The sequence below is a fragment of the Esox lucius genome, chromosome 21 (assembly GCF_011004845.1).
Source record: "Esox lucius isolate fEsoLuc1 chromosome 21, fEsoLuc1.pri, whole genome shotgun sequence".
NCBI classification, from domain to species: Eukaryota; Metazoa; Chordata; class Actinopteri; order Esociformes; family Esocidae; genus Esox; species Esox lucius.
The window spans coordinates 19,912,407-20,056,585 of record NC_047589.1 but is presented as its reverse complement, the minus strand read 5'-3'; the positions used below and the strand labels follow the sequence as shown (position 1 = coordinate 20,056,585).

The following is a 144,179-nucleotide window of genomic DNA, read 5'->3' as shown; positions in this document are numbered from 1 at the left end:
TGAACATTCTACGAAAAGCAATCAGAGTTCATAAAGTTGACTATTCCTGCAGCTTCTTATAGCTGTAGCCTATTCGTGTCAAATTGCCAGCCGGGTCCATGCCTCTTGCATGCCCCAATATGTTACGGGACTTCTCGATTTACAAATTAAGCACTGGACAAAAGATACTCCAAATATCAAGTTGAATGGGAAAACATTTCACTTTTTTAACTACAGCAATTGGTCTCCTCAGTTCCCAAATTCTTACAGAGTGTTGTTAAAAGAAGAGGTGATGAAACACAGTGTTAAACAGGCCAGTGTTAAACACTATATGGCCAAAAGTATGTGGACATGCCTACTAATTATTGTGTTAAAGTTTTCAACTACACCCATTCCTCACAAGTGCATAGAATCCAGCGCTTAGCTATGAATCTCCATAGACAAACACTGAAAGTACATTGGGTCGTAGCTCAGTGACTTTAAACGTGGCACTGTCATAGGATGCCACCTCTGCCTCAAGTCAGTTTGTGAAATATCTCAACTGTACTGAAATATCTCAACTGTACTGAAATATCTCAACTGTCCTGAAATATCTCAACTGTACTGAAATATCTCAACTGTACAATAAGTGCTGTAATTGTGAAGTGGAATCGTCTAGAAGCAACAACACCCCAGCCACAAAGTGATAGACCATGCAAACTCACAGAGCGGGGCCGCCAAGTGCTGAAGTGTGTATCATCTGTTGCATTACTCACCCCAGAGTACCAAACTGCCTCTGAAAGCTACTGGAAGCTAAGAACTGAGCTTCACAAAATTATTTTCCATGGCCGAGCAGCTGTACACAAGCCTCACATCAACATGCGCTATGCCAAGCATCAGCTGGAGTCGTGTAAAGTACGCCGCCACTGGATCTGGCAGTTTGATAGCTAGAGCCCTTAGTTCCAGTGAAGGGTCATCTTCCATGCTATAGGATACAACAACATTACAATTGGGTGTTTCCAACTTTGTGGCAACAGTCTGGGGAAGGCCCTTTCCTGTTCCAGCATAACTGTGCACAAATGAGTCTCTGTGCAAAACGGGGTACATAAAGACATGATTGGACAAGGTTGGTTTGGAGGAACTCAAGTGGCCTGTACAGAGCCCTGACCTCAACCCCACTGAACACCTTTGGGAAGAATTGGCAACCGCGAGCCTGGCCTTCTCGTCCAGCATCAGTGCCTGACCTCACAAATGCTCTTTTGTCTGAATGGGCACAAATTCCCACAGAGACATTCCTTGTGGAAAGCCTTCCCAGGAGAGTGGCGGCTGTTATAGCTGCAAAGGGGGGGCCAACTCTGTATTAATTCCCATCGTTTTGGAATGGGATGTCCAACAAGCTTTTGGAGTGTCTCCTACGATGTGTGATGGTTGCGTGTCCACATAGTTTTGGCCAGATAGTGTATCTTCTGATCTATCCTTCAATTTGCATTCAATTGCACATGTCCTCTTATCATATTTGTGTTTAGTATAATAAACCTTTTCTTTAATTAATAATATGCTGTGTGTGTTCTGAGTTTAATATTTCAACAGAAATGTGTTACAGAAATCTTTAAACCATTGCATATGTTAACTTTCCACTCACATCATTCAATGCATTGGTGGTGCATTAAGCATAACTTTGTCACATTCTGACACATCATTCAGTGAAGGTTTGGGGACTGGGACAGGTGGCAAAACAGTGGCCAGGTAAGCCTTATAAATGACACCATACAATACTGCTCCATCAGTGAAAGGCACTAGAAAGGCCTAGTCGAACCACATTTTCTGCCAAACATATTGAAAATTGTTATGCATACTGTACCTTTCATTAATGGTATTTGAAAAATAATCCTTGATTTGGTTTATAAAGGTCAATGAGATTATTACAACAAAGGCATTATTTATAATAACAACACAGCATTTTCTTTATGTGTATGCTGTTTTAACTTCTTTTAGATATTTTATGTACTGTACATTCAAAATGATAAATTATTAAATCACAATTTGATTAAATCAAAATTTGATCATCAACAGACTTATTTAGGAAGAGTGAAGGACTGAGTGTTATTGAACTGAAGAAATGGCAGCAATATTTCAAACGTATATTAAGTTTCTTCACCAGTTGCCTTGCTTTTGCTGAAACAACCCCTCTCAACCCCTCAAACCCCCCAAGGAGCTTATGTGAGAAGCACATCAAAATCTGCAGCCAACCTATACACACTGTCTACAAAATTATCCCCAAGGGGATCACAGACTGTAAGTCAGACTATGGTACATGCGGCAATAATCCCTTAATTAAGTCACATTCACCGCAAATGTAGCAAACGAGAGAGCTGCTTGACAGTTCCATTAAAAAGTAAGGATGAAATGCCACATAACGGTGAGCCGAGGTCTCTTTTCTGCGCTTTCGTCTGTGGTAAAAAGTTTTATGATCTTGTAAGAAAATGTTTGTCTGTCTTATTCCTGCTCAAAAGGAATGCAATTTAGGAATGGCGTTGGCAAACTCTTCAATGAACCTGATGGAGGGGGCCTAATAGCTAATTTCCTATAGATTTAGGGAACTTGAAAGATTTATTCTGACCATACCTGTGTACTTTTCATAGGGCACATCAGTGGTTCCTGCCTGATTTAGATAATTGTCACTTGCATAGTAAGCGGTGCCCAGGAAATAAAACATCATCATCAAAAACATATGGAGAACTCCCCATAGACTTAAAAGCTTAGATGCTGGAATGGTTATAAGAAATTTGCTCAAGTTTTGAAAGTTTCCAGGAGCACGGTAGGCTACATTATTGCAAAATGGAAGACGTTTGGAACTTCTAAGACTCTTCCTAGAACTAGCCATCTGGCCATAACTAAGTATCAAGAACACTATGGCCAGTTTGATGGAGCTTCAGAGTTTCTCTACAGACATGGAGAAGCTGCCAGAAGGACAACCATCTCTGCAGCATGAAATCAATTAGGAATTTATGGTAGAGTGGCTCAAACGTAAGCTACACCTGAGTAGAAGGTACATTACAAGCCGTCTGGAGTTTGTCAAACACCAAAAGACATAGAGCAAAGACAGAGAGCATGGCTAAAAAGACTCTCTGGTCGGGTGATACCAGAAAATCAAATATTTTGGCCAGAATGCCAAGCATTACTTGGGGCAAAAACAAACTACTGCACGTAATCTGACTAATACCATCCCTACAGTGAAACATGGTGGTGGGAACATCCTTCTGTGGGATGCTTCTTAGCTGCAGAGACTTTGGAGACTGGTCATGATTGAGGGAAGGATGAAAAAAGCAAAATAGCACAGTAGTTGAAAAACACAGGATGCAGAGTCCACAGCACCTCAGACTGGGCCGTAGATTAATCTTTCTGCACAACGACCTGAAGCACACAGCCAAGTGAATGTCTTTGAATGGCCAGGCTTTGCCTGCAAGGAAGAATGGAAGAAATTGTCTATGCGTGCAACGCTAGTAAAGACATATCCAATAATTGAGTTTGTGATTGCTGCCAAACTTAGCTACATGAGGTATTTCGGTTCATTATTATTTTTTTTTTATAAATTGGCACACTTTCTATGTTTTTGCTTCATCATTGGGCAACATCTGTAAATAGTTAAAAAAGTATAATAATTCAGTCTATAACAACGGAAATGCCCAACATTGGATTCATTGTCAGGAGAAAGACTGTGAGCCAGAATGACTGTGAGCCAGAATGACTGTGAGCCAGAATGCTGAATTACATTAACCAGTTGTTTGTGCTGTTAGGCATTTTGCAAGTGAGACAATACATCCAAGAATAAATCAAATGCATTTGGATTTCTCCTTGAAATATTAAAGCGATTCACGATTATATGCTGACATCATGCAAATATATTTGTTCTACACATGCTTTAGGTGAAAAATATAAATGCATTACCAGCACTATGGAAATAGATGTTTCATTAAATAAACACAGTGATTTTTAGACATAATATATAGTGATTATTTTGAAATACAATAACAGACTTTACTGATGTAGCCTGGTGTACTATCTACTACTTGTCAAACAAAGCATGACATTTTTTTTATAAAATAACAACAGTATATTAGTTAATATAAATATAGAAAGATAATAGTCCATTTAAAATGTATTATGGAAATGAAAATCAATATAGGTTATATTAATATATATTGTTTAAACGTGCTTAAAAGGTTCATTACATAGTTTGTGTTAGAGGACAGGAGACCTAATTTTAATAAAATAGATCGAGCATACCCACTCCATTATGAACAATAGTTTAATTTACTATTGGTCAAAGCCCTGTCGATCAGGTACGGATACAGACATAGGAGGTGGGATTGGGAGTATAGGACTCAAAACTCAAAGTTCAGGACTTAAGACTTGACTTGGGACTTGTCGTTCTTGACTTGAGATTTTACACAGACTTGCCTGTCTAAACTTGGGACTTGACTTGGGACTTGAGTGCTAAGATTTGAGATTCACTTGTGACTGTACCATTAGATGCAAGGTTTCAGACTTTTCCTTAATTATTTCTTGATTATGTACGTTTTTCTTCATCATCAGTTCCTCAATTGCATTAAACTGCATTTACATCCACTCACAGTTATTATATAATTTGTCTAAATAAATTGGTCTAAATCAAAATTGTTCTGATCACTCTTATTTGTTCTATTGCCTTAATATTAACTGTTTGCGATCCCTCCTCGCATGTTGAGGCCGCGCTATTTCACAAAAACAGTAGAGTGCCTGTTACGAAGGACTAACAAGTGGTCCGCAACACTCGTTAATTGACGAGCGAAATTACGTGCCACTTAAGTAACAATGCTTTCGGGAAATGCAGCGATCAGATAACAAGGCTCTTACGTACATCAGACAATCATCTTAGTGCTTTGAAAAGCAGGGACCTGGTTAGTTATGGACACCCTTTATTTCCCATTTACTCGTCATGCATAAGGGTATGCATTTGGCCATTCTGTGCAGCTCCTATGAACTTTGAGTGGAGAATGGAGGAAGAGGAATGGAGGTGGGTACATAACAATCAAAATAAGCATTTTATTTTACCTGGTAGGAGTTAGGTTGGATTACTGGCAGTTGATCATGGTTTCCGATTTTGAAGAACTTGTTGGAGTTGTGAAGAAGATGTTGGAGAAAGTGATGGGGAAAATACAGTTGTGCTCAAAAGTTTGTATAACCTTGGAGAATTGGTAATATATGTACTATTTGCACACAAAAAAAACACAGTGCAAAACACTTCTTTTATTCCTAATGGGCTTCACATTCAACTGTAGGTCATAACAGAATGACGCAATCATAAAACAAAACATGGCAACAAAGAAAAAAATGAACTGACCCCTGTTCAAAAGTCTGCATACCCTTATTTCTTAATATTGCCACCTTTAGCATCAATGATAGCATGCAGTCTTTTGTAATAGTTGTCTATGAGGCCCCAAATTCTTGCAGGTGGTATAACTGCCCATTAATCTTGGCAAAATGCCTCCAGGTCATGCGAAGTCTTTGGTCGTCTTGCATGAACCGCACGTTTGAGATCTCCCCAGAGTGGCTCGATGATATTAATTCAGGAGACAGTGATCGGCACTCTAACCACTGGAACCACTGGAACCACTGGAGGGTCAACCTGGCCTCGTCACTCCAAATTACAGTGTGCCAGAAGCTGTGAGGCGTGTCAAGGTGTTGTCAGGCAGATTCTAACTGGGCTTTTTTGTGGCATGGGCACAGTAAAGGCTTCTTTCTGGGAACTCGACCATGCAGCTCATATTCGTTCAAGTATCGTTGTATTGTGCTCCTTGAAACAACTACATCGTCTTTTTCCAGAGCAGCCTGTATTTCTCTTGAGGTTACCTGTGGGGTTTTCCTTTGTAACCCAAACAATTCTTCTGGCAGTTTTGGCTGAAATCTTTCTTTGTCTATCTGAACTTGGCTTGGTATCAAGAGATCCTTGAATTTTCATTTTGCATTTGCAAGGCATTGGATATATTTGTATATCCTTTTCCATATTTATAAGGTTCCATCACCTTGTTACGCAGGTCTTTTGACAGTTCTTTTCTGCTCCCCATGGCTCAGTATCTAGTCTGGTCAGTGCATCCACGTGGGAGCTAACATTGACTATTTATACACAGACACTAATTGCAATTTAAAAAGCCACAGGTGTGGGAAATTCACCTTTAATTGCCATTTTCACCTGAGTGTGTCACCTGTAACAAGGCCAAACATTCAAGGGTATGTAAACTTTTGATCAGGGCCATCTGGGTGATATCTGTTATCATTATAAATTAAAAAGAAGCCAAACAACTGTGATAATAAATGTCCTCATATGATCACTATCCTTAAATAAAATAGTATTTTTGCATGAACAGTCATATTTTAAAAATAAATGCCAAAATGTCACAATTTCTGCCAGGGTATGCAAATGTATGAACACAACTGTGTGAGATTTAAGGAGCACACAAAGTGGGTTTGATATTATTGTGTATCACAGGTGCAGAGAGAGATTGTGTTTTGTGTTTCATGCCAGTTCGGCTTACTCAGGTGGAGTTGGGGTACATAAACATTCAGGAAAAAGCATTTGTACCAAAAATATGTATAAGAACAATGTAGTTCAATCACTAGAGTTTTTTGATACGCTTCAAGCACATGCAGAAGGGAGAAACCGTGGTGTCCTTGCTGTAGAGAAGATCACGTGCTACAAAAGTTCTGAAAAGGTCTTCACCTTGTTGAAATTGTGGCGGGAACAATCAAGCCATTTATTTGGAATGTCCATCTTGGGGTAAAGAAACGGAAGTGGCCAGTGAGGATTGAACAGAGCCTTTTCAATGCAGCAGCAAATAAATGGGTGGAGGTGAGTGGTTGTATGTGACACGGTGGAAAGTGTGTGAGGCAGATGTTTTGTGTGTGATGAAATTGAGGCCATTATATCAATGGTGACAAAAATCACTGCCAACGTGAAAAGAAGTCAAGTAAGATGGACATCATCCTAGCGGGGGCCACATGTTTTCTGGGTTTAGAATATTTCACTACAAATAAGTTCCATAGTGTTTCCACAAGCACTGTACCACCTTCTTAAGACCCAGAACATAATTTTGAAGGCCAGATTAAAGTGGACCCTTACAAAAATATTAGGTTTCCGGCAGACAGTTGTGGATAACCTTTCGCAATGTTGTCGCAAAATTCCAGTAAAGTCATATTTTCATATGCAAATTAGGTTTGTGGCAAACCTCTGGTGGATTTGCAGCAAACTTGTGGTGGACCTCTGGCTAACTTGGTGGAAAACAACTACATTTTAATTATTTAGCAGACATTTTTATCCAAAGTGACTTACAGTAAGTACAGGGAAATTTTTCCCAAGAGCTATGTAGGTTAAAGTGCCAAGCCCAGGGACACAACAACAACCTGCCCAGTCGCTATTCAAACTGTTAACGTTCAGATTACAAGCCAGGCGAACTAACCATAGAGCTTCTGATGCCCAAGTGATTCTTAATTCTATTTTCTTGCTGCAGTTTTTATAGAATATTCACTGTTTGCAGTAAGTCTGATGCAAATACATATTTGATTTGTCTTTTAATTTTAACCCTTCTGTTCCTCACTCAAGACCTTCCTTTTTGACTTTTTTGGAAAGGAAAGAGAAAGGTGCAGTGGTCCCTTATTTTTTTCCGGAGATGTAAGAACACTGACTAGGGTTGTTTGTTTACAACCCATCCTGTTGGTGGTGGCAGTACACATTTTTGGATGTCGTCTGCCAAAAAACCATAAGTAAAAGGTATCTTTGGGTTGGTAACTGTTAATGATTAAACATTTTGCTGTTAAGAGTTTTCTACTGAATGGTACCATGTTAGGCTAGCTAGCAATGGTCAGCAATATAGGAGGGTGATAATAGCTTTACACGTGCAGGCATTTGCTCACTACTTTTCCTCATGTTTGCTGCATTGTATGTAGCATTATGAAGCACAATATAGTATTACATTCAATATAGTATTACTAGGTTGTCACAGTTTGGTATAGCCAGTGGTCTTTTTAATATAATTGTTATATTGAGATTATTTTTATATATACTTCAGAGCTTTTATGAATTGGTTTTAATTCCTTTTATTTATTGTGAGATTAATATTATTGTGCAGTAATGACATATTAGACATATTTGCATTCATTGATTAATTCTCTTGCTGGCTCAGTCAGTTTTTTATTCCACTGAGGAGAGATGCATTTTATGCAGCATTGTGAAGGTCATCATTTTATTTCATTCAGTTAATTTAATCTTAACTAGAAATAAAAGAGCAGACACCAACCGCCTGTGCCCAGCACAATGCTCATTTTGGTTGTCACCAGAACAAAACACAGGACAATAGCCAGATCGGCTTCAAGTGCATTCATGTAGCCGCAGTTAAAAAAGAAAAGGGAACCATATGACTTTGCAGTAAAAAGAACAGAATGTGTATTTCATTCTCATAAGAAATATTTTGTAAATAATGTATGTTGCATCACTCATTCCTCATAACTACTGCAGACTTCCTCTGGTTTCCTAACACACAAACACATGCACTCTTCCGTGTGTGACATGGTGCGCCAGTTGAATTTGTCAGTGTTCACGAGACACGATCATGCCACACATAGTATTTCATTTACATGTTGAAATGTGTATCAAACATTCATGGGGATTTAGCTTTCTCCTGTTTAAAATGTGGAAATATAGGAGAGGACAGATTATTCAGCAACAATTGGGTAAAAAGAAAACAACCCAGTGTTTATCTCCTGGCCTAATAAACTTGAACATGGATATTTGAGGCCTGTTCCCTCCTTCCCCAAATGACTGTACAGTCGTTTGTTCCCATTTGGTTTGGGTGATTGTCAAAATCAACTTTGTCCACACAAATGCACATATGCTGCCGGTTGGTGAAGGTGTAATAAATTAAAGGGGATTCAGAAGAATGTGAATTGATGTCCCTCTAAGTGAAACAAGAGTGGATGAAGATTGATTAGGGCACAGTGTAACACAAAGGGTTACTTTCTACCTCCGAGAAACAATATTCTGACGTATAACAAATGGATGTTTTTTACCGTAAGCACCTGTGAATTGATTCGTATGGTGAATTAGTTGAAAACAAATAATCAGTGGAGAAGAATGCCAGCACAGGGTTACTTTTGTACAACTTTTGTACATTTTGTCACAGCTGGAAAAAAGTAGTCAATATCCGAATCAAATGTATTCACTGAGCACATTTGCGCATTGCCACAATTTTAACTTGGTGTTATAGACAACATATAAGGACAGAATACAAAAACTATATAACTATATAAGCAGTAAGATGTCCTACAGTTTCAATTTACAGATGTGCAGTTCCATTTGGATAGTATATGTATATCTACCTAAACATAGGGAGATGGCCAGAGTTAAGGGGGTAGTATAGTGCAGCTGTTTAATTTGCAGTCATTTGCAGGGCAAAGAAAAAGGTTCAGGTGGCAGGATGTTTCTGTCATGACCTGTACAGCCTGGCCTTCACATACAGGGGGAGAGTTTTTGTTTGACTAGCGTGGGGGTGGTCCACAATGAGAGTGGGTAGGGTGGATGGCGCCTAGAAGGTCATAGTGGAACAGGGCGGGCAGGCATATGAGTGAGAGAGGGAGGTGGCAAGGGAGTCGCGGGGGTTATAAGGTGGCCTGGTGACTGAATGCATTTAAGGGTCAAATCTATAAAACTATTTGAGCTTGTTTGGTAGAGCTGGGTCCAAAGCAACAGAGGGGGGGGACATAGCTCACAGAGGGGGGGGACATAGGTTAGCTCATAGCTAACCTATCTAATATCTTCCCCCACTGAAGACTGATCATGACTTGTGAATGGTTCTTTTCAGCCTGGCTTGAAAGATATGTCAGAGTTGGGCAGAGTGGAGAGCCCTGTGGGCTTCTTCTCTCTCCTTATGGAGTTTCTTAAGCCCACGTGTGAAACATGGCTTCTCTGTTGTATGGGTCTCATTTGTATTTTTCTGGTCTGCAATACTAGGTACTTGGAAAAAAATTGCTATCATCAATAATTCTATGTTTATGTGGATGAATTAAACAAGACGGAAGGTTAATTGTTTATAAAAATGAACCATGTGTTTGCACAACCGTCATCTTTTTACATACAATATTAATCTGACAAAAATGTATTACATAATAGCTATTTTAACCAGGCTGTTCTTTTATAGCAATGCAGTGGATTTCTTTTTTAAACTACCATTTCTGCTTATCCCTGCCAGTTAGGCTTTCTCCAGCTGTACATGCTCCTCAGTCATGTCTTGATAGGATAAATTGATTTTCTCTTCATTAACAACACACTCATTATGATTATCAGATTTTCATGGTTTGATAGAAGTCATTAGAACCCCACTATCATAAAGGTATTTACAATGCCTTCTGAAAGTATTCAGACCTGTCACTTTCTCTTCATTTTTTGTGTTATAGTCCTACATTTTAATGGTTCCCAACCAGGGGTACTAGGACCCCTCAGGGTACTTGGCCTATCAACAGGGGGGTACTCCAGAAGACTCATATCACATGTATCATCACCATATCACCTCCACCATTCCCTGCTCCCCCTTTGCATTAAATACCATAAATGCACCTTCTACAGATTATGTTTTGAGTCAGACTTTCTGTAACTCATAACAAGAAGCGATTGGATCAACCAAATAATTTACTATAACTTCAGCTCAATAAACAGAGGGTCAGTAACCCAATGGGAAAATGCTCACAGATTATCCTAGTCAGTCTTTATTGTTCCAATTACAATGATTTTGGGGACTATATTGAATCAGTACCTTACCTTAATGCTCATTAATTAATATTGGCTCATGATTTTAACTGTGTGTTGCATCCATTTCTAGACCATTAAATGCTGACACCTACAAGTATAATATTAAAGTAAATAATTAAGTTATTTCTTGAATGCTGTGATCTTTCCAACCTGTGGAGGATATAAATATATCAATATAAAATATGATGTCTTTATCTCGGACCAGGACAGGTGTTACTCCCAGTGGACACAGGGGAATGAGTTCCCTTTGATTCACCCTGTTGAACATTTTTAAGATATTCAATGAATTACTAAACTTCATATTCAAGCCAATGTTTTATCATATATCATTGACTGGACTAGCCCTTTGCCTTACATATCCTCTGGTACCCCCAGCCCAACAAACTACACAAATCCTGTGTATTCTTTAAATCTAATATCAGAGCTTAAATAGAATCATTCCAAAAGCATAACAATTTTCATAGTGATCATCATCACCTGTCGAAGTCTTACTAACCAACCTGCGGACAGACGGCCAAAATAAGTTTCTCAAGACCAAACGAGAAGTGGGTTAGACCCTGGATATATACATTCAACCCAAATAGCCATAAGTAACAATGGGGATGTTTCTAGAATCAGATTGTTGATGTTATTCACATAATTGCAACTGACTGAAGGCATTAATGGATCTATAGGGATAATGACTGCTTTTCATCAAACATCAATTTGATTGCTCCCTCTTCATTAGACTACTGATGTGTTCAAGAAACTTTAGAAGGTAAAAGTAGTACTCTTTTCTGGTGATTAAACAAGGAGGAGATCACTCTGGCAATCTGGTCCAAAAAGCTCTGGTCCAAAAAGCTCCTGATGGCTTTCTGATCAAACTTTATATCAAACTGATCATATACCTCCAAATTATCTCATATCTTCCATTCACTGTAAAATGAAATCATTTTTGAAGCTGCCCCAGACACTAACCCAGACGACTTTCTGAAAAAGAAATACAAGAATCCAGTAGACTCTGGCCTGTACAGCCCTGTAAGCCTTTTGTGTTTTGACTGTAACATACTCAGCAAGCTCATTTAGTTTTGTTTGGAGAATGTGAATCCTAATGTCATTAATATCAGATAATTCTAATCAAATCTCAGGATGGTAGTCTTTTGATAATACAAGCTGGATATTTAAAGCTCTTTATTTGTCCCATTCAATTTATAATCCTGTGGTCATTATTGTTCCGAATGAGGAAAAGGCTTTGGACTATGTTGAGTATGTGTTTACAGTCCTAGAAATATTTGTGTTGGTTTGGTATTTATTTCCTGGATTAAGATCCTTTTGTAGGCCTAAATAACTTATTTTGGCACTAATGTTACCTCCATCTAGCATCATCTTCACAGTGGCGTCAGAAAGCCTGTTGATTATCTACTTTCCTATTTTTAATTACAATTGAGGCTCTTGCTATCACATTTCCAGCAAATTCATTTATTTGGGGTTGTTCAGGCTAGATAATGACTCAAGTATTCCTTGTATGTACATGATATTAACTGCTACTTCACCAATGCTGTAGAATGTATACCCAATCGTTAAGATACATTACAAGCTTTTTGGAGGTTCTTTGGATACAAATGTAACCTTGTTCCCATTAATCAGCTATTGTTTTTGACCGTTTAGCTTTCAGAGTGGAGTGTCAGGTCTTTACTTATTGAAGGATTACTGTTACATATTTAAAGGGTCTGTTGAAGCTTCAAAACTATTCAAGAGACAGCAGAAACGAATACTGCCTAGTCCTAGACAAATAAATGGGGAAACAAACGCAATGGGGAATCTATAAAATACTAATTGTGCCTCGTATCGGACAGAAAATCAAGCAGAAAAGATATTCTCCATTGAGTTTTGATTTCAGTGTGTAGGACTAAACTTAATCTGTTTCCTCAAAACTGGCCTCTAGAGTGTACTAAACAAGGTGGTTGACTGACAAGGTGGTGGTTGCTTCCTTTCTCTTTGGCAGGTCACATTAATTCAGTTAAAATTATATTGCTCCTTAAGGTTTTGTATTTACCCCTCTGATTCACGTTTTCCTGCCAAAATGTATCTTACTTTTCATTAAATACAATTTTCTAATGAGAAAGGTATATTTGGAGAGGCCTAAACCTGCAGGCAGATTTTGGTCTCCCATGGACAAGAGAACACAGTTCCTTATGACTGACATTTACTTAGAAAGTCGGATAACAATAATATTTGATTTATTTTATTTTGAAAATCCTTAAGGCATACCTATCATTTTGACAGCTTTCTTTTTTAGGAAACATTTATTGTATGTTGAAAATAAACATTTTGTTTGATCAATTGTATAACTATACTGGAACACTCAGCTGTAATTGTTCTAAGTGTTAAGACATGCTACGTTTGTGTTTTATAATGTCTTCCATGCATAGTAGTAAAAACAAGTGTCACTATATCACTGTAATTTCAACAACAAAAAATAACACAAAGACATTGTTTTGTATGTCTTTGTGTTAAAACATACTTTTGTATGTTACAACATACTTTTGTGTTAAGACATACTTTTGTAGGAAAAACTGACAAACTATTGCTAAATGATCCATTTTATAACAATCTAGACACAGTTCCATATGTAAAATATCTTAACAATCTAAAATAATGAAATTTGTTTAGCTTTTTGAAGCTGGTGAAGCAAAAGTGTAAATAAAACACTAGCAAGAGGGAGAATTGGGGAGCGGGAAGTGTTGGCTTAGATGCTAGCTTTTGTGGCTGAAATACACATACATTCCACATGGAGAAGACATCCTTTACTTTGTTTATTTAATTAATGAATAAAAAACTCCAATACATTCATTCATTACATCTCTGAGCCACAGGGCTCAAATATCATACCTGTACATCTGGTTGAATAGCTGTGCCGACTTGAGGATTTCTATGTGACAATGTGTTGCTACCAGTAACTGAGACATGGTTTTCCAGACACGGTATTTGTTTCACAAGCAGTTTCCTGAAATTATTCTGGAATTTTCTCCCCACAAAAGTGTAGAAGACCGGATTGATGCAAAAGTACACATATGTTATCATACGAGTAACATGTAGGTAATAATCATATCCACATTTATCGTCACCCATGTAAACCATCAACACCACATTATAGGGAGTCCAACACAAAAAGAACAGCAGCACTATGACAAATATGAGTCTCACCGTCCTGTACTTCTTGGTCATTCGTGAGGAGATGACTGTCAATGCAATTCTAATGTAGCAGTAGAAGATCAAAATGAGAGGAAAAAGAAAAAAAAGAAAAAACTGTAGATATGGTGAAATCAGCTTTAAGTTCTCATAGCCAGTTGGAATTTCATCACAAATAAACTCCTGATCACTAATTTTATTCTGGTCATAGAGCAGAAATGGATTAATACAGGCCAGGAAACTGATGCCCCACACAGCTGCTGAGGATCCCATAGCATAACTCCTCCTCCGAAGCCTAGTGGACGGCACAGCATAAACCACAGCCAGGTACCGGTCAAAGGTCATGAGAGTCAGGAAGAATATGGAGCTGTAGAAACCCAGGAAGTAGAAGCTTGCCGAGATCTTGCACCAGACCTGTCCAAAGACCCAGTTGGATTTATTGTGGTACACGGCCCAGAAGGGTAGGCCAGACATAACGACCAGGTCCGAAATGACCAAGTTGAGAAGGAAGATGTTGCACACAGTGTTTAGTTTTTCATACATGTACATGATGAAGAGGACCAAGCCATTGCCCACCAAGCTTAGGGTAAAGAGCAGCAGATAGTAGAAGGAGAGTCTGACCCCAAAGTTTTGGTCTGTCTCTCTGGCGCATGTACTATTGTTGAAGGATTTTGTTGCCATTTTCATCACAGGATGTGTTCAGTCAAAACCTATTAAAAAAATACACAGCTGTTATAGAACTATTTATTTATGTGCAGAAATTGCGAGGGGAAAAAATGTTGCTGCCTTACTCACAAATGTCTGGCTGGCATGTATCCATGCTTCCTGCATGTAAAGAGAGAAGTTGCTCCGTCTTCAAGTGTGACTCATTCACTGGTAACTTGGAATAGGTTAAGAATTACACTGGGGAGGTGTGCATGAATGTGTGTGTTTTGTCGTCTGAACCTTTTTTTTCTTTCTATTCTGATCTCATCTCTTCTTGTGTCAATCATTGCACAACGTCCTCTCTAATGTATCACAAACAGATAGTAAAACATGATAAGCTGGCGTGCTGCTAAGTAAAATAGCATGCAGGAAGTTAGTTACACAGCTTTCATAAACCCAACTCATGTGTTGTATGGTAAACCAATGACATGCCATCTCAGCCAAGGACCACATCTCGGTTGCCAGGGGAGGATTCTGCAAGAAATGAATCATTGGGGCATGCACACTCAAGGCCAACCAATGCTCTGTGATACAACTGTTCATAAATGGTCTAGTGGCAAACTCTTTAGTAGGTTTCATGGTGTTCATGATCACAGAGTTCCCTTGAATATAATTATGAAGAGCAGGGTTTTGGGGGGCTGGGGCTAAAAGCAGCTAATTGTCTAATAATCTCTTCAGTAATCTACCTACAGCTTAAAGAAATAAACCACTTTCAAAACGGTAAATGCTAAGGAATTCTGGACTGCGTATGTTACTTTAGTAGAAATTAATGGTAAATACTCCCAAAAGCTGGGCTTTCAGCATGGGTAATTATTGTGTAAACTGGTAGAAAGCTTATAAATTCCCTTGTGGGAATTGTGTGGAACAGAGGATTGTGGGTCAACATGTTCCAGGATTGCATTAGGGATTGATCGTTTTTAAGGACATGCAGAATCATGCAGGATAAATGCAGGATAAAACCCCCGAAAATATGATAATGGTTTACCCTCCCCAAAGCAAAATATATTTTAACGCCAAGCACAATTCTGAAACCACTCCTTTCTACATAGGTTAGAAAAAGGAGGAAAACACCTCATAGGCATACTTATAGTCTAACCATCCACATGGACTGTTCTCTACACTCGGTAGCAGCAAACCCTCCAACATAGGATTCGTTCCATTCAGTTGTTACCCCAACAGAACACCTCCCTTCCACTCTGAAAGTCCATTGATTATTTCAAGACCTTCCACCGCAAACAGAGACTGCACTGAAACTCTTCAATTCTTGAGTAGAGAGCTTAGTTCACGATTGCAGTCCTTCCATAATCCTGCCATGCCATGATAGTTGTTGTTTTATAGCTTTTTCTCGCTGTATATTGCGCTATATCAACAATCTGGATACGCCAAGCACAAAGAGGGGCTGAATAGCCAATAGGAAGGTGATATAGAAATAAGATATGTTCTGCCAGTCAGTATGTAAATTCCAAAAAACAAATAGTCTACTGAAATGTAATCGATTATAAAATTGAATCATCCTCCCTCAGTGTGAAGGATGGCTGCTAATTCTGAGGGTCCAGAGTTTTTGCCCACTAGCCATTTACAAGTATAGAGGTATAGACAAAGCCAATGAGGCTCTATTGGGTGCCTTACAAAATTTTTGTTCGATCTTCTAGCTGGTGGCCTGACGGATCAGTGACTGAGAAGGAATTCAAATCCTGTTCTGCACCACAAGATGGTGCTGCCAATGAATACATTTACTATAGCAGGAAAAAAAACGTCTCATGCTCAAAAAACTTGACAACGATACAACAATCACTATCCAATCGATTTGCACAATGCAGACAGGATGGCGCCTGCTGGGCCTACCGTATATTTGAAGACAGGTTTCCACCTAGTTGTTTGAAAAGAGGATCCTGAATGTTTTCGCAAGCCAGTTTTGTCTTGTTGTTCACATTGTTCACATTCTAAAACACTGCAAGTCGAAAATGAGCTCTGAATATTGGCACCCTGATGAAGTTTTGCAGAAAATGCTTCATTAGACACACAATACAGGTAATGAGCTATATTCATTTCAACTAATACACTTGCTCAGAGAAAATGTCAATCTTTACCCTTTACCAAGTCATTTTTTTCTTAAAAGGATAAATCTGCATGCAAGCTTTATTTGTATTTTTTTATTCACTGCTTCTTACACATACTCTTCCTCCTTGTCCATCACCACTGACACATACTCTTCTCCTCTGCCTCAGACCTGTGCCACATGTGTACCCTGAACCCTGAGTTACATTCATGTGAAAAAAGTAGGACACCCCATGACAACCGCTGTCTTTTTCAACATATTTCAACATATAGACATTTGATCTTCATTTTAACAATTTTGAAAGTTGGATGTAGTGCAACAACAACAATAAAACTGATGTAATGTCTTTGTAAAATGTAAGTAATAGAAATGCAATTTTCTTGTGAAGACAAAGTTAGGAAACCCCAACATTTATTACTACTGAAAATCAGGAGCACCACATCAGGTGCAAATGATTAGAACATTGTTGGAGAGGATTTTGGAGGAGGCTGTCTTAATTACCTCAGACCAGTGGCGTCCTTAGCAAACCAAACTAAATGTCTGAGGCAGAGGCGTCGCTAGGATCACAGTACATTGGGGGCTTAGCCCACCCTCCTGCCCCGCCTGGGACAGAAAGTATTGGGTTTTGAATGTACATACGGAAAATCTTGATGTACACGCTAGCAGCCTACACTTGTGTATTGTCATAATGCGCAGTCGGAATTACAGATGAATAGATCAGGGACTATTTCTTTAATATAATAATTTTTTGGTCAATTGGAGATGCGGGGCTATATCCCCGGACGCAGCCTAACGACGCCACTGGTGTGAGTCATTGGCCTTCGTTCATGAAAAACTTCTCAGATTGGAACGTTGGGAGACTTACGATCATCTTTGTGTGATTCACGAAACTGTCACACCTGGTCGAAAATTAGCGGAGATGTCATCACAGACTGATAAATCGTATTAAACCGTGGATGCGAGAACGTGTGGCACCTGTCATTATGTGACACATCCGTAATGTATCAGGGTGGGGGGATCAGCAACCTATGAAATGACATATTTCAACATAAATTATAGCCAGAAACGGCTATTTAACTATTCGTCATTCTCCATGACAAAATCAGTGCAGTTACGGAACACTTTCGCATCTCACCCCAGAGCCGAAGTCATTTAAAAGTCATTTAAAAGTCATTAGGGTAACTGCTTGACCCAGAACCATGTATCCTCTCACTTGTCAATTTAAGACCTGTTCGCTAATCAAGATGCCAGCCACCAAAATCATAACGACCATGATCTCCATGTCGATATTGCCGGAGTGAATTAGGAAAAGCAAGGCAAAGCAAGTTTATTTGTATAGCGCATTACATACACAAAGGCATTTCAAACCGTACAAACGCATGAACATAAGAGAGAAAATGCAGAATAATGTGCAATAAATAAATAATACAATAATAGCCTATGGCAGTGATACAATATTCAATTTTGTGGGACATATGTGTTTTGTTCCTTGTCATCTTATTTTATATTACCTATTATAATTATAAATGTGATTGTTGTTTAGCGTGATAATGATGGTCTAATTGCGAATCAAGCATGATCTTTTTTGACGTTGGTTAACACGGTCTCTCCGAACAGACTTGAGTTTGATCGTAAGGATACGACAAAGATAATATTGATGAATACCAGCTCTGTCGGTGAAATGATCGTACAATCACCTTAAATGAAATTTGATTGTACGCACGTTTCATAAATAAGGGCCACTGTGTGTAAAATGAAAATGGTGCCTAACAAGCCTACCTGAATTTGTTTAAGGTTTTGCCAAAAGAGTGACTGATTCGACAAATGGGTTTAGGCCACTGACAATTTGTTTCAGAGAATGGGGTTTAGTGTTTTATCAATTCAGAAAAACTGTAAATACCAACTCTACATTTAAAAATGCTAATAACGTTCCATACACTAACTCTATTAAAACATGGCAAACACGACTCAATATCTGAACATTCCGTCAAAATACTAACACGTTTTCTATCCAAGAGGAAGTTATGGTCAATCATAAAGTAGCACAATGACTTTCAAAATACTAAGAGTTGATAGCATTACAAACACTGGAACAATTTTCATGTTTTAGTTCTACCTGCAAATAAATCATACAATGCATACAATGAAATCCATAGTTTTTTATAAATCATTTTCCTTTTACTGTAAACCATGCTAGATTTTTTGGTTGGGTGTCAAATGTGTGCATTTTGGTAATACTATATTAAAATGAATGAGTAGCCTTTAATTTATAGAATATACAGTACAAAATTTGGACAGAATTGCTGCCATAAAAGCTTTGTTAGCAACAAGAAATTGCAGCCAGTGATAAAAAAACAAAAACATACAAGACATTTGGTTCCAAATGTGTAAGAGTAAAACACAACTTACATTGAATTAGCTATTTCTCAATGTTTCAATTATCTGTTCATTAAAAAATGCTTATCAGCTATCTCAATATAGCTTTTGAGCTGAAGAAATAGAGCCTTTATACTATATTTAAGGTTTTGGACATTTCTGGCATGCATTTGTAAATTAGGACAAAAATATTGTATGCAACATTGCAGTATTGCAACCATTTTCCTACACAGTCCCCTTATTTCAGGGGCTCAAATGTACACTGAACAAAATTATAAATGCAACACTTTTGTTTTTGCAACCATTTATCCTGATCTTGTCACGGTATCTCTGTGCATTCAAAATGTCATCAATAAAATGCACTTGTGTTCTTTGTCCATAATACACACCTGCCCATACCATAACCCCAGTGCCACCATGGGCCACTTGATCCACAACGTTTAGAACAGTAAACCGCTCACACACACAACGCCATACACGCTGTCTGCCATCTGCCCTGTACAGTGAAAACCGGTATTCATCCGTGAAGAGAAGACCTCTCCAAAGTGCCAGACGCCATTGAATGTGAGAATTTGCCCACTCAAGTCGGTTACAACGACGAACTGCAGTCAGGTCGAAACCCCGATGATGACCACGAGCATGCAGATGAGCTTCCCTGAGACAGTTTCTGACAATTTGTGCAGAAATTCTTTGGTTATGCAAACCGATCGCTGCAGCAGCTGTCCGGGTGGCTGGTCTCAGATGATCTTGGAGGTGAAGATGCTGGATGTGGAGGTCCTGGGCTGGTGTGGTTACACGTGGTCTGTGGTTGTGAGGCTGGTTGAATGTACTGCCAAATTCTTGTGGTAGAGCATTATGAGACGGCTTGTGGTAGAGCATTATGGTATGAACATTCAATTAATGGGCAACAGCTCTGGTGGACATTCCTGAAGTCAGCATGCCAATTGCACGCTCCCTCAAAACCTGCGACATCTGTGGTATTGTGCTGTGTGATGGAACTGCACATTTTAGAGTGGCGTTTTATTGTGGCCAGCCTAAGGCACACCTGTGCAATAATCATGCTGTCTAATCAGCATCTTGATATGCCACACCTGTGAGGTGAATGGATTATCTCGGCAAAGAAGATGTGCTCACTAACACAGATTTAGACAGATTTGTGAACAATATTAGAGAGAAATAGGCTATTTGTGTACATAGAAAGTTCAGCTCATGATAAAGGGGGGCAAAAACAAAAGTGTTGCGTTTATATTTTTGTTCAGTGTAATTGGACAGATTAACACAATCATGAATAAAATGTTAATTTTTAATACTGTCTACAATCCTTTGCAGGCAAAGACTGCTTGAAGTCTGGAACGCATGGACATCACCAAACGCTGTGTTTCCTCCTTTGTGAGGCTTTGCCAGGCCTTTACTGCAGCTGCCTTCAGTTGTTATTTGTTCGTGGGTATTTCTGCCTTAAGTTTTGTCTTCAGCAAGTGAAATGCATGCTCGATCGGGTTGAGATCAGATGATTGACTCGGCCTTTGCAGAATATTCCACTTCTTTCTCTTAAAATTTCCTAGGTTGCTTTTGCAGTATGTTTTGAATCATTGTCCATCTGTAAAGTGAAGCGCCGTCCATCCAACTTCGCTGAATCTGAGCAGACAATATATCCCTATACACTTCAGAATTCATCCGGCTGCTTCTGTCACATCATCAATAAACACTAGTGACCCAGTGCCATTGGAAGCCATGCATGCCCATGCCATCACCCTGCCTCCACTGTGTTTTACAGATGATGTAGTATGCCATTTCAAGTCTTCTCCATACTTTTCTCTTCTCATAATTCTGGTACAGGTTGATCTTAGTTTCATCTGTCCAAAGAATACTGTTCCAGAACTGGACTGGCTTTTTTATATGTTTTTTGGCAAAATCTGGCCTTTCTATTATTGAGGCTTATGAATGGTTTGCACCTTGTGGTGAACCATCTGTATTTGCTCTCATGAAGGCTTCTCTTTATGGTAGACTTGGATAATGATATGCCTACCTCCTGGAGAGTGTTCTTTACTTGGCTGGATGTTGTGAAGGGGTTTTTCTTTACCATGGAAAGGATCCTACAATCATCCACCACTTTTGTCTTCCGTGGAGTTTTTTTTGTGTTGCAGAACTCAACAGTGCATTCTCTTTTTCTCACACCAAACTGTTGATTTGGCCACTCCTAATGCTTCTGCTATCTCTCTGATGGATTTCTTTTTTCATGCAGCCAAAGGATGGCCTCTTTCACTTGCATTGAGAGCACCTTTGACCGCATGTTGTGGGTTCACAGCAACAGCTTCCAAATGTGAATGCCACATCTGGAATCAACTCCAGACCTTTCACCTGCTTAATTGATGAAGAAACAACTAACGAATAGCCAACTCCTGTCCACGAAACAGCTTTTGTCCAATTACTTTTGGTCCCTTGAAAAAGAGGGGGATGCATATTAAAGAGCTTGGCTGTATGTGCCTAAACACTTCCCCCAATTTGGATGTTAATACCCTGACATTAAAGCTGAGAGACTGCATTTAAAGCCCATTTTCATTATTTAACGGTAACTTGAATATATTTTGGTAAACAGCCAAAATGCAATTTAATTACTTCATACAATGAATCATACAGTGTGATTTTCTGGAATTTCTTTTTTTGATTGCGTCACTCACAGTTGAAGAGTACTTATGATAAACATTACAAACATGCTTTGTTAGTGGGAAAACCTGCAAAATTGGCAGTGTATCAAATACTTGTTCATACATGTCAAGTGTTCATACATGACTTCCTGTTTCACTGAGTTATATTTAATTTGTTTGCACCTTGTGGTGAACCATCTGTATTTGCTCTCATGAAGGCTTCTCTTTATGGTAGACTTGGATAATGATATGCCTACCTCCTGGAGAGTGTTCTTTACTTGGCTGGATGTTGTGAAGGGGTTTTTCTTTACCATGGAAAGGATCCTACGATCATCCACCACTTTTGTCTTCCGTGGAGGTTTTTTTGTGTTGCAGAACTCAACAGTGCATTCTCTTTTTCTCACACCAAACTGTTGATATGGCCACTCCTAATGCTTCTGCTATCTCTCTGATGGATTTCTTTTTTTATGCAGCCAAAGGATGGCCTCTTTCACTTGCATTGAGAGCACCTTTGACCGCATGTTGTGGGTTCACAGCAACAGCTTCCAAATGTGAATGCCACAACTGGAATCAACTCCAGACCTTCCACCTGCTTAATTGATGAAGAAACAACTAACGAATAGCCAACTCCTGTCCACGAAACAGCTTTTGTCCAATTACTTTTGGTCCCTTGAAAAAGAGGGGGATGCATATTAAAGAGCTTGGCTGTATGTGCCTAAACACTTCCCCCAATTTGGATGTTAATACCCTGAAATTAAAGCTGAGAGACTGCATTTAAAGCCCATTTTCATTATTTAACGGTAACTTGAATATATTTTGGTAAACAGCCAAAATGCAATTTAATTACTTCATACAATGAATCATACAGTGTGATTTTCTGGAATTTCTTTTTTTTGATTGCGTCACTCACAGTTGAAGAGTACTTATGATAAACATTACAAACATGCTTTGTTAGTGGGAAAACCTGCAAAATTGGCAGTGTATCAAATACTTGTTCATACATGTCAAGTGTTCATACATGACTTCCTGTTTCACTGAGATATATATATAGACACACATGCCAGACTCCCCTATCTTGCAACAAGGAGAAGGTCAGTTAATACACAAATTAAATGAGCAAGGGCATCACTAGAAAATTATGGATGTGGGCTATGCCTCGTTTTGCGGGTTCTGGGCATCATGTATTTTTAGAGTGACAATGGGTGTAAAATCTATCAAAATAAGGTTATTTTTGGTCAAGGTTGGCTAAAAGTATACCTGTCTCATAATTTGTGTTAGATACTGATCTAATATGAATGAATTAATTCTATCTAAATAAAGAAATTAAAGTCCATTGTTTTCATCCATCTAACACCAACAAGTCAGCTGTAATGAATACATGAACTTCTTTGATGTAAATTTCATCACCATTAGAAAACAAATAACTGACCCCTCCTTAAATAGTTAAAAATTCTAAGTTTTCCTGAGAATGTCCTGAACCTCCCTGACCTGTTGTCAATTGGGAGCTTTTTCCGGTGCTAGGTCAGCCAATGTTGAACATAATAAATTGCTCCCTTTCCTCTAGATGTGTACTAAACTCACTAAAAATAGTAGAAATGAAGCCTCTTCTAAATAAAAAAATCTAATCTGGATCCAGACATACTAAACAATTATAGGCCAATATCGAACCTCCTATTCCTCTCAAAAATCGTAGAAAAATGTGTTTCCCAACAACTGAATGCCTTCCTGAAGACAAATAACATTTCTGAAATGCTCCAGTCTGGTTTCAGACCCCATCATAGTACTGAGACTGCACTCGTGAAGGTAACAAATGACCTAATGGCCTCGGACAAAGGTTCCACGTCCGTTCTGTTGCTTCTTGATCTTAGTGCTGCCTTTGACACTGTTGATTACTCCCTTCTCTTAGAGAGACTGGAAACCCATTTTGGGCTACGTAAACATATTCTTGCCTGGTTTAACCTCTGACAAATCATAGGTATGTTTTGGTCTTCCTCAAGGCTCTGTTTTGGGCCCATTATTGTCCTCACTATATATGCTGTCTCTGGGTGATGTATTCCGGAATCACAACCTAAATTTTCACTTTTATGCTGATGACACACGGTTATATATTTCTCTGAAGTTACTTTAGAAGAATGCGTTTCAGATATTAGGAAGTGGATGACAGAGAACTTCTTTCTTTATACTCAAGAAAAACAGAAATGCTTGTTTTAGGACCCAAGAAAAAAATTGCTTTGTTTGCAGAAACTATCTATCAAAAATGATTACTCCAAGATTAGATTACTGAAATGCTCTTCTTTCCAGTTACCCTGATAAATCAATAAATAAACTTCAGTTGGTTCTGCACACGGCTGCTAGAATCCTAACTTGAACAAAAAATATTGAACACATTACTCCAGTACTAGCCTCTTTACACTGGCTGCCTGTTAAGGTTAGGGCTGATTTTAAGGTTTTATTGTTAACCTATAAATCAATACATGGACTTGCTCCTACTTACCTTGCTGAAATGATCCAGCCATACATACCTACACGTAACCTTAGATCGCAAGATGCAGGCCTTTTAATTGTACCTAGAATTTCTAAACAAACAGCCAGAGGCAGGGCCTTCTCTCATAGAGCTCCACTACTGTGGAATGATTTGCCAATCAAGGTAAGAAATGCAGACTTTCAAGTGTCTACTAAAGACTCATCTCTTTAATATGGTCTATGTTTGCCAGGTGGGCTCTCATCACCACTGGGATGCCCTCCCTCCAATGTCATTCGGGAGCCAAGTCACTGGCTTGTTGTTGTCTCTCTGTTGCGCACATTGTGCAATTGTGCTGAACTCTGCTGGCAATACTCAGCCCTCATTCAGGGGGGTTGCGGTTGGTGGGTGTCCCTTTGGTTGATGCTTGTCAATGTGGGTGGATTGATTTCCTGCCTGTTGGGCCCTGTTCAGGGCCTCCCCTATCTCAGCCCCAAGGTCTTACGCTGCTATATTTTTGTGCCCAGGGGAGTAGGGTCAGTTCTCCTTCTCTACTATAAATCCTTGTAGATCGAAGGAATGCATTTCTACATTTTCCCTGTCTCCTGCCCTGTTTTAAAATTAGGACGACATGAGGTCTAGGCCCACACCTCTGGAGTACCAGGCTTTTGAAAGACTTGTTGCTGTCCCTGTCCAAAGTCCTCCTAGTTGTGTTGCAGATCAAGATGATACCTGACAATTTCAGCTGCTACTCTGCTGACCTAAATTTCGGCTCTCTTAGGGACTTTTTCGTAGCCACTGAAATTCAACTCTACTGTTGTTTGCTCCTTGGGTTTTTTTGTTGAATTACAATATACTTTATTTTTATTTGTATTACAATTGACAGATCTTAGTCTTCTCTGAAGTGTCTACTAGAAAGTTCTAGTTAGCTTTCTTGCCTTTTCTTCCCTAAAGAATAAAACTACACTAATTTAGGAGGGCAAAAACGTATTAGGTTTGTGGAGTGGTTGCAAGACTCTGCCCATGTTTCATTTAAGCAACTCTGCCCATTATTCTGCCTCAGCCAATCAAATTGGATGACATTTAAGAGCTGGATAGATAAAAATATAAAGAGAGACAGAGAGAAGGGTAAATAATCCCTATGATAGCCTGCTAAAATCACAGGTCTCAAGGGTTTTGAAATGTGCAGCTCTGTGAGCTCCCAGTCAGGCCCCATCCAGGAAGAGTGCTGAACTTTGTTCAAGCATGCACATACACTATATACACCCAGACACTATATACACCCAGACACTATATACACCCAGACACATATATACACACACACACGCTGACAGAGATATTGTGCACAAGTACAAACTGTCACTTTTTATTTCAGGCTTTTTCAACAAATATATGTTTTACCATAAAAAAATAACAGCACTTTCAGAGTTCAATCCCCCTATTTCATCCAAGCATAAGTATTGGGACATCTGACTCACAGGTGTTTCTATTTGATCATGCGTTTCCTGTTGCATTGATTGTCCAAACATGAAAGAGCTGCAAATGTGTAGTCTCAGTTGTATCCTTTGCTTTTGTATCCTCTGCTTTTGATGTCAGTAGGCATAATCCAACACTTAGACTAGGGAGGTGTCTATAATAGAAAAGCAAGTAATTTGGATGTTAAAAGAAAAGTGGAACTCAATTAGAGCAATAGCACCCCCCCCAAATGTTGACTTTACTTTGTCAATATTATTATGGGGCACTCTATGGTCACTGTTCAGTCCAACTCTGCATCTCCTCCCAAAATCCTCTGAAAATAAAACAGCAGTGGAGCAGCAAAGGGTAATTGGAAATAGAAAGCAAGACCAGCTGATTTACATGAATTCGTGTCACAGGAGCCACCAGGGCAGGGTGAGTATAACGCAACCCTTCCTTCTCTGGAGCCTGAGTCACATGAGTCGCCTCCCCTTATTCTTAAACATACAGTGAACATAACCATTAACAGTAAATAGCAATACAATCTGAACCTTAGCTCAAGGCTATCATAGCCCTTTTTTCTAACCGGCAATAACTCCTTATTTTTCCAAGACATGGGTTACTATTTGTGAGGACTACACACACACACCCACGTTGTTTTAAGGAAGCAGAGCTAACACAAGTGTGTTAACGCAATTGGTTGGCCAGTCAACCAGTCACCACTGGGATCACCGTTTGCTGACATCTGGTTGACCCAACTTCAGGATCAGGACCAGTGAGATTAGAGAGAGGGCCACTGACTGACCCTGACCCCTGACTGCCTATCTTTTCTACCCTCTTATAACTAAACCATTAAACTTTCCAAAATCTCAGACTCTGCTGCTTGTTTTGGCAGTAGCAGCCTTAAAGACCTAGTCAGAATGACATTTCCATTTAAATCAATGTACATTTTAAATAAGAAAAGGAACCAGGCATGCCCAGTTCAGCCAGCACGCAATAAGTTGGGATGAATGTTGTTGGATTGTCGGTATAGCGTCTCGACATTAGATAATTTTGTCATGCATAAACATCACGCCATGTTTAAATAATTTGCTAGACAACATTAAGCATGATGTTACACTGACTGAACGTTTCTTATTAAGATTACTTCCACCACAAATAGCATCTATGAACTGTATGGCTTTTGCCACTGGCTGTTTTAACAGATTATTAGCCAGTAATAGGCTTACTAGTATCTACTAACTTACTACTTGGAATTTGCGGTCCAAGAAGAGCAAATGTAAAAATACAAGCCTGTTAACTCTATATCAACCTACCGCACTCGCCATTGGTGGATTGCAAGTGACATAGAACTATGTACCAATACCAGACTGTTGGTTACATGTGTTTTTTTGCGTGAGCATGTAAATTTGACACACTCAATAATGCCACCCTATGGTTGATCTGAATGTGCCTGCACTCGTTAAGTCCTGGCATTATTTATGAATTTTTTTAATAATATGATTATCTGTGTTGTGTGTGAATATGTGCCATGTTCACTTGTTTACTGGTAAGTTCCATGTAAGTTCCAACTGAATAGATATTAGATTTTTTGTATAAGGTCTTAAAATCAGACATAAAAAAAATGCTTGTGTCATGTAATTAGGCAAGCCCATTCATTATTTTGCAAACTCAAAAGAACTTTGCTCATGGAGGCTGCATCATTGAACACTCACTGGAAGGGGGCCACTGGAGGGTCTAATTAGCCCTTACATCCTTGATGATCTTCACTCCCTCAGCAATTGGGACACTTGTGGAAATCCCTGAGGCACGCGTTAACATGCAAATGGAGGGCCAAGGGTGGAGTGGAGGAAGGAGCAGTTCATTTGGGGATTTTGCCTACAGTAGGTCACACAGGGTGAGTGTCATGAGCAAAGTTGACATGTTTAGAGGCTTGTTGTAATGCCACTATGAGGCCTATTGACATGGCATTACAGGACTCCTCTTGGTTATGACATCCATTTCCCCAGTTTACTTATTCCTTTGGTTATATGGATTAAATATATACACATATATATATATATATATATATATATATATATATATATATACATATCTGTCCAAATATATGAAGAAAATATAAATAAAACATATTTGAAACAACCATTCAGTCAATCGTATTTATTTTAATAAAATCCTTTTTACATTAGCAGTTGTTACAAAGCACTTTAGGTTGTGTAGGCATAACTATAAAGCCCCAAGGCCAATAAATGCAAATGCAAAAGTGCACACTCTATAACAGGCAGGATATGGTGTTGCAGCTGTTTCTGTAGAATACCCTTTGTTTTGTTCCAGGTAGAATATTTTCTCGTTCTATCTGATCTAGAATAAAGTTTTTTTTGAGAATGCAGATAGTAAATCAACAAATATTAGAGTCCAAACACAGGACTCATAGTCCAATTTCACAGGACTCACATATCAAACCTGTACATCTGTTTGAGTAGTGCCCACTTGAGGGTTTTTATAGGACAATGTCTTGCTACCATTGACTGAGACGTGGTTTTCCAGACACGGCACATGTCTCACAAGCAGTTTCCTGAAATGATTCTGGAATTTTCTCCCCACAAAAGTGTAGAAGATCGGATTGATGCAGTAGTACAGATATGTGATCATACGAGTAATGTGAAGTGCTTGGTCAAGTTGAAGGATTTTGTCACATTCATCATTTACATTCAGGTAAAGCATCAACACCACATTATAGGGAGTCCAGCATAGGAAGAACAGCAGCACTATGACAAATATGAGTCTCACTGTCCTGTACTTGTTCGTCATCCTGGAGGAGATGACCGTCATGGCAATTCTAATGTAGCAGTAGAAAACAATAATGAGAGGAAATAGGAAAAAGAAACCAAACTGTAGATATCTTCCCGACAGCTTGAACATCTCAAAGCCGGTAGCAACTTCGTCGCACACAAACCCCTGAATAAAATGATATTTCTGGTCATAGAGCAGTAATGGATTGATGCAGGCCAGGGAACTGATAGCCCACACAGCTGCTGAGGACCCCATAGCATAAATCCTTGTTCGAAGCCTAGTGGACGGCACAGCATATACCACAGCCAGGTACCGGTCAAAGGTCAAGAGAGTCAGGAACAAGATGGAGCTGTAGAAACCCAGGAAGTAGATGCTGACCACGATCTTGCACCAGACCCGTCCAAAGATCCATTCAGACATATGGTGGTACACGGCCCAGAAGGGCAGGCCAAATGTAAAGATCAGATCTGAAATTACAAGGTTGAGAAGGAAGATGTTGCCCACAGTGTTGAGTTTCTCATACTTGCAGATGATGTAGAGGACCAAGCTGTTTCCCACCAAGCTTAAGGTAAAGAGCAGCAGATAGTATGTGGAGAGGTTGACCCCAAAGTCGTGGTTCATTTCTCTGTTACAATAAAAAACTTCTTCCTCTGTGCTGTCCATATAATCCTCAGTTGTCATCACAGTTGAGTAGTTTGTTTCCATTTCTATCCCTGGGTTTGTTTTCTCTCTCTGGGTTTGTAAAACCTGTCAAAAAAAGTTACAGGTCTTACAGAATAACTTTCAATTGGAGAAATTGAGACAGGATTGTATTAAATTGAGAAAGGATAACTAATGTTTCGCTGACTTACCCCAAAACTTTTGGTTGGAGTGTTTTGCTAGCTGCATGTAAAGGGAAGAGCCTCTCACTCCGTTACAACTCAGCCTAGGTTAAGAAATACACTGGGTGTGTGTGCTATATACAGAAGTCAGCAGTGGCTGATGACCAACATCTGAGTCAGACTTCTGTCATCCGGAATATTAAATGTATGTTGATATTATGCCAATTTTCCCTGCATTAACAGATACCCACCAACAAACTAACATTTGAATAAAAATCACCTCAGTGCAATGGAAACTGCAGTAGTAGCGAAATATGCTATACGTACTGCATTTTTCAAACGTACAATGTACACATAAAATTTGAGATGCACAGAGAAGCCAGCTGTGTATGATAAGCAACATGTGAATCAGAATTTTGACATCTGGTATTTAAATTTAATCTTTATATTCTGTTCTTTCATTCCTTTTCCCTGCACAGATTCCCCCAAAACACAAACATTCAAATAACATTCACCTCAGTGCAATGAAACCTGGTATGCTGTCTCCATTTTTCAAACATGTAGGCATGAAATAAAGTAGGATATGGGAAGGTAATTACCCAGCCTTCATATATGAATGGTTAAGAATAGTGTTTATTTCCACACAGCAACGTTGGTTGTACAGACGTCCTCATTATTACATACAGTGTGGTCTGGACTTATTTATTCTCACAGTGTTGTCAATTTAAATAAAAAATATACCTCACAGGGTTGTCAATTTTAATAAGAAATTATCCTCACAGGGGTGTCCCCCCCAAAAATGTATTACTTGTTCATCAAAATCCCTTCTGGGAGCAATAGAATAAAGCAGTATATGGTAGCCCCTTGTCGCTCAATTGGTGGGGCATGGCACTTGCAATGCCACGGTTGAGGTTTCAATTCCAATGGGGAGCCAGCATAAAGAAAAAAATCCACCCACAGCTGGAAGGAGCTCTGAGTAAATGTGTCTGCTATATAATGAAAAACATAAATGTAGAATCATCAATAGAAATTATATATTTTATACTGTAATGCTTGCTCGTCTTTAATAAGGGGTAAATCATTTCAGACCCCACCGCTGCTTTTTGACTGTGGATGTAAATCATGAAAAGTTGGCTATCATAATATATACATAAGAATATAAAAATATATAAAAATCTCTTAAATGTTAAAAGAAAAAAGCACCAAAACAACTCAACTATTCATACATATCAGCATCTCTTCTTTCAGCATCTCTTCACCCTGCAGTTTTAGAGTTATTCTATACTATATATTATGGAAGTTTAAAGGGGTAGTTCAACCTAAAATCATATTTGGTTTAAATTCCCCTTACCTGGTGTTGTGTGTGAAGGTCTATTGTGTCATATTTCATAACAAGCCACTCTTTATTTCTCTTCCCGTCTGGAGTTAACATTATTAGCATTGTCCAAATACATGAAATTAAATCTGGGTAACTCATTCTAGCAAAACTTCACTCAAAAGGACTTCAAACTAGATGTAGGAATCTGTACCACAAGTGCCGATAGTTTTGATTCTATAATTCCAAGGTTGTGTCGGCAATTTGGTGGCACTTTTTTCTTTACCTTAACCCCAGCCAGAGAATTTTCCTTAAGCACAGCATACATTGCTCAGTAATGATTTCAATAGAGGAAGAAAAAACACTAAACAGGAGCCAGGTACCATTGTTAGTAGGCTATTTCCAAACGGTAATTTGTGTATAACATGATGCCTTTATTTTGTTGGAATTGGAAAGTTATTTAATTCCTCTAAGAATACAGTACTTCAAACAGACAACAGTCTTTGTTTGAAGTACTTTTGAGTTTGTTTCTGAGTACAATGCAGCTTTTGCTAGAACAGGTCACCTGGTTTTAATTAATGATGTAGGAGGATGCTAATAAAGCTAACTCTCGGCTGGGAGAGAAGCGAACACAAATCATGATAAATGACATAATGGATGTTCAGACACAACAACAAGTTAGGGAAAGTTTACCAAAATGTGATTTAAGTTAGTATTACTAATGGAAAACGTAATGTATTATTTTTAAGTAACAACAACAGTGCAAAATTTATAGTGGGTCATTTTTGGATGTTTTAACAAAAAAAATAGTTAACACACCCCCTGGAAAGTCGTTTTTTTCTTTGACATATTTGGACAATTGGATATTTTAGGCTTTTGAGATATTTCAGTTCCAACCAGATTCATTCAAAAAAATTCTAAAATTAGAATCAAATGCACCAAAAAAGGTGCAAATGATTAAAGAATCATTAGAGATTCCAGCCTTGCATAAACATCTGAAACTTGGCCTGGTTTGGTTTTAACCATATGAGTATGTGTAACAGCATGCCTACATCAAAAGACCCATCTGAGGCCCTCATAAAGAAAGATTATTGATGAGATTATAATGCCATTTCCAAGCAAATTGACTGTTTGACATATCATCTACAACTGGAGAAAATTCCAGACCACTGGCAGTCTATATATATAGGGACCGGTTGTCCCAGCATTTTCAGCCCAAGAGCCAACTGAAAGATGCTCACAGGTGTCTCTAAGAACACCTGGGTAGCAGCAGGAGAACTACTGGCCTCTTTTGCCACAATCAATGTTGCATGATATAGATCAAAGTGCATGATTCAGAAATTATCAAAACTATCAGAAAGTGACTGCAAAACCCTGGCCAAGGTGGGAAGAATTGTTTGCTCTTAGAAAATAATATAATGACAGAATTGACCGACAGTACCTAGATAAAGACCAAAACTACAGGAGCAATGTTCTCTGGACATATGGTGGAGTTGTTTGACCACAATACCATTAGCCATATTTGCTTCAAACTAAACAATGCCTTTGAACAGAAGAACCTCATACCAATCATAAATCATGGTGGCGGTTGCATTGTGGCTTGGGGCTGCTTTACTGCCTCACTGCCTGGACGAATCCCTCAAGCATGACACAGTTGAAAAAGTAAAGATACTGTAAAGATAACTGGGCAAAATCTTGTCCAAGACGATGTAAAAGACAGTTGCAAGAAACACCTACATGAAGTTGTTTCATGCAAAGGGAGCAACACCATCTATTTCTGTAGATTTTTGATGAATAATTGACTGCAAAGTGTAATATTTTAATTTCATTCATCTGTCAGCAGTACAGGCCAAAAGGTCATGACTATTTACATTGTAGATTCTCACTGAAGGCATCAAAACTATGAATGAACACATATGGAATTATGTACTTAACAAAAAAGTGTGAAATAACTGAAAACATGTCTTATATTTTTGATTCCTCAAAGTAGCCACGTTTTGCTTTTTTGATAGCGCTGCAAACCCTTGGTGTTCTCTCAATGAGCTTCATGAGGTAGTCACCTGAAATGGTTTTCACTTCACAGGTGTGCCTTGTCAGGGTTAATTAGTGGACTTTTTTTCCCTTATTAATGGGGTTGGGACCATCAGTTGTGTTGTGCAGAAGTCAGGTTGATACACAGCCGACAGCCCTATTGGACAACTGTTAGAATTCATATTATGGCAAGAACCAATCAGCTAAGTAAAGAGAAACGAGTGGCCATCATTACTTTAACAAATGAAGGTCAGTCAGTCCGGAAAATTGCGAAAACTTTGAATGTGTCCCAAGTGCAGTCGCAGAAACCATCAAGCGCTACAATGAAACTGGCTCACATGTGGACCGCCCCAGGAAAGGAAGACCAAGAGTCACCTCTGCTGCTAAGGATAAGTTAATCCGAGTCACCAGCCTCAGAAATCGCAGGTTAACAGCAGCTCAGATTAGAGACCAGCTAAATGCCACACAGAGTTCTAGCAGCAGACACATCTCAAGAACAACTGTTAAGAGGAGACGGGCCTTCATGGTCAAGTAGCTGCTAGGAAACCACTGCTAAGGAGAGGCAACAAGCAAAAGAGATTTGTTGGGGCCAAGTAACACAAGGAATGGACATTAGACCAGTGGAAATCTGTGCTTTGGTCTGATGAGTCCAAATTTGAGATCTTTGGTTCCAACCGTCTGGTCTTTGTGCAACGCAGAAAAGGTGAACGGATGGATTCTACATGCCTGGTTCCCACCGTGAAGCATGGAGGAGGAGGTGTGATGGTGTGGGGTGAGCTGTCCTCCACAGTCACCGGACCTGAACCCAATCGAGTTGGTTTGGGGTGAGCTGGACCGGAGAGTGAAGGCAAAAGGGCCAACAAGTGCTAAGCATCTCTGGGAACTCCTTCAATACTTTTGGAAAACCAGTTCAGGTGACTACCTCTTGAATGCCAAGAGTGTGCAAAGCAGTAATCAGAGCAAAGGGTGGCTATTTTGAAGAAACTAGAATATAAGACAAGTTTTCAGTTAATTACATAATTCCACATGTGTTCATTCATAGTTTTAATGCCTTCAGTGAGAATCTACAATGTAAATAGTCATGAAAATAAAGGAAACGCATTGAATGAGAAGGTGTGTCCAAACTTTTGGCCTGTAATGTACATACAGGTGCTGGTCTTAAAATTAGAATATCATCAAAAAGTTGATTTATTTCAGTAATTCCATTCAAAAAGTGAAACTTGTGTAATGTATACATTCATTCCACACAGACTGATATATTTCAAGTGTTTTTCTTCTTTACATTTTGATGATTATAACTGACAACTAATGAAAACCCCAAATTCAGTATCTCAGAAAATTAGAATATTGTGAAAAGGTTCAATATTGAAGACACCTGGTGCCACACTCTAATCAGCTAATTAACCCAAAACACCTGCAAAGGCCTTTAAATGGTCTCTCAGTCGAGTTCTGTAGGCAACACAATCATGGGGAAGACTGCTGACTTGACAGCTGTCCAAAAGATGACCATTGACACCCTTGCACAAGGAGGGCAAGACACAAAAGGTCATTGCTAAAGAGGCTGGCTGTTCACAGAGCTCTGTGTCCAAGCACATTAATAGAGAGGTGAAGGGAAAGGAAAGATGTGGTAGAAAAAAGTGTACAAGCAATAGGGCTAACCACACCCTGGAGAGGATTGTGAAATAAAACCCATTCAAAAATGTGGGGGAGATTCACAAAGAGTGGACTGCAGCTGGAGTCAGTGCTTCAAGAACCACCACACACAGACGTATGCAAGACATGGGTTTCAGCTGTCGCATTCCTTGTGTCAAGCCACTCTTGAACAAGACACAGCGTCAGAAGCGTCTCGCCTGGGCTAAAGACAAAAAGGACTGGACTGCTGCTGAGTTATGTTCCCTGATGAAAGTACATTTTGCATTTCCTTTGGAAATCAAGGTCCCAGAGTCTGGAGGAAGAGAGGAGAGGCACAGAATCCACGTTGCTTGAAGTCCAGTGTAAAGTTTCCACAGTTAATGATGGTTTGGGGTGCCATGTCATCTGCTGGTGTTGGTCCACTGTGTTTTCTGAGGTCCAAGGTCAACGCAGCCATCTACCAGGAAGTTTTAGAGCACTTCATGCTTCCTGCTGCTGACCAACTTTATGGAGATGCAGATTTCATTTTCCAACAGGACTTGGCACCTGCACACAGTGCCAAAGCTACCAGTACCTGATTTAAGGACCATGGTATCCCTGTTCTTAATTGGCCAGCAAACTCACCTGACCTTAACCCTAAAGAAAAACTATAGGGTATTGTGAAGAGGAAGATGCAATACGCCATACCCAACAATGCAGAAGAGCTGAAAGCCACTATCAGAGCAACCTGGGTTCTCATAACACCTGAGCAGTGCCACAGACTGATCGACTCCATGCCACGCCGCATTGCTGCAGTAATTCAGGCAAAAGGAGCCCCAACTAAGTATTGAGGGCTGTACAAGCTCATACTTTTCATGTTCATACTTTTCAGTTGGCCAACATTTCTAAAAATATTTTTTTTGTATTGGTCTTAAGTAATATTCAAATTTTCGGAGATACTGAATTTGGGATTTTCATTAGTTGTCAGTTATAATCATCACAATTAAAATAAATAAACATCTGAAATATATCAGTCTGTGTGTAATGAATGAATATAATATACAAGTTTCACTTTTTGAATGGAATTACTGAAATAAATCAACTTTTTGTTGATATTCTGATTTTATGACCAGCACCTATATATATATATATATATATATATATATATATATATATATATATTAGTACCTACACATATTAAAGGGAAACGCACGTTGTTTTGTGAAAACAGGAACTGGAAATGCATTATGCAATTTTCTATAGCATGTTTTTTAGGTGAACCCAGGTAGTCAACATTTATTTTACTACTTACTAAATTGGCAAATCCTGCAGTTTACTATGTAAAAGAGATAACATTGGCACAGCAGATTTCAAAATGTAAAAATAAATACAAAAGTCTAAAGAAAAAAAAATCCTTTTACAAATTATTATTACAAACATATTTTTTCCTTAATTTAACCTGAAACTACAAAAATACAGTATATGAAACCACTCAATATAAGTCTTAGTATAGTCAAATTTTCAGGAAATTAGGACAAAAATATTCTCATATGTCTGTCTGAAGAAGAGGCGTCCAATTTGCAGGTGTCAGTTGGAAATGGTTTGAGTGGGTGCATATTTTTATTCCTGTTGATTGTGTTGCTGTAAGACCAGATCAAAAGCCTGCACCAGTATATTGTCCTCTGCTAAAAAGCCCACCATATTGGATTCCCTTTAGGGCTTCTAGCCAATGCCAGCCTCCCTTCTTCGGGCCCCGTAATCTTAAAAGTTGGGTCCTTTGCTGTAAGGATCATTTCTGAGGTTGTAGGCCTGGTAGCAAGAAGATATGTCACAAACTCCTGGTAGACCTGACGACCCTCGTTTCCCTGGCATTCCAGGGCTTCCTGGCTTTCCTGGCATCCCATGAGGGCCCGGACGCCCGATGCCGTCGGATCCGCGAGGTCCCTGAACTCCTGCCCATCATTAACCATAAATATGGTACAGGGTTATACATCCAAAGAACAAGTGGTGTGTTTTTACTATTTCTGACTAAGCAGGTGTTAGAGTCGCATGCTAGTTAGTGTGGGTGTAGCACACTTGCTAGTTTTGTCATAGTACGCTAGGTAGTGTTTTATACACCACACCTATTTAAAGGCACCAGTCTCATAACCAGTGCACCTGATTCTAATAAAGATTTGTTCACTACGGTGACAACTGAGGTTAAAAAAAAAATACTACAGCAATGTTAGGGTTGAAGAGGCCTGGAATATCCTTGAAGAAAGTGCAGAAATTTCACAAAAAAACAGCTTAAAGGCACGTGTCAACTATGAATCCATTGATGCTTGATGTATGACTAATGAACAGATAGAATACGCCATTGTGCTAACTCACCTGACTGTCCAGGAGGGCCTGGTGAACCAGGGCGTCCCTCTCCTTTAGCGCCTTTGAGTCCTCTCGCTCCAGTGTCGCCTGTGGATGGCACAATTATAATTCACTGCACTGAATATGTCATTAGCATGGCTTCAACTCACCTGCTAACATTCAGTGGATATGAAAAGTCTGCACACCTGTGTTAAAATGCCAGGTTCTTGTGATGTAAAAGAATGAGACAAAGATAAATCATGTCAGAACTTTTTCCACCTTTAATATGACCTATAACGTGAACAATTCAATTGAAAAACAAACTGAAATCTTTGAGGGGGAAAAATAACACAATAACCTGTGTGCACACCCTTAAACTAATACCTTGTTGAAGCACCTTTTGATTTCTTTACAGCACTCAGTCTTTTTGGTAGGAGTCTATTAGCATGGCACAACTTGACGTGCCAATATTTGCCCACAAAAGCGCTCCAAATCCGTCAGATTGCGAGGACATCTCCTGTGCACAGCCCTCTTCAGATCACCCCACAGATTTTCAATTGGATTCAGGTCTGGGCTCTGTCTGGGCCATTCCAAAACGTTAATGGTGAAGCCATGCTTTTGTGGATTTGGATGTGTACTTTGGGTCATTGTCGTGCTGAAAGGTGAACTTCATTTTTAGCTTTGTAATGGACATCTGTGCCAAAATTGCCTGGTATTTGGAACTGTTCATAATTCCTTCCACCCTGACTAAGGCCCCGGTTCCAGCTGAAGGAAAACAGCCCAAAAGCATGTTGCTGCCACCACCATTCTTCACTGTGGGTATGTTGTTCTTTGAGTGATGTGCAGTGTTGTTTTTGCGCCAAACATACCTTCTTGGAATTATGGCCAAAAAGTACAACCTTGGTTTCATCAGACCATAACACATTTTCCCACATGCTTTTGGGAGATCTACCCCATAGCCCATTCATATGAAGAATACGGGAGATTGTTGTCACATGTAGCACACAGCCAGTACTTGCCAGCAGTTCCTTTAATGTTGCTGTAGGCTTCTTGGAAGCCTCCCTGACCAGTTTCATTCTAGCCTTTAATACATTTTTGAGGGAAGTCCAGTTCTTGGTAATGTCTCTGTTGTGCCATATTTTCTCCACTTGATGATGACTGTCTTCACTGTGTTCCATGGTATATCTAATGCTTTGAAAATTATTTTGTACCCGTTTCCTGACTGATATCTTTCAACAGATTACTCTGATGCTTTGGAAGCTCTCTGCAGACCATGGCTTTTGCTCTGAGATGCAACTAGAAAATGTCAGGAAAATCATACTAGAACAGCTGAACTTTATTTGGGATTAATCAAAGTGCATTTTAAATGATGGCAGGTGTGAAATGACTTCTATTTAATACGAGTTTGAATGTGATTGGGTCATTCTGAACACAGCCACATCCCCATTTATTAGAGGGTGTGCACACTTATGACACCAAGTAAGGTTTTTATTTTTCATTTTTCCCCATCAAAGATTTCAGTTTGTTTTTCAATTGAATTGTTGAGTTCTAACATGATTTATCTTTGTCTCATTATTTTACATCACAAGAACCTGACATTTTAGGGGTGTGTAGACTTTTTATATCCACTGCAACTGCCACTTCGGGTTTATTATACTATGATCCATAGGTGCTATTGGATGAAAACATCCAAAATAGATATTACCATATTTTCAGATTAGCGACACTACAAATTATGAAAAATCAGAAGCATTCTTTTTTTTTATGTACTTGGCATGATATAACAAGATTTCCTGCTGACAATGCCAGCGCCCACCCTTGGGTTATGCATCGACCCATGAAACTCCCAGCCACATTTCAACCTTTAGCACAATCAAGGATCAAACCTAGACTGTGTTGGACAGCTTGGCACTTCAAAAGAATGTCTTAATGCAAAGAACCTGCAATCCTACCAGTGTTACCTTTGACACCCTGAGGTCCCTGCATGCCAGGCGGTCCTGGGTATCCAGGTGAGCCGGTCCTACCCGGGTAGCCCTGGGTTCCTGTGGAACCTTTGAGTCCTGGTGCTCCAGGCTGTCCTGGGGGTCCCTTCACTGTCTCGCATGGCTCACACCTGCTGGGAGGGGCTAGCGTTTGCAGCAGCTGAGGGAGCTGGTCTGGGAAGGACACATTGATTAGTGAAATAGATCATCTAATCAATAAATTATGTTACTGTCATTACTCATGGCTTGCACTTCTTCAGGACACCTGGGTAAAATCAGACATCTTACTGTGGGAATATATTTCTAGCACTGTATTCATTTAGCAGACAGACGGCGAGCTACTGACTGTAACGTAAATTACGTAAGGATGTAGTCTATGTTAACGGTTACATTTTCTGTTCTAACCAAGACATATTTACACTGATATGAATTCTGTGGCATAGTCAGATTCAAAATTACATTTAAATGTGCGTGTGTGAGTTTGTGTGTGTGTGCTGTTTAATCCCTACAGTCTTAAGCTGCTGAGTAAACAATGAGCTGTGCGCTTTTCAGCTTACTTCAATTCACACTTTAGTTATTGACACTGCAGAGCTACAGCTGGCTGGGTAGTGACAGGTACTTACTCCGCAACACATCGCTACAGAGCTTCATCAAGTAGTCGTCGGAGGGAAGCTTCCCCTGCAGAACATAGATAAGACCACAAGGGGTTAAAATATTTGGCAGGGTTTGGGCCAGCAGACAGGATGCTTCCCGAAAAAGGTCAGGATTTAGAATAAACTCACAGGCTTTCCAGGGTAGCCCGGAGTTCCCGGTTGCCCAGGCAACCCGTCATTGCCTGGAGATCCCCGTGGGCCCGCGGCCCCCGCTTCACCCCTGTCCCCCTTCTTCCCGTCAGACCCTTTGACACCACTGTCCCCCACTAAACCTTTCTGAGGACCAGCAGGAAAAATAACATAGTTTAAGTCAGTATAGGGCCTTTGCGTACATAGCTTGTAGTATTTCAAGTCAAATGCCTATTATGTAACTGGCTTATTAATTAAAATAAATTGTGCGTAACAAAATCCCATAATCGTTAGATATCATAATGTTAGTATGCAAACACATATCTTTTAAAAAATTGTTGTGGAAGAATATATGTAAGAGCATTATTACAGGGCATTATGGCATGGATTCCAGAACAGGTCTACTGTTATTTGTATTTGTCTACGCCCGTTGGGTATTATGTCAGAGGCTTCATGGTAGAGCATGTTCAGTAGTGTTCCTGGTGGCTTGAGAGGATGTGCGCTCTGGTGTAGGCAGAGTGGATTATATCTAATGCAGCAGCCTAATTCTACAAACCTCTCCTTTGGCTCCCATGGGCCCAGCTTCACCCTGACAGAGGAGGGAAAGAGCCTGTTAAAAAAGTTCTACTACAATATCAAAGACAACATTTGTTTCTTTTAGAAGCTCTGCATTAACTTTGTTCTAATGAATATGTCTTCCTTGTTTTTATTTTATCCTGAGGTTAAAAAATATTTATTTTTTTTACTCTCAGCATACTTTAGGCCAGTAGAGTGGCCACAGGGAAAGTTATTACTACAGATCATTCCCCCTCCCTATTGTGTTATGTGTTAGTGACAGACTACTGTGTCTAAAGTTGGTCCTGGCATCCTTTTAATTGTTTTGCTCTCCTAAAAATAAATGACATCCACTGCCACCCTGTGGCCTTGTCATGTAACGGCACTCACTGGCATTCCAGGGTTTCCAGGGGCTCCATCGGTGCCTCGTTCACCCTGTGGGGGGGAGTGATATGAGGCATCAGGAGTAGGTACTATATAGGAGAGCACTCGCTGTTAAAAGGTCATCATTAGCATTCACGGCCAAGGAGGGACACAAGGGCCTCATCGACCTTTAAAAAGCACATCACCTGAGTTCCCTTTACGCCGCAATGCTGTCTGCCTCTATCACGGCCTCCCCGCTGTGATCGTACGGCAGTACGTAGCATAAAATCAAAGCACAGAGCCAAAGGCGCTCTGCTCTATAGTCACAGCACAGGGCCCTTAACGTCTGAGTGCCGTGTGAAAAAAAGCTTTGTTCCTCCCATAGGAAAGTGAGTCGTGACTAAGACGTGACTCAAGACTGATTCTTTTCTTGTTGATGTCCTGGAGAGATATGATGAACATGTACAGTGGAATTCTCTATGTAGAATGTATATGTTGGAGTGCAGGAGAGGGTCCCAAGCAGCATAAAGTATTCTAGGTCCAACACAGGGTTCTATGTATGACCTAGATTGTTTGGATGAAATACCTTTCGTTTTAATGCAATCACCAAGTCAGCTGAAGAAAAATCTATCAACCAGCTAATTCAATGCAGCTATGACAAAAATGTATGACAATGAAAAGAACGGAGCAACTCCCTGTATATGGGAGAGATGAGACAAAGATGACTATACCTGACTGCCTCTGGGACCCGTCTCTCCAAATTCTCCCTGAAAAAATAAAGGAATGTTTACCATACTGCTGTGATAACCAAGGATCAGGTGCCTGCATACCGTATGAAGGACAAGCTCTTAGTGAGCGTGAAAGACAACACGCAAGAGGAATAAAATATGCATTATGCAGAAACACATCAACATTTACTGCAAAACATGCAAATGAACAAGCTCCCTGACACCGAGCGCCATAAATCATTCATAATCATCTCTTTAGAGGAACACGCTGCCTCATTAGGCCAAAAGGCCCCCCTACAGGTAATAACACAGTTTTGTTATCTGAAATGTTGGTCTCTATCTCCGTTCATAGTTCCATCTCCTATCTCATCAACATACAGCATGTGGCAACCCTCATGGAGTCCCCTGAAAAAGTGAAACATCCAGTGTCAAGAGACACAGTCTGAAACATGAAGAAACAGTCTGAAATATGTCAGACATATGGCCTTCAACCTAAGTTGAAAATATATGTCTGCAACGTTATGTTACCAGATTGAAGAGGGTCCCCTCCTCAGACCATATCGTTGAATTGAGACAGACTTTCAATTGGATATTACCCACAGCATATCTCCTTATATGCTTTTCAAAGCCCATTGGATGAGAAAGCCAAATACGGCTCCTTCTCTCCATTGGTTTTGAGATGCTGATGTCCTTACCTTGTGACCTTTGAACCCTGGTAGTCCATTGGTGCCCGGTAACCCAGGGAAACCTGTCTCTCCTGGTGTGCCCTGAAGAACAAAAGGGGGTATGATAAAAATCTGGGCTAAGTTAAATTACAAAGCTCAATTTACCCTACACCAATCCTAAATGTAACCATTGACAATAAAAATATAAAATATTTTAAATGTATAATTGTTCCAAGAATATAATAGAAATGTGTTTCTTCTGAATCCAAACACTACCAAGACAACAACACGAATAGTATCAAAGGTCAGGGTCAATGATGTACAGATCCTTTAGAACAGCTGTTATTGTTGTAATCTGAAGGCTACCTGCCCCCCCATTACATTTCATAGTTTTAGTAATTATTTCATCATCATCATGCGTTCTTAAGTTATTTTCATTTGAGCCCCTCTCTTCCCATCCCCTTAAACAACCAAAAGAAAAACAAAACAGTTGTGTTATTCTTTAATGCCAGCAACACAGAGCATCAATGTGGGACAACAACAGACTAATGTAACTTGTGAGCAATTGTTTAAAATGGAAAGAGGAAATGGATCGGAGTTACACAGAGGTTGGTTAACAAGCGTGGGACTATGACACAGAGTCCATGAAGATGTGAAATGATCCCAAAGTGTGTGTGTGTGTTCGTCTGTCTGTGTGTGTTCACAGTTTAATCGATCATTGAGTGTGTCCCCAGAGCATTTCTCACCTTTTGGCCTGGCAGTCCAGGAGAGCCATCTGTACCTCGATCCCCAGAGCTTCCCTGAGTACAGACACATGAGTGAGCATTATAAACACTGACACACTTTGACTCATAGAAACATTCGACCACATTCACACGCACACACAGACACACAGACACGCACAGACGCATGCTCACTAACTAGCACACATACTGGCAATCATCATGCACACAACAGACTACACCATAATTGTCAACAAACTTGTGCTGACGATGCCTCTGATGCTAAACCAAAGACTATTCCAAAATTCAAGACAATAGTCCAATTACTGAACAACGAAAGACTAGAATTACTTTTTCACCCGAAGTGCACTTTGGCTAAGAATTATAACATTGGGAGAGATAATTATAGTATTATCAGTAGGACATTTGGAGAGCAGAGAAAAGCCCACACAGTGGGGATAAAAAGCTGTAGCATTAGCATAATCGCTAATTAAAATGATGGACAAACCTTTGGGCCATCACGTCCACTGGCTCCTGGGTCTCCCTGAGGGCCTTGAATCCCCTGAACATTGAAAAACACAGACAGTTGGCCCAAAGGCAATGTGATAGGATGCGTGACAGCTTAGTCACCGACCGCTGATGGGGAATGAGATGGCACGGACTCCATTCTGATTCATTTTAGAAAAAGGGGATTTGCAGTCAGGCTTTAACCTTACAGCCACCTAAAAAAAGAGTGTTCCTCTTTGTTTATGTTAGGATGAATAAGTAATTAAACACTGCTACTGGTTTATGTGAGCACACGTGAATATGTGCATGGTTGAATAATGTGAAAATGTAGATACAATGTTTTTACATTGTTTTAACACTTTAGGGTAGAAATAAGGGTAGATATTAAATGTACACTTTTAGGATAGAAATTACATTTATATTGAAAGTAGATAGACTCTGTCAAGGTTATTAGCTATGCAGCTTCAAAGAACCAGAAGAGGGCACTGGAACAACCCACAATGCACTGCATTACACAGTCTACTAGATCAGTACACATTTCACTAGAACATAACACACTGCACTGGAACACTACAGGAGGCGCTGGGATATTACACGGCCCACGGAAACCTTTCACATTGCACTGGACCATCACACAATGCACTACAACATGCCCTGGAAAATCAGTCAATCAACTGAAACAACACACAATCCAATGGAATATCTCATGATTCACTGGAACAACACAAGATGCACTGGACCATCACACAATGCACTACAACATGCCCTGGAAAATCAGTCAATCCACTGAAACAACACACAATCCAATTGAACATCTTATGATTCACTGGAACAACACAAGATGCACTGGAACATTACACAATCTACTAAAACAGCACACATTTCACTAGAACATAACACAACACACTCGAATACTACAGGAGGTGCTGGGATATTACACGGCCCACGGTAACCTTACACATTCCACTGGACCATCTTACAAAGCACTGGAACATCAAAGGATGCACTGGAACATGATACGATTCACTGGAACACTACATGATGCACTGAAATATTACACAACCCACTGGAACATCACAAATACACTGGAACATTACACAAAGCAGTGGAACACTACACAATGGTTGGAACATCACACAATCTACTGGAACATTACACAATCCACTGGAACACTACACGATGCACTGGAACACTACACGATGCACTGGAACATCTCACAATGCACAGGGTCATTACACTGGAAAATCAAGTCCATCCACTGAAACTACACACAATCCAATGGAACATCTCATGATTCACTGGAACAACACAAGATGCACTGGAACACCACATAATGCACAGTTTGATGGCTCTACTATAAAAGGTCCTAACTAACACACACCATGAGGCTGCCCAATCACCTCACCCTTATCACACTCCCTTTATGAAACACAGAACCTAATGCATAATGGAAAATTCATTAAGAGAGAATGACATTCCAGAGACAATTAAATAGTCCTACTGGCGTGATGTGTTTTTCAATTCCTCCAGCCAAGGAAATGACTGCAATTAAAATAAAGTAACACATGGCTTGATACATCGTTAGTATGTGAGCAATCAATTATATGATTTAAAAAGCGTTGTTAATCATTGTGGAGATGTTGACACTCACCTGTGGACCTTTAGAACCTGCTGAACCCTTCTGCCCGACTTCTCCTCTCTCTCCCTGCAGGAAACCAAGACATGAATGCCCTCCTTCCCACTGAACGCTTCGGCAAGGCTTCGGCAAGGCAGCCTTCCCACTGAATGCTACCAAAATCCTGCTTCAACTGACTGTTCTTCGGGTGACTTTTCTTACACAGAGATGTTAAATAATCTCAGTTTTTCTGTTTGTCTGGGTTATTTTGATGCAGTTTTATTTTAACAAGCTCTTTCACTGGTCACTGTCCTGACAGACATACAGTATCACATTATTTGATTTGATTTATTTAATTCACAGTTACAGTTACAAGTTACAACACATAAATCTTATCATCCCCAATTCATCAGCTGTGGTTGAAATGTCCAATTCAGCCTTTACTTGCTTTTTAAATGTACTTACATACAAAAAGGAACTTGTTACCTGAGGTCCGGTTGGCCCCGCCTCTCCAGGAAGTCCTCGGATCCCCTGGAGATGAAACACACAGCCAGTTGGCTTACACTGCAGTGTCTCAGTGAGTGACAAGAAAAGTGGGTGCATTTGGGCTCCCGTCAACCACAGAGACCCATTTATTTCACTAGTAGTCATTCATAATTTCCTCTGGTTATAGTGCCGCCATGAAGCAATCTCTACAATGGCACTGTGGAGGGCTTGAACGGAACACTCTGGAATGGCCAACCACTTGTTGTAGTGTGCATAGTGTACAGGCCACAAACACAACCCAGCCAGTCGCTCATTACAACGCGACCACGACGAGGAACCGGGGAGGGCATTGGGACATGTACGGAAAACAGATACAATCTTTGTTTTCCATGGGTTTAACGGACCCCACGCCACCGCTCCTCTTGTTTCCGCAGGAATTCTGATATGTTGTTTTCACCTCATTTATAGCCAGCAGGGCTCTCCGGCACTTTGCAAAGTAATACCAAGCAGACCCGAGCGACAAACAACCAATAGATAGTATCAGAGATGGTGATGTCATGACCTCCCCCCCTGCCACCCTGGCTGAGATGGAGATGTAATCAGCCTAACCACTGGGCTATTTGAGCTTGTGGTCGTCTACGTTTAATAACAGTCACCTGTTCAAATAGTCACATGGTGCCACAAAACGATTCTAATTCTGCCAAGAGAAATAAGTAACGGTCTTCTATTACCGGCAGCAAAAGCCACGGCGCAAAGGTGACGAGTGAAGTTGTTCCGTGAGTTACTGGAGGGTTGGAAAATGAAGGACAACAAACAGCCACAGTGATTTGTGTTTAGGCCATGTTTGCTGTCTGCTGTCTGAGGTGTGACATGTTATATCAATGACTTCATTCATTGGTTAGGTCTATTGTTTCTACACACCGGCAGGTAATGCATCTCCATTTACCAGGTTGGTTGGTCAAATTATACCATACGGAAATACATTAAAAAAGAAAACAGAGCTCTTAATGCATTCTAACCTAATCTAGAATCAAGCAGCTAAGAATAATAAGAGTTTGCACAAAGGAATAAGGTTTCATTGCAAATCCAAAACAGTCGGGGATTGCTGTTGTTTGAATTAATCAAAACATGGTTAAACATAAGCAATACCCTTCTAAAAGGAAACAAGGGTCTGTGTGGGATACTTCATTTTCCAAAACCACCTCAAGAAAACACACAACATACACCGCTGCCATGGCCAAAGGTTGTGTCGGTTTGTTTTGAAGCGGGTCCTGCATTATTCTGCAATCTCTCAGCACCTGCACACATCTGCACAAACACACATACAAAAGCATTGGGCATGAATGTGCCCTGCTTCCGCAGCACTTTTGAACAGTAAATAAAATCCTTGCGAAGGCTCTTAGACAAATACATCATCTGATAGGGCTGGCCCTCTCCTAGCTCCTAAAGTCTCCTGTCTGTCTCCATGGTAATTAACCTGCCAGAGCTGCACCACTTCTACCCTGAGTGGAAAGCCTCCAGATCATCAAGGGGTTGGCTTCACCTGCTGGAGGACACCCGCACTCTTAAGAAAACGTGGAGAGGTAAGGAGAGGACGGGAGAGAAGAGGCATGTGGGAGACGAGAGAAGAGAGGGAGAAGAGAGGAGAAAGACAAAAAAGATGGAGAAGAGACCGAGGAGAAAGAGGGTGAAGGAGGAAAAGGGAGACAAGTGGTAGAACAGGAGGTGCAGGGAGGAGGGGAGCGGAGGAAGCAAACAAAATAAGAGAAAATGAGGATAAACTGTAAAAGAGGGGAAGACAAAATACAGGGTATGACAGAAGAGAGGGTGTGACAGAAGAGAGGGTGTGACAGAAGAGAGGGTGTGACAGAAGAGAGGGTGTGACAGAAGAGAGGGTGTGACAGAAGAGAGGGTGTGACAGAAGAGAGGGTATGACAGAAGAGGGTATGACAGAAGAGAGGGTATGACAGAAGAGGGTATGACAGAAGAGAGGGTATGACAGAAGAGAGGGTATGACAGAAGAGAGGGTATGACAGAAGAGGGTATGACAGAAGAGAGGGTATGACAGAAGAGAGGGTATGACAGAAGAGAGGGTATGACAGAAGAGAGGGTATGACAGAAGAGAGGGTATGACAGTAGAGAGGGTATGACAGAAGAGAGGGTATGACAGAAGAGAGGGTATGACAGTAGAGGGTATGACAGAAGAGAGCGAAACAGGATGATCTCTTTGATATCACCCACTGCTGCATGCTGTTTGGCATTAATGACTCATTTGATCATGAGAAGCCCACACTGATGCCAGTGGAAAAGGCCATTCATTCTCTGCACAGTGTCACTTTGAATCCGAAGGGAGGATTGTTTAGCAGGCAGGCTCGGCTCAGAACCAGCAGTGGAAGACTTTTATGATGAGTGAAAAAATTGCTAGCATTTAATTTTTTCTATGCCTTGCATGGCATGCAAAAGGAAAGCTTGATTAGAAAGGTTTGCGAACCGCTGACTACTTTGTTTTTTTAGGCGTAAAGATTTAGGCGTAAAGATTTAGGCGTAAAGATTTAGGCGTAAAGATCGCCACTTATTTGCCCTTGACAGATTTAGGGCTAATTGCGGCCTTTGCCAATCTGGCATTATAGATCAACTTCACTGCATGTAATAGAGTCAGTCTTTTAAGCAAGCAGGCTAACACAAAATACACAATCTACTTTATAAACCGTGTGGGTGACATTGATGACTAAACCAGACTAATACTTCTGTACGGGTTTATTAAATGTAGACTTATTACCCGAATCACCAGATACATGTAGACCACAGCTACAGTGACATTTTAGAATAGCCTCAAACTAATTCTTCACCAGTAGCTAATAGTGAAAGTACATACAACCCTTTCAAATCAAATCTGAAAACGCATCAAATGTGTATTTGTTTAATCTATCTACATTTTTCAACCTATAAAGGAAATGTTTCAAGTTGATGAAAACAAATAAACCACAATTATCTATTTATTGTGTATGTCTTCTTACTCTTTGGTGGAAATGCCAGTGAGTGCCACAATGGCTCCAAATCCCTTTGACAGAGATATTACCAACCTGTTTTGGCAACAGATCTTACTTTTTATCTTAATTGCCAGTGCTGAGTTGTACATTTAATTGGGAATCAGCAATTCAAGATGTGTTACAGACTTTTTAAACCCGATTTAAGTTTGAAATGTTTGCGTTATTTTAACACATTGTTGTACTCAGGGACAGAATGGACATTTTCATTAGTCAGCTGGAGGATTAGAACCAGCTACTGTTCTTTTCTATAATGCTATGGCTACCTTGCCACCCCCAACTTGAACATGCAGGCACACTCAAAACCTTCTGGTGGGTTTTGGCATTGGAATTTTTCCTGCAGAAAAATAAAGTTATATCACAGGTTTAGGGAAAATTACATCTACCAAAATAATTTATTCTGTTTGCAACAAAACTGCAATAGTGCAAGACAAATACATAAACCTTTAGCTTGAACAAAAAATTGCAGGTACAATAAAGAGTGACACCTGTATTTTCACCTACTTGGGTGGCAAGTTATGGGTATGTTTGTCATCAATAATGATAGTTTTGTAAAAAAGAATTGCAAATATGACAGGAGCCAAGCCAAGGGGAAACGTTTGAAGAAAAGTTGCCTCCATCTTCAGAAAATCTAACCTTGGAGTTAATCTTTTTTCTTTTCAGCAAGACAAGTACACAAGGCAAAGACATCAGAATGGCTTTCTAAGAGGTGTTAAATGTTCCAGTGCTCTAGTCTCAGTCATGATTTAAAATGACCTTTAACATTGCTGTCTATTAATTATCCACAACAAAGTTCACTAAGCTGTGCAAAGTTCCATCCATCTTCTTCCGCTTATCCGGGGCCGGGTCGCGGGGGCAGCAGTCTAAGCAGGGATGCCCAGACTTCCCTCTCCCCAGACACTTCCTCTAGCTCTTCCGGGGGGACACCGAGGCGTTCCCAGGCCAGCCGGGAGACATAGTCCCTCCAGCGTGTCCTAGGTCTTCCCCGGGGTCTCTTCCCGGTGGGACGGGACCGGAACACCTTCCCAGGAAGGCGTTCCAGAAGCATCCGGAAAAGATGCCCAAGCCACCTCAGCTGACCCCTCTCGATGTGGAGGAGCAGCGGCTCTACTCTGAGCTCCTCCCGGGTGACCGAGCTTCTCACCCTATCTCTAAGGGATCGCCCGGCCACCCTGCGGAGAAAGCTCATTTCGGCCGCCTGTATCCGGGATCTTGTCCTTTCGGTCATGACCCAAAGCTCATGACCATAGGTGAGAGTAGGAACGTAGATTGACTGGTAAATCAAGAGCTTCGCCTTGCGGCTCAGCTCTTTCTTCACCACGACAGACTGATACATCGACTGCATTACTGCAGAAGCTGCACCGATCCGTCTGTCAATCTCCCGTTCCATCCTTCCCTCACTCGTGAACAAGACCCCTAGATATTTAAACTCCTCCACTTGAGGCAGGCACTCTCCACCAACCTGAAGTGGGCAAGCCACCCTTTTCCGACTGAGGACCATGGCCTCGGATTTGGAGGTACTGATTTTCATCCCCACCACTTCACACTCGGCTGCAAACCGTCCCAGTGCATGCTGAAGGTCCTGGTTAGAAGGGGCCAACACAACAACATCATCTGCAAAGAGCAGAGACGAAATTGTGTGGTCCCCAAACCTGACACCCTCCGGCCCCTGGCTGCGCCTAGAAATTCTGTCCTTAAAAATTACGAACAGAACCGGTGACAAAGGGCAGCCCTGCCGGAGTCCAACATGCACTGGGAACAAGTCTGACTTACTGCCGGCAATGCGGACCAAGCTCCTGCTTCGGTTGTACAGGGACCTGACAGCCCTTAGCAAAGGACCCAGGACCCCATATTCCCCAAGCACCCTCCACAAGATGCCGCGAGGGACACAGTCGAATGCTTTCACCAAATCCACAAAACACATGTGGATTGGTTGGGCAAACTCCCATGAACCCTCCAACACCCCGTAGAGGGTATAGAGCTGGTCCAGTGTTCCACGGCCCGGACGAAAACCACACTGTTCCTCCTGAATCCGAGGTTCTACTATCGGCCGTATTCTCCTCTCCAGAACCCTGGCATAGACTTTCCCGGGGAGGCTGAGAAGTGTGATCCCCCTATAGTTGGAACACACCCTCCGGTCCCCCTTCTTAAAAAGAGGGACCACCACCCCGGTCTGCCATCCCAGAGGCACTGTCCCCGACCGCCACGCGATGTTGCACAGGCGTGTCAACCAAGACAGCCCCACAACATCCAGAGACTTGAGGTACTCAGGGCGGATCTCATCCACCCCCGGTGCCTTGCCACCGAGGAGTTTCTTGACCACCTCTGTGACTTCAGCCCGGGTGATGGACGAGTCCACCTCTGAGCCCTCATCCTCTGCTTCCTCAATGGAAGACGTGTCAGCGGGATTGAGGAGATCCTCGAAGTACTCCTTCCACCGCCCGACGACATCCTCAGTTGAGGTCAACAGCTGCCCACCTCTACTGTAAACAGCGTTGGTAGGGCACTGTTTCCCTCTCCTGAGGCGCCGGATGGTTTGCCAGAATCTCTTCGAGGCCAGCCGATAGTCCTTCTCCATGGCCTCACCGAACTCCTCCCAGGCCCGAGTTTTTGCCTCCACAACCACCCGGGCTGCAGCCCGCTTGGCCTGTCGGTACCCGTCAGCTGCCTCAGGAGTCCCACAAGCCAACCAGGCCTGATAGGACTCCTTCTTCAGCTTGACGGCATCCCTTACTTCCGGTGTCCACCACCGGTTCGGGGATTGCCGCCTCGACAGGCACCGGAGACCTTACGGCCACAGCTCCGAGCGGCCGCTTCGACAATGGCGGTGGAGAACATGGTCCACTCGGACTCAATATCTCCAACCTCCCTCGGGATCCAGTCGAAACTCTGCCGGAGGTGGGAGTTAAAGATCTCTCTGACAGGAGACTCGGCCAGACGTTCCCAGCAGACCCTTACAGTACGCTTGGGCCTGCCGAGTCTGTCCAGCTTCCTCCCCCGCCATCGGATCCAACTCACCACCAGGTGGTGATCAGTTGACAGCTCCGCCCCTCTCTTCACCCGAGTGTCCAAGACATACGGCCGCAGGTCAGATGAGACGACAACAAAGTCGATCATCGACCTGCGGCCTAGGGTGTCCTGGTGCCACGTGCACTGATGGACACCCTTATGCTTGAACATGGTGTTCGTTATGGACAAACTGTGACTAGCACAGAAGTCCAATAATTGAACACCACTCGGGTTCAGATCCGGGGGGCCGTTCCTCCCAATCACGCCCCTCCAGGTGTCACTGTCGTTGCCCACGTGGGCGTTGAAGTCCCCCAGTAGAACAATAGAGTCCCCAGTCGGAGCACTTTCCAGCACCCCTCCCAGAGACTCCAAGAAGGTCGGGTACTCTGCACTGCCGTTCGGCCCGTAGGCACAAACAACAGTGAGAGACCTATCCCCGACCCGTAGGCGCAGGGAAACGACCCTCTCGTTCACCGGGGTAAACTCCAACACATGGCGGCAGAGCTGGGGAGCTATAAGCAAACCCACACCAGCCCGCCGCCTCTCACCATGGGCAACTCCAGAGTGGTGAAGAGTCCATCCTCTCTCAAGGAGTGTGGTTCCAGGGCCCAAACCATGCGTAGAGGTGATCCCGATTACCTCTAATCGGAACCTCTCAACCTCACGCACCAACTCAGGCTCCTTCCCCGCCAGCGAGGTGACATTCCACGTCCCTAGAGCCAGTTTCCGTGTCCAGAGATCGGGTTGTCTAGGCCCCTGCCTTCGACTGCCGCCCGATCTTCTTCGCACCGGCCCCTTATGGTCCCTCCTGTGGGTGGTGAGCCCACGGGAGGGCGGCCCCACGTCGCCCGTTCGGGCTGAGCCCGGCCGGGCCCCATGGGGGAAGGCCCGGCCACCAGGCGCTCGCATACGAGCCCCAACCCCGGGCCTGGCTCCAGGGTGGGGCCCCGGCTGCGCCATACCGGCGACGTCACGGTACTCAAAATGTTTTTCTTCATTAAGGGGGTTTTGAACCGCTCTTAGTCTGACCCGTCGCCTAAGACCTGTTTGCCTTGGGAGACCCTACCAGGGGCATATAGCCCCAGACAACATAGCTCCTAGGGTCACTCGGGTACTCAAACCCCTCCACCACGTTAAGGTGGCAGTTCTTGGAGGGGTAAGCTGTGCAAAGTTGAAAAAACTTTTTTTTTTTACTTTAAGCTGTGCAAAGTTGAAAAAAAAAAAAACAGATCCAAAATTGTTCACTGCTGCAGTTGCTGACACAGGTCCTTCATGGTTAAACTCTGGGGTTAAAAGACAAACAGCACATAGATACAATCAATATGTATTTATTACCAAGCCTGGAGGGAAGAAACATTTCTGTTTTTTATTTTTACCCGCTAATAATTTGCCCTCACCTCCAGAACTGTTTAGGCCCCTCGAGGACCAACACTGAATAGCAATGTTCTACAGAGTCCTTTCACTTTGAAAACGTGGTATGTTGTGCAGATGGGAAAGAACATTATTTTGGAATGTGATTCCTTTTTAGATTAGATTTTAAGGCACAGAGAAGTCTGAGCAAGAGTTGTGTAGACGTTCATACAGAACAAACCCATTGGAGCCACTTGACCCACATGAGGTCGGTCTGTATTTTCAATCCGCCCCAACCCTCGTCAAGACTTATCAAGCAAAAGGGAAGCCTGACAGATTTTGTGTCCTAATTTGAGTCGGTTTCATGCAACAGACAATAAACCCAGCGGCAGAAGAACATTTTAATTGTTATGTGGCTCCTAATGAATAGCTTTTTTTTAAGGGTTGATAAATCTTTCTATAAATCCCATCTGCAATTTTTAATAAGAACTGCAAACTTTAAAAAAAAAAAACTTAAAAAGACTACAACCTTGCATTTCCTTCAACAACAAGATGATCGAATAAAGATATCGCACCGGTACATTTCACTGTTGTTATGGCAACTCCTCTCCAGAGGTACTGTTGCAGTTGAAGAACTTCATCTAAGCGGTGTGGTGGGCGCTGGGCGGTGCTGTATCCCAGGCACAGAGGTTAGTAAACATTGTGGCCAAGCACTTAGTGTGGCACCAATACGAGGTTGCGTGCCTGTTTCCTAATGCATTTTTTCTTTACGCATCTTTATAAGAAGCCACTTGTAAAGAAGTTGCTGATTATAGTTGGGGGTTTTTTTTCTGCTGAGTTGACAGGGTTTGTTTGCAGGCACTATATTTGTCTCCACATTCAGTTTATGGGCCTAAAGCCACTGTAGCTTCGATCTGTGTATTGACAAGAGCCTTCGGGCACATCTATACTATGTATTACAAAGGAAAATTACAAATTCAGAAAATGACTATAAGAGATGAATTATATGTTGTTGAAATATAGTATTAACGTAAACCAAACTTTGAAACATTGTTTTTCTGCACATATTAACAAAAGTGTCCAGCAGATGTGTTTAATAACGAAAAGACTTGTCACAGCCCCTCCCGGAGCAGCGTCTCCTACACCGCCTCCCCTGCGCCAGTCCACGTCACCTGCCTTTTAGTCGCCATCATTCCCAATCCCTCTCAACAAGGCGCTCTTGAATGTAGCGGACTGTCTCGTTCTACCACACTCACCTGATTCCCATTCCCCATTAGTGGGTGTATGTATGTTCCCTAAGCTCCCCAGTTCATTGTCTAGTATCGTCTCAATGTCTGGTAGCTGGTAGAGTGTCCATTCGTTTCTAGCCGTGTCTAGCGCTGTGCACCTGTTCTACTAGTATATCTATTTGGGCCTTTTGGCCTACCGAATTGTTGGCAACTACGGTGCCTAAGCGCCTAAGGCCCGGACCAACCCGGACCAACCTGCTGCGGCCTCGAAAGCGGTCTGCACGGCCCCTTCTCAACTCGCCCTTGGCCCCCATCCTTCTCCAAGACCCAGGCTACCCATTTGCCTCCACACCGTCCAGGGGACTGTGCAATCGACCTTCTAGACAACGCTGTTCTGCCTCGGGGACATGTGTACCCTCTCGCTGTGGCTATGGAGGAGTACGTACAGGAGTCGCTCAAACAGGGGATCGTCCATCTCCCCGGCCGGGTCCAGTTTTCAGGGAGGCGGGTGAGTGGAAAACCGCTTTCAGCACTACATCCAGGCATTACTAATACCTGGTTATGCCATATGGGCTCACCAACGCTCCCTCAGTCTTCCAGTCGTTTGTCGATGGAATATTCAGGGACGCGCTTGGTCGCGGTGTGGTGGTGTACATTGACGACATCCTGGTGTACCAGTACCACACGTGACCAACATGTCTGTTTAGTTTGAGGGGTGTTGGGAAGACTGTTGGAGCACAAGCTGTACGCCAAGGCTGAAAAGAGTGAATTCTTCCGATCCACTGTCTCCTTCCTGGGGTACCAGGTCTCCGCATGCTTCATGTTTTACTATCCCCACTCAGTCTGTAAAATGTGACTATGCGAGCACGCACACACACACACTCTCACATACACACACACACACACGCACAACTATAGCTAGCAAAGTGCTGACTCACCGGTACCCCCTGTTGTCCATCAGGACCAGACACTCCAATATCTCCCTTGTCTCCCTGTGAAAGAAAGGAAGAGAAAGATGGAAGGAAGGATTGATAGGAAAACTATGACAGAGCACCTTCATTGTTCAGCAAATGATGATATAGCATACAATGATATAGCACACGCACGACTATCAGTCAGAATCCTTATACGGTAACGGCACGTAAAAACAATGACAGCTCAAAGGGACTAAGAGTTAGTGATTCGGTTTGACTACAGAAGAGGGGGGGGGGGTGGAGTTCATCATTAGAAAAATATTTGTTTTCCTTCTTCCTTGTTCTTCCCTTTTTCTGAGCAAGAGGTCACTCTGGCTTTAGATCGTAGGCGGGAAGGCCAATCCTCCAGTGGTAAATTACAAATATCAGGGTTCACGGTAGGGACCTTCTACTTCTGTTCAGCCTCAAAACACTTCCACTATGCAAAGGCTGTTCCTTGACAGCCAATCTGTGCCCTAACCACATCCAATATTTTTTCCATCTTTATTATTCTCCCAAAAAAAGTCATAAGAGCAACACTCAAGAGATCTAGCGGTACTGTACCTATATATTCCTTAAGAAGATGGATAGCCAGGTAGCTGGTTATGTAAATAGCACTGAGTACATTGTTACAGTAGTATTGTAGGCATGTACAATGTTTATGGGTGAATTTAGGCAAGAATGCATAAGTAATGGTTTTATACTGAATAATTTATCAAATTCATATCATATCAATCATACCACATCATGCAATACTAAAGTATGAACATTATCAGTAACAGGGTACAGAAAGGCAATTTTTCCAAGCTCCATTGTTTCCATCCAACAATGTATCTTCTAAAAACTAAGATTACAAATGCTGAAGGAGATGTAGTCAACTGGATACCATACCCTGGATACTATAGCACTATCTGGATACCATACCCTGGATAATATAGCAGTATCTGGATACCTTACCCTGGATCCTATAGCAGTATCTGGATACCTTACCCTGGATACTATAGCCGTATCTGGATACCTTACCCTGGATACTATAGCCGTATCTGGATACCTTACCCTGGATACTATAGCAGTATCTGGATACCTTACCCTGGATACTATAGCAGTATCTGGATACCTTACCCTGGATACTATAGCCGTATCTGGATACCTTACCCTGGATACTATAGCCGTATCTGGATACCTTACCCTGGATACTATAGCAGTATCTGGATACCTTACCCTGGATACTATAGCCGTATCTGGATACCTTACCCTGGATACTATAGCCGTATCTGGATACCTTACCCTGGATACTATAGCCGTATCTGGATACCTTACCCTGGATACTATAGCCGTATCTGGATACCTTACCCAACCTTACCCATGAAGATAGAGGCCAACAGTTGAACAAGTATTTTAACAATACTGGTAGGGTGGTGAGGGAAGTGGTCAATTATCTTTCAATTTGGTTTTATTTTCTTACGAAGTGCCCTGCATGCATCACACATAAAAAGTTACAAGCCACCAGACCCTGTAATTTCTACAAGCAGACGCCCCAAAGTTCCAATAAACCGGGTAAAGGCATAAATCTTTGAACGCTGTAAGTGTTAGAAAATAGACAATTGTAGAGGTTCTGGTTTAAATGACAAGGAGGACCCCATGCAGATTTCGCCAGTGACCAGACCTGCGAAGAGTGACATGAGTACGGGCAAGTGTGTAGGTTCTTGTGAACTGGGTAAATAATTCCTTTTTTACTGACATTGGGCTGTAAAGTTACAGTTGAAGAGGCAGGAGAATGGAGGACGTTAAATCAGAATAACTAAGACGTAACAAAACTAAAGCAAGACTGGAACTGAACAATGTTACAAAAAGGAACAGAATCTAAAATAATCACGAACAACACACACTAGGGAAGGAAGAACTTTAACAGGGACAGTGACAGTGGTGAACACAGGTGAGGGCCGTTACAAAAAAGAGGTGTCCCTGCTCCAGATGAGGGAGAGACAACTTTGGATCTTTCTGGCACGGCAGGCCAGCCATGCCATGACATGACTTTCGTTCAAAGACAATGCAGTTGATCTAAAAAAAAGACCAAACTGCATTCTCTGTCTGAAAATTACTGTATATTTACCACAATGGGCACCTGTGTTAAGTTTCCATTGTTTTGTTCATTCCCTCAGCACCCTACGAGTATTGTTAAAGTACTTGTTCAACTGTTAGCCAGTATGCTTATGGTATGGTCATGTTCAACTTTTAGCCTGTATCCTTTTGTTACGGTCATGTTCAACTTTTAGCCTGTATCCTTATGGTACGGTCATGTTCAACTGTTGGCCTGTATTCTTATGGTACGGTCATGTTCAACTGTTGGCCTGTATCCTTATGGTATGGTCATGTTCAACTTTTAGCCTGTATCGTTATGGTACGGTCATGTTCAACTTTTAGCCTGTATCCTTACCCCTTAAAGAAAACATTTTAACTAACAATGTCACTTGAAAAAATACTTTATGACGCAAATGCCAAACATGTAGTCTGTCTTAAACCTAACATATGCAGAGGGCATACAAATATGACCAAAACAGAAACGTTTCAAATTGGTAGCAAAATATACTGCAGCCACTGGAAATTGTAATACTTCTTATATAGGAAAATAACAAGTAGGCCGAAATATTGTGCTGCAATGCAGATGATATACTATACACACTCTTTAATGGAAGCTGTATTATTTCCTTGAGGAGAAAGCTGCATAGACTTGTTCTGCATAGACTTGCTCTGCATCCATTCCAAAGTGATGATGGTAAGCATAATACATTTACTGATTAAAAGCACATAAGCAACAGTGAGAACCGTGGAAGTGATAACCTTGTCCACTGTCCCCATTCTCCTCCACATTCAAACATCATCACGCTTCAATAGCTGAGCTGGAAACTAGCAACCACAGAGAAGGCTTTGATTTACAGTGAAATCAGGATGCAATTTGGGTCCTATCTCCTAGTTGTTTTTGTTTTCACTGAGCTACCAGAACATGTTTTGTGAGCGTGTGTCTGTTTTTGTGTGTACATGCGAATGTGTGCATGCGTATGTGTGTGTACGTCAGCGCTTGATGGAGTGTATTATCCTGGCAGTGTCTAGAAGGTCTGTATAACGAAGTCTGTTGTTTGTTTTCCCTTATACACTGAAACCGCAGCACGTTCAATACTGACTATGATGGGAAGCCAGTGTCCCATTATTAGGCTTCTGCATGTCAGTGCCTTTTAATTATGAGGGCCCACACATTGATTTTGGCGGCTTAATGGGGCATTACAATCACATTAGAGTTTCATTACAAAACAAGGCATATAAAAAAGGCTCTCTGTATTCCTCCTACTGTAGCTTGCTACATAACAGGCTTTTTTGACTTGTTGGACCTGAAACTGGGGATTGTACAGGCCATTTGTCCTTGTCCAATATGGCCACCTCCTTCTGTTGCCTGAATGCATGGTAAGGATACCAGGTGGTGTCTCCACCCTCAACTGGCGAGCACAACCAAAAGAAGCGCTTTATATCCACTGCGGATGTGAAACGACAGTTCCAACCATACAGTGATGATTTTGACAGCTATTTAAGTCTTACTGAGTGTGAGTTTCTATCACTTCATGAAAACTCTGGAAAAAAGCCTTAATGTACATTGATTCTGCACATGACGGGAGGTAAGAGGTAGCCAACAAAAATGTAAAACATGACTAAAACTCTGACATTTTAGATTATCATTTTAGTCATTGCTTTTTTTCTATGAAATAATGAATATTTACGCTGCCTTTAACTTCCCTCGTGTGCACAATCATATAGCCTTGTCCAACAGAAGTAGAGCAGTCCAGAGTTATAGTAGACTGATAAAAACTAAAACAACTAAAATTACTAACAAGCTGACAAAATTGACAAGGGAACCAAACAAAGGAAAGACACATTTACTAGGAGTTCCACATTTTCTGTCCATGCAGCTACACACAAGAGGACATTTTCCTAATTGCCAGAGAAAAAAGGAAACTGGCTAGTTTCCAAGTCCTGGAATCATAAACTATTTTGTGTAAGCTGGTGGAAAATAACAATGGGAAATTAGTATTCCATTTAGAAAACTGTTTTGCATTTATGCCAATAATTTTTATTTACCACATTTCCTGGTTTAAAGTCTACATTTCCTACCTTCCACAAGTTGTTTTTAATTCATCTCTCTAAACAGGGCAAAGCAAATGTAAAAGGATCATGCTTATCCTTTGACTTAAAGCCAAATATAGCAGTTTTCTAAATTGACTTACATAATGAACTGCCAAAAAACAAGTTAGAGTATAGAACTTTTCAAACCACATAATATAAGAGGCTAGGATTGCAGAGTCTTTGCCCATTATCGGACAACATCAGAAAGCCTATCTTCTGAAAGAGTACCTAAAATCTAATTCTATAGCCACCCTTTCTAATGCTGTGGAAAACAAACACTCTTATTAAGGACCCAAGCTGATTCATCCAATGTGCACACAGACAGTCCTTACTTGAGTCTGTCTTAAATAACGTTGACGGTGAGCAGGCAAATTAGTGCAAATACATGCTCAATGACATCGACATAACAGCCTTTATAAGACATTGTTGAACTGAAAGAAGGAAGACTTATTTTATCCTTAACTAGTTTTTATGGGGTGGATTCCCCTGGTCCATACTAGTGAAAAGGGTTTTAGTATGTCTACAGTTTAGAGTTCATTGACATTAATTGGCATAGACAGACAGGGTTTTAGTATTATTTAAGAAACAACTGGGTAAATCAACAATCTTTACAGCAAATTTGAGTTTTATTTGTCTGAAAGTGTGTATAGTGTTGTATTTTACATTTGCTTTGAGCTTTGTGTGAGTGTGTGCATGTTCATATACCTCACGAACGAAACTGGCAGACCACATCCCAACAGCCAACCACATGTGTTCATCTAATGAGCCAGTTGGATGAAAGAAATTAGGGCAAAAGACTTGGCCTGAAATGTAGGTTTTACTAGCTTTGTGGTATTTAGCTTATTTTTATTATCCTGTAATCTAAACAGACATGGGTTATCTTTGTCAGGGATTTTAGGAATACTGTAATACTCTGCCAGAGATGGAGAGGGCAGAGGGAAGTATCTCCTTCTGCTTTGCCCAGATGAACAGTTAATGCATAGATTGGACTGTGGGAACAGTAACTGTTGCCCAGATAAAGGACTGTGGGTACAGTAACTGTTGCCCAGATAAAGGACTGTGGGTACAGTAACTGTTGCCCGGATAAAGGACTGTGGGTACAGTAACTGTTGCCCAGATAAAGGACTGTGGGTACAGTAACTGTTGCCCGGATAAAGGACTGTGGGTACAGTAACTGTTGCCCGGATAAAGGACTGTGGGTACAGTAACTGCTGCCCGGATAAAGGAGGGGTAGGTGGTTTATGACTCTTCTCCTGATAATACAGGCCTCCGGCGCTCATTAATCTAAGATCCGGGTCAAATTCACCTGTACGCCCACAGCTTTGGTCTTCTGGAATTCATTTGTAAAATATTATATTTAAACCATAGCGCTTTTTAGTTTTTCTTATTAATAAACAAGTCACCATTTCTATTTTCATTTAGGGCTTCCTGTCCAGGGGGCAGAGCCAGGCAGAAACCTGTTTCATCGCATGGTGATAATAAAACATTGGATTCCAATGGTGTATTTCTCAGATCTTTAGATGTTTGCGTCAATTAACATGATTTAACCAGTTAAGCCAAATGGGAACCAATTCTTAATAAAAACCTGGCCAAAAGCAGAAGGATTGCAATTCTTCCCTGGAATTCAAAGAATATGACCTGAGAGAGGGCTGTCACAAAACAACCAGTAAATCTGCCAGCACGGTCGACATGGAGGGGTTGTACAACTGTCTGCTGAAGCTCGCTTTAGAGGTGCCCTCTGTAAACGTTGGGTGTGTAGTAAAAACCTCCAATAAAAATATATTCCATTGAAGTCCTCTGAGGTATGTTTGAATCGCAGAAGTGGTTCAGGGAACTCCAAATCAGTGAAAACATAACCTTGCCTGAGACATGGAGAGGTTGTGTTTATTCCCAGAGGTGAGTGCCAGATTAGGGGGCTAACGTACTAATAAAGCGTAAAGACATTCAAAACCAAATGCATCACTTTGCCATTGATTTAGTTTGACTATCAGCTGATGACTAGCAGATGTGTGCTTTGCTAACACCGACACCCAACATGAATGGCCCATCATCTATTTGAGGTATGTAATTAAGCAGTAATAACAGCTTACCCAGCCAAATCCATTGGCATTTCTTCCTCCAGTGATAATCCCAATATAAGCAGACACAATGCATGCCTTTCCAACGTGATGCCCTATAGCTAACTCAGCCGGCCTGGTATACTTAGACTGCACCGAACTAAACAAGAAAGTCCCTGTAACACATACAGTAAACATCTTCAATGTATGCTACCAGAACAAATGTCCAATTGAAAGATGTTTGATTGAGTGAAAATATTTCAGCTCGTGGCACATGATTTATGTCCGTCTCAATAGATGAAAAACAACTTTGAGTACAACCCAGACATCCTGAGGCGTGTAAGACCCAGAAAGCATGTTTTTTATGCCATATTTTCTTTTTCATTGATTCCTGTGGTAAATGACTTCACTTCCCTTGTGTCGGTATTACTGTGGCACAATTTCAATATCGGGTATAATTTCAGTCCAAATGCAATCTAATTCCAGAAAACCGACATTTAGCTAATAGTCAAATGAAAACGAATTCTTTGATATATGTTGTATAATGGTGGTACATCGTCTAGATTTATATGTTTTATGTCATTTTGTTCACGTGAATATAGACACATCTGTATTTACACATTCATGTCTCTCTGTCAACGAGCTACAGAAGGTCTCTGGGTGGACGCCAGGCAAATTGTGATGCTATGACCTCACAGACATTCACACACTGAGTGTACAGAGCAGCAGGACATGTTGCCAGCAGGGGTTTGTGAGTACAGGTACAGGCCTATGGCTTGATACGGGCCACTGGGCCCTGAGTGTGAACGTGGCTCTCTGCCAGTAGGGTAAAAACATCCCCTGTGATGGGACCCAGGACCCAGACCTCTGGACACCCGCCTGAACTATCAAAACAGGTGACTGCATGTCTCATTCAAAGTAACTGGAAACACGCGTTTGCAAGCACGCATGAATGCATACGTTCACATACTCTTGCATAAACACAAACACACCCACGTACACTATTCTACAGACCCGGCCCAATGCACTAACACCCTGGCACCTTTCTTTATTAGCTATTTACTTAAAACATAAAAGAAAATATATATTTTTTTATTATTGGTCACCACACCTTGTTGTTCCATTTATAATGACAGAACTAGGTGCGTCATTTGTACATTTAAGTATAACATTTTTATACAATTAAAATAAACATGAATGACATGGAAACATTTTTAGACATCGAGAGTCAGTACTTGGTCGAAAGCAATTGGCCAAAATAACTAAAGAAAAAAAAATCTTTGCCGCCATCAGTGAGGTTTCCACCAACAGATTTGTTTTGCTCTCACCAAAAGTTACTGTGCCCGAGCAACACAGAAACACGAAAAGGCAACACAACTTGTCTCCCCACTGCTTTGAAGCAGCCCTTAGCAGCGGAGTCTAACTGTGCTAAAGTTATTACAAGAGTAAAAGGTGTGTTGGAGACCAAGTTTCAACTGAAAAAACAAGGAAAAGGGTGTAGATATATAGGCAATCTCTTTCCATCTACTGTAACCCTGCTGAACTCTGTGACCCATCACTAAATGTACCCCCCCCCAGCCTCTCAGAGACCTTGCTGCACTACTCCCTTTGTACTACTGGACACTGACACTGCCGGTGCAAAGTCTGATAATGTTGTTACAGGTACGTGTTAACTTGGGGGAACCTCACTGCTGCTATCCCTTATACAATGGTTCATATTTTAATCTACTTTCAGTTGTGGGTCCTTGGCGGAGACTTTAATGGCTCAAAATAACAAAGGCCTTGGACCCGGAGAACCTCTGGAGAGGAGGCGTGGCTAAGTAGGGGAATCGATAGATTATACTTTACAGGGTTTCCTAAATTAAACCATGTTGAACTAGAAAGGATTGGTGGGTGTGGCATAATTTAGAACCCCAAAAGGTAATTCCAGACACCTGTACTTATAAAAATGTATGAAATCAATAATATAGGGCAATTAAACAGCTTTAAAATGTTGTTTTAAAATGTTTCATCACAAACACTGCCATGTCATGTGATGTCAAACCTAATGTTACTTCTCGGAGCTCTCAAAAAGCATTCAGGTGTATTCTCCCACTCGGAGGTCGGAACTTCCTCAGTTGCTCATGAACGCACCTTCCAAAACAGCGATGTTTGATTCAGTTAAGCACTAAAGTCCGCTATCTATCGGGAACTAGCTAGCTTGCATACCTGCTTGTAGTCTATTCTTGTGGTTGTTCTTAGTTGCAAATGACAAACAAACTTAGGAACAAACTGCTGACCCCAATATTTTGACAGTAGCAGGGGCACGAAGGCCTTGGTGGCAGTAGGGTATACCATGATTTTCGGGACATCACCTCCAGAGTGAAGGGCAACAACGGCCATGGCTGTCGTGAAATTCCTATGCTGGCACTGGGTAACCACGTGGCTCTGTGTTAGTGGAATTTGTACCCGCAGCATGTGGTTCACGTGTGGTACAAACTTAGAGTGTTAACGTGACCTGTTGTTATGGTGAAAGCACTGCTCAACCTGCACACAGACTGATGGGCCTGTTAGAATTACAGTTCAAGTGTTTCCTGAGATGAAAATTGCGTTACAATAACAAGATAACTGCCAAATGGCTTTGTGGCTGGAATTCAACTGGTGTACCATTCAAGAAGGTTTGAAAGGGAATCCACAAATCTAGCCTTCGTGCTTTCTTGTTTGCAAATTCCCAGTGCTATATTTAAACAACTTGACAACTTGACAGAAGTGGTCAGCTCGGTATCCTTTACTTAACTGGATCAAAAGTTCCCTCAAGTGAGGGCTGATGGGATTGATATTCAAAGTAGCAACATGCCGAGATATCCAAAAACCCCTGACGACTTTGAATATGATTCACTTGGCAAAGGGTGCATAGCATTTTACTATCCTATGTTATCGTGGTCTACCTCAAATGTTCATGCTGTACATTACAGAACCATCAAAAGAAAAGTAATGTCAATGTAAAGGCTTATGAAAGCAAAATGTTGTAGCATGTAATTACTAAATAACTACACTGATTCATATATTTACATTTAAGTCATTTAGCAGAAACTCTTCTCCACAGCAATTCAAGATGTTCATTCATTTTCACATGGGGCCCTTTGGAGAATTAAATCCACAACACTGGCATTGTAAGCTTCACGCTTGACCAACTCTACTAGCTCTAATAATTAGATACAACTGATTCACTGCCAATGCCTCTAGATCGATTTAGACAACCAAGCTTAAATGGGGAGACAGAAAATGGGCTTAACTGATTTTTTAAAAAACTATTTCTTTAAAATCAGCTCAATATTGCAGTTGGAAGTAGGGGTGAGGATTTACCTTTGGTCCCATCGGTCCCATCCCCCCATCTCTGCCCGTAAGCCCTGGTTCCCCCTGCATGACAGAAAAAGATCTCTTTAGAACAAAATGGAGCAGAACAGGTCAATATCAAATTCCCCCTATACATATGCCAAATCCAACACAGTTACAGAAATAAGGCCGTCAACTCCCAGTGCAAATTGTCTGTCTGACGTACAGACACAGAGAGGAATTGGAAAGAGAGGACTCTGTCGTAGCCAGAACTTTCTCCCACATCTGAGAGTAGAACAACAGACTGGTGGTGTCTCCACTGTAAGGCTATGAAGTTGCCCTCTTTAACTCAATTGGTAGATCCAGCAGGCCCTGAGAGATGGGCTGCTTCCTGAAGCAACCCCTTCCTTAAAATGTATGATTGGACGTCCTTCTTTTAAAAGCATCTGCTGTGAAAGGCTCCGATGCGGATTCATATACTTTTTGTACGTTAGTCTGTTAGCCGCGATCCAGATCAGCAGAGATTAGATCAAGATGAGCAGTGAGACGACATAAGAAGTACCAAGACTCGGATGATTGATTGCACCAGTCCTTTAACTCGTTAGTTCTGTCCTGCGTCTCATCTTTTGAGATAAGACGTACAATGGAAATCTTAAAATGTCTCCAACAGGCATTAAGCTGCAGGTTTGCAATTTCCTTGAAGGACTGAAATTAAATATAAAATTAGAATCATGGCAGTCCTCAAGGACGGAGAGACTGACTGACATGTTTCACTTACTGTCAACATATTTTATCCATTGCTCCATAGACACATTGCTCCATTTTAACATAAAAAGCCTGTCTCTAAAGCCAGCTGCTAAAGTTAATGACAGAAAACCTTATGGGTCAGATGACAACCATCGATAAATAAAACTCAAAACCAGATCGTACCATTGGTCCAGTCTCTCCTTGAGGTCCGGCTTCTCCTTTCTCACCTGAACGTCCCTATAAAGACGGATTGGAAGGCATGTTTTTACCCAGCGGCTGTTGCTGTACTGTACATCAATTGTTCGATAAAGGTCAAAAGACCCAGACAAATCTTTTCTCTTACCATTTTCCCTGGCATTCCAATAGTGCCAACGTTCAGTCGTGAGGCAGGACCCTTGAATAAAATATTTCATTTATATTTCAACATGACACAGTGAGGCGCTGGTGAAAAGTCAAACTATTCAAGACCTGCCGCCATATTTAAGAGTGCTGACTCATTGCTTTTTTTTCCTTTTTTCATTTCCAAAGGATTTGATCTGCAACATGTGAACATAAACCTTTCCATTTCCTCCCCATCTGGCCTCAGAGGGTCTCTCCTACGACACTGCCGGCCTGTGTTGTCTCCAGTCAAACTGACCATCTGTTTAAATTCTCTTCAAAACACTAGTCTAGAACGGCCAGAAGCAACCGTTGTGGTGCCTCAGCGTGGGCCGCTTGGCTCCTCTCATCCCCCACCCATGGGTTTGAGTCAGGTTGGGAGTCTCACCTTCGGGCCCGGTGGGCCCGGTTTCCCTGGCAGTCCTGGATCTCCTCTCTCGCCCTGCATTGACAGAGTTGGAACATGTGAGTGGGCTACGCAAAGCTCAGAGCCAAAATATATTTATCCGAACATATTCACACAGAAGAGTGGAGCTCACTTTAGAGCCTGTCAGCCCTGGTGCACCGCTGGGTCCTCCTGGGCCCACCTCACCCTGTGTGGGATAGGGAAGAAGAGGAAACAAACAGTTGTATTGTATATTCTCTATGCTTTAATATGCTGGTCATGCTTTTGAACATGTATCTATTAATGGCAACCCGGTGGTCTTTGCCAAAGGGCTGGAAATAGCATAGGTCCAATTAAAGTGAATGGATATATTAACGGTTAGCATAGAAACCATGAGTGTTTGCATTAACGGTCAGCCAGATGATGTAGACACACTAAGCAAACAGTGGGTGGATTTACAAATCAACTAACTTCTCCACTGTTTTGGTCCCGTAGCTAGCTGCGTTGTTGCGGTGTGAAGCACAAACCAGCTGCTCTCAGTGACTCTGTTAGAGTGAGGTGACGCATCGTACTCATCTCAAGAAACGTGTTGCTTGGTGTGGAACCGTTTCTTAAAACTTTCTGAATCTACCTTTAATAACTGTGGAGTTCATAATACGTTGAGTGTTTGCAGTGTTACAGAAAGCCAAGTTTTTAGACTGACCAGATCACTCACCTTCTCACCTGGTAACCCAGGTTCTCCAGACCCGCCCTGGTTTCCATGGTCAAAAACAAGTATGACAGTGGTTATCCAGTTGTGATTTTTTTTCAAATGCCCCCCAAAATGAAAGGGACTATGTAAGTAACTACTACAACATGAAAGTTGACAGTCTGCACAATAACCTCACACTCGTTGTCTATAAAATAAAGTGCTGGAATAGAGATTAAAACAATAACAGAAATGTAACAGTCCGAACACCTTTGAACTTCCCTGTGCTGTATGTGTAGTCAAGGAGATTTGATGATCACTTCCATTACATGACATATGTCAAACACAGTTGGGTTCCATTCCAGTTCCAGTCAACGTACAAAGTAAACCAAATTCGAAATATTCCTAATTGAAAAGCCTGACTTTGGAATTACTTGAACTGGAATTCTAATGGAATTAACCCCAACCCTGATGATCTTCAAAACTTCTCCCAACACATTTAGGAGGTGGGTGAGAGGAGTGGTGTCTAATGTTGTTATCACATAATATAAGACGTTAATCTGTACTCACAGGCTTACCATCAGGGCCTGGTGGGCCTGTTCTTCCTGTCTCACCCCGGAGACCCTGTACAACGAGTCACCAAGGCCATTAAAACTCAATGGGTCCCCAAGACCAGTGTGTCCCAATTGTTTTGTCCCTATAGCACTCTTACACCTGATTAAAATGTTGCCCGGGAACACTTAAACACTTGACTGACGAAATCAACATCGTCATCAGGGCTTTCATTTGAATCGGGCGGATGAGTGCTAGGGCAAGAAGAAAAACGTGCACCCCTTTGGGTCCCCAGGACCAGGATGGGTCCAGTGTTTTGACCAGTGTTTTGGTATATGTGTGTGTTGGTGGCAGAGAGTGTGTGTTTTGGTATTTGTGTTTGTAGCAGAGAACATATGTTTTAGTATATGTGCGTGTGGCAGAGAGTGTGTGTTTTGGTACGTGTGCCTGGCTGAGAGTGTGTGTTTTGATATGTGTGTGTGTGGCAAAGAGTGTGTGTTTTGGTACATGTGTGCCTGGCAGAGAGTGTTTGTTTTGGTATGTGTGGCAGAGAATGTTTATTTTGGTATGTGTGTTTGTTGCAGAGAGTGTGTGTTTTGGTATATATGTCTGTGTGGCAGAGAGTGTTTGTTTTGGTATGTGTAGCAGAGTTTGTGTTTTGGTATATATGTGTGTGTGGCAGACAGTGTGTGTTTTGGTATGTGTGTGTGTGTGGCAGAGAGTGTATGTTTTGGTATGTGTGTGTGTGGCAGAGTGTGTGTTTTGGTATGTGTGTGTGTGGCAGAGTTTGTGTTTTGGTGTATATATGTGTGTGTGGCAGACAGTGTGTGTTTTGGTATGTGTGGCAGAGAGTGTGTTTTGGTATGTGTGGCAGAGAGTGTTTGTTTTGGTATATGTGTGTGGCAGAGAGTTTGTGTATGTGTGTGGCAGAGAGTGTGTGTTTTGGTATGTGTGGCAGAGAGTGTGTGTTTTGGTATGTGTGGCAGAGAGTGTGTGTTTTGGTATATGTGTGTGGCAGAGAGTGTGTGTTTTGGTACATGTATGTGTGTGGCAGAGACTGTGTGTTTTGGTATGTGTGTGTGTATGCCAGAGAGTGTGTGTTTTTGTATATGTGTGTGGTAGAGAGTGTGTGATTTGATATATGTGTGTGGCAGAGAGTGTGTTTTGGTATGTGTGTTTGTGTGGAAGAGAGTGTGTTTTGATATGTGCGTGTGTGTGGCAGAGAGTGTGTGTTTTGGTATGTATATGTGTGTGGCAGAGAGTGTGTGTTTTGGTATATGTGTGTGGCAGAGAGTGTGTGTTTTGGTACATGTATGTGTGTGGCAGAGACTGTGTGTTTTGGTATGTGTGTGTGTATGCCAGAGAGTGTTTGTTTTGGTATATGTGAGTGTGGCAGAGAGTGTGTATTTTGGTACATGTGTCTGGCAGAGAGTGTGTGTTTTGGTATGCGTGTGTGTGGCAGAGTGTGTGTGTTTTGGTATGTGTGTGTGTGTGTGTGTGTGTGTGGCATTGAGAGACAACAGGGTGGGCGATGCGGTTCCATACCATTGGTCCAGGAGGTCCAGGAGGTCCAGGAGGTCCACAATCACACTCCGAATCTTCCACTGCTGGCTCACGGTGCAGCGGACACTGGGACAGATACACAGTGCAGTCACGCTCACTAATGCAGAAAATAAATGATTAAAGAGAGCAGAAAACAAATACGGGACTTTTCACTCACCCTCTCATCATCCTGTGAAGAAAAAAGAGAAAACATTTGTATATTTCACTATACCATATCACCAGCTTGTGTAAAATATGTATTGTTCTATGTTGAGATGCTATCACATTACCTTTATATATTATTACACCAATGTTTGTGAAAAACAATAGATTTTACCCACAGTGGATGGTTAGTCTCACCACAGAGTAGATTTCACAAGCCGTCTCTCTCTCGCTCTGATGAGGGTCACAGTAAAGACGCAGTTTCTGAATCTCCACCTTAAATAGGAGATGGAAAAAAAAAAAGTCAAACACATTAGGCGGCACTGAAATCATGAGACTACACTCAACAATGCATCCCATTGTTTACCCACATGCAACAGTGCTACTTCCCTGTAGTCCAGCATAGAAAACCACATCTGCTCAATGCTTTCATCAAATTCTTTGTGAGATGTACACGCCCCACGTAAGGCTCCAGTAAATACACAGTGTCAACCTAAGTAATTATAGCATCGCAGTAAGGCTATAGTCTTACCATTGCCGATCTGCCATTGAACAAACCGTGTCCCTTCTACTCACAGGAATTGTGGTCTCCGCCCCAAACGTCTTGGCAACCTGCGTCTTGCCGTTGATGTAGATCGGGTTCACCGGCTCCACCAGTGCCACTTCCTGAATCTGCCGGTCGTCCAGGAAACCAGTGACTTGCCGGGGCCTCACGAGCAGCTTCAGCTGGTGCCAGCCTTCATCAAAGAGGCTCTGTAATGGACAGTGGCCCACGAGGGTCAATCAGAAATGTAGGGACATGGAGTGAATGTGAAGTCTAAAACATTCTAAGTTAGGATTTAGGACTTTATTAGAATAGCTGTTTCATGCACATGCCCTTTTCTGATCCTTACTTACACATTTTTCACTAGTGACCATGAAAAGGAAAATATCAGTGTCTGTGATGCCAGTGTAAATTCGAAAACATTTTTTTTTTAAAGTAGGTGGCCAATTCTGCCAATCAAAGTGGGTTGCAGTGCCATGGCGGTACATACCCTCCTGCTTTTATCGTGGCACAATCCTTTCTTTCACCAAATAGCCACCCAAAAGGAAAATAAATAAGCTTCTGCGGCCACGTGTATTAACATTAACAGAATCCAACCAATGTATGGATACACCAGAATGCAAATGCAGGTGTGGGTACGAGCACATGGGTCAGACGGCAATACAATCCATGGTATTCGAAATAGGGTTGTTAGGATCAAGTATGCCGGCCACCCTCTAGAGCCTGATGAGGGGAAAAGAATCTGGCCAAATTACAGTATGACATATGGAAATCAGTACAGAACCTTAACTCAATTCACCAGATTGAGTTACAACAGTGATGTGGTGGACGCCGAAGTGCACCCTGTTTGTGTACAAAATATATATAAATGTACACCAACCCCAATGCCCTGAACATTTAAGGTGACCAGCTGCTCCTGATTGGTGGTGCTGGTGGACGTGAAGGTGACAGACTTGTCCGCGCCGTCCAGGGTCACTGCTGTCTGGGTGACACCATTTTTAGAACGGATCCTCAACAGGTCAAATTTGTCCCGTTTGGCCAAGCCTCTGAGACGGACCGTAGCCACGAACACATAGGACGGAGGCAGACCTTCTGGAAAGACGTCCCTGAGAAAACAGATTAGGTGTCAATGGAAATAAAGAATTTTGAAGACATTGCACTTGTTAGTTTGAATGTCTCTGTGGTGACTTCCAAGCTAGTTAAACGACTCCACACCTCCACCCTCTGATGGGTAGGTCAGTCAACTGTCTGTGCCCTTCCAGTTTGTCTCCCTAGCCTTCGCTTCCCACTCTGCTGTAATGAAAATAGATGATGGTGATGGAGTCTCCCGATGGTCTGGTTGAGGGCAAGTCTGGGAAACGGGTAGGCTCTTTGTTCTGTATTGCCCTCCACTTGGGTGATGCCTCAGCAGCTCTGGGCAGCAGAAATCACTGAACACACATGTTCAGAATAGTAGCCAGTTGTTTAAACTACAAACCCTCAACTTGGGAACAATCAAAGTAGCTAGTACACTCAAATGCATTAAATATAGAATAATATCTAGAATACGAGATTAGGTATGATGAGTAGACCCAGTGTTGTATTTATGTGACCCGACTAGGAAAAACCTGTTCCTCATTTTGAGTAATAAGCATAACTAAGTACATGAAGATAATTTGCATGTGGTGTGGTACATCACATAAAAATAATTGAAGGTTTATTTTAGGTGCTATGAATGCTTAATCCACTGTTTTCCATCCAGCTGCCAAGAAAGTATTTAAAGCATTCAACCATACCAATGTTGTTGGCTTTGTACAATCCACAAACATGTGTCAAAGAGGTTTGAAACATGTCTTCAATATGTTTGAAGGGCCACAGGCTAGAATAGAATTGGAAAGCTTTTTAACTCTCCCTGGGTTCTGTGGCCAAAGGTCGTCAGTGTGACTCACCTAACCACATGAATTGAAGGGAGATACTCAAGGAGGTACGTTTAAAATTTCTCAAGCTTGCAATAACACATTTTACATTTTAGCAATTTAACAGGCAGGTTAACCCTCATCCTACCGGCTGGGGTACCCACAGCCCCCAGAGGTGTACTTTTTGTCACACCTCACAGGTTTTTTATTCTATCATTCCAATTTATCATGACTTTGTCAAACAATTTGTTCCTAATGACTAAATATCATTGTTTTCACAAGTGCTTTTTAAAAATACTAATGTATTGGGGTCCTCGGGGACCCCAGTCAAAAACACCCAATTCCACCTATGCAGTTTTAATAAATAGAAATGTTTGAGTTAATGTTTCCCATAGGTCATAATTTTAAGTATCACAAACTATCAGTGAGGGGGCACTCTGTCAGTCATTTTGAAGGAGACAGACACAGATGCAGCATACACAGATTTCCTACCATCAAGCAAGCGGTACAGGTCTCTTTGTTCCCACACCAGCAGGCTCAGGAACAGTTTCTTTCCAGCTACTGTAATGCTGCTGAACTCTGTGACCCAGCATTAACAATAACCACCCGCCCAACGCTTAGTACTGCCTCTCAGGGACTTGCACTACTCTCTTTGTACTAATGTACATGTCTGCCCCGGGAACCTCATTGCTGCTATCCCTGTATTTCAGGTGCACATGCTAGCTTGCACCTTCAGTTTGCCTTCAGTGCACATTTAGAATTGCCATTTGTATTTGACTTCATTGCACATTTATATATCCCACTTTGGTCTTAACTGTTCCACTTGTAGATTTTTTGCACTTCTGGTTAGACGCTAACTGCATTTCGTTGTACTGTATTTGTACATGTTCACAGAAAATAAAGTTGAATCTAATCTCAATTATTTTATATATTGTGGAGATGTTGGAGTCTGTTTGATTGAGTGTGTGGACAGGTGTCTTTTATACAGGTAACGAGTTCAAACAGGTGCAGTTAATACAGGTAATGAGTGGAGAACAGGAGGGCTTCTTAAAGAACAACTAACAGGTCTGTGAGAGCCGGAATTCTTACTGGTTGGTAGGTGATCAAATACTTATGTCATGCAATAAAATGCAAATGTATTATTTAAAAATCATACAATGTTATTTTATGGATTTTTGAATTGTAGTTGAAGTGTACCTATGATAAAAATTACAGACCTCTACATGTTTTGTAAGTACCAAAACCTGCAAAATCGGCAGTTTATCAAATATTTGTTCTCCCCACTGTATATTTATCTCCAGAAAAAATTAAGAGACCACTGCACCTTTTTCTTTCCTTTCCAAAAAAGCTGAAAAGGAACGGTTTGAGTGAGGAACAGAAGCGTTCAATTTGCAGTAGTCTCTTAATTTTAACCCTTCTGTTCCTTACTCAAAACCTTCCTTTTCAGCTTTTTTGGAAAGGAAAGAAAAAGGTGCAGTGGTCTCTTAATTTTTTCTGGAGATATATTGTAGAGTAATTTAAAATTCTTATTAGACAAAGTGATGATAAAACAAAATACATGTAAAATAATATGATTGATTCAATGATGAGGGTGGAGCTTACTTTCCAACATCTGAATATTTTTTTCATGTTTAAACATTTCTAAGCCCTAAATTAGCTATTTAATTTAGTTTTAGGACTCCTGATTGATAAAAACATAAACAGTGAAAATCTACAACAAGCCAGAGGATACGTTACACAAAAAATTATGTCTCTGCTTTGTAAGAAATGAGTGATAACACACTCCCAGGGGATCTTTTAAAGGTCAGGCTAACAGTATGGTAAAGGTTGGGTTCAAAGTAACCCAAGTCAAAATATTTTCCCAGAGCATGCAGTCCATTTGATCTGTAATCTCTGCCCTCAACGTTGAGGAAAACAATCTGCCTACCAATCAAGCATCATGACAATAAAACGGCAACATGCTGGTTGGTATGGGGGTTGAAGGGGAGACCCACCTTGTGTTCTCAGTGATGTCCGTTGACGAGGTCAAGGCAAAGGCCGCTTCAGACAACAGAGAGCCTTGGATCTTCTTGGCCTTCTGGTGGATCTTCATTCCCAGCATCAACTCAAAGCCTTTTTCATCCCTGGCAGCCACCGGGATACGGGTAGGACACACCGACTCTGTGGGTAGGACATCAAGTTAGCGGTGGTAAATCTCCTGTACGTACAATCTAGGATGAATGTGCCTTCAGTGTTGTATACTTTACACATGCGCAACAATAAAACATACACATTTTGGGCATATATGTCCTAACAGCTGTTCAAAAAATGTCCCTGCAATTTATGGTCTAAAAATGACTCCAGTTGCAGCGTGGTTGGCAAGAGAAAGCATATCACATCTGTTTCCTGTCATTCTTTTTTTTTCTTTTTCTACACCCTTTCTTGCCACCACCACATGTCCCTGGATTGCCCTGTAGCGTCCCACCTTTACAGGATGTGACTGGAGTGGTTTTCAGGTCAATTCTTCTGCTTCATAAACAGGCGTCAGAGCTGAAGGCGCCACACGTCTGTGTTAACGCGGCCGTTCCCAATAAATCTCTGACCCACTAAATGGTTTCTGTAGTCTTGAATCACCCAAAAAGTGAAGTAAAGCTGAAAGAAGACCAGGATGAAAGACCAAACGAATTCTACTTTCACAGATAAAAGGATTTCTAAAGTGTTCTTCAGCTGTCCCGATAGGATAACCCCTTTGTGGTTCATGGAATAATTTTATTTTCGTTCCACATAAGAACCCGTCTGGGTTCTATGTGGAATCCTCTGTGTAAACCGTTATATGTGGAAACAAAAATAATTCTAACCAAGTAGGATCCCTCAAGGGGTTCTCCTATGGGGACAGCTAAGGAACTCTTTTAGGTTTTAAAGCGCAACTTTTTGTCAAAAAGTGTAGCCCTCTGTTAGCCACTGCTATATATCATAGCCCACCTCCAGGTGGCAGTACACCTTCGGCCCTACACTCACCCTCACACAGCCTCTGTTGCATGGCGTCTCGGATGCGGTCTATGTTTGTGTAGTCCTCAGCGTAGAGCACGTAGGACCCCGGCGGCTTGTTGGCAATGGACACCAGCTCGGAGGTGGTGATCTCCGTGCCAACGCCCACAGCGAAAACGATGATGCCCTGCGCCCGCGCCTCAATGCTGGCGTCCAACACGTCGTCCTGGGACTTCCCATCCGTCACTACAACCGCAATGCGGTTCTTGACTGCGCTGGCCCGCCACGAGGAAGAGAACACGTGGTCCACAGCAAACTTGATGGCACGGCCAGTCTGGGTGTTCCCACCAAGGTAGCTGATGCCCTGGATGGCCTGGATGAGGTCCGGTCCACCCTGGTGCTTTCCCAGGGGGATCTCCAGACGAGGGGTGTCACTGTACTGCACCACAGCCACCTGTTTTTTTGGATGTGATTGAATGTGTAGAAACGTATTTCATAGAAATTGCAAATCAGTGAACTTTATGAGGACTCCCAGTCTATTCATTAAATTCCTATACATTTTTTTCCATTCTAATCGCCGAAATCTGGATAAATAACTTTTGAAAAGCAGGGCCCTGCTGATATACTAGTTATACAGTGTTTTCCAAAAGTATGGGCAGGCACCCTTGCACTTAATTCAAATAATGTCCCATTTCTTTTAGAAAACCAGAAAGAAATCTTAAAATGACCCGGACAATGTTATTGGCACATTCCACAATTAGAAACAATTTGATTTCAAGCACAAAATTCTCCGTAAGTATGGAATTGAACTATGCTGTGCGTTGTAGCAGCAGGCGATATGTTTGAATTGAGATAAGGAATCATTCTCCTGTTTTGTGTCACTGTGTATAACGCATTGTGCATGGAGGAAAAAAGAAAAACACCAAATTTTCTGAGGAGGTCAGACACAATATTGTAGCCAAGCATGAAGAATCTTAAGCCTGCATAGTTCTGTTTCCAATGTAGATAACATAATCAAAAGGTATGCCACTGTATCCAACCTCAATGAACATGACCACAAGAGAAAACTTGATGAAAGATTCCAACGATGATTGTTGGAATGTTGGAGAAAGCACCTCGATCTACTACTACACAGATACACAAGGTACGAAAGGTTCAGCCCACATCGTCTGTCACCAACTCAGTGAAAGAGACATAAGAAAGAATGCCGAGAACAACGTTTGCAGTTTGCCAAAACACACATGAACATGCCATAGTCACATGACAATCTCCTGGGGACGGATGAGACCAATTTAGAGCTTTTTCCTAAAGCACAAAATCTCTATGTTTACTGAAAACAAAATGAAGCCTTCAAAGAAAAGCACACCTTCCACACAGCCAAACACTGCAGTCATTCGTGATGTCTTGGGGTTGCTTTGCTGCCTCTGGCACTGGGTCCCTTGAACGTGTGTATGGCATCATGAAATCAGTACAGCATCAAAGGCATTTTAAAACTCAACGTCGAACCCAGTGTCAGAAAGCTGGGTCTCCATAAACAATCGTGGGAGTTCCAGCATGACAATTACTCAAAACACACTTTAAAAAGCACCCAGAAACTGTCCAAAACAAAATGTTGGACCGTTCTGAAGTGGCCAGCAATGAGTCCAGATATAAATCCTATTGTGTGAAAATCTGAAAACAGCAGTTGAGAGGCACCTTTCAAATCTGGGAGAACTGGAGTTTGCAATAGATCCATGCCTTCCATGGCCATAGGAAGCGCTTGATTGCAGTGATTTTGGCTAAAGGCTAAGCTGTAGAATATTGACTATAGGTTGTCAATCATTTTTTCATTTCTGTTTATTTTCTCATTTCAAAGTTTATATCGGATTCTGAATTAAAAAAAACAAAGGCTATTTGATATTAACAGTGAAATTATAGAATAGTGGAGACCAAGAAACTTTTAGAGACGGTGTGAGTTATCTGAAGTGCAAAGGGGCCAATATGTTCGGACACGACAGTATGTTATTCATATGTCTGACCTGGGAATACTGAGAGCTGATGTCAAAGCCGCTGGTGATATTGACGAGCCAGCTCTTGGCCTTCTCGAAGTCATTGTGGCCCACACTCCACGAGCCATCTATGATGTAGACTAGATCATTCGCTGCCGTGCTGCAGCCTACGAAGATGAGGAGATAGCGTAGGACCACGTTTACGTAAAAACACATGCATGGGTGCACATACACAAAAAAACATGTGCATGCATGCAAGCACTCAAAAACAATGTATGTTCATACGATGTCAGAATTCTGCTTTAAACATGTCATGCCTCATTTGAAATTCAAGGTTAAACTTGTCAGTTTTTAATACATGTATCAGATTAGACATAAAATACCAAATGCAGACAAACATACCAGCTCGGATATCGTCCTCTTCTATGGCATTTAGACATGTCAGGAACATCAGAGTAGTGAATAACTTGAACGTAAAAACCATTGTTCCTCAAAAGCTGTACTGGTCCGGTCTTCAGTCTGAAATAAATACTTCCACAGGTAAGACACTATATGTAAGATACTCTTTGTATATGTTGGTATTCATAATACATTTTCGGATCAATGAACATCAGTTTTTTTTTTTTTTGTGTAGAATGAAAAGCATTGATACACATTTTTGTAATTTTGCAAACACTCTTCCCCAGAGCGACTTAAATAATTAGCAGTAATTCGGAATGATTTTGAGCATAACAACAGATTTTGGTTAGGATTAGGTTAGATTGGTTGAAAGCTGTAGTGTATGTAAGCAATAACGCATGAGGACGGTGTGGTATATGGTCAATATACCACAGCTATGAGCTGTTCTTAGGCACAACATTGCCGTGGTATATTGACAATATATCACAAACCCCCGAGCTCACTAACTGGTTTTATAAACCAGTTATCAAGGCAAAAAAGTAGTAAAAAGTGATGACATACGGTGTCATTCACCAGCATACATTAGATAAGATTCAACTTTATTGTCATTGAACAATACAAGTACAGTACAATGAAATGCAGTTAGCATCTAACCAGAAGTGCAAATAGAAGAGTCTCATTACAGTCTTATTTACCACGTCTATTAGGAAATCAGCATTCAGGATATGTACAGTCAATAATGTGAATGCTGAGGCCTGTTTCCGATGAACAACCTCATCCATGGTATATTGGCTATATTCACCACACCCACTCATGCAGTGATTCCTAAATAAACATGAGTTGACGTATGCTCAAACTAAGTAAGCTTCATGTAAACTCATGTCACCTCAGACCTGGATTTGCTAAATGCTAAATGTCAGAAGAGCAACCAAGCAAACTCTAAATGTACATAAAAGGGCTTAAATAAAGCAGCATATGTCAGGAAACCTTACTGGTACGCCCCATAGACTGAAACCCAGAACCTCTCTCCCTCTGTCAAATCCCCAAATCTCTTTTTTTATTTCTTTATTCCCCGACCCTTATAAAAATGTCCTTGTTAAGAGAGATGTTTTGCGTTATGCCATAAGACATGTGGTCTGTTTTTTTTTTGTGGGGGCCAACCCACTTACATTTAGCTGAAAAACACCAACCACAGACCCTGGCCAAAGAAAATAACAATGTATGCAGAATGCTAGAGAGCACAATTACAGAAATAAACATGGCACACAGCAGAGAGTTGGCAGGCGGTTTGAGGACAGGGGCGTGTAGAGCACACAGACACACATCTCTTTGTGGGTCCGACGTCAGTCGTGGCCAGACTGCTCCCTCCCTCCAATTTACAGTCCCCATCTCCGCTACGATGCCATTGGACTGCCAAGAGACATTATTTTAAGGTCCCTTACAAGTATTAAGTTGTCACTCTCTTCCTACTCCTAGTTATGGCACTGCTTTACAGCTTTGAGTCTGAGTGAAAAACACTTTAACATGCTAACATGGCTGTCCTGAAGCACAGGCATATGTACAGTACTTGGTTCCCAGCCTCTCAAGGACGGCTGGGCTTCTTTTTAGGTGATGGTTTTGCCTGAGTTCAAGCATCAGACTGCCATAAAGCAGAATAGAGGACAAAAGGGACAAATGTATACATCCAGCGTGGCCTCCTTTCACTACTGTTCCTCCAAGCAGTCTTGTAAAACGGTAGGATAGGTAGTGAAATGTTACAGCCAGGCTGTATCTATGGGTCCCAGGAGAAAGTACCCGCAGGGACCTGGGAGTTAAATTCCCTCGTAAATCATGAGTGTGCATCCATTCGTTCCATCTTACTACAGCGTGATGGTGCCACTAAACCTAATTCTCTATCAGCACCACAACTGTAAATCAGGAAAAAATATATTATCGAATTGTGGCCGAAGTCATTCTAAAAAGAACCATTTTACCCAGAGAAACCTTTATACTGTAGAAATGCCCTGACGTAAACTGTCATAATCACGACTAATACACTATATTAAACAAGGTTCTACATTAGTGCTGCTAACGATTTAAAACCCTGTTTAAAAGCAATCCCTCATCATGTTCATCTACTGTGGTTTCCTGTTCGCATTGCAAAGATGCCTTCTAAAATGTGTTAGCTGAAGGTGGATTCAAGCAGGATAAAGTTGTGCATTGGCCTCATTTATGGTGTATGAAATAATATTGTGTTTGATTGATGAGGCCGTTACCGGACTTATTGAAATTTTAGACACCATAGTAATAATAATAATAATATACCATTTAGCATATGCACGCACAAATTAACAGGTGGTTCCAGCAAAGTGTCAGTACCAGAAATACTGGATTCAGTTTGTAACGATACAGGGATCCCTCTCTCCACACCTGGAGAAGAACACCGACGGTGAACTCCACATTATAAGCATGTTTACAAAGCCCTATAAACGATGCATATTAAGCAACTTCCCTCTGAGGCAAGTGTAACCACATGAGCATAAGAGCATAAGCCTTATTTTCATTCATTTCCATGTCCATCCAGGCGAGCACAACAATACCAACAGCTATAGATTCCCCCGAGGCCTCTCCCAGTCAAAAGTAGCAGTCATTACACAGATGACTTAGCGTACACATGCACAGCATAACGGCTGGCAAGCCTTGAACCGGAATTCCGCGGAGCCTCAGAGAACGTTTGGGAATCGCTGGGGCGGTCAGCGTAACCACATCCATTACAATCAATTACCACATCTTATTATTACTTAAGTTACATTTATTCTGCGCCCTCATTTCACTCATCTCAGTGTGGATGGGTAAACATGAAAGTAGCTAAATCGCTTTGGGGCAATGTTGTGAAAAATGCTAATTGATCCTATCAAGGATGTAATGAACGATGTGTGTGTATAGTGCATAAAGAGATCTCTGGGAATTGAAACAGCAAAATTCTTTGTCAATTGAGCAGGGGCGTTCTAGGCGATAGCTAGCTTATAGTCATACTAAAACTGTAGATTCCAAGGGAATTGGTACACTACACGTGCAACGTAGAGTACAACTTTAAAATAAAATAAACAAATAGAGAACGCATTGCTTACCTAGTGCTTAATTTAAATCGATCTTTCCCATTACTTCATACATAGTGTTCTCACTCATCCTCTATTCATCTAGGGCTGACAAACATTGGATGCATATCACGTTGGTTATCGGACTTTCTTTGATCCGTCAGTCATCCATTCATTGAATTATATCAGACTGTGATATCTTGAATGTTAGGTCTTACGTCTGTCCATTTTTTTCCAACTGACTCCTTTATATAGTAATGTGAAATTTAGTCTCTCCACCGCCAGTAACTGTGGCTTCTTCAGTTTACAGGACGGCATTCTTTAGATTTTGGGTATGCAATCATGTCAGCTGCAAGTGGCAATGGTGATAGTTTAAGAAAGGCATACCATATTTTTCTTACCAATGTGTAATGTGAATCTTAAAACAAAATCCTTCTTCAGACACACGACCACACGCGTAACACAATATATTTTTAGCATGTCTACCCTTTTCTGCCACACCAACAGTTGCATCATTCAGGTTCTGGGGGTACGAGACATGCGTACATCAAAAGGCGGTCCTTTAGGACATGATACCTGAAAGTATTATACATGATGACTAACACACTGATACACAACCAAACAAAATGTGTATGTAATTAAGCTTTTCTTGGACTATGCAACAGGCAGCCTAATTCTAAACTTTTCCCTCTAATTGGCAAATGAGATGAGATCTTTTGCCAATGGTAATTTGACTATCTAAACATGTCTCACTTCTTGCCTTAATATGAAGTCCCGTAAGCATTGACGCTCTTTGCTCAAAGTCCAGAATAAGCTTTTGTCATGCCTAATTATTGATTTTCCATATTGATTATAACTGCTCCAAAATATAATATAAATAAAACTAGCGTAAGTCACCAGCTACTATTAACTACAACAGTACCAAAGCAATTCATGCTATTATTATTTATTTCAGGTGATAGGCTTTATCATACACATGCAAATCACTTTGCATCTAATTAGACACAAAACAACTTGCAAGTGATATGAGGTGAAATTCCCATCCCCACATTCCTCTGATTTATATCTTTAGTTAGAATGTATACGGCAAATGTATTTGTTTTCAGTATCAGTATTCTGGGCATCTGACCCCAATCTAAACAATGAACATCCCTGAAACGTTGCATGTTGTAAATGACAAGTATTTTTTAGGGTACACACAACGGGCGGACACCGGCAAATGACGTTAACCAAATAATTCGAAAATAAAGTTTATGCCTGCAATTCATCACAAAATGTCAGACGCAATTTAACTGTTAATTAACATGTATAACATTACATTTTATTAGTAACGAAGTATTCAAAGTTGTTTTTGGAATACAAATACACACGTTCTGTTGGAAACGTTCTGAAGAGAAAATCTTACCTTTTAAATTCCGAAAGACCAGTAGTATAGTGCAATATCCTTGCACAGCACAGGGACAAACTAGATACAAATGATTTCTCGTATGAATAGAAATAATCTGTTTGGTCACTAGAGGGAGACCGAGCATACAAGTGAAAGTGTTGCAAGCAAAGGTCTTTATACCACTGGAGCCGGTGACGTTTGATCAAAGGCTCAACACGCACCCGCTGTCCCTACCGACTGTGTTAGTGGAAACACCTTCCATATAAACTACAGATATAGCCTACTTGCATTGATTGGGTTTTTTGGATGGTTGACAGATGCACTCGTACTCACTGACGCCTAAAGCTATGGAGCACACTGCCGGAGCACCTGAAGACGTTTCAAAATAGAGTTTGCCAACACGTGCACCTGCACTTAAGAAACGGGATATTATCATAAGACATTGAGTAATAAGACATATACAAATTCATTCGTTGTTGCGCAAGTCTGTATTGAATAAACATATATGTTTATGAGTTATATAATACTCTCCACAGTGTATCCCCTTTCCTCAACGTGTATGGTTTTGACTTGGTGTTGTGCCTTTGTATAATGCCGCTGAAAAGCACCACTACCGACTATCACAATTACAAATCAGTAATACCGTAGGAATTTATTTTCCAACGAGTTTATGCATATGTATATTTGTGCAATTAAGCACATAATGACATTATTTGTAATGTGTGCTTTGATAATGAGTTTTCTTTCTCAAATGCATCTATTCTGGTAGGTCCGTTTCGGTTCATATACCCTCTGAAGATTTAGGTTTCAAAATTATTTTTGGATGTCCTTATGGGAGAACCCTCTTGATAGAACCTTTTTTGTTTATGCCATGCCATGCCATCTTCTTCCGCTTATCCGGGGCCGGGTCGCGGGGGCAGCAGTCTAAGCAGGGATGCCCAGACTTCCCTCTCCCCAGACACTTCCTTTTTTGTTTATGGTAAATCACATTTACAGTTTGGACACAACTAGTCAATCAACTGTATTTCTTTATTTTTACTATTTTCCACTTAATAATAATAATAATAAAGACATCAAAACTATAAAATAACACACATGGAATCAAAAATCAAATCAAAATAAATGTACATTTTGGTGACAGCTTTGAACACTTGCATTTTGTCAACCAGTTTCATGAGGTAGTCACCTTTTCCAAACAGTCTTAAAGGACTTCCCATGCATGTTGAGCACTTGTATGCTGTTTTTCATTCAATCTGAGGTCCAACTCATCCCAAACCATCTCATTGGTTTTGAGGCCAGGTGATTGTGGAGGGCAGGTCATCTGAAGTAGCACCATCACTCTTCTTCTTGGTCTTGGTCACCCTCTTAGGTGTGTTTTGGTCTCAATGTCCGGTTGAAAAATAAATGGGATTGCATATTGCGGCAGAATACTGTGGAAGCCATGCTGGTTGAGTGTATCTTGAATTCTAAATAAATACACTACAGTGTCACCAGCAAAGCACCCCCACACCTCTATGCTTCACAGTGGGAACCATAGATGTAGAGATTATCCGTTCAACCACACATCATCTCAGACACAGGGGTTCAACTACTCAAGACAAAGGGGTTGGAACCAGAAATCTCTAATTTGGACCCATCAGATCATAGGACATATTTTTGGTGTCCTTCAGTAGTAGTTTCGTAGGGTAGTAGTAGTAGTTTAGTAAGGTGGCTACTTTGAAGAATCTGCAATGTGAAATGTATTTTGTTCTGTTTAACACTTTTTTGGTTCTTACATGATTCCATACATGTTATTTCATAGTTTTTTTTATTTATGTATTCAGCTAAGGCAATAAAATAAAATGTTGAGTGGTGGTCTTTAGGTGAATACATATATATAGATAAAAGACAACCTCTGGTATAAAGATAGACATGTATTTCATGTTTGGAATAGTTCCCCTACATCTATTGGTTCCATTACAAATGTTCCAAGAACTCTTCACTTTTATTGAATAAAAGAACAGTACAGGACATAAGAGATTCACCCCAAAGACACGCCCCAATTCTTTTTTGATCCAGGCTGGCCCACTAGTCTGGTTATTGCCAAGGTCCCACCCCACTCTGGGGTGGCCCAGAACAAGTCATATCATTGGCAAATTTCTGCTGCTTGGGTGTGACAGGTTTGACGAGCAGAAGGGGACTGGTCTGAATGCTACACGCCTTCGGCAGGGTGGGGTCAATAACGGGTGAGTGCAAAATAGAGCCGCGGGCAATAAGTAGACCAGAGTGGAACCTTTAGATGAACAAACAATAGGGTGTGGCTTCAAGTAGGCGGTACCTGTAAAAAAGGTTATCGAACATTGCTGAAAGACATATGTTAATAGGGCAGATGGATTCCTATTTCTACATGTTGGACAGCCACATATCTATATAGCATACTTGCATTTCTATCTGAACATTCCAGAACATATAAATATACTGAGTACAGCTGTGGGGCAATAGAATCTGCAAGCTGAGGAAGATGTGATCTTAAGTGGCAGGGGGATGGGGTTGGTGTGTGAATGTATAAATGGGAAGATGCACAGCGCAAACAGAAATACTTTAGGATATGGGGAGATATTAATCTCATAGGTTAATAAATGAAGGAATCAATAATGCCACCCATCAAGTAGACCAATCCCATTCACAACGCCATGTCCGGGACCCATGCTCACATTAATGGTGTCACTTAATGACTAGTTTGATTGGAAATATATGTGTTGGCTGGACTAGACTACTGCTTCAGCAGAATAATGTAACTTTTCTAACTCAAAATGGCTGAAAATAAGGCATGTATCTATATGGTATGTTGCACTTTGGAAAATGTGGCTTCTGCAATAGTTTATTTTTTGTCCCTTGCACAGTTTCAACAAAAATGTAATTCAAACTACTCATTAGTGACTAAAAATATTCCTCAGTAAAAACAATTACAACCCAGGAGGACATAAGGTTGATGCTGAATTCTGCCAACTACACTCTGCGTGAACTGCCATTTTAGGGTTTTTACATGTGATGTTTTAACACTACAATACTCATAACGTTGTTAGAACGAGACCATTTCCTCAGATCTGACCCGTGACGTTGACATGCAAGCTTTAATGCCTACTCTCCCGTTCAACCACTGCAAGCATACATACCTCTAAATTAAAAATGTTAGAGGAAAACAACCAAAGAAATAATTAACTTAAAAAAGATCAGTGAATGTTTTTCTGTCTGTGAAATTTTCTATGTCTGTCTTTGGTTAGGAATTCCTCCATCCAGCTCTGTTTCGTTTTGTAGTTTCTAAAACCAAAATCAATTAAATGTTTTAGAAACACCTCCACTTTTCCTTTTGATTATTGGAGCTATGCAGTTAAGGGATTTTCCTTTTCTTTTTTTAACTGCATATCTACTATTTGACGACATATTAACATTGAAAAGTTAAATGTAAGTTATTGTAAAAAAAGAAAGATCTTCTATGAACTCTAAAAAACAAACAAACATGAAACCAGCTTCTTTAGGTAGGATGTAACTTTTGGCCCATATCATGTTTGATCTGATTATAAAAATCCAAATAACATTTATTTGGGGTATAATACATACGATCAGGGTTGTGTTATGTAACAGAGATGGGATCTTGAGTAAATCTCAAGTATTAACCCAACAAGTCCCTAATGTTTGGTTTGTGTCCTCAAGTCAATGGTTATATTTTGAATTACTAATTCCAATAGTTCAGGGCTACTGTAAACCACTCTAGATTATAGTTTCTGCTAAATGACTTAAATGTAATGCAATATATATTCAAAATGTTTTTACACTGCTAGCCAGGACAGTTCAGAGTCATAACTAAGTTCTGACAGGCAAATGGTCACATTTGATGGCAACTGGCATAATAAATTGTGCTCTTCACAGATTAATTATGGTTTCAACTGAGTAAATAAAATGTTCATACCAATGCTCCTTATCTATCTGTCAAATTGATCCCTTGCCATTCTATTGTACAAGCGGTTTTGACTGTATTTACGTGTAAATAAATGTTGTTTTCCAAGCATAAATGCATTTGGCCTGGTCGTCAATGTAAAATCAATGTAATACATAATATAATACAGAGTTAGATTTCTGTAATGACTGAATATACCGTACTTAAAAAGACACTATATCTGCAATGTTATTTCTTGGCCACTAGAGGTCCGTGTCGTCTACAGGAAGACTTCCCAGGTTAAATTGGGATAAACCCATCGGAATAATTACTATTACACATAAGAGCACTGTATTGCAAAACAACACTGGTAAAAGGGGTTCCAACAAATTGTGTGAAAGCTAAATCAAGAGACAAATTATATTTTAATACAGGTAATTTTTACTTTTGGATTAGGCTTATAAAACATTCGTGGTTACATGAAACTAGTAGTTTAAAATTTTAGGAGGAGTTGAGGTCCTGGTCCACACCTGCGGATTACCTGGTTTGGGGGGCCCGTTGCTGTCCCTGTCCTTGTCCACCTGGTCATACTTCTGACCTAGTCTAAAATCAAATAGACTCTGGATTTAGCCCAGAGAAATGTATTTATTATTCCAATTGGACTCTTAATATCTCACCCGGCACAGCCAGAAGAGGACTGGTCACCCCTCTGAGCCTGGGTCCTCTCTAGGTTTCTTCCTAAAATTCGACCTTCTTAGGGAGTTTTTCCTAGCCATTGAAATTCAATACTACTGTTGTTTGCTCCTTGGGGTTTAAGGCCGGGTGTCTCTGTAAAGCACTTTGTGACAACTGCTGTTGTAAAAAGGGATTTATAAATAAATTTGATTGATTGATGAAACTTAGTGTATAGAGAAAACAGGCTACTGACAGAAGTGTTTAAAATCCAAACTAACGTAGTAGTTTCGCAAAAAGAAATTGTAGTCACGACTAGCAAAATGTTCAAAAATAGGCCTTCTGTTTTATCCTGATACGATTCTTTAATTTTCGAGATTGCACACAACGACTGTATCGCTGTATTCTCACAGTTTCGATAAATAAACAATTAACTCAGTTGAGTTGTGACACTTATTACGTGCTAGCAGAAGTTAGGACCCAGGCAGTACGTCTACTATGGAAAGGGGAGGTGTTTATGAATGATTGACAGGTCACCGGAGTGCCGTCTCTACAGAGGGGGAAAAAACTACAGCTTGTCGCCGAGTCACTCTGATTATTACAAACCACTGAAACATTTTTTTATTGCTTACGTCGATTCTGCTTTACAAAACGGTTACTCGAGCAAAGGATGTATATTTACCCGTAATTTACACCTTGAATGTTTTCTAGTCGAGCTGATAATGCTTAAAATGAAGCTGCTCATGAGAACGGCGGAGGAAGGAGGAGACGATACGGCCGAGGACGAGGAACAGCCCGATCTCCATATTCCCCGATCGGTCCCTTCCACTGTCTCCGACAGGCTTGAAGATTCCTCAAGAATTTCAGGCTATCCACCTCGTTTGGATAAAGAGACCGTATTTGAGTGGTTTGGTTTGCATTTAAATCCTGCAAAGAGGATCGAGTTCATGTGTGGACTGCTCCATATGTGTCAGCCGCTTGAGCTCCGGTTTTTGGGCTCCTGTCTGGAGGACCTAGCACGGAAAGATTACCACGTTCTCCGGGATTCCGAGATAAGGGCAAATAGTCCGAATGATTTGACCATTTTATCGGATGTTATCGACCCTGTCGTGAGATCCAAACTGCTAGTCTACTTGTCTCTACTAGGATCTGACAGCAGGGAGTGTGCGGGAATACTATTTCGGATATTAGGCCATATGGATCCCGCCTTGTTCTACAAAAACGAATCTGTTTCTCACTTCATGGACCCGTCTCAACATCACCTGTTCCATCGTCCGTGTGCGGACGGAAAAACATTCGGGAGAACAGAACAAAATTGCGGGCTTCCAATGCCAATTGAGACAGCGGTCGGACCCTTGGAGCAGTTGGCGCTGCTTTTTACTATGGCCTCACTGCACCCAGCGTTCCCTTTTCATCAAAGAGAAACAGTTCTACAGCAGCTGAACAAAATTGAACTTGCTTTAGAAGAGCGGCAGCAAAATCAGCATAGAATAAACGCCCAGGTAACATTTACAGTTGACTAGTATTTTGTTAACAAGCTGGGAAGCTAGCGAACCTGAGTTAAACTCTCGAAAGAGGTTTGCATAGAAATGCCTACAAATGAGAATTAAATCCATGCACTGGCATGGAGCTGCTAGTGAGCCAATTGTAGCAGTCGTTCAGAAACCCGAACCAATCAGCTAGCTTACGGTACTCGGTAGTTAGGTAGTAGAAGTTTGCAGCTTTTTGCTAACTAGTAAATGCAACATGTAGGGCAAGTCAAACTGGTAGCTATAACTCTTTAGTTTTATAAATCACTAGTGGGGACGTAGCTATTTAGCAAAAAAATGAACTTTGACGGTAGCCAGTCAGCTACAGAGCTATTAGCATAGCTAGTAACTGGCAAGTTGCCTTGGTTTAGCTAGCTACCTTGGTAGCACGCTAGCCTGAACGCCGTTGATTAGTTTATCTAGTTAATGTAGTAAGTTATGAAACACTTCATGCAGTATGTCAGTATTGTTTTGTCCATATTCCTTCATTTCTCGATTTTATCGGTATGTTTTAGTTGGTATCAAGACGAACATGTAGGTAAAGCGGTGTACTGACGCTAAGCAGTGATTTCATCTCGTTTGATTGACTGCTTGAGGAGGACAAGGGGCAAATCAGTCAGTGATGGGCGTTGCCATTTGACCACAGAATGGCGTTTTTCTGTGTTTACAAAGACGGAGATGCGCGCGCATCATAGAGGCAAAAACAACAAGCTAGCACAGTGATTGATTTGAGCTAGTATAGATATCTGAGCTAGTAATGGAGTTAGATTTTTTTTTTTTAACCCGGATTATCACATTTATCAAACCATGATCGGGGCTGTTTAGGTCTTTGCCTGTTAGTAAAGAAACTACTTGCCCTAAGCAGTTGATTATTACTATAGTAGCAGAGTTGGCTAACTTCACGCTCGATTCGGACATTTAAAGCTCAATAGCTTTCAAACGATTTAAGATACACATCTCGGATTAGTCTCGTGATTTTTCAACCATACTAATGTATACAGGTTGTTTTCCAATTTTGATCAGGATAATTCTAGGCAGTATGTGCAAAGCCAATGCAAAGGACACATTGCGAATTATTGTTTGCTTGATATTGTTTGCTTGATATTTTGGTTGATTTTCAAAATAAAACATCATATTGACATCACAATGTAATTCAGCTCTGCTTGCGGCAATTAGATTGTACAAGTCTACCAAGACGGAGTCCACACTTTAAGCTCAATGGGTGACATGTCCGGTGAGTATGCTGGCCATGCTAGAACTGGGATGTTTTCAGCTTCCAGGAATTGTGTACAAATCCTTGCAACATGGGGCCATGCATCATCATGCTGCAATATGAGGTGATAGTCGTGGATGAATGGCACAACAATGGGCCTCAGGATCTCGTCACCGTATCTCTGTGAATTAAAAATGCCATCAATAAAATGCACCTGTGTTCGTTGTCCATAACAGGCCTGCCCATACCATAACCCCACCGCCACCATGGGCCACTCGGTCCACAACGTTGAGAACAGCAAACCGCTCACCCACACAACGCCATACACGCTGTCTGACATCTGCCCTGTACAGTGAAGAGAACAGTGAAGAGAACACAAGTGTCAGATGCCATCGAATGTGAGCATTTGCCCACTCGAGTCGGTTATGACGACGAACTGCAGTCAGTTCGAGACCCCGATGAGGACGATGAGCATGCAGATGAGCTTCCCTGAGACGGTTTCTGACAGTTTGTGCAGAAATTCTTTGGTTATGCAAACCGATTGTTGCAGCAGCTGTCCGGGTGGCTGGTCTCAGACAATTTAGTAGGTGAAGATGCTGGATGTGGAGGTCCTGGGCTGGTGTGGTTGTGAGGCTGGTTGGAAGCATGCCAATTGCACACTCCCTCAAAACTTGTGACATCTGTGGCATTTTAGAATGGCCTTTTATTGTGGCCAGCCTAAGGCACACCTGTGCAATAATCATGCTGTCTAATCAATATCTTGATATGCCACACCTGTGAGGTGGATGGATTATCTCAGCAAAGAAGAAGTGCTCACTAACGCAAATTAAGACTGATTTGTGAACAATATTTGAGAGAAATAGGCCTTTTGTGTACATAGAGAATGTCTTAGATCTTTGAGTTCAGCTCATGATGAATCGGGGCAAAAACAAAAATGTTGCGTTTATCATTTTGTTCAGTGTATTTAAGATAACCATGTTAAGGAAGTTCAAAACCAGCCTGTGATCAATTAAATAAAAAGGAACGGTGTAGATAATCTATTAATGTCACTGGTTAGTTATGAACTCTGTTTAGCTGGTCATTTTGCTCTTCCTTAGGAACTTTACTAAATTGGTACGAGTACTTTTACTTTGTACTTTTTACAGCTCTGGGCCTACTGCCATTTCATTTGCCATGTGTGTTCCTGTGTTAAAATGTACCTATAGATGGAGGAGTACTCCTGGTGCCTCTGTTTGAAACACTGCCACAGTTGGTTGATTTTATTTCATTGGATAATTAATGATGCCTATAATAATTTATTGATGATTTGGTTGTCTTGTCTTTTTTTAGAGGCATCCTCATATCCAGGAGTCTTGCTTAATGTAGAAAACCCCCACCAAAGAGGGCTCAAACTAACTAAGCCCTATACGCTGCTCTAGTTTAGAAAGTGTCACAGGGGATTGGTTGTCCTTAATTGCTATTTCTGACAAATGACCACCCTGGATACACATTCTACATGGAGGAGGCTATGCCTGTAAAGTTATTTGGGGATCTTTGATACAAACTTTGCCTTGCACATTGCCAATAGCATTGTTGGTTTGTCATTTTTGGGTAGTTAACTGGATGGGCTTTCCTATAGGTTGGCACTGAAAAGCTAGTGATGAGAGGCTTGTGTTCTTCGAATTGGGCTTCCTGATTTGCTCATGTCTTCAAACTTTATCACTGGATCTACTGATCAGTGGTCACAGATTGACATCAGCAAAGCGCTTGAGGTCATTGTCGGCAGAATGCAAGACATGGAGAAGCCAGCCAGAGTCTTTGTGTGTAAAAAGTGGTGCCTTTGCTCTGCTTATGTCCATTCACCTTTAAATGATTTTGCCAGTTGGCCAGCACATTCCTTATAACTTGACTGTGAGTAACATGCATACTGTATCTTCATACTGCATTATGTTTGTTAAACATGGCCATTAAAATACTGGACTAATAATCCATTTTTTTTAAAGATATTTTCTTCATAATACTTGTTGACTAGTGTTGTACAATGGCAGAGTACTTTGCCTTTAGAGCATTTGACCAGAATCTGTATTGTTATAAGTTTGAATCCCAGAGCAAAGGTGGAAAAAAGTGTTACTGTATATCGCTTTAGATAAAAGCTTCTTCTAAATTACAACAATGTTGTTGACCTGCTTGACTGTTACAATAACTGGATCTTTTTGTGTGTCTGTGACGTCAAAGGGAGTTTTCCCTTTACACCTATGGAAATGTTCAGTCGCCATGGCCTACTCCATGCGGTTCAGGACTCAATGTTGAAGTTTGATTCATAGACCATAGTGTGAACTTATTTCATAACCCTGGGACTAAAAGTTTCTGACATTATATGTGGACAAAGTTGATCACAAAGTTGTTCAGTCATTTGTGTAGATTTACCATAGAAGTAAACAGCTTATTTGCGCAAACCCCATTGGACAAAGCTGGGGCATCAATTACAATTATTTGTAATGCACGGTGATCTGAGCTTTATTATTATTATTAATGAAAGACAAAGTCATTAGAGAAGTTATGTAATCTGTAAATTTTGGTTGATGAAACCTTAAGGTCCAAAGTATTTTATTCTGTTTCAGGTTCTTATCCTATTTTGGCCATAACTTTGATTTCAGAAGAATGTCCACCATGTAAAAATATGTACTGTTCCCTTAGATCACGTTTGAGTCAGTTAAGTTGGCTTTGCTGTTTTTGTTTTGATGTCAATTCAAAAACATCCCTGGAAGGAGTATACCACCAACATTACATACTGTTCTTAGCCTACCTTGTTGCATGGAAAAATAGCAAGTAGTTTAGGTAAGTAGCAAAACAGATCTCATGGAACTCTTAATACATTTGTCAGCTGTCTCCTACACTGGGACTCCCTCCGCAGTTCAACATGCATTACATCATGCTCCAATGTCCACTGAAGCAGAGTTTCATAAAAAAAATTAAGATTGTGTACACTTAATGATATGTTCCAAAAATATCCTTGGGTGACCTCACAATGAATCACCTCTGGTGGCTGCTACCGCAGTTGTCGTGTTAATGCCAAATTATATCAGAGGGCCCGTTTTTAGACCAGTTGTTGTTCCTGGACTGTATCGAATGCTACGAAGGAGGAAAGGCTGTGTGAAAAGCAAGGCCCTGTAAACCAGCAGTAGCTTATGTGGTTGCGATGTTGTGTTTGGCATCAGTCAAATTGCGTCGGAAATAGGATCTAGACATCCTTCTTTTGAATGGTTGTTTCCCCCAGTGTATTTAAGTAATAATGCTTTAGGGATGTGGTATATTGGCCAACGACAGGAAGTAGAGTGCATGAAAACGGCTCTTAGCCATGTTATATTGTCCGCAAACGCCCAAAGTGCCTTATTGCTGTTATAAACCATAATTATTTTAATGTATGTTCCTTACTGATACAAAAATGTAAAAAAAGAATAATTGGGATGCTGCATAAAATGTAAATAAAAACAGAATGCAGTGATGTGGAAATTAGTACAAAGACAACATCAAATGTTGAAACAGATATTGTTTCTTGAAAAAGATATGCCCATTTTGAATTTCATGCCAGCGACATGATTCCAAAAAGTTGGGACAGAGATACCCAAAGACTGAAAATGTTGTGTAATGCAAAAAAAACCTCACCTGGTGGAATATCACACAACTAATTAAATCAATTGGCAACAGATCAGTAACATGATTGGATATTAGAAGATCATTCCAGAGAGGATTGGTCTGTCAGAAGTGAGGATGGGGGGAGGTTCACCACTCTGAAAAACTTTGTGGGTAAATAGTGTAACAATTGAAAAGTAATGTATCACAACATAAAATTGAGTTTCGGGATCTCATCTACTGTATACAATATCGTTAAAATATTCAGATAATCTGGAGTAATCTTTGTTTTGCAAGGGCTATGGCCTTCCAATATTGGCACTACATTTAAAACAGAAACGATTCTGTAGTGTAAATCACTGCATGGGCTCAGGAACACTTCGGAAAACCATTGTCTGTGAACACAGTATGTTGCTGCATCCACAAATGCTAAGTTAAGACTCTACCAAAAGTTAAGACCCTACCAAGCAAAGAAGAAACCATACATAAACAACATCTAGAAGGGCTAGTGCCTTCTCTTGGCCCGAGCTCATTTTAGACAGACTGAGGCAAAGTGAAAAACTGTCCTGTGGTCTGATGAATCAAAATGTGAGATTATTTTTGGGAATCACGGATGCCGCGTCCTCTGGACCAAAGAGGAGAGGGACCATCCTGATTCCATAATACAGCATGATACCATAATAAACAAGTGTGGGTGCTAAAATGGCCGGCCTGCAGTCCAGACCTGTCACCCACTGAAAACATTTGGTGCATTATGAAATCGAAAAATACGACAAAGGAGACCCCGAACTTTTAGGAGCTCAAATCCTATATCAAGCAAGAATGGAAAAACATTTCACTTAACTACAGCACTTGGTCTCCTCAGTTCCCAAACGCTTACAGAGTATTGTTAAAAGAAGAGGTGATGCACTTTTTTTGAAACGTGTTTCTGGCATCTAATTCAATGATGCCGGCAATGTTTGTCTTTGTAAAATGTTCAATTAAATATAGGGATTAAACGCCATGTCCACAGGGCATGGGATTGCAAGATGGGGTGATAGCTCTCCTTTTTCAAGATCCTTTTTACCTATCTCCCACTTTACCAACACCAAAGCACCCCCAGACCATCACTTTGCCTCCACTGTGCTTGAAAGATGGTGTCATGCACTAATCCAGCATCTTTTCATTTTGTTTGCATCTCACAAATGTTCTTTTTGTGATCTGAACACCTCCAACCTTTAGTCTGTCCATAACACTTATCCAATCCTCCTCTGCCCAGTGTCTGTGTTCTTTTGCGCATCTTAATCTTTTCTTATTATTGGCCAGTCTGAGAGAGAGATTTTTTTTTGCAACCCAGCCTAGAAGGCCAGCATCCCAGAGTTGCCTGTTGACATTGAGACTGGTCTTCTGCAGGGACTATTTAAGAAGCTGCCAGTTGAGGACCTGTGAGTCTTCTGTTTCTCTAACTAGACACTAATCGATTGGTCCTCGTGTTCAGTTGTGCAACGGGGCCTCCCACTTCCCTTTCTATTCTGATAAGAGCCTGCTTGTGCTGTTCTGTGATGGGAGTAGTACACAGTATTGTGTGAGAGCCTCATGTTTCTTGGCAATTCCTCGCTTGAAATAGCCTTAATTTCTCAGAACAAGAATAGACTATTTTTCAGAAGAATGTTCTTTGTTTCTGTAAATTTTGAGCCTGTAATCAAACCCACAATTGCTGATGCTCCGGATATGAACTAGTCTAAAGAAGGCCAGATTTATTGCTTCTTTAATCTGCACAGCAGTTTTCAATGATCATTTTGCCTTTTCAAATGATATACGTCTATTAGCAAACAACATGCCATTGTAACACACAGGACTGATGGTTGCTCGTAATGGGCCTCTGTATGCCTATGTAGATATTCCATTGAAAATCAGGTGTTTCCAGCTATAATAGACATTTACATAATTAACAATGTCTTCACTGTGTTTCTGTTAAAATTAATGTTATTTTAATGGACAAAAAATGTGCTTTTCATTTGAAAACAAGGGAATTTCTTAGTGACCCCATACTTTTGAACATTAGTGTATATTTTCAAGCTGGGTCTACCCCCCCATCCACCCACCCACTTCTATCAATATGTAGTCACACCAACTTATTTCTTCCAACACACATCCGTTGCTGTCCTTTTTTTTTATTATGCTGCTCACTCAACCAGGAAGTCTAGACCGGAATCCTCATGCTCGGGAACAGGCACTCACGCCACCATAAGCAGTCAATGCAACCATTTTGGAATGCTATTCCCCCCCCCCAACCCAGACAGCGCTAGCCAATTGTACACACTCCTCACAAGCACAAGACCCCTGGGCTAATCCTTAAGAAGGTTCTGAACCCTGGTCCCTTAACGAGTCACCTAATTGCGAGGCAGTATACTAAAAAAACAGACTCAAATAGGGCTCCGCTCCTCTTTTTACAGGGTCCTGTGTTTTGGTGAGAGGCCGGGCTGGAAGTTTGTTCCCCCAGGGCCAGGCTGTGAAGGGATAACTGTCAGCCTGTTTTAGTCATTTTTCTCTGCCCTGCTCCTAGCTGATAGCCAGTGATCAGAGCCCTGACCCTTCCTCATAAACAGCAGATAGTGAGTGAGTGTGTGCGTGTGTGTTTTATGCCCGCTCTTGTGTGCGCACGTGTGGCCAGCCTGTGCATGCCTGTCTGGGTAAGCAGGCTGTCTCTCACCCACGCACACGTTCAAAGACCACCTGATCCACAGAATTGTTCCCCTGAAGGACCATATCCCCATGGCAGTGATAGCATGATCTATGGCCAGATAGCCCTTCGCTCACACCTGATAGATGTGCTGGGTGGTTTGTTCGTCTGATTTAGTGGTGCACTCCTTGCTTGGGAAGCCATTGTGACTTTAATCACCTGAGGACAGCTGCAGTGGTGAAAGCTTCCCACTAACTGCCATCTTTGTGTTTCCCCTCTCAGCACAACAAGGCCCAGAAGGCAGAATACCAGGGCCCAGCAGCCGTCAGCACCGTGGCTATGCTGGACGAGAGGACACAAGGTCAAGGAGAGGCTCGCCGTGCCAGCCAGACAGCCCCCAGCAGGAGGGCCCAGAGGGAAGGTAATCAAAGGGGTATTCCAGGAAGTTGGATCAGTAACATAGCGAGCTCTGTCAAACCCGGACATTGAGTAGACTTGTGAGTTTTCAACTCCAGACAGGGAGCATGAAGTGTAGCCTGATCAGAAGTCATAGCAACACAAGCGCGGAACCAAACTTGCCACCTACTAGGTGTAGTGGTTCTTCTCCTGTCCAAGTGAATTAAACATGGAGCTTATCTGTCATCAGATTGTATTTCATCTCCATAGCCTGTCCCTTACACGTCCAATTTAACCCAACGCAGTCTCTCTTTGACCATACAAACTGTATATTGCTTTTGAGATTTTTCCCACATAAAAATTTAAGTAAGACCACTGCTGCAAAGCGAGATGGGAAACCTGGTGGAAAATAGCTGACAGAGTAAATTTGTAAGTAATGTGGCATGATTTAATTATCAAATAAGCCTACACATACAGTACTGTGCTAAACTCTTCTGAAAGTTGAAGTAAAGCAGTTTTTTTTGAATAGTCAGTGTTCATTTGTAAATATATATGTATGTGTGAATGTGTGAAAAAAAAAAGAAGGGAAAATGTACGTGTGTATATGTAGAATGGGTGTATAAATATTCTTTTAAAATATATATATATATATATATATGCTTACAAACTAAATAAATGGCTTTAGTAAGAGTTTCAGGTGCCTAAGACTTGCACATTACTGTATATGAATGATTATGAATAATAATGTTTTAAATTTATACTAGGGATGTGCATGCCAAATATTTTCACTGTCTGATTCCTCCGCTTTTGTTGTCGATTAGTCGACCCGACCCACAGACAAAAAGAGGTACTAAATAAAATAAATACATTTAAATTCTAATATGTTATGCAATAAATTCAAAGTTTTATTAAAAGATTTAGTCTAACAACCTCAACCTTTTAGTGTAAACAATTAGGCTAGATATATGTTTACTAAGTAGACATTCAGATTCAGATATGCCATAACAGCAGCAAATAACCTAATGAATAGGCCTGTCAAGATGTTAGTATTTTACAACAAACGATTTATTTCAAATTATTGTTACAAGCTTTTCCCTTAATTGCAAATGAACTATAAACCTTGTCCAAGAACACGCTTTGTCTCCCATGAATTAGCACAGAGATATGTATGAATTTCCTTACATTTGCTAACATCTTTGTGTCAATGATTTCTGGCCTTAACGCCAAAATACTAAATGTATTAGACCATCTAGCCAGCTGTTTTTTAATATATACAGTCCCTTAAAATTATACTTTCCAAACTAAGTAATATAGTGGATATAAAAACTCTACCCACCCCTGATAAAATGCCAGGTTCTTGTGATGTAAAAGAATGAGACAAAAATATAATGTCAGAACTTTTCTATCTTTAATGTGACCTATAACGTGAACAATTCAATTGAAAAACAAACTGAAATCTTTGAAGGGGAAAAAAAAAACCCCACTATAACCTAGTTGCATAAGTGTGCACACCCTTAAACTAATACTTTGTTGAAGCACCTTGTGATTTTATTACAGCACTCAGACTTTTTGGGTAGGAGTCTATTAGCATGGCACATCTTGACCACTCTTCTTTGCAAAAGCGCTCTAAATATGTCAGATCACCCCACAGATGTTCAGTTGGATTCAGTTCTGGGCTCTGGCTGGGCCATTCCAAAACGTAAATGTTCATCTGGTGAAGCCATGCTTTTGTGGATTTGGATGTGTGCTTTGGGTCAGTGTCGTGCTGAAAGGTGAACTTCCTCGTCATCTTCAGCTTTCTAACGGACGCCTGAAGGTTTTGTGCCAAAATTGCCTGGTATTTGGAACTGTTCATAATTCCCTCCACCCTGAGTAAGGCCCCGGTTCCAGCTGAAGAAAAACAGCCCCAAAGCATGATGCTGCCACCACCATGCTTCACTGTGGGTATGGTATTCTTTAGGTGATGCGCAGTGTTATTTTTGTGTCAAACATACCTTTTGGAGTTGAGGCCAAAAAGTAAAACCTTGGTTTCATCAGACCATAACACATTTTCGCATGTGCTTTTGGGGGTCTTGATGTTTGTTTTTGCAAACTACAGCCGGGCGTGGATGGTTTTCTTCGTAAGAAATGTCTTCCATCTTGCCACCCTACCCCATAGCCCATTTTTATGAAGTGATTGTTGTCGCATGTAGCACACAGCCAGTACTTGCCAGAAATTCCTGCAGTTCCTTTAATGTTGATGTAGGTCTCTTGGAAGCCTCCCTGACCAGTTTTCTTCTTGTCTTTTCATCAATTTTGGAGGGATGTCCAGTTCTCGGTAATGTCTCTGTTGTGCCATATTTTCTCCACTTCATGATGACTGTCTTCACTGTGTTCCATGGTATATCTAATGCTTTGGAAATAATTTTGTACCCTTCTCCTGACTGATATCTTTCAACAATGAGATCCCTCTGATGCTTTGGAAGCTCTCTGCGGACCATGGCTTTTGCCCTGAGATGCAACTTAGAAAATGTCAGGAAAATCCTACTAGAACAGCTGAACTTTATTTGTGATTAATCAGAGTCACTTTAAATGATGGCAGGTGTGTAATAACTTCTATTTAACATGAGTTTGAATGTGATTGGTTAATTCTGAACACAGCCACATCCCTAGTTAAGAGGGTGTGCACACTTATGCAACCAGGTTATTGTAAGGTTTTTATTTGTCATTTTTCCCCCTCGAAGATTTCAATTAGTTTTTCAATTGAATTGTTCACATTATAGGTCGCATTAAAAGTGGAAAAGGGTCTGACATGATTTATCTTTGTCTTAATCTTTTACATCAAAGAAATCTGGCATTTTAACAGGGGTTTGAAGACTTTTCATATCCACTGTATATAGACTAACAGTTATGTTACAGTCTGCATTAAATCAAACAAACCTACCGATGCGTTCCAGTGAATAAAAAAATATCCTTGGAAGGAAGCTTAATGGGAATAAATAATATAAAATGTATCAACAAAAACCAAACAAAATCTGACTAGCGTATCCATTAATGCAAGATTTTAACAAAAATGTTAAGAATCATTAGGCAATGTCCATATTATTATGATACATTTTTCTTGTTTAGGAAATTTAATATATCCACATACTCTTGAAGTAGACAAGTAAGCTTACATAATCTGTTGACTATCGGGCCCACAGTTGAGAGAACCTTTTCAGCCGGTACAGATGTTGCCAGGATGCACAGATATGCGTTTGCTAGCCGTGATAATTTCCTGCCGCCAAGTGAGTCAATGAGTAGTACAGAATGTTTTTGTAACTTTTGACAATTAGATGAACTTGTTGATAAATGCCATCCTTTTCAAAATGTCGACAATTCGACTATTTGTTCTCACTCTATATTTATAGAGCCCTTTGATTGCGGGTAATAGTATTAATTGTCAAGTCTATAACCTCAATTGTAGTAGAATACAGTATGTCACAATTTCAGTGTTAAGATATCTTGATTTAGTTTTTTTTTTTTTCTGGAATACCACCCTGGTGAAAGATAAAGATGGACAGATGGACAGACACACAAAGACTGTACAGTAGTTCCATTATGAATGTATGTCAATCCTCTTCCCTCTCCTTCCAGCCGTCCACATAGAGAAGATCGTGCTGAAAAGGATCACCCGCACTAGAACAGACAGGGAATACAACTTTGAGGTATGTGCTCAGATCACTGTCCAAGCGTCTTTGCTCGAAAAACTGACTTCTTGCTGATTTTAATGAAATGGCATTAACTATCAACAATAGTATGGTTGAGTGGCTCCCTTCTAGTGGAACAGTAAGGCCTGTCCTCAGACAGAGGAGTTTCCTGTGAGTGTTTCCTGAGCCTGAGGCATTTGGCGATGGGAAGTGAGGAGCATGAAGGGTCACTACTTCAGGAAGAAGGGGAATGAAGAGCAGAGGTGTTAGAGGAGAGAATCCCTCTGATTTGCCTCTTGAAACGTATCTTGTTGACTTTTCTTCTTTCTTTTCCACCTCAGACTTTTTCTCACACCCCTCTTCCGCGTGGATAAAAAGGTGGTGTGATCTCTCCGGGTTAACGTGTGTGGGAAAGAGGGAAGAGGAGAGAAAGGGGAGTGATAGAATGGGAGAATGGGCTAGCGCAGTCCTTTTTCAAATGCACGACTCAACAGCTGGATTGGGGCCAACGGCTGTGTGCCTTCCGCTCTGCTGTGGCTGGGGAGTGAGGCCAGCCAGTTGGCGCTGGTGCTGGGTGTGATTTCACCAGTCCTGGCTCCTGCCCCCCGCCCGCCAGACTACGAATTAAACTTAGCTGGCCTCTCTTATCTGTTGGAACTTTTAGCAGGAGACCACTAATGTGATATAAGAACTGTAGTGTCCGTCACTTCACTCCATGCTCTGGCTGAGGGATCCAAAAATGGGACATTTAAACAAACTACAGATCCTAAAGAATAAGAAAAATCCCCAAACCGTAAACCGTTTTTTCTTTTCTTAAATTATTTTTCAATAAAATCACGAGTATTTTATTTGACAGTTTCCAATAACGGATCCGAATGTCACAACCCGAAATGTTGTTATTCTTTTTTATATCCGAATGCAACACTGTTGTAACATTAGTAGGGCACGGTTAGGACCGCTGGGATGGTGTCACTGAAACATGCGCAACTTGCATTTTGTTTCAACAGCATAAGCCTTGATTGAATTGAATATGATAAAATGCAGAGCACCATCTACTTCTGAAGGTCTGGTGACATGCCTGGAACACAGAGATCTTTTGACTTCTTGGCACGGGATGGTGTCCACTAGAAATTAGTAATAGAAAATGATAGTCACATCGTTGTTTTTTTGTAAATGGTGACGTGGAATTTAGTGATCATTCAACAGGATCGTAGAAGATCAGTACAATCCGATATGAGTTTCATTCCGTTGCCAAACATCAACAGAATACTCTTTTCTATAGTCGTACCCATTGTAAATTAGAAACTTGGCTTTGGAAAAGTTGATATGTTTGTATTTCTGTCAAACATTAAAGCGGTGGGCCAGGCCAGATTATCTGGGGCAGTGGTTGAATTCCATGTACGTAATAAAAATAAACACCTTTTTTTATGTGGAGCCAATCCTTTTACTAACGGCCGAAAGCCCCCATATAAGATATATTTTTAGCACGGTATATGTAATGATACACGGTCTATGTATAATTTCTGTGTAGTTTCTGCAATGTGACCTCTATCAAGATTTGGACATGACGAAATTTGGAGCGAAGGAAAAGATGGGTAAAAAAAGATTTATTGGCAAGTCTTTGGGTAGTCAATCTGTAGATGCTTTAAGGTCTATCTGACACTAATATAGTAGAATAGGGTGGTAACCTGAAAAGGGTCAAATTCTGGTCCCTGTAGATCCAATCCACAAACACAACCTTTGGACTGTCACCACACTCCCTATATTAGCCGTTTTACAATTCTTACCAAGTAGCTGCACATCAATACCCGATAGATATGCTTTTCAAGTATGTCCCAAGTAACTCTAACCCTCAGGTCCTTTGGCAATGTCCCTTTAAATATCCCAAAGCCGAAGACTACGAGATATGAGGATGACCAAATAATGTTTTTGCTTTGGGTGCTTTTAACTGTTTAGTTTTCAGTTTTTAAGATTAAAAAAAAAACGTTTTATGTTTTTACTGTAGTTTGCTTCTCGTATCTCAGAATATAAACAAAGTAAAAAAGTAAGAAACTGATTAGAGGGGGTTAGAACTACGTAAAAGGATACAACGTTACTCCGAGGGGGGCCTCTCGTCTTGCCCCCCCCCCCCCCTCCCCCCCCCCCATCCTCTATGGGTTGGTGGGAATTATTCAGTGACTCTTAAACAGACCACAGCGTGGCCTCTGGAAAACCACAGTCAAATGTTAAGCACTCTTCCACCCGTTTCCTTTTCCTTTTCTCCGCATGCCTAGCCACAACACTCAGATTCTACTACGGAGACCCATCTGAAGCAGTCCCTCTAAGTCAAACGATACTTAGTGCCTGTAGTGAATTGGCCGTGTGATTTAATCACCGACTGAGCATATGTCAATACGTGTAGTGTTTTTATTTGGAATAACTGGATTTTGCATTCATTTTACTTTGCATCTTAGCTCAATTGCAGTTTGACGTACCATGAGTGTTGTTGACTTGTCATCGGGGGGGGGGGGGTTGGCCAGGCTAGCACTGAACACCTGCCACTGTGTCACCCCCGCGCCGCCCTCACTATGTCCTCATGTGTAAACAGTTCCCCTGCTCTCAATGCTCACTACGCAATGGAACAAGGGTAGTGACCTTGAAGCATAGCTGGACATAGCTATGCTTGACAAATTCCGCTGTTTGTTCGTAGCGTGTGCGCGTGTGTTTCTGCCACTGGGAAACCTGCTAGCATTCACTCTGGCTTGTCATTGTCAGAGTGTGTTATGATGCGCTCGCTCCTGGGTGTTTGTGTTGTTGACACCTCCTGGGTCACCACCTTGGAAATTCAACAGCACTGGTGCGGGGGTGGGCTAACATCCCTTTTATCTATAAGAGAAAGTAAATGTTCTGATAACTGTGTACTCAAAGTTCATATAGTTGAGTGTGCTACTCCTGGTGGATGGCAGCTGCCCATAATGGACTACTGAAGTCACGTTTTTCAACAACTTTTCGGTCTCGACTTTGCACATCTGATAGGGTTAACGCAATAGAAATGAATAGAACTGCTGGATATTTTACCTGAGTGGGGACTTGACTGAGATCCATGAAATGTTTCTGCTGTTATATCAGCGTACACTAACTGTCATTACAGGAGGGCTGTAGTGGTGTCTCACCAGTGGTGGTGTTTGCTGATACTGAATGTTTCCATGTTTTTATTTAATATATTCAACGTGACTTTTTTTGGAAAAAAAATGTGAGAACTCCGGTTAGGCGCTTCCTTTACGCCTGCCACATAAGGTTACTTCAGCCTTAGTTGCCAATATTTTTACTTCATTACCTCAGCGGATGGTGTATGGCAGGCCAGAGAGTGGAGAGGGGGACCAGGAGGAGTGTAGCGCTCCACTGGGGATTCCCTTTGTTTAGCATGTCTGCCTGCCTGAGCCTGGACCTGCCACCTCCCCGTCCCCGGCCTCACCCTTCTCTCTGAGGGATTTCTCCTCTAATGAGGGGTGAGGAAACACTGCTGCTTTGCTGTCCTTGGAGCACAACAGACACTCTTCTCTCTGCGTGTAACTCCCCAGCCTGTCTCTGTTGACCATGTCCTAACCTCAAAGGCTGACTGACTGATGAATGAGTTACAGATGGATGATGATGACTCACAGCCTGTCTGGCGGATGATGGCGTTAGGGTTCTGCCTGTGGCGTCGACCCAGCTGTTGTTGTTAATGTTTTAACAATATTCATATTTTCTTTGCATTCTGTTGTCTTTTTCTCGGAGTGAGCCAGTGTGCCTCATTCCGCCAATGACCTTTTTTTAGTTCTAGTGTTGACTTGTCTGTCTGCCAAAGTGAACTGGAAATTAGGCGTTTCATTTTTTTGGGCCAAATTGAAATGTCTGGGTACTTTTTGAGAGTTATAATATGAATCAAGATGATTGCTCTCTTTAGCGTGAAATGCTGGCTATAAAAACAAGGAAAGTGTTGGTAAAAATAGCGTGTGGTAGCGGAGGCGTCGCCAAGCGTGCCTTGGCATGGTCCTAGCCAGCCAGACCTGCTGCTCAGCCTGGCGGTCGGAGAGTTTGCTCATATCATCAACCCCCCGTGGCTCCAGTACCCTGCAAGATGAAGGAATGAACTAATATCATGGCTCGGCCCAATCCAAGTGTTTTTTGTAATAATGTCTATAGTCAAAGTGCTTTCAGTGTAGATACTAATTTTGGACCAAGATGAGACTAGGGAACAAAGACGCTGTGTGAGATTGTTTGGACACAGCCCAGTCAGTCTGTGCCAGTGCAAATGGAGAGAGATTGTCATGGCGGTTTTAGCCATATCCTTATTTCCTAGCCCATCCAGCCCCTGGCCAGGCCAGCTCTACTTTGCCCTGCCAAGCACATGTGCATTGGAGGGTGAACCCATCCTCTCTCTGTGTTCTATAACGGGCAGACAGACACTCCTGTCATTTCTCCCCAGAGGTACATTCGGGCTGAAGTTATGTGTCTGGTCCTGGATGTGGGTAGGGTGGTGTCTTTCTCATGGGAGTTGAATAGAACTTCTGATACCGGAGCAGGGTGATATAGACAACTATGTTTCAAAATAAAAAATAACTCTAAATTGCGCTGCCCATTCAACATTCATGTATGTGGAAATTGTCCCATTAACAATAAACCGTCTCTTGAATAAGATACTTATTACAGTCAGCAAAAACAACAATTGTTACCGATTAGAGATCAGTTTGTTTCCGTGTCACTATTAGGCTTATTGCCGCAGCTGTAGCCATGTGGTCATTGTAGATTTCAGGCATCCTATTATAGGCATTGCGGTGTTCACCCTGGTGTCCTGGCTTCGACCCCTTATCTCAACTCGCAATCAAATCCCTTTACCCCGACCTAACTATTCCCCAGGTCGCCACTGTAAATGAACATGTGTTTGCAGTCAACTTACCTGAATAAGGGTTAACCTAAAATACATTTAACATTCGCTGCAAAACTATAGTCACTACAGAACTACAGAATAGTCACTCCAGGCCAGGTTGCAAGACTGTAAAAATACATTGCTGACTGGCAAGACCATGGCACTCTGTGTTCCTGTGTGTGTATACACACACACACACACCCTCACTTTGTCCCTGTCACTCTCGCTTTCACTCTAGCGTCCTACTTGCTGGCAGCCTTCTTTGTCTGCGACTGAGCGAGGTGCAGTTTGATGCGACAGTCGGATGTCTTTCTGTTCCGCTGGGTGCGGAGCGGCTTAGGGAGAGCAGGTCGTCCACCCTGCATTAGCAAGTAACTAAGACTGACAGAGAGGAGGGGAAATGGGTCTCTGCCGGACATCCACAGCCCAGGGCCCATCTAGACTCCACAGTAACACACACAAACAAGTCAACAGGGAAGTAATGTAACAGGGACAACAAGGACTAAAAGCTTCAGTTTGCCCCCTTTGGTTTTGAATGCTGCTGTATTCCGTGATTAGTAGTGTTGTAATCTCACTTCACACCACAGGTCTTTGAGTGAGTCTTATGAGGTCAGATTTTTAAAATGTATACAGAGAAGTTTACGTTGATTCATTTGAATATAACTGGGTAACAATGCAGTTGTCTGGAACTTTGTTACTGTGTTGACTGCTGGGCTAATCTGGAGAGACACATCTAATTCGCAACGTCAGGTCTTGCTTTTGTAACTAGAGTCAAGTTTAGAAGGCTGCAATGTGGTTAATGCAGAGGTAATTTTGAAGGTTATAGTAAAACAATTATTTTGATTTTAACAAGATCACTTGGCACTGTTAAAAAGTTGGAGGTCACTTAGAAATATCCTTGTTTTTGAAAGAGAAGCAATTTTTTTTAAAAAATAACATTAAATTGATTAGAAATATTGTATCGACATTGTCAATGTTGTAAATGACTTGTAGCTGGAAACGGCAGATTTTTTATGGAATATCTACACAGGTGTACAGAGGCCCATTAACAGCAACCATCACTCCTGTGTTCGAATGGCATGTTGTGTTTGCTAATCCAAGTTTATCATTTTAAAAGGTGATCATTAGAAAACCCTTTTTCAATTATGTTTGCACAGCTGAAAACTGGTGTGCTGGTTAAAGAACCAATGTAACTGGCTTTCTGTAGACTAGTTGAGTATCTAGCTGTCTCTATTCAGAATAGAAAGATGAGTGGGAGGCTCCGGTGCACAACTGAGCAAGAGGATAAATACATTCGTTTCCAGACGCCTCACAGGTCCTTAACTGGCAGCTTTATTAAATAGTACCTGCAACATATCAGTCTCACGGTGAAGAGGCAACTCTGGGATGCTGGCTTTCTAGGCAGAGTTGCAAAGAAAAAGCCATGTCTCAGACTGGCCAATAAAAAGAAAAGATTAAGGGCAAATGAAGACGCTGGACTGCGGAAGATTGGAAAAAAGTGTTATGGATAGACTACGTTTGAGGTGTTCGGATCACAAAGAAGAACGTTCGTTAGATGCAGACAAAATGAAAAGAGGCTGGAGGAGTGCATGACACCATCTGTCAAGCATGGTGGAGGCAATGGGATGGTCAGATTGTTCTTTGGTGGTGGAAAAGTAGATTTGTACAGGGTTGAAAGGAAGGCGATCACTCCATTTTGCAATGCCATTCCATACCTTGTGGACAGTGTTGGATTTGAGCCAATTTCCTCCTACAACAAAGAAAATGACCAAAGTAACAGCTCCAAACTATGCAAGAACTATTTAGGGAAGAAGCAGTCGGCTTGTGTTCTGTCTATAATGGAGTGGCCTGCACTGTCACTGGATCTCAACCCTATTGAGCTGTTGTGGGAGCAGCTTGACCGTATGGTACATGAGAATGGTACTTGAGTACCCATCAAGCCAATCCTACCTATGGGAGGTGCTTCAGGAAGTGTGGGGTGAAATCTCTTCAGGTTACCACATCAAATTGACAAATACAGGTGCTGGTCATAAAATTAGAATATCATCAAAAAGTTGATTTATTTCAGTAATTCCATTCAAAAAGTGAAACTTGTATATTATATTAATTCATTACACACATACTGATATATTTCAAATGTTTATTTCTTTTAATTGTGATGATTATAACTGACAACTAATGAAAATCCCAAATTCAGTATCTCAGAAAATTTGAATATTACTTAAGACCAATACAAAAAAAATATTTTTTGAAATGTTGGCCAACTGAAAAGTATGAACATGAAAAGTATGAGCTTATACAGCACTCAATACTTAGTTGGGGCTCCTTTTGCCTGAATTACTGCAGCAATGCGGCATGGCATGGAGTCGATCAGTCTGTGGCACTGCTCAGGTGTTATGAGAGCCCAGGTTGCTCTGATAGTGGCCTTCAGCTCTTTTGCATTGTTGGGTCTGGCGTATCGCATCTTCCTCTTCCCAATACCCCATAGATTTTCTATAGGGTTAAGGTCAGGCGAGTTAGCTGGCCAATTAAGAACAGGGATACCATGGTCCTTAAACCAGGTACTGGTAGCTTTGGCACTGTGTCCTGTTGGAAAATGAAATCTGCATCTCCATAAAGTTGGTCAGCAGCAGGAAGCATGAAGTGCTCTAAAACTTCCTGGTAGACGCCTGCGTTGATCTTGGACCTCAGAAAACACAGTGGACCAACACCAGCAGATGACATGGCACCCCAAGCCATCGCTGACTTTGGAAACTTTACACTGGACTTCAAGCAACGTGGATTCTGTGCCTCTCCTCTCTTCCTCCAGACTCTGGGACCTTGATTTCCAAAGGAAATGCAAAATTTACTTTCATCAGAGAACATAACTCAGCAGCAGTCCAGTCCTTTTTGTCTTTAGCCCAGGCGAGACGCTTCTGAAGCTGTGTCTTGTTCAAGAGTGGCTTGACACAAGGAATGCGACAGCTGAAACCCATGTCTTGCATACATCTGTGCGTGGTGGTTCTTGAAGCACTGACTCCAGCTGCAGTCCAGTCTCCCCCACATTTTTGAATGGGTTTTGTTTCACAATCCTCTCCAGGGTGCGGTTAGCCCTATTGCTTGTACACTTTTTTTTTTTCTACCACATCTTTTACTTCCCTTCACCTCTCTATTAATGTGCTTGGACACAGAGCTATGTGAACAGCCAGCCTCTTTAGCTATGACCTTTTGTGTCTTGCCCTCCTTGTGCAAGGTGTCAGTGGTCGTCTTTTGGACAGCTGTCAAGTCAGCAGTCTTCCCCATGATTGTGTTGCCTACAGAACTCGACTGAGAGACCATTTAAAGGCCTTTGCAGGTGTTTTGGGTTAATTAGCTGATTAGAGTGTGGCACCAGGTGTCTTCAATATTGAACCTTTTCACAATATTCTAATTTTCTGAGATACTGAATTTGGGGTTTTCATTAGTTGTCAGTTATAATCATCAAAACTAAAAGAAATACACACTTGAAATATATCAGTTTGTGTGGAATGAATGTATACATTATACAAGTTTCACTTTTTGAATGGAATTACTGAAATAAATCAACTTTTTGATGATATTCTAATTTTATGACCAGCACCTATAGAATGCCAAAGGTCTGCAAGGCTGTAATTGCTACAAATAGAGGAATCTTTGATGGAAACGTTTGAATTACAAATCATTATTTCTAACCTTGTCAATTACCATTATCTGTTTTATTATATTTCCTATTCAAACACATGTCACATGTTTTCGTGGGAAAACAATGAATTGCCCAAGTGACCCCAAACTTTTGAGAGGTTGTGTGAGTTACACAAATACCTGTCAACTGACAGACAATGTAGCTGCCAGCTATGGAACCCCAGGTCTAATGATGCCAATTTCAAACAACAGTCCTGAGCCCTCTATCATAAGTCCCAGTGATGTCTGTCAATATACTTTAAATATCCTCAATATTTGGCTTCATAAATATTTGTGGTCTTATTTTAAAGTACTATGTTGTTATTACAGCCTTTAACCTTAGACAATGTGATTTCTGGCTATTGGTAGAGTGTGTTCTTCCTTTGATTTGTGTCCTAAGACCTAATGATTGTGCTTTGGATGGGATGTTTTTTTAAAGCCTTGGTGAGGGACCAGGACTGTGCACTCAATATGGCACTGGGCCTAAATCCATATTGTGTCTCAGAATGCCTTTTCCATCATGATGAACTGGATAGAAAGGACATGATTCTAGGTCAGCAGTCCTCCCCTGTAGTGGTGTAGGGAAAAATCGATACGGTATAGTATTGTAATTTCTTTCCCCACAACATTGTATGTATACAGTGACACCAATAATAAAATAAATATTATTAATGCCAAGTGTGGATACATTTTGCCATTGCGGGTAGAATGTTTATTTCACGGCTCAATGGCGTGTGGTCACACAATGCTCTGTAAAGTGTTTTTCACTTGCTTTTTTGGAGACATAAAAATACTCTGAATATGCACAGGTTGTGATTTCTAGCTCAAGAAAGCCCTACCATCAATATATTGAGAAAAAAGGTTGTTGTTTTTTCTTCTTCAGACATTGAGTTTAATAGTACAATTCCAGACATGCGCAGCAATAGCATAAACAATGTGTGTACTGTACTGGAGCGGAGCATTGAAAGATTTATTTCCTGTGCAGGATACTTTTTACCTATAGATCTCTTGAGGCGAGTTTGCCCAGGGTATTTACATAGGTTTGTTTCACGTGTGGTGTGTTTTCAATGTCAGTTTGAGTTTAAACTGCTACTGCTAGCAAAGGTCAAATTACTAACAGTAGTCGGGTTCATGCTAGCGAGTGACAGCAGCAGCAAGTGTTGTTGTCTCGGTTACCGCTGAAACCTCATTTCAGGGGCAGCTGAATTTCCAATCTGTGATATTTTGGCATAGAGTACTGTAATAGTCACAAGATTTCTTTGGAAAGAAAGCATCAATGCATCACATTACTTGTTACTAGAAATACTTGTAGATCTTAGCAAACATCACACAAATTTGTCCTATAGTAGCATTATTACATTTTTTAATGAAAATGTTAGTTTCTAAAATGACTTGAGTTATTTATTTTCTACTTGTTGTAGATAACTGCATTTACACCACATCTGAGTAAGATTTCAAAGCAGCCCAAGAGCTCACCTCAGATGTGTTCAGTGAACACTTTATAGTGTTTATCTGCACAAATCACATTTTATATTTGAATTGCACTTTTATTTGAAATTGAGGTAATTTGTGGATTTTTGCTATATTTTTCCTTGTGTATGACGATAATCAGAAAATTAGTAATGAATGACAATTATCGAATCGCAATACTGATTAAATTGCAAAACACAGGATTGTAATATCGTATCGTAACCCAAGTATGAAGAAAATACCGTATTGTGAGGTCAAGGCTTGGCAGGGCAAGGGTATGGTATTTGGTGTGGCTGCTGTTGCCTGGCTATGCCAGTAGAATGTAGCCGGTCAGTGCCCTCCAGATAAGGCAGAACGAATGCGTGCAGTGTGCAGGCACCCATTGTGTCATTGCAAAGTGATTAAATCTGACAGGGCGTTCATCTTCTCAGCCTCACACACACACACACACACCTCTCTGTCCACAATGAGATATTGGCCCTTTGGGAACGACTGCTGACACTGTGTTGGAGGCCTAGTAGAAATTGTATCTGGGTCCTTTCTTAATATGTTAGCTCAACTCTGAGCAGGATAGGTGGAAGCAGCTAGCATGTATCCATTTATACACTAGGAATGCAGGTCCTGTTTCTGGCATCTCCTAGATAAACAGCAGCCTGGTTGTCAACCAATGACTGCAGCTAATAGTAAACTGTAGGGGTGGAATCGATTTTGTAAACTCCTTGATCTTATGTCATCACTCGGAGGCCAACATTAACCATGGCCTGCTGATCTCTGGCCACTAAAAAAACATGTTGGGCTGGTGAGTGTTTTCAGTGATGTCAGCACATTTCAGTTCAACATGCCTGCTCTGTCACAGAATCCAGCTGAAAAGCACTGAAGACAAAAAAGGCATGCTATTTGGTTTCAAGCGTGTTGGTTATTCAGTCTTCATGCATCGGAAGTTAACTTTGAGCCCTGCTTCTTGGGTCATGAGTTTGCATATCCTGGCAGATATTGGGAAAATATGGCATTGATTTAGAAAATTCTGAAAAAAGTATTTTATTTAAGGATAGTGATCATATGAAGCCATTAATAATCACATGGTTGTTTGGCTCCTTTTTAAATCATAATGATGACAGAAGTCATCCAAATGACCCTGATTTGCCCCAAAACACCCAAATAATCCTAACCCTAAACCTGTTTTTATATGGCATGACCTGGAGGCATTTTGCCAAGTCGAATGGGCAGCTATACCACCTGCAAGAATTTGGGGCCTCATAGACAACTGTACTCATAAGACTGCACGCTGTCACTGATTCTAAAGGGGGTAAGATTAGTATTAAGAACTAAGGGTATTAAGAACTAAGGTTATACAGACTTCATTTTTTTCTTTGTTGCCATCTTTTGTTTTATGATTGTGCCATTCTGTTGTAACCTACAGTTGAATGTAAATCCCATAAGAAATAAAATAAGTTTTGCCTGCTCATTAAAGTTTTCTTTACAAATGGTACATATATTACCAATTCTCCAAGGGTATGCACACATTTGAGCACAACTATAAGACAAGGAATGGTCACATTAATGTTGAACAGTTTGTCTGAATGACTTGTCAAAAGGTTTTCCATTCATGTTTGAAAGGCTGTTCTCCGATGGCTTCCACAATAGAGGTGTGTTGACTTTGGTTTGGCACAATAATCTCTGCGAAACCACAAGACGATTTCCTCCCACTGTGATTCTGTGACAAAATCTGTACCGTCTTTATATGCTGTTTCTAACCGATAGGGTGCCGTTCTCGTGGTCTTCCACATTGTTTAATCTAACGTGCCCACATCAGTCCAGTGAGTGAGGGTTCTTCATTGTCAGAATGTGGGTTTTTCTGATTATTCAAGTCGTAATGTGAGCCTGCATGCAAGAACATACTCATGCATCAACAGGAAGGCCGTTGAGTCTGTTTATTGGAAATATTTTTGTCAAGTTTGACATTTGTAAACCTCAAGTGCACTGCAAGTTCACACACTAACATTTGGACACAGCATCTGGAGTCTAGACTCAGTCATGTCCAAGTTCACAAGTATGGTTGACTTTCATTCTTTGGCAACCCCGTATCACTTGTTTTGCCCTTTCTTAGCGAACACGGTCAGCTGAACAGAAGGCTTATGTAAAAAAAAAAAACGTGAACACGCACTTGAGTTGAACCCATCGTCGTAGACCAGAGTGGAGAGTGAGCAGAGCAGGAAAGAGGGGGGACTCCCTCTCAATAAATAGCTGTGGAGAAACAGGTCTGACTCACAGTGGTATCATGTGCGCTAATCTGTAGTTGGCCTCTGCTTGCTTGTAGTTTAGCAGCTCCTTCCCCACCCATCCCTGTTGACTATTGTACCTTCTCTACAGTGTTCTCGCTCCGTTTCTCTTGCTCTCAATCTGCTCATGCGTTTCCCTCTCGCCATATGATTGACAGTGCAATCACAGCCATAACCCCTGGTCCCTCTCCTTAATTACGTGATTGAATCACTTGTGGCTATGAAAGAGGTGCTTGTTTGACCCTCTCTCCTTTTCTCCCCTCCCCCAACACTCCTCCAATCCCTGAAATGGAGCAGATTACCGGATTTACAGGGACTGCCTGACCCCCACCCGCCCCGCCCTCATGTCCTCCCTCTGGCCTGTCTGAAACTAGACGTGGGTCGTTTCCAAGTCGCGGAGGTTTACAGCAAGGTGGAACTTTAAATCCGTCACTCAAAACGTTTAAATGGAGTTCATTTAGATGTTATAATATTAACTATGTAACCATCATGTTATGTTTGAACCTAGTTTTTTAATTCAGTCAAGGTGATCTTACTGAAAATCCGATAATCCGCTCTTGGTCATCGTTGTGGTCATCTTATCAGTTGTGGTTTTCTCACCCGACCCTGTCAATGATCACTCTTATCTCAGTGGTGGTTTTCCACTTCCTAGGCAGCGATCATGGACTGGCTGGGCTGGCACGGGGCTGCTTGTGCCAGGGCAACTGGACTGTTTTATAGGACTGTAAAGGCAACATATAACCTGTTATCAGACCTAATGTGTGATAGTCTTTGTAAGCTATGGGCTTATTTAAATTGCGAGAGAATAAAACACTAGATAGACTTATCTTCGTTAGCGTTATCATTTCCATAGTGTTTGAATTTACGCCGGCGTGTACGAGACGCACCAAGGAGGATTGCTGGGGGATCAATCAAGGGGAAGTGGAGTTACGTCCGCGTGCACTGCACAGGAACCTGATACAGTTCCAACACAATTGTCTTCACATCTGAAAAACTCAGAGGGGCTCAAGCTATTGCTTAAAATATTTCCGAAACGACTGGGCTTATAAAAACACGTTATTTGAAAAGCTGAACTCTCCTGGAGTCTCTCCAACCACTGATTGATTGATATCTTGAAGTTCTGTGATTTTCTGTGTGATGAAATATGTTGCACATGTGCAAATTCCCTGTAGTATTTACATTAACGTACCATTCATATTGTTCTCACATCCTTGGAAAAAGGTCTGTCCGTCTTTATCTCTAAGTCCTGGGAATAACTGTTAAATGGCTGGAAATGGTTCTGTTAATTTGGATGCATATTGGAAAACATTCAGCAATATTTTGCAACAGTAAAACAGCATTCGAGTCTTATACCTAATAAACATGACCCAGTATGGAACATTGCTTTCTGAATCTCTTTCATTTCTTCTAATAAACTAGTAATCAGATTTTATTTATCAGGTTTTATGTTTCGTTCCCATAAACATCTTGAGGGCTCTAGATGTTTTCTGTTTGATTGGTTCCCAGATTAGATTACATTAGTATTTCTTTATTTTAGTAAACATTGACATATTTGTTATAGGAGACCTTTGATTTCAGAAACAATAAACATAATGTCCGAATGTTTCAAATCCCATCTATGTTAACATTATCATAATTACTACATTTCACTGGACAACAAATTAAAATGCTGCGATTTATAAACATTGCGGTCTATCTCTCTAACACCCCCCCCACCCCAACTTTCTCCTCCCTTTCTCTCCGTCCAACCCCCTCCATCCGTTCTATTTCCTCTCCAGGGGCTCTGTTCATTTTTCCGTCTCAGTGAATTTTCACTCTCTCTTTTCCGTTAGTTGTGTGGCCCTGGTGTATGCTCCATGGTTGTAGCACAGGGTCCAGTTTTTCAAAGGTCAACTGTCAGCAGTCTGGGTCTCCTTGGGCCCTGAATGGTTCAGTTGGTAAAGCCAATATTATGGGTTCAATTCCCAAAGCCACCCACTGTAAAATGAAGGCACTTAAGTTTATTAATTTTTCATTTTTATTGTTTCTCATTCAAGTGTGTAAAGTGCTGAAATACATAATATTGACTTGACTCAATTTGACTAGTGTTAGCGTTAGCTTATTTATTTGTACATTGACTAGTGTTGGCACTATACTATTTATTGTTGTTTCAGTGTCAGTGCTAACATGGCTGCCAAGTCATTCTTTGATGTGAAGCTGACTGGAGCTTCGCAGAAGATTTTATAACCTCAATAAACAATCTCCATAGTTCTTTGCCCAAGAGTATTCAAACCATAGGGCTTTAAACTGCACTATAAATTACGTTTAGCCCACTTAACTGTGTTTTGGCTTGTAGAATTGTTAGGTTGATGGAGTAGTAAACAGTGCTTCAGTGTTTTGAAACCTATGAGCCAGAATTTGCCTAGAATGTCCGAGCTTCAACTGAAGCTTTGCTGGAATTATTTTATTCTAGTATTTGTTTTTTTTCTATAGAATTTTTATTTGTAAAACACGTCGAATTGCTTCTTTGTATGAAATGTGCTGAATAAATACTCTTGCTTGCTTGAACAAAATAGCCATTGTAAATTATAAGGATTTTGAGAAAGTGTGTGAAATAAATAGTTTTTTACTAAATGTTGTTTGTTAATTAAACCTTGCATGAGAAAATCAATGCAAATGTGTTCTCCTTTTCTAATGGCTCCTAAAGTCAATTCAGTTGCTGCCTGACTCATAATGTCCTTGTCAGGACACTCTGAATGTGGAGATCAGGCATTGCTAAGGTTTTGTGCTTTACCAGTTGCTTATAAGGCCTATTTTATTTAGAGAAATGTCCCCGGCACTTCACTTGTACTGTAGCCGCCACCGGTCTGCGAGTGTTTACAAAATGACCACAGATGTTGTTTTTGGGGCGGGGAGGAAGGAGGAGCCAGAGTGCTAATGCTACACAGTGAGGATTGCCAGACTGCCATTGTGAGTCATTCCCCTCATGTTCATCCTGAACCACCTTGGTTGGTGCTGTATCACTAGTGGATTCTCTTGTAATAGGTCTCTGTTCCTCATACTCCCTTGTCTCCTAACTGATGGATGTGATTTTACTGCCTATATTCCTAGAGCAATCAGGGGTTCAATCCTAGATCAGTCCCTATTTCAAGGTTATTCACAGGGACGCCAGACATTTTCTGCATGTGATTACTCTCGCTGAGGGCTTAAATAATGGAAATGCCTTGTGTGTGACACCACTGATCTCCATCAAATTCATACATTTCTGCTTTTTCTATATTTTTCTCAGCCTTTTCCCCTAACTTTTCAGGCATGGCATATCTCATTTGACTAGATTTTGTAAATATGTTTTTCCATCACATCAGAAAAGAATGATGACTGCATCATCTCTGCGTGGAATAAACTCATCAAATCTTATTAAAAAAATGGCTTTCTGTTTATCTAAAAACTCAGACATCACAGGAGGGACCCGTGCTGATGACTGAATATATTTGTATCAAATCAAAAGTACCTACACACTTTTATAGAAAAGCAGTCCTTTATCTCTCCCTTGAAGTGCCAAAATAATTAAATTCAAGAGATTTGGAAAATGTCAGTCAAAAAAGAATTTAGCTACAAACTCCTAAAAGCATTTCCGCTTCATGTGTTTGGTTTTCTTGTGGTGACAATTGCCTAAAAAAGAAGCGTCTCTTTGGCGTCCTGCACACATAGAGAACATTACTCTTGCATAGCCACCCAAAAATAATACTGAGAACTTTACTCTTGCATAGCCACCCAAAAATAATAGGATCTAGTTATTGATTAGATCAATTATAGATAACCATAAATGAGTCTATTGTGTTTTTAATTGTTTAATACGTTTGACACAGTGCACTGGTGTATCAGGCAGGGCAAACAGCCCATGGGGGGCAAGCAGACGGTCCCCTTGTAGCACCTCTGAATTCATGTGACTTGTATGTTGAGTGATATTGATTTGCAGCATTTCAATGAGCGAAACTATAGGAAAACACACGTTTTGCCCCTTAACCTCAGATTTCTGTAGATCCCATTATCGTTCAGAATAAATCAAACGGTCATTCTAAATATATAAATGTCCAGATTTGGCCCACACATCAGATGTGTATAGCCCTGGCCTATATATTCATTAGTCTTTAATGACCCAGTCACATCCTGTTGGCACCATCTAACATCAATTTACATAGCTGTTGAGGAAAAGTCCCCAAAACTCTCCCACAAATACAATTTTGAGTCCAAGTTATGAGATTGAAAAAACAGCAGGGCTTTACAAATAAACATAGGCTTTCATGAGGATTTCATCAAACCAAACTGCTTTCATGCCGTCTTGTTGATGCACCACTGTGACATTGTTTATTGTTGATGGTAGATGTATGTTTTCTAGGGAAAACGTTGATGTGACTGATTCCTGTCCCATACCCAATGCTTCTAAATGCTCTGTGAATGTCTGGCAGCTTTAATTGACATCTCTTGGATTATAAATAACAATAGTGTATTTTCTGTTCCAGGTGAAGTGGTCTGACTGTTCATCCAGCCTTGTCACTAAAACACACCTTGAACTGGAGAACTTCTTGTTGAAGGTATATCATTACTAACTATATTTATAGTGACTTTGGATGCCTTGAAAAGTGCATATTCTTTATGCTCATTAGTATTCTATTTTATGATAATTATTATTAATATCCGTATGCACAGCTACATCAACTGTACTTTTAAGCTGTAAAGAAAAATGGCGAACCTTGCATACTGTACCACACACACACACAGATGTATGAGTATGAGTAATAAATAGTAGTCAATCATTAATGACCCTTATTTAACTCTTGACCTCTTACTGTTGTTGAAAGTATTTGTTTGAGCAGTACTGTACAATTCGTCAAACCTTGACTCCCTTTTCCCTCTACGATTGTTCTGGCAGCTTCCAAAGGAACAGTCCACGGAGTCATTTGAGAAGGGCCTCCTTCGGCTACTCAACCAAGGAGAGTCTTATGAGAGCAGGGAGGTGGAGAGAAACCTCAAGTGAGTGCTTTTTATAGAGTTCCAATATCTTGACACATGACCACGGTTGACCAACTCTCATACAGAAATGACTTTTTAAACTTTTTAAACAGATCTCTCATGTCAGTTGGGTTTGCCAGCCTTCCTATCTCGTGTGAAGTGACTTTACTTTTTTACCACATCAGAGAGTAGGCACAAAATATGGAGTTGGAAAGGTGTGAGAAGAGTTGGCCAGGAAGATTCTGGGATTGAAGCCTGGTTTATAATTGATGAATGTTTTTTTTTTTTTTCATGCAATTAATCTTCATGCAATACTCCACATTTTTTTCTATATTTGAACCAATTTATTGGGAAAAAAACAGATCTCACCAACGTACTCACAAAAGTGAGTACACCCCTCACATTTTTGCAAATATTTGGTAATACCTTTTCATGTGACAACACTGAAGAAATGACACTTTGCTACAATGTAAAGTTGTGAGTGTACAGCTTGTATAACAGTGTACATTTGCTGTCCCCTCAAAATAGCTCAGCACACAGCCATTAATGTCTAAACCACTAGTAACAAAAGTGAGTACATCCCTAAGTAAAAATGACAAATTGGGCCCAATTAGACATTTTCCCTCCCCGGTGTCATGCGACTTAGTGTTATAAGGTCTTAGGTGTGAATGGGGAGCAGGTGTGTTACATTTGGTGTTATCGCTCTCACACTCCCTCATAATGGTCACTGGAAGTTCAACATGGCACCTCATGGCAAAGAATTCTCTGAGGATCTGAAAAAAGAATTTTTGCTCTACATTAAGATGGCCTAGGTTATAAACTCGCCATGGTTGACCAAAGAAGTTGAGTGCACGTGCTCAGCATCATATCCAGAGATTGTCTTTGGGAAATAAACATATGAGTGATGCCAGCATTGCGGCACAGGTTGAAGGGGTGGGGGGTCAGCCTGTCAGTGCTCAGACCATACGCCGCACACTGCAAGATGATGCTCAAGAAAGCCTGCAAACAGTTTGCTGAAGACAAGCAGACTGAGGACAAGGATTACTGGAATCATGTCCTGTGGTCTGATGAGACCAAGATAAACTTATTTGGTTCAGATGGTGTCAAGCATGTGTTGCGGCAACCAGGTGAGGAGTACAAAGACAAGTGTGTCTTGCCTACAGTCAAGCATGGTGGTTGCAGTGTCATGGTCTGGGGCTGCATGAGTGCTGCCGGCACTGGGGAGCTACAGTTCATTGAGTGGACCATGAATTCCAACATGTACTGTGACATACTGAAGCAGAGCATGATCCCCTCCCTTCGGAGCCTGGGCTGCAGGGCAGTATTCCAAGATAACGACCCCAAACACACCTCCAAGACGACCACTGCCTTGCTAAGAAGCTGAGGGTAAAGGTGATGCACTGGCCACGCATGTCTCCAGACCTAAACCATATTGAGCATCTGTGGGGCATCCTCAAACAGAAGGTGGAGGAGCGCACGGTTTCTAACATCCACCAGCCCTGTGATGTCGTCATGGAGGAGTGGAAGAGAATTCCAGTGGCAACCTGTGAAGCTCTGGTGAACTCCATGCCCAAGAGGGTTAAGGCAGTGCTGGAAAATGATGGTGGCCACAAAAAATATTGACACTTTGGGCCCAATTTGGATATTTTCACTTAGGGGTGTACTCACTTTTGTTGCCAGCAGTTTAGACATTAATGGCTGTGTGTTGTGTTATTTTGAGGGGATAGCAAATGTACACTGTTATACAAGCTGTACACTCACTACTTTACATTGTAGCAAAGTGTCATTTCTTCAGTGTTGTCACATGAACAGATATTATCAAATATTTCCAAAAATGTGAGGGGTGTACTCACTTGTGAGATAATGTAATTATTCAGACTTCAATACTTTGCTGAAGCACTTTTGGCAGCTGTCACAGTCTTCTTGGCTATGCCTTTCCTCCTATTAGATCTTCTAAAGCTCTATCAGAATGAGTGGCGTTTGTCGTTGAACTGCAACCCTCAGGTCTCCCCACAATCGGGTTTGAGTCCAGGCTTTGGGTGGGCCACTTAAGGACATTCGCAGCTACTCCGGCATTGCTTTGGCAGTGCGTTCTGAATCAAGTTTGCTTCACAAACCTTTCTGTGTTTTGCTTTATTCATCCTTCCTTCAATTCTGACCTGTCTCCCAGGCCCCTTAGCATGATCTTCCCACCACCATGTTTCACCGCAGGGATAGTTTTAGCCAGGTGATGAGCGGTACCATGTTTTTGGCAGACCTAGTACTTGGGTATTCAGAGCTAATAGTTTGATGTTTGTCTCATCAGACCAAAGACCATGTTTTTCCTTTGAGGTTCCATTTCCTTGAGGTTCCATTTGTCAAACTCAAGGCAGCATGTCATACTACTATGTCATTTCACTCAGGACTGGCTTCCTTCTAGCCACTCGACCAAAAAGTGTTAAAGAAATTATCCCATCTTCTGGCAAGTTATCCCATCTCTGCAGAGAAACTCTAAAGTTCTGTGGCCATAGGGAACTTGGTCACCTCCCATACCCATGGCCCTTTTTGCCTGGTTACATAGTTTGTCCCGACAAAAAGCTCTAGTGGTCTTTGTGGTTCAAAACGTTGTTTGTTTCAGAATCATGCCGCCCACTGTGCTCCTGGGAACTTTTGGTGCTTTAGCATTTTTTTTATAATCTTTCCCAGATCCTAGTCTCAACACAATCTCGGAGTTCATAGGGCTTCATGGCTTGGTTTTGGTTTGACATACCCTGTAAAGTGTGGGACCATTTATAGACAGGTTAATCTCAAGGTTGACCAATGGATACAGGATCAATCTGAGCTTATTTTGATTAGATTTTTGAGTGTCATGGCAAAGGTTTTGAATAATTATGTACAGATTAATTTTTTTAACATATTGGCGCCAGTTTAAATAAATTAGTTATTGTGCGTAGATTGATCGCAACCTTTATTATCAGTTATGAATCATAGTTTCTTGTGACTTTCTTAAGACCATTTGTGGGTTTCTCATTTTTAAGTCTCCAGCAGTGACCAAGGAAATGTCCCCTAATTGTTCCCTGATTTAGATGTCATTATACTGCTTGAACTACTTTGTTTTCTCACTTATGTGGGAGGAATGCACGCTGACTAGTGTCCATTACCTTTCAGACCAAATCCCTTAACACTAAGCAGAAGCTTACAGTATCCACTGTGTTTATAGTCCACAGGCATACCATACTGTATCATTGTACACAGCTCACTGTTTTGGTTACAGTGAGGTGCAGTTTTGTTTTGTGAAGGCAACAACGCCCCCTCTTGGAGACCAGCTATAGTTTCGTTTTTCCAAAAGTGAAACCGTAGAAGGCTAATAACTCAGCTGATTTGAAACTAGTGTTGCTTGTTTATTGTTATGACATGTTTGTCTCTTATGACATGTAAGTCTATTCAATGGTCATTCCAAGATTTTACATTAACTTAATGCTTAAGCTACTCTAATTCCTGGTCATATAGGTAATGCAATGTTTAGTTGATAAAATAAAGACACGTGTGTATCTAATGAGAGAGGTGTTGACAGACTCACACAAGACATGGATTTAAAATCCAAAGGGTAGGGTCACTCCTGGTCAGTCTCCTGGTTAAGGCTATTGCTTCCTGTTGCCGGGCATCATATGCAGTCACAAGCACTCCTGTGTCCAATATTAATATTAGGAAATGTTCAGTGGAATACATACACCCCTCGGACTGCATTTAGACATCACATCACAGACACTTTACCTATGAAACAGAATCCATTGTTGGAAATTTGCTGACGGCAGGGTTTATTAGTGGTCAAGAACATTGGGCCAGTTAATAAAAGGTTTACTTGCCGATAAGGTGAAAAATAAACGTCCCTGAGCAAGATAAATAACCTCAATCACTCCCAGGTCGTTCTGTAAATAACAATCTGTTCTTAGCATACTTTGATGTTAAGTAAACCAACATTATGTTATGTAATGAACTTTCCAGTATATGGTATTGGCACAGTTTCAGGGGATAGCTAACAGTGGATTGACACTAGTGAATGTTTAATGTGAATGTGCTATGATGCAGTGTCTTTGAAAGTAGGAAAATATATGTTTCGTGTTGGCATTCAGGAACTCAACGTGTTGCACTTTTGCATTTTATCTCTAGCTGTCTGGTGGTAGATTACCTTTCAGAGAAGTTGCATAGCAACAAGCTATGCGCCTAAGTTTTTAGCCAAGGTAAGGTGTGGATCATCAGGAATGAAATGGATCCTGGTGGAAACAACCAAGTCTGTATCCATAAAATCTCACGAGTAGAAGCGCTGATCTGTCATCTTAGCCATTATATTGCAGTAGAGGAGAAATACGAAGATGTTGTGATGGCATTTTGTACTTTGAAGTTAAACAATTCCTTATTCATTATGATCTAAAGGGCAAAACTGATCCTAAATGAGCAGTTTACACAAAAACTTTATGAATGCTAGCCTAGAGCTTCCAGCCTCTGTCAACAGGGACGGTCAGACCTCATCAGATTACCTGGTGCAGTATCACTACATGGCAGTGGTAATTTTATGTAATAAATGTACCATCAGCTAATTGAGTGAAAACCCCTCCAAACCAATGGCATTTCCTAACAGGTCGTGTCAGCGGAGAGCTTTGGATAAACAGTTGTAATGTTGCCCCCTGCTGGCTGAGTTGACCTGTTTTACGTTTCGTTTTGGAGACATTTCTGCTGATGATTCATTTGTTGCAGGACGAAATCACTTCCTTCTGGTTGTTACTGTAAAGCTAACTTTTTCCAGGTGATCTGATGAGATCAGCTATAATGTAGCATTTTAGCTTGTGTTGCTGTGTCCAGTGCTTTGACTGGAGCGTTCAGCTCTGGGCCTTTACTTGTCTTCGATTTATTTTTAGACCTTATAGGTTCCCTCCGGTTACATGATCATTGAAATGACCAAGCTCCTCTGAAATTCCATAGTTTTTTTTAGGACTTATATCACCTTGTCTACAAGTAACTTAATACCTCCTCAGCCATGCCAATCCCAATCAAAATGAGGTTTAGTGCAGCAGGTTGTTTGGGGCAAGGGGTCAACTGCTCTTTGGTTTAATAACCTAAAATCTAATTTAAAACTAATAGTAAATATAGTAACTGATTTCTTTGTTTTTTTTTCTCGCCAGGGAAACGTTTCTTTTGGCTCCGCAGGCTTTCAGAAAGACAACAAAGGTCTGTGGCTTCTTCCAGTGTGACTCCTCTTCTTCTTCCAACCCCAGCGGCAGCAGATGTAAGTTGTGCGTGTGCGTGTCCGTGTGGTAGCCTTCGTCAGGGGTTAGTTTCCACGTCAGCAGTAACCTTCCCCACACCCCTAGCATCATCAGGTCAAGCGATGACTACAGGGAGTCGTCCAGGGCCATGCATGGATCGTGCTATATGGATCATGATATACTAGCTGTCTACTTCAACGCATGTTCCTGTGGTTAGCCCCATGGAGTGTAGGGTCTGGCAGGCGGATAGCAGGCTAACAGGCGGACGCTCACACACATTTACCCATCTCTCCAAACTCATGTCCCTCCATGCAACACATTTCTACATTCACATTTAAGTAACGCTCGTATATGTGTGAAACATTCATGGACCCACCGAATTTCTTACAACCCACTTCAGTTCCCGTTTGGTTAATCCTGTAAGTGGCAGCCTCTTTCCCCGCTGGTCTGACCTTTTAAATGCTGTCCCCTAATGGCGTTTTCTAAACATCCTTTGAGCTGCCACATCTTTTATAAAAATTGATAGATAAGCACGCCTTCCACGACTCAAATGAAATTCTCCTCCATTTCATGCCCTGGAAGCAAGGCCGAAGGGGAAACGAGGAGGAATTTGATCTGTTCTAATAAAACGGCTCAGTGACTCTCAGGCTTTATTACCTGGAGACGTAGCAGAGGGTCACAGCCAGAAAGCTAGCGCCATGGGTGGATGGATGGAAGATGAGGTGGAGGATGACATGGATGGACAGAGGGAGGGGAAAAGGGGAGGGTGGAGGTATTCGTAGACCATTGGCCAACCCCCCCCCCCAAAAAAAAGGTGTCAATTAGTTGGCTATTCCTGTCTCCAGGAACGATCATAGTACCTGAGACAGTTTGTCAAGTCGAACTGTTATGAAATCATCGCTTATGAAGGACAGAAATGGCATACGTGAATAATAACGTGATTATTATTGTAACGGCTTAGCCAAGCAGCAGGCTGCCCCACACCTCCTGTTTAGTGTCATCAGACTGGTTTCCTGACAGATAGGTAACAGGGTGGTGGTTGACAGCTCAGGGGCTCATGGGTAAAATGAGTGCCTATTAAGAAGACAACAACTGCTGTACCACAACTGTAATATGTAAATAATGTTCAGAATAGAACTCGCTGGGCCAGAGGTACACAGTGAGGCTCAACACATCAGCGCTCCAGATCTCCGACATAAATGTGGAAATAGGTCTTGTTCATCGAAATAGAACTGTCATAGTGTAAAACAATGCTTCAAGCCACTATCTGTCATGCCCTCTGGGTTCTCCTGGGAGGAGTGTCCATGTCACAGCTGAGTGAGCCACACCTGAGTGCTCACAAAGGGCCAGATGGTAATGGTAGCAGCTTAGACCAGATGCTACCAGACTATGTTACTATGAAAGAGGTCCGTTCACATTACGTGGATACCCGTTTTCCACTCAGCAATTCAGAGAGTGAATGTGTCCACCCCTCCAGATACCCCTGGGCCCCTGGTGAAACCCTCCAAGTTGGACTGTTCTGAGGCATCGAGCCAGGAGGAAGGTGTGTGTGAGTACCCCCCTCCCCCCTCAAAAGAACTTCATCCTGCCTTAACCTCGTACTCCCTCATTCCACTAAGTAGCATAACCTGCCAGCTACCTCGCGTGAACCAGGAATATAGGCCACTTGCACTCGTCACATACTTGCCATTTTTCTGTTTACGGTGATTTAGGGTTCTTTTTCTTTCCTCCCACAGACAAATGCACGTGATTCTTTTTCAGGCTCTGCAGGGCAGGAAGTGCTACGCTGCCACTTTTTAATGGCTCCACAGGCTTAGTGATACTAGGCCCTATTGTACTGTTGCACAGCTCCTTTTCTCTCAGAGAGCAGCTTTGGGACCAGGTTAACACCAATACAGTCCGTACAGCAACAACAGGCTGCCTAGATCTTATGTCACGGGCCGGCAAATATAACAGGGGTGAGGAAACCTTCCCCGGGGAGCCGCCATAAAATGGCTACGTTGCGGTGTGTGCACGTGCGCACGCTCTCCTGTGATATTCAGTGCAAGCTGTAACTGCAGGCTCGGCTAAACCAGTTAACATCCTGTTACTGTAATGAATAACGGCATTGAAACGCCTGTTGCTACTAAGCAGAGTCCGTGCGAACCATTGCATTTGGAAGGGTTGATTGAGTTCTGTGGTTCCTGGTAAATCCGTTTGGTGCGTTCATTCCTGCCTCTGTCCCCTTCAGATTTGGAGCCGTACGTTCAAGGGCATCGGAGGAAACATGGCAGCAGAAGCCCCAGCCTTTGGTAAGCAACGCTTTGTTCCGTGGTACCTATAGGGGCTGTACTAGGCGGGAGTCTTCCTTCCAACCTAACGATTAGGGTTTGGAAAGGAGGGCATCGAGTAAACGAGTCGTACCTCTGTCGCTACGCGTGACTCATTCCCATTTTGGTCATGCTAGCGGATGCTCTCTAATGAGTGCCCGATGGATGTCTTTTTTCCCCCCCGGCTGTGTTTCATAACCCGCCCACTGTTTTTGCTGTACAAGTTATGTCTAGGGATCTTAGGCATACCTACGTGGTCTGTAACGTCAGTGAATCCTGTGCATCTATTTAAAAACAATCTGCTAATGTGTCAAGGAGTTGAATGCATGTACCCAGGAGAAGGCAGTTTATGGTCTCGCTCCATTTTGACTCCCTTGGGTTGAAGAGGCCAGGAGTTGAATGCATGTACCCAGGTGAAGGCCATTTAGGGCCTCGCTCCATTTTGACTCCCTTGGGTTGAAGAGGCCAGGAGTTGCATTTTCAGGTGGCGACACCAAATACATATTAAGATCAACAGTCTAGAAACCAAGCCGATAAAGAGGCTTATAACCTTCTTGATCCCTATTTGGCTGCTTCATGCCGAATACCTGCGCCTGATATGTTCATCGCTCCGTCCTGCCATGGCACAGCACTCCACTTGGTTGATGCTGCCACCTATAGGATGGATTGTAAAACTGTTTCATAGGTTGTGTTTACCACAGTTTTAAACTGCAATTTGTCCATGAATTTGATTGTATATAAATGCTAACGTTGCACATTTTGGCAGAGACTTTGTCGGTCGCATAATATGAGAGTCCTACCTTAAGTAGTCCCAGGTGGCCAGGCGGGCCTATCACTTTCACTTAACCAACTTTTCTGACATATGAGCACAGCAGACTAACTTACGGATTGCAAAATAATACACACATTATAAATACTGTTGTTGTGCAGTGTGTGCACCGTTTTTAGCAGTATGTGCTAACTGAGGAAATTAGAGACTTGAATGGTCAAACAGCAATTTTTATGCATTGAAGGCAGCCACAATTTCAATATAGTCAAGTGGGTGGAACAATTTGTATTAGCTAATCCTTGGCATCAAGTCAATCCAGGAGTGTCGTGAAGGATGAAGTTGGCAGACCCACCCACTTGACTACATTAAAATGGAGGAAGCGTTCAGTGACCATAAAATGCCCGATGTACTTACAGACACATATATGGACGTGAGCTGTAAGCTTCTCTATTGTGCTGACACTAACCTTCACACAGCGTTACATGGCAAAGGCACACAGATGATTACCATGTACATCTTGCTTTTCCCCCACAGCATTCCCAATGCCAAAAGTTCCCAGGGGGAGAAGAGTCGGAGGGGGCCTCACAGCTCTGAGCACAACGGCCTGCCTGACTGGAGGAGAAAGAGTTGCACGCTCAAACCCAACCAGGACGCCTCCACAGAGCTGGTGAGACACACAGAACCAGGCTGCGTCCCAGATGATACCCTATTCACTCATTCAGACTAGGGAACAAGAAAACACTACCAGGTGCCAGTTGGGATGATACCCAACTCTCACAACAGACTTAAAAATGTGCAGTTAATTAACGCTAACCAATCAGGGAGTTGTTATTCTGGTTATTTTGCGTTCTGTGTATTGCCGTGCTTTCTTATTGGTTGTTTTTGGTGTTGACGTCTTCAGGCGCCTGTGTGTTAAACAGAGTCGGGATGAGTTCATTTAGAGGAGGGAGAAGTTACGTTTTAAGATGGCTGACACATTGCTCCATTCCGCCCCTGTGACCACTGTGTCATTGACCAAATAAGGGCAGATGCTTTATTGTATAAACAGTGTGTGGGCGGGTGCGTAAGAGAAAGGGAGCCAGTTGCAGCAGAGGCCAAGGGATTCTTCTCCGTTAGTCAGGATAACTTCCTTCCTTAGCCTGGACGTTAACGAGACCGGACATGTTGTTTGCTAAATTAATTAACACATACATGTTGTTTAATCAGTTTATCCAAACCAGTCGAAAGTGTCAACGACGTGCTACAATTCCCATCTGTCCAAAATACTGGGTCGCTGAAAGAGGAACAAGGAGACATTCAATTCTAAGTTCCTAAACACTTTGTATTGGTTTTCCCCTTAGTGATACGCAGTAGAAACACGCATGCTATTGTAAGTCCGAGCTCTTCAAAGGTCCAACTCAAAAATGGACTATGTACTGTCCACTATTTTAATATGCATTTTCCAACCGGTCCCTAAATATAGCTTGTTAGAATAGTGTTTTTATTTTTATCTGGCCTGCATGTCATTTAGTCAGCATGTTAGTCCCTAACGCCTGACAGATCGTAGCATGCTGGGAAAGGTGTGTTTAGTATTAACCAACCACATCATGTGATAAAGAAATTTGTCAGTTGATGTGGTCGATGACACGGCACACAATCATTGGCTGCTCCGTGGCCTCGCTGTGGACTGCTCCCTGTCGGTTTAGTCAGCTGACCCAGCACATTCTTCACACATTATCTCCCAACGGCGCCTCTACAGTTTGAGCTCGTCCATTCAGTGAGCATCATACGCCCAAGAGTTACTGACACAATACACATGGGTTTTTCCTTGAGTTACTTGCGGCCGTCCCACATGCTTTAAAGAAGTGTTAACTACTTTCAAATCTGTTCCTGCTTTTGTGTTTGTGGTTTAACAATGTATCAGTATGTGTTGACGCACCGATTCGCGAGGCAATGATGAATTTGCACTTATGCTATTTGAAGTCGATTTACATTGTGGATTTGTTGTTAAAGTGGAGCACAGGTGTCAAACCGATTCCACAGAGGTCCTGGTGCTTTTTGTTTATACCTTCCAATTGGTTCACCCACAATTGGTGCCCCAGAGACACACCAGCACCTCTGTGTCAATGACTGGTATTTTGACACCTAGTCTCTCTTCTCTTCCCCGAAGCTGGGCTTGATTTGCACGCCCAAAAGTCATCAGATTTTCGTTCACTCCAAGTCAAGGGTTTGTGACAGGGTGGGTGTGTGCCGGTTTATCAGAACCTAAGGATGTTTCTTAGCATCCGGGGCAGGTTTTGTGTCATACCGTACGGCACCGTCTCAAATGGTACCATATCTCAGCGACAACTGACGTGCGCCGCTGCATTGAATGTTTGCGAAGTGGTATACAGTTTCATATTACTGCCAAGTCAAAGGGTTACTCCCCTAATGTACAGAATGTACAATGCTAGTGTTATCAATGACAGCCTCCCCCAACCCACACACAATCACTGTGGCTCTGTGTCAGAGTCCATCACAGTCTCATTCATGTGCCCTCTTCATGTGACAGGGGTTGTGTAACATTTAACAATGACCCACGTGCCCTGGAGTTCAGTCTGTGAAATAGTACCAGCCCTTTGGACCGTTTGAGGTTTTGTATAGAGGGTGTGCTACCTGATTGTGTAAAGGAAATTACATAATGTGGTTCAAACTATATTTTATCTTAAAAAATTTGCATTTATGTAGTAAGATTGGTCAGCTCATCTTCCTCTAGACTGCTGATTGGCCAGCTCGGACACCTCCTGAAGAGGATGTCATCATCTGGAGTATTTTTTTAAACAGTCTGTTTGAGGTGGGGGGTTCAAAGTTTTTCTTCTTTTTACCATAAGTGACAAGACAGCACAAATATGTTGACCGACTATCTTTTAAGTTTGAGATTTTTCTGCTGCGCCTCACAAAAGAACTATTTTTACAATATGAATGAACCATAGAGAGTGATAGAGCCCTTGGCAAAGTTTTTTTGGGCATCATCTGTTTTAACTAGTCCAGCCAACTGTATTGTATGATCTTTCCTAATGATCCAGTTGGAGTAATCACGGCCAACTGAGGTTATTCAAAGACCTCAGTCAGTTATGGACGAAATGGGCATTCCCCAATGACCAACTCGGTTATCTGAGCTATCTGCAAGTCCCACCCAGTTGACTACATTAATATGCTGGATGTTTTGGATGGTGATGCTGTCTATGATTTGTCAGAGAGATGTCCTCTAACCATTTCTATCCTCTACTGTTCTATTGTAAAGATGGGGTCAAATATTTTAAACTGAAACTTTGTACAGTTGGGATAGCTTATACATTGCTAAATAAATAATCTGAATTTCAGTTTTTGTGTTCTGTCATTTATAAAATACACACACACACGTGTGAACAAAAATTAACAAAGGAGAAATAGAGAATTGTGCAATGTGGCCAGTGTACCATGGAATGTTCCTTTTCCTGACCTTGTTCTCTCTATCCGCAGTGTCAGGGCCGAGAGAAGAGAAGCAGTCACCCTGTCGCTCTTGAACCCAACAGGTAATCACTGACCATGCTCCAGCTGGAAGCCTACTTTCTATACAGTAAACCGGGCCAGGGTTTGGTTTGGACCGTAAAGAGTGTCATTGGTGTCCTATATCAATATTCCCTCTGCTCGTCATGGTTAACAATAAGAGCATTTGGCAGCAAGACATTTAAGTCACTCAGGGAGCATTAAGGCTCGGGTCAAATGTAGTGTACCATGTAGTGTTTAGGGTGCATCGGTGACTTTAAATCAGCCCCTTTCCGGTCTTCCTGTTTTCTAGGGAAAAGGGGAAAAAGGGAGGGGGAAAAGAAGTCTACCTGACCAATGGGAGCATGGTCCCACAAGGTTCTCGGGGAGTGTTGCAGTCAACAGGAAAAGGTCGGTATTGATGAAGGATCGTTTTCAGTTACAGCCATCCAATACTAATCCAATCACAATCACATGCTGTCTGGGGAAGTGTCTTCTCACGTCTTTCAGGTTTAGAAGAATTTGAGTTTACTTGTTTTAACCAATATTTAGGAATGTTGTTAAAGTTAATATAATAAATGCTAATATATGCCTTCAAATCTGTAAATGAATAAAAAACCAATGTAACATATTTATGTTGGTTGTAGACGCAAGCTCCTGTCAGGACGTGTATGGAGACACCTCGTCTGAGAGCTACAGCTCCCCCTCCAGCCCTCACCACCACGGACCTGAGAGCCTCGACAGCGAGGATGAGAAGGACAAAGGTAGCACGCATACACAGACTTTGATTGCCGTTTGCGCTTGCATTCTTTTTGGAGGGATGTCATTGACACTTGCCCCCCTCCCCCTCTTACTGTCCTTCCCTCCCCCTCTTACTGTCCTTCCCTCCCCCTCTTACTGTCCTTCCCTCCCCCCTCTTACTGTCCTTCCCTCCCCTCTCTTACTGTCCTTCCCTCCCCTCTCATACTGTCCTTCCCTCCCTCTCTTACTGTCCTTCCCTCCCCATCTTACTGTCCTTCCCTCCCCCTCTTACTGTCCTTCCCTCCCCCTCTTACTGTCCCTCCCTCCCCCTCTTACTGTCCTTCCCTCCCTTCTTCCCAGACACAGATAGTCATTCTGATGACTCCAGTAGCCAGGGCCGAGCGGACGCCTTCTACACCTGCCAGGAGGTTCCAGCGGGGGCTGCGCCGACCACCCACCCCCTGGCCACTGCCAGGCCCGCCGGGGAGCCCCACTGCCCTGAGACCAACCCGGACTACCCCCCCATCACGTTCCTGCACCCACTGCCCTACATGCTGCCCAACGGCTCTCTTTCCGTGGACGTCCTGCCCGACAACAAGCCAGGCCCGAGCATGATCATCCAGGTTCCCGTGGTCCTCCGAGAGCCCTTGCCCACCGCCGTGCCAGGGGATCAGGAGAAGAGAGATGCCCCTGCCACAGTGCCCGTTGTCCTGCCAGGGTTCAGTTCCCCTGGCCTGGCCTTACACCCCCCTGGCAGTCCCGCCCTCCCGCCCCATGTCCAGCGCTTCAAGACAGCCCCCCCCCAGGCCACTGCCAGCCCGGAGAGCGTGAGCACCCCTCCCGCTCACCAGCCCCCGGTGGGTGCAATCAACGTGCTCGCCCCCGGACAGCCCTACCCTCCCCCGATGCAGGCCGCGTACCCCGACCCTGCCAACGCCCCCTTGCCACCCGCCGTCCCACTGGGGGATCCGATGATCGGCCACGCCAAGCTTCAAGGCATGGCCCTGCCGTCGGCCCTGCCCTCCCCGTACTCGATGGCCCCCATCCCCACCTCCGTCATGGCCACCCTGGGGGCCGGGGGGCCCGGAGTCTCGCCCGCTGCCGGACAGGTGCAGGCGCTGGCACCCCCGGCCGTGCCCACTCACACCCCTGGGCCGGCGCCGAGCCCCAGCCCGGCCCTGACCCACAGCACGGCGCAGAGCGACTCCACCTCGTACATCAACAGCACCAGCTGCTCCAGCAACCCCGTTGCCCAGCAACAGCAAAAGCAGCAGCAGCAGGCCGGTCCCCAGCAACAGCCCATGTGCTGCGGGGCTTGCGGTTGCCGGGGCGGCTGCGGCGCCAGCCACTCGGCGCCGTCGTTCTTCTTCCCCCACCAGATGGCGCCGAGGCAGGTGTTTGGCGTGCCGCCCATCTTCCAGCTGACGTCCCTCTGTAGCAGCAGCTACCTCAGCCAGCCGCCCCCGCAGACCAACGGCCAGGCCCAGCTGCCCTTCTTCCCCCCCGCCCCGGCCCCCTACGCCGGCCAGACCATGATGCACACGCACCCCCACTCCCACTCGGACCACGTGCTGAGCGCCCAGCAGGGCTACGGCCTCCAGCAGATGGCGTCGCCCTTCGGCCGCTTCTACTCGCACGTGTACCCGTCCGGCATGGGCATGGTGGCCGGGGCGGGGGGCGGATGCGGCGGCGGCGCCCTGGGGGGAGCGGTCGGCGTCAACAAGAAGAACGGCAGTGTCTCGTGCTACAACTGTGGGATAAGTGGGCACTACGCACAGGACTGCAAACAGCCTCCCGTTGACTCGACACAGCAAGGTAATAACGCCGCCGCGAGGGGCAGGGCGGAGCGGGGAGGGGCGGCCGCCGGCCTCTTCGCCCGGCCCCCTCCGCCCTCCCTGCAGCACTTTCCCACCAAGTAGAGGTCAGCCTCTCAGGACTGACCGGTCCCTCTCACCCCGCTCTCGCTCGATCTCTCTCTCTCTGTCTCTCACTCTCACATAACAGAGCTTTAGTGCCCTACACCCAGCCACACAGAGGTCACCCTTGATCGAGCTGGGGAAGGCAGCCCCTACCCCCCAACAACCAGACTGTTAGCCGTCATCATTTCCTTTTTGCAGGACGTATTTAGAGCCAGGAGCTGCTGTTAAGGGCTCTTTCATCTCAGGAGACCTGTGGACATGTTTCTCTCAAACCCTCTCTTAGCAGGGCTAAGACAAAAGCAAAACAGTTAAAAATGAAAACAAATAAAGAAAAAGAAAAACACAGCCAATGACATGTCACCCAGAGGAAAGCGCTTAGGTGCAGGTTGGGAATTTGTAGTCCTTTCAGTGGATCCTTGTCTTTTTGCTTGTTTTCAGTCCTTTCCCATTTCTTTTCTTTCTTTTTGTTTCACTGACACAGTCCCCTCTCTGTTTTTCAGGTGGCTTTCGTCTGAAGTACGCTGCCTCCCACTCTACCGACACACTAGACAACACAGACTGAATATGCCTTCTAGTTCCTCCATCTTGTTCCGAGCGCTCCGAGACCTCTAAGTATCGAGTGGACTCAATGTTTCTCTGTCCTTGACATTTTTTGGATTTACATGTTTAAAGAGCGTATGCAAGGAGGGTCCTGAATACTTGTGCCTGAGACGTCCTTGATGTTCCTGTCACTGCTGAGAGCAAAAGCTGTCTCGTTTCCATATAGCCAAGGATCTCAACTCTGACTTTCATTCAGGTTGAGGTGCGATGCCTGAAGGTGGGATGCACTTCCCGACTACATTGTCAATTTTGGTCTGTACTTCAAATCATAAGTACTTGCCTTTCATACCTTGGTCCTGTGAAGTCAAGTGACAAAGCCAAAGGGGGAGGGAAGAGAGCAATTAATTTTGTGTCCAACGTTTTGAGCAACAAGGAAATGGTTGGTTGTTGTAATGGATGGAAGTGTATTAAAGAGGAAGTCTGGATTTCAGCCAGCAAAAATGAATTGGTGACTTTAGGTAGGGCAAATATGAGTATAAAGGTAAGCTGTTATGCTTTTCCATGTTTCATGTTTAGACTGAAAACGACTCAGATGTAGTCAGACCGCCATTCAGCTTCCATGCATCACTCCTTGATCCATAAGCATCAAAGTCAAGATGCTTGGCTAGTTTCCATGGAGAAGCTCCCCCGTACCCCCAGTGGCTTTTGGTATTTTGCACTGAAGACTGGGCACAAGACAGCAGCTCATGTTTACTAACTTATTTCTTATATTATTAGAAAATGAATAAAGACACTACATCTCTAAGAGTATGGGAGCTTCTGAAAGATGATTTTGTTCTCAGAAAACATGGGGATCCAGAAAGATCTCAGTTAAAGACTTTCCTATACTTTGTTTTTTACAATGGTATATTTATGCTTATACTGTTCTTTTGACTAGGATTTGTATTGTTTAACTGTACAGCTACAAAAGATTAATGCAAACAAAAAGTTAATGTAAAAAAAATATTTCACTATTTCGCTGCAGTGTTTTTGAATGTACAACCTATTTTTGATTTCTTAATGTTAAGGAATCTTGAAATATCAGAAAAGGTTTCTTAAAGCATTTGCCACTTGATATAATGTGAAACGCATAGTAACATGTTCTTAATCATCATGTCTGTCACGTCAAAGTTAAATGCTGCTGTGTTTTTATTTTGTTTTTTTTTTGGCAATATGCACTATATCTACCAGGAATTCTGAAGTCTTTCAAGTGCACTGAAACAGTCCTGAAACAAAACTAGAGTCAAATGTTATTGCAGCAGTGACACTCTCCCAATATAATCATGTGCTTAACTGCTGGTCCTCCATCCAGTATTTTGAAATGTTGTGCTGCAATGCCGAGTTGGGACACTAGTTGTCACTCTTTGGAGCATCAGTGGTTTGAGTGAATATGCTATACTATCATTGATAACGCTGTTCTCTAAATAACAATTTCCTTTAGACATTTCTAGAGGACTGTATGCCAAGGCATATGTTTTATAGCCTTTGTTTATTTCCCCTGACACGCAGCAGTGAAATCTGACTATTGGCATATGTCATTGAAAATATACACATCTGTACATACAAGCTACAAATGTACAGTATGTTTAATGAGGGTTATAAAAAAAAAATATGAGTTGTATGAATACTAGTGGAGGTGTCTCTTTGGAATGTTTTGGGTATCAGGATTGGTAGCCAGTTCTGAATCAGTGATAGAGCTCTACATTATGTTTATGATGTATTAATCATACAGACATTTCATGAATTGACACTCTTTTTCTCCACAAACATTAGCATAAATGGAGGTTCCTTAACTGATGAAGTACTCTAAATATATTCTGCTTGATTTCATGGAAAGAAAAATTAATTCTATACTTAATTCTTAGGTTAAGACAGTCCAAGAGTCAACACAGGGATAAAGTTGGGTTCACATGTAGGCTTGTGTGGATGAATAGGAACCATGTCAGCTTGGAGGACCATTGTACATATAAACCTGCCAGTTGTACTTGTTGAACCTTTCTGGTTAAAATGCTGTACTGTAGGGGGGACACTCACTGTGACCTTCGGTTGTATGTTTACTGTATTCTTTGATATCTAAATGTAATTGTACTGGAAAGGTCAAATATTTCTAGAACGAATTTGGAATTTATGCAAATTGTTGATCTGTTTTCCTGGAATTAACAGCAATAAATTCAAAATGCCACAAGTCTTGTATCACTATATACAGGGCTGAATGAAGGACCGAGCAAATTGGGCCTGGGCCTCAGGTTACAAAGCGTCCTGAGGCCCCTTGGGTTTGATGTCCTTGGGATAATCTGCTGTGAAATCAAAATGTAGATAGACAGATAGTGCTTTAATATGTGGACCATTCAGCCCATCCAGTGCCCCCTGACTACCAGGGCTCCAACACAACCCATACCTGGGCCCCTAGGCTCCAACACAACCCATACCAGGGCCCCTAGGCTCCACCATAACCCATACCAGGGCCCCTTTGCTCCACCTCAAACTAAGGACCCAAATTCAGCCACCCATACCAGGGTCCCTCCACATGCTATACCTCTATATAGCCTCTAACTACTAGAGTGTGTTATATATTACATCTATATAATATTATGTATTTAATATATACAGTTTATTTTTGACATTTCCATAAATGTGAGCCAATAATAATAATGTATTTATTACTATTATTATTGGAGTTCAGTTATTTTGTAGCTGTTGTAGTTCACACAGTACTGAAGTTTGTTGTGTAAGATTGTTCTCAGCCTCACTCTTAAGTCGCTTTGGATAAAACAAAGCGTAAATGTCATTTTTTATATTTTAGTTAATATTAACATGTGAAAGCACATATTATTTTCACAACATTTAGGCTATAACAAAGCTTCAGATTTTGATTTAAATTTTCCTGGAAGAATATGGTAGGCCACTGTTATATTTCTAGAAGAAATAAAAGCGGTTATATTACAGAAATAAGTCCCAGTAATTTCAAAGAATTTTGTAATCAACGTGAAAATCTAAGAGGGCAAGGAGAGGTTTTACATGGAGGGGACGGGAACTTTGCGTGTGCGAGCATCGTGTGAGTTTTGGGTGGGGGGGTCTCCAAAGAATCTAAATCCATCCTTGGCTATCTATGGCTGCCTGTTGCTAGCTGCTGTTGGACCTAAAACCGGGACAGTCCCTAATTTAGCTAGAACATTGAGCTAAAATAATTTAGCTGCCGTCATCCTGCCCTACCTAGTTATCTTCCACAGCTCAGATCTTCAGAGGGCAATAACTGACGCCCCAAGGGATCAGTCGATCCTAAAAAGGCTATATATTATCTGAGAATCATAAAACATTTTCAGATGTTTATCACTTCAATGAAAACGTAAGTATCCTCTTAATTAAATAGTATACAGAAAATTAACAACATTAATAATATAAATTGATGCATGCGATCATTGTTTTCAACGATAAGATTGATCCCTCGCACACATTAAAGCTACGCCTTTGACAACGGTGCAGTTTTAGCCCTGTGAAGTTGCCGTATTTGTCAGTGGATGAGAATGCGGAAACGATAGTTGACAGGGCAGGGCCGGGCAGGGCGTGCCTCATTTCTGGGTTGTCTTCTGTAGGTGGTTTGTTAAAACAGGTTATCTAGACCACTACCTGGGAAGTGGAGACATCGGTCTGAAGATAGTACTATTTGAATTACACACACCATTGGTGAGTTTCTGCAACAACTTAAAATTTCTCTAACTCGGGAAACGTAATTTATAATGTTACCATTTCTTAATGAATGAGACTGTTAGAGTTGATAAGGCCACGATTACCTACTTTTTAATTGGTTATTTATTTACTAAGCATACGAGTTTGATTAACTCTTTTGCTGTACCTGGACAACGCAAAAAATTTAGCTATGCACTTTGCAGGATATGAATTACAGTTTAATATGTAAGGTAGCTAGATTATTTTAGCTCAATGTTCTAGCTGAATTATATATTCTTAATCTATTTTATTCGATTTAAGATAGCAATTAAATCAGTAGAATCCATTCTTTATGTTTGATACTAAACGTATAAACCTTTCTTCCAAAGCTCCTGCCTGCATCTCCTACCATTTAAAATGTCATCTGTGTCTGTGGCCAACACCAACTTCTCCCTGGATCTGTTCAAGAAGATCACAGAGAAAAAAAAAACGGGCAATGTCTTCTACTCCCCCCTCAGCATCTCCTCTGCTCTGGCCATGGTGTCTCTGGGGGCCAGGGGTAACACCGCGACTCAGATGTCAGAGGTGAGTGTGATTAATTTTCGTGGCTCTCATGGGAACTGCTGATAGTCAAACATAATCATCTTGTCTAAATAAACATAGCGGTGACATTGTCAAATATCTCAAATAGCAAACCATTTTCCTTTTTATTCTCACAGACATGTATACAAATATTTGATAACATCGTTTGGGATGGACAGATTTGTGTTAACAAAGTTTTAATAATGTATTGTTCACTGTCTGTAATGTAACTAGCATTTAAGCTCCTTTAATCCGCTGAGTTAACTGTGTAGTTCTTCATCCAGGAAATCACCTAGGAGACCTTGGACATTTTTACAAATTATCTGTAAGTTGCTCTGGGTAAGGTGTAGCTGCCATAGGTGTCCTTGTCTGATTACTTTTTGAAGCAGAAGATATGTCCTTGTCCAACTGAGGTTTTATTTGAGGACTGTGTCAACATGTAGAAAGTAATAAAAGTGTGTCTATATTAACTAGTGACATCTCTTATCAGGCTCCAGTCTTCCCCTTCCTGTTTTAGGCTATAGCATATAGTCAGGCCGGGAAAATACAAAATAGTATTAAATATGTACAAAAGAGCAGGATAAGTCAATTTGGACTATGTGTTTTACTGTTGATCAGAAAATATATTAAAATAACTGGAATGGAATGTTTTTCCAATGTATAGCCTTCCATGCACGATCACCAATGTAAAGGGTGTAACAAAAATGCCTTCCTTTTGTGCGTTCTTCACTGAACAAACATGGCAGAGCTGGTCACATTTGTTTATCTCTCAAGGAGTCAACGCCCAGGATTTACTGCCATACATTCAATTTTGTACTTTTAGCTATAGTACTTCTATAGCTACAGGACCCTCCACACACACGTACACACACACCATTTCCAATCACTCCTAATATCTTAGCGTATGCCATTCAGAATTGTTAACCAGTTGTCATACTGACATCCACTAGGTCCTTTGCCTTGTCAAAGCAGACAGACCCAAAGAGGCTTACCCAGGACAGCTCCAGAAAGTACAAAAGTACCAGCTTCCACATGCATTGAAGGTGCTAGTATAAGTATCTAGTAAGAAAGGGGTTTTGATAATGGGTTCAAAGGGTGTTTTCTTCCAGATAACATTGGGTTGTTGGTGAGGAAGGGAAGTGGGGTGCATGCAGTGTTTTGCAATAAAGAAAATGTTTAGTCTAAGAAACTAATAGAAACAAACAACTAAATGGGGATGGATTTATTAGAATATGACCAATAGAAAAGAAAAATTGTTGTTGCAAATGTTTTTTCCATTTGTAGTTACCAGATATTTTGCTTTGATGGGGAATGGCTCCTTTAAGTGGTGTTGAGTGGGTTTAGGGTTTCTTCCGTTTGTGGTTTCTTTGTATTAGAAGATATGATCATATAAATGATGTACCTGTCACATTTGGGTAGTAGAAAAACTAACATGTCTTCTCTTTGGTTTCTTCTCTGAGGGATATTAACGTGCTTTATTTCAACCACCAAATGTCAACATTTCAGCAATTTCATGTTTGAATGTATATGAAGATGTACTTTTATTTCTTAGAAAATGTATTTTATTTGAGAATACGGAGAATAGAGCCTACAAGCTAAAACAAAAATACTTGGAAAACAAAGGCTTTTTGTTTTGGCTCTTGCTTTGCATTTCTTGAATGCCACAGGAATATATTACAACAACACATCTGGTTTTGTCTGTAGTCCCTGCACCTCCACAAAGCCAAGGATGATGTCCATGTTAGCTTCAGCAAACTTATGGGTGAACTGAACAAGGAAGGAGCCCCCTACAAACTGAGTCTAGCAAATCGTCTATACGGAGAGCAGTCTTACAAGTTTGTTGAGGTAAATCGCTCTCATTTACACAGTGGGCGGAGGATGAGGGCATCTGAGATTACATCGTTTTGCTCATCATGATTCTGAATCAGTTTATTATGGTAAAAGTACTTAATGCTGCATTTTCTGAATATAAACATTTTAGGATACTCTTTGGAACAGGGCCTAATGCAAAAGTCAAAAAATACATCGCCATCCTAGAATGTTCTCTGATTTTATATTGATTGTGTCATTATACTGTGCATTTGTAGACTAGACAATATAATATTAGGTAATTGGGGATATTAAAGCTAATATTTTGACTCCTAACAAAAGTGTTCTGGTTAATGTGTCAGACTTTCCTCCACGACACCAAAAAGCACTACAATGCAGAGTTGGAGGCTGTAGACTTCAAGTCCAATGCAGAGACTGCTAGACAGAACATCAACACCTGGGTGGAGAAGCAGACAGCAGGTGACTGATTAGATGCTGGAAAGCTCTAATGTGCACAATAGCATTAACTAAATGTATAAAAACCCAGTGTGTTCAGAATATTCTTTACTGACAAGCTTAATACTTAACATTTTGAAATTAAATATAAAAATCAAAGGGACTTAATGAAGAATGATCTATTTTGTTTGTGTACATTTTAAATCCATCACGTATCAATGATGTATTTACTTTTTTATGTTGCTAAAACTTGTTACAATGTTACCATAAATTCCCTCATTTGTGATCATTATATTTGTAGACAAAATCAAGGATCTGTTGCCAAAGGGGATTGTTGATGATTTGACAAGACTGGTCTTGGTTAACGCCATCTACTTCAAGGGCAACTGGGAGAAGAAGTTCAAGGAAACCAGCACCAAAGATGTCCAGTTCAGACTTAACAAGGTTGGTTTCTCAACAAGCTTGACTAGCAGAAACTAGTTAGGACATGGTCTGTGAAGTAGATTTTCCTGAATGTGCTTAGTGGGCACTATAAACATCTAGTCATTAAGCAACTCATCTGGAAAAAGCTGACTTTCTTTAATGAAATGCTTCATTTTCTATTCTTAATAGTGCACGCTTTTTTCTTTACAATTGGGGTGCAGAATGAGAGTAAGCCAGTAAAAATGATGCACCAGAAGGCCAAGTTCCCCCTGACCTTCATCCCAGAGGCCAACTGTCAGATTCTGGAGTTGCCTTATGTAGGGAATCAACTGAGCATGCTCATCATGCTTCCTAATGAAATTGAGGATGGCACCACTGGACTGGAGAAGGTAGGACTACCTTTTACCCTGTTATCAGCAGAATGGGTTTGTTTTGACTGTATATTTTAACAATGTATTTTGGGCATATCATGCTTTATAGACTGTGGGGAGAAAGTGGGAAAAATGGAAAGATGCTGAAATAATAAATATACCAGAGACAGAGGTTTATACCACTGGGCCAACCTAAGTCACGTGATGTTGTTTTCATTATAGGCTTAGATCTATAACTAAATTGGACCCTTTGCAACAAGCTCCCAGGTTAACAGAGTCAAACAGCCTTTAAGCTGTATTGCTTCATGTTCCGCATTCCAATTTAGACTAAATATCGGTGACTTGTCTTGATCCACACAGCTGGAGAAGGAGCTGACCTATGACAACTTTGTGGATTGGACCAAGCCAGACATGATGGACTTGGTGGAGGTTCAGGTGGGCCTGCCCAAATTCAAGCTGGAGGAGAGCCTAGACATGAAAGAGACACTGGTCAGCATGGGCATGATAGATGCCTTCGACCACTCCAGGAGCGACTTCTCAGGCATGTCACCAAACAACGACCTGGTTCTGTCCAAGGTGGTGCACAAGGCCTTTGTGGAGGTCAATGAGGAGGGCACTGAGGCAGCAGCTGCTACGGCCGCCATCATGATGATGCGCTGTGCCCTGAGAACGCCCACGTTCTTTGCCGACCACCCCTTCCTCTTCTTCATCCGCCACAACCCCACCCAGAGCATTCTGTTCTATGGCCGCTACTCTTCCCCTTAGACATTTAGCTACATGCCATGTGGAGGGAGGAGAGGGTGTTGAAATAATGTATTGCAGCAGCAGTAACTATATCTGATGTTGGACCATTTCCTACCCTTGTCTAGCTGTAACAAATTACCCACGTTGTCGGTTATGCCCCTACCCGTTGTTTTGCCATTTTGTGTTAACATTCATCACAACCAAACATAAATCCCTTTGCTGTAGACTACTTTTAAGCATCATTATGATTATTTTATTTTAATCAGAACCGTCTACCGATTTTGTCTAATGTCCAACGCTGGACACATGCTCATACATCTTACATGTTTCTCCTGCAATCTACTGGGACAGGAAAAAAACTGTACTTACTATAAAAAGTAGTTTACGGGGAGGGCCAATACTTGTGTAATAGATAAATATATGCATTCAACATGTAACCAAAGAATGTTGTATCAGTGGTGTATTTTGGTTTGAAGAATAAGGGTATCTAATTCATTTTGTCTTATGTTTTTCTACTCTTCACCTACAACACACTGAAGTGCAATTAGGAATGATACTGTCTTGCAATGTTGGCGTTTTAATCAATTTAGGTACTATATACAGTAAATAAAGAATATATATGCAAACAAATGTGTCTCATATGTACATGGTATCATCTGAATTGCAGTGTGATTTATTGACAAAAATTATAAAATATTTGGTGTGTGATTCACAACAACGCCACCCAGCGTGTTAGAGAAACAATGCACCCCTGACTAAAGTGGAAGTGTAGTCCTGTGTCCAGTCTTATGAAGAAACGTTTTGTTTTTTGTACAACTGGTTTGGTCGGTTTTGGTGTCTATCAGGCCAGAACTACGGTAGTAAAATACACTGATATTGACTATCACGTGTTCACAGACGCAGCGAGGTTCATCACGCAGGAATGTTACGTTGATTTACTTTATCAGATAATAAAAGAGATTTGAACGTTAGGCCTTCCTGGTGTTAGTTTTATCCCTACTTTTGAATGGACTCACTTAAAGTCTTGTAATGGCCACTAGTTAGGAATCAATGGGATAACGTTGCTTTACTCATGTTCACATCTTAATTTAAACAGAATTTGTCTGGAACCATTAGAATTTGCCTCCTATTCCGGGTGTTGATACTACCTGCAAAGCTACACTTTACCAAACGGTGCTTATAACATAACCTGTGTATTTCTCTATTCATGTAATTTCAGGGCCAGTCTCCATATAACAGATCAACCTACCGCTACACACCTCTGCTAGCATGGATCCTGACCCCTAACATCTATCTGAACCATGTCTTCGGAAATCTTTTGTTCATTACGTGTGACGTGCTCTCGGGTCATGTGATCTACCATATTCTTCGCCAGCGGGGGCTGAGCTGTGAGGCTGCCTGCGGTGTCTGCTCCCAATGGCTCCTCAACCCTTTACCTATGGGGGGTGGATTCTGCCAAATACACAGAGATATGGGGGGTGGATTCTGCCAAATACACAGAGATATGGGGGGTGGATTCTGCCAAATTCACTGAGATGCTAGCTACTGATATGGATAACCAAGCTAGTGAACGCCTACCTAACGACTGTTTCTCTATGCAATTTTACATAGGTTTTCAGATGTCATGTAGGCGGCAGTGTACCCGTGAAGACTTGCTCACAACAATGTCATGGTGGTGTAGAGACGGCGTTATAGAGGTTGTCAACATTTCGTACGCCGCCGTGTATGGGGGGTGGATTCTGCCATACAGGTGCTGGTCATATAATTAGAATATCATCAAAAAGTTGATTTATTTCAGTAATTCCTTTCAAAAAGTGAAACTTGTATAATGTATACATTAATTCCACACAGACTGATATATTTCATGTTTATTTCTTTTAATTTTGATGATTATAACTGACAACAAATGAAAACCCCAAATTCAATATCTCAGAAAATTAGAATATTGTGAAAAGGTTCAATATTGAAGACACCTGGTGCCACACTCTAATCAGCTAATTAACTCAAAACACTTGCAAAGGCCTTTAAATGGTCTCTCAGTCTAGTTCTGTAGGCTACACAATCATGGGGAAGACTGCTGACTTGACAGCTGTCCAAAAGACGACCATTGACATCTTGCACAAGGAGGACAAGACACAAAAGGTCATTGCTAAAGAGGCTGGCTGTTCACAGAGCTCTGTGTCCAAGCACATTAATAGAGAGGTGAAGGGAAGGAAAAGATGTGGTAGAAAAAAGTGTACAAGCAATAGGGATAACCACACCCTGGAGAGGATTGTGAAACAAAACCCATTCAAAAATGTGGGGGAGATTCACAACAAGTGGACTGCAGCTGGAGTCAGTGCTTCAAGAACCACCACTCACAGACGTATGCAAGACATGGGTTTCAGCTGTCGCATTCCTTGTGTCAAGCCACTCTTGAACAAGACACAGCTTCAGGAGCGTCTCGCCTGGGCTAAAGACTAAAAGGACTGGACTGCTGCTGAGTGGTTCAAAGTTATGTTCCCTTGATGAAAGTACATTTTGCATTTCCTTTGGAAATCAAGGTCCCAGAGTCTGGAGGAAGAGAGGAGAGGCACAGAATCCACGTTGCTTGAAGTCCAGTGTAAGGTTTCCACAGTCATTGATGGTTTGGGGTGCCATGTCATCTGCTGGTGTTGGTCCACTGTGTTTTCTGAGGTCCAAGGTCAACGTAGCCGTCTACCAGGAAGTTTTAGAACACTTCATGCTTCCTGCTGCTGACCAACTTTATGGAGATGCAGATTTCATTTTCCAACAGGACTTGGCACCTGCACACAGTGCCAAAGCTACCAGTACCTGGTTTAAGGACCATGGTATCCCTGTTCTCATTTGGCCAGCAAACTCGTCTGACCTTAACCCTATAGAAAATCTATGGGGTATTGTGAAGAGGAAGATGTGATACACCAGACCCAACAATGCAGAAGAGCTGAAGGCCACTATCAGAGCAACCTGGGCTCTCATAACACCTGAGCAGTGCCACAGACTGATTGACTCCATGCCATGCCACATTGCTGCAGTAATTCAGGCCAAAGGAGCCCCAACTAAGTGTTGAGTGTTGTACAAGCTCATACTTTTCATGTTCATAATTTTCTGTTGGCCAACATTTCTAAAATTCCTTTTTTGTGTTGGTCTTAAGTAATATTCACATTTTCTGAGATACTGAATTTGGGATTTTCATTAGTTGGCAGTTATCATCATCACAATTGAAAGAAATAAACATTTGAAATACATCTGTCTGTGTGTAACGAATGAATATAATATACAAGTTTCACTTTTTGAATGGAATTACTGACATAAATCAACTTTTTGAAGATATTCTAATTATATGACCAGCACCTATATATGAGGCGTGGAGTCTGCCAAATACACGGAGATGCTAGCTACTGATATGGATAACCAAGCTAGTGAACGCCTACCTAACATCTGTTTCTCTATGCAATTTGACATAGGTTTTCAGATGTCATGTAGGCGGCGGTGTACACGTGAAAACTTGCTCACAACAATGTCATGGTGGTGTAGAGACGGCGTTATAGAGGTTGTCAACATTTCTTACGCCGCTGTGAGTGAAAAATATTTTATAGAAAATTCAGAGGCCATAAACGTCTTTTTTGTTTGTGGTCCAGATGTCGTTCGTTCATTCATTTGTTCATTTACTTTGCACAACGATATAATGAGTAAACAACTCCTTTTTTCGTTTATTTGTTTATTCAGAAAAACATACGTTATTTTTTTTATTCCTCGTTCCTGCACTAAAGTCAGAAAAACCACCTGATATTTCAATGTTCCCCTGTGGATGCTGCTAAATCTGGAATGCCTGTCATTGGCTAAATACACAGGGTAGGCATTAATTGTTTTTCAAATTAAGAGCTTACCTGAGGATCTGTGTGAAGTTGGCCTCCCACCCAATGCAAAACTTTGGCAAAATAGTCTCAATCAATGGTGCTCCGTTTGTGCCGTTAACATTTTAATTTGTGCTGCTATCATTTTATAGATACTAAAGAATATTTTATAGGTCATTCTGAGGTCACTCAGCCCCCCAACATCCTCTGAAATCAACGAAAATATTCTAGTTAGTTTCTGCTGCTTCAGTATAATATATATTAGACATTTAACTATTGGTGATTACGTCACTCAGCCCCCCAACATGCTCCAAATTGAGTCAAAATAGGCTCATTTGTTCGTATGTGCTGGTTTGTGCTGTTAAAAGTTTCCTTTGTGCATTTTTTATATTAGACATTTAATTTTAGGTGTCACCAGCACCACAACCTGCTCCGCAAAATAGGCTCAATCATGTATGCTCCGTTTGTGCCGCTGAAAGGTTTGTTTGTGCTGCTACAGTTTTAGGTACATAGCTACATTATCACTGGATAGCGCACTGGCTTTACCCTTTCCACTCTAGCTCTGTCACTGTCGGTAAAGCAGTCACAAAAACAAAACAAAAGGAGCATAAATGATTGAGCCTATTTTGAGTGGATTTGACATATGAAATATCATTTAATATCTAAAAAATTATAGCAGCACAAACATGTTTTACGGCACCAACTAGCACGAACGATTAAGCCTATTTTGCCGTAGTTTTGCGCTGGATGGGGGACCGTCTTTGCACAGGTAAAATACGTTTAATCGCTTCTGCTCCAGTTGTGCTGCTGTCATTTTATAGATAACTCGGAGGTCACTCATAACTCGGAGGTCACTCAGCCCCCCAAATACTCCAAATTCACCCATAAAAGTATTTTTTGTTTGTGCTGGTTTGTGCTGTTACAAGTTTCGTTTGGGCTGCTTCAGTGTTTTAAATATTAGACATTTTATTATAGGGTGTGGTGTCACCACATATTTCACTGGTCATTCTGAGATCACTCAGCTCCCCGACATACTTCAAATTGACCCAAAATGTTTGGTTTGTTTGTGCTTCATTTGTGTGTTTAAAGTTTGTGCCAGCTGCCCAACCTGCTTCAGGTTGACTCAAAATAGGCTCAGTCGTTTGTGCTGGTACAGTTTCTGATATAACCACATTTTCTACTGGATAGCGCATTGGCTTCCCTCTCTTTCCACTATAGCTCTGTCATTACGTCAACTGATTTCGTAAGAACGTTGCAAAAACTATATTTTAACCGGCACAAATGGAACACAAACAATTGAGCATATTTTGAGTGAATTTGTAGCATGTTGGATGGCTGAGTGACCTCGGAATGATCTATAAAATGTTCTTTAGGACTAAATATCTAAAAAATTACAGCAGCACAAATGGAGCACAAACGATTA

General features: G+C 41.5%; 5 protein-coding genes across 8 annotated transcripts; 2 read left to right on the top strand and 3 right to left on the bottom strand.

The window, feature by feature from the left end:
• Positions 1 to 13,412: 13,412 nt before the first annotated feature.
• LOC105019472 (C-C chemokine receptor type 1) lies at positions 13,413 to 14,900 on the bottom strand. Its single transcript, XM_010885691.3, has 2 exons — positions 14,762 to 14,900; positions 13,413 to 14,676 (listed from the first exon to the last, which is right to left on the bottom strand). The coding sequence occupies exon 2, from the start codon at positions 14,651 to 14,653 to the stop codon at positions 13,661 to 13,663; it is 993 nt and encodes a 330-aa protein (XP_010883993.2). The 5' UTR covers positions 14,654 to 14,676; positions 14,762 to 14,900; the 3' UTR covers positions 13,413 to 13,660.
• A 12,960-nt stretch (positions 14,901 to 27,860) lies between these two features.
• LOC105019471 (C-C chemokine receptor type 3-like) lies at positions 27,861 to 29,380 on the bottom strand. Its single transcript, XM_010885690.2, has 2 exons — positions 29,312 to 29,380; positions 27,861 to 29,207 (listed from the first exon to the last, which is right to left on the bottom strand). Exon 2 carries the CDS (start codon positions 29,163 to 29,165, stop codon positions 28,125 to 28,127), a length of 1,041 nt encoding a protein of 346 aa, XP_010883992.1. The 5' UTR covers positions 29,166 to 29,207; positions 29,312 to 29,380; the 3' UTR covers positions 27,861 to 28,124.
• A 6,322-nt stretch (positions 29,381 to 35,702) lies between these two features.
• On the bottom strand, positions 35,703 to 79,909 carry si:dkey-225n22.4 (collagen alpha-1(XXI) chain). Its single transcript, XM_034289275.1, has 31 exons — positions 79,842 to 79,909; positions 76,367 to 76,483; positions 75,995 to 76,131; positions 74,007 to 74,430; positions 73,004 to 73,169; positions 69,995 to 70,220; positions 69,147 to 69,323; positions 68,769 to 68,846; positions 68,587 to 68,598; positions 68,412 to 68,495; positions 66,885 to 66,938; positions 66,342 to 66,377; positions 65,781 to 65,834; positions 65,630 to 65,683; positions 65,207 to 65,257; positions 65,047 to 65,100; positions 64,147 to 64,200; positions 54,557 to 54,610; positions 44,984 to 45,028; positions 44,534 to 44,587; positions 42,884 to 42,937; positions 42,400 to 42,453; positions 41,684 to 41,755; positions 40,992 to 41,027; positions 40,288 to 40,332; positions 39,899 to 39,931; positions 39,343 to 39,489; positions 39,184 to 39,238; positions 38,540 to 38,734; positions 36,609 to 36,686; positions 35,703 to 36,190 (listed from the first exon to the last, which is right to left on the bottom strand). The coding sequence occupies exons 2-31, from the start codon at positions 76,446 to 76,448 to the stop codon at positions 36,000 to 36,002; spliced, it is 2,856 nt and encodes a 951-aa protein (XP_034145166.1). The 5' UTR covers positions 76,449 to 76,483; positions 79,842 to 79,909; the 3' UTR covers positions 35,703 to 35,999.
• A 6,040-nt stretch (positions 79,910 to 85,949) lies between these two features.
• Positions 85,950 to 132,467, top strand: LOC105019470 (zinc finger CCHC domain-containing protein 2). 2 transcript variants are annotated; one of them, XM_029116326.2, is made up of 14 exons: positions 85,950 to 86,917; positions 94,714 to 94,852; positions 98,443 to 98,513; positions 115,313 to 115,384; positions 115,723 to 115,823; positions 120,962 to 121,065; positions 122,523 to 122,588; positions 123,276 to 123,336; positions 124,658 to 124,790; positions 127,604 to 127,656; positions 127,923 to 128,020; positions 128,257 to 128,373; positions 128,711 to 130,165; positions 130,770 to 132,467. In XM_029116326.2, the coding sequence occupies exons 1-14, from the start codon at positions 86,138 to 86,140 to the stop codon at positions 130,829 to 130,831; spliced, it is 3,312 nt and encodes a 1,103-aa protein (XP_028972159.2). In that variant the 5' UTR covers positions 85,950 to 86,137; the 3' UTR covers positions 130,832 to 132,467. The 2 variants fall into 2 exon arrangements, with proteins under 2 accessions (XP_028972159.2, XP_028972158.2); XM_029116325.2 differs by having other exon boundaries at positions 122,523 to 122,594.
• Positions 132,468 to 134,106: 1,639 nt separating this feature from the next.
• Positions 134,107 to 139,529, top strand: LOC105019469 (leukocyte elastase inhibitor-like). Of its 3 annotated transcripts, XM_020041849.3 has the most exons (9): positions 134,107 to 134,194; positions 134,442 to 134,532; positions 134,904 to 135,099; positions 136,047 to 136,139; positions 136,801 to 136,941; positions 137,268 to 137,385; positions 137,663 to 137,805; positions 138,006 to 138,173; positions 138,516 to 139,529. In XM_020041849.3, exons 3-9 carry the CDS (start codon positions 134,932 to 134,934, stop codon positions 138,918 to 138,920), a joined length of 1,236 nt encoding a protein of 411 aa, XP_019897408.2. In that variant the 5' UTR covers positions 134,107 to 134,194; positions 134,442 to 134,532; positions 134,904 to 134,931; the 3' UTR covers positions 138,921 to 139,529. The 3 variants fall into 3 exon arrangements, with proteins under 3 accessions (XP_019897408.2, XP_010883988.3, XP_010883989.3); XM_010885686.5 differs by lacking the exon at positions 134,107 to 134,194 and having other exon boundaries at positions 134,378 to 134,532; XM_010885687.5 differs by lacking the exons at positions 134,107 to 134,194; positions 136,047 to 136,139 and having other exon boundaries at positions 134,380 to 134,532.
• Positions 139,530 to 144,179: the final 4,650 nt, after the last annotated feature.

Bases quoted from the DNA above. Each gene is read 5' to 3' on its own strand.
- LOC105019469 (XM_020041849.3), top strand. From the start codon at position 134,932: ATGTCATCTGTGTCTGTGGCCAACACCAACTTCTCCCTGGATCTGTTC. The intron at 137,806-138,005 runs GTTGGTTTCTCA...ATTGGGGTGCAG, and splicing joins TCCAGTTCAGACTTAACAAG to AATGAGAGTAAGCCAGTAAA. The intron at 138,174-138,515 runs GTAGGACTACCT...TGATCCACACAG, and splicing joins GCACCACTGGACTGGAGAAG to CTGGAGAAGGAGCTGACCTA.
- LOC105019472 (XM_010885691.3), bottom strand. From the start codon at position 14,653: ATGAAAATGGCAACAAAATCCTTCAACAATAGTACATGCGCCAGAGAG.
- LOC105019471 (XM_010885690.2), bottom strand. From the start codon at position 29,165: ATGGAAACAAACTACTCAACTGTGATGACAACTGAGGATTATATGGAC.
- LOC105019470 (XM_029116325.2), top strand. From the start codon at position 86,138: ATGCTTAAAATGAAGCTGCTCATGAGAACGGCGGAGGAAGGAGGAGAC. The intron at 94,853-98,442 runs GTAATCAAAGGG...CTCTCCTTCCAG, and splicing joins CAGGAGGGCCCAGAGGGAAG to CCGTCCACATAGAGAAGATC. The intron at 123,337-124,657 runs GTAAGCAACGCT...TTTCCCCCACAG, and splicing joins AGCAGAAGCCCCAGCCTTTG to CATTCCCAATGCCAAAAGTT.
- si:dkey-225n22.4 (XM_034289275.1), bottom strand. From the start codon at position 76,448: ATGGTTTTTACGTTCAAGTTATTCACTACTCTGATGTTCCTGACATGT. The intron at 69,324-69,994 runs GTTGGTGTACAT...TGTCCATTACAG, and splicing joins TAAATGTTCAGGGCATTGGG to AGCCTCTTTGATGAAGGCTG. The intron at 54,611-64,146 runs GTAAATCCTCAC...TTTCTTTCACAG, and splicing joins TGGGACCGATGGGACCAAAG to GGAGACAAGGGAGATATTGG.